This window comes from Erigeron canadensis, chromosome 3, assembly GCF_010389155.1.
Source record: "Erigeron canadensis isolate Cc75 chromosome 3, C_canadensis_v1, whole genome shotgun sequence".
Taxonomy (NCBI): Eukaryota; Viridiplantae; Streptophyta; class Magnoliopsida; order Asterales; family Asteraceae; genus Erigeron; species Erigeron canadensis.
The window spans coordinates 31700712-31838169 of NC_057763.1; the positions used below are offsets into that span (position 1 = coordinate 31700712).

Sequence of the window (137458 nt, forward strand, 5' to 3'; positions counted from 1 at the left end):
GGGGAAGTGAGCTGTAGATTGTCTTACCTCTACCTAAAGGTAGAAAGACCGCTTCCAAAAGGACATTCGGCCAGGTAGTAGAAAAGTGTAAAGAGTTTAGTTCGCATACCCGTTGACCGGGAAAAAAAATAGCATAGAAGATCTACATGTCTGCTGAGTATCCCCGGCTACGTTAAAAGTAGGGAGAATAGTGACATGCGCCTAAAATACTATATTACAAGGTCGACAATACATATACGATAACAACTATATAACAAATAAACATCATAAAAATGTAAACATTTTAAATATAGCTTCCTACAAGAAACCAAAACATGTGTTATGAAAAGACTCATGCATACATACATATAAATAGTAATTAACTAAGAATTTATGGGGCCGATCATAAACTAAACAACCTATGGAACCAACTAGACTAATCCAAGTCCAACACCATTAGGCCAAGCGAGCCCTTGATCTGTCCTTGGCTCGTCCATTGATAAACAAAACTAATAGCATAAACACCACATAAGATCAAGATCAAAAGGAATATGATGAAAGCATGAAATGTAAAAGAAATAGGAAGAGAAACACGACTGCAAATCTTGTAGTATTAGGTGAAAATGAGGCAAAAAAGTTGTTAGGTCATTAATCCTTGAGGCTTAAATACCCAAGGACCAACTTACACAATAAGTCCCTCTAGTCTAGTAAAATGCAATTCAACACAAATATTATTATCCTAACAATCTCCCCCTTTTTGTGTGAATTGTCGCATGTCTTCAAATCAGTTGAGTGTTCGGGTTTCTTGGACCATTTGGAAGAAAATGAGTATTTGGTGCATAGTTCTTTGGAAAGGTGATCGAGCCTGGTCTCGTGAGCCATGGATAGAATTCTCTCACTTCTCTTGAGCCCTCTAAGAATGGTTTCTTTCTTATTCCTTGAATAACTTCAAATTGTCGCATCGCGACTCGGAACCTCAATCTTCCATTTATCAACACCATCATATTCTTGATCAGCAAGGTACTCTCTTTTGCAGCTTTCATTTGTTTGAGCATATCTTCAAAAGCTTCAATTGCATGTCGTAGTGTACCATCAGAATATTTGTGAAATTCTTTCACTCTTATGAAGAGTGGTTTTTCTGCACCATTATGAAAAACAAATCCAAAATCTGGTTCAGGGAAAATGATTAGAAAATTCAGCGACTCAATGTCTGTGAAGGTATTGACAGGTTGATATTTCTTTGGACAGATTCTATTCCCAGCTAAAAATCTTCCCGTGACGCCGCTTGAACGGAATATTTGATGAAGCGTTTTATAGCATTCAAAGCGAAAGTCATCGGACCTTTTCTGATAACTTCACCCCTAAAGAAATCACGCAAATCCATAATATCATTAACATGAAGTAGGTGAAAATGTGCTTTATTGAAATGATACTTTTCATTGTTGGAGCGAACGACATGGATGAAGGGTATGTTGATTCTGCATAGGCATTTTTCTTCGACATGTGTGATCCTTTTTATCCTATATCGATGTTGTACGCCCACTAAGAGGTGGATCATTGAGCATGTTGATCATCGAAACCTTGTACAAAGATTGAAGCCTTGGTGTTGAAAAAGCTTCCGCAGCCACAAAATTATACTTTCTAGGAAATCAGTTTTTGAGAAAATCTTGTATGCTATTTCCTCAAGAAACGGAGTTTCAAGAACCACTTGATGATTGTTTCTGGTTCAGATCTAATGGATCTCGTTTGTCTTTGAAGAAAGCGAATGTTGGTAGGTCAAAAGTTGCTAATTGTTGAGAGAGATCAACATTTGTCGTTTTTGGCACACTTTCTTTTGTTGGTTGAACGTTTATGAATTCTTCTTGATCAAAACCAAATTGTAACTCAGGTGATTGTAGTACAGGTGAGGTTGGAGACACAAATATAGGCTCAGAATCAGACATTTCAGATTGTGGTTCATCAACTATAAAGTTATCCATATCATATAGGCTTTTGAGTTCTTCATCAGCGAGAATGGTTGTAGCTTCTTTGGATATGTACTCAAAATCAGGCTTTTCAACCGTCTTTTGAGTAGACTCTCCTCCAAAATTGATCGGGTAAGTGAGCTTGGGGTAAATGACATTCAAAGGCTCAGCTTGTTCCCATACTTTACTGAAATCATAGTAATCAAATCCCTGATCGTCTTGAGGTCCATAAAATGTCCAATGGTTTATGCCTTCCCCTGGTCGTTGGGCGGTTGTCAATGAAACAAGTTGGTGATATACTATAAAATACCAGTAACTTTTCGAATATATCAAACAAAAGAAGAATTTCGGATATGGCAAGTGACTAATAGATTATTAATTGGTTTGCTGATGTTTGAGAGAGCAGCCACTAACAACAAAAAAAAATGACTAACAAAAGCCAAATGAGACACAAAAATTAAACAATCAAGAAAAATGCAAGTAAGTGGGACGGTGGAAAAAAAAAAAGAATACGAAATGATTATTTGATCAAACTTCCAATAAAACTCTTGAACATGTTGATTGCAAACAATATGCAGCCGCCATTTTCAAACATATCCTTTCGATCGATTTATATTTCTCCCAGAATCAATTGTTAAATGGTATAGAGATTAACAATGATCCTTGCTGCTCTGATGCCAAATGATAAACAAAACTAATAGCATAATCACCACATAAGATCAAGATAAAAAGGAATATGATGAAAGCATGAAATGTAAAGGAAATAAGAAGAGAAACACGACTGTAAATCTTGTAGTATTATGGTGGAAATGAGGAAAAAGGTTGTTAGGTCATTAATCCTTGGGGCTTAAATACCCAAGGACCAACTTACACAATAAGTCCCTCTAGTCTAGTAAAATGTAATTCTAACACAAATATTATTATCCTAACATCCATCCCCCAGGTACGCGCCCGTCCTTTTTTCTTCTTTTTTTTCCTTGTCCTTGGCTAGTTTTGGCATTCGGGGTGTTTTGAGGGGACCCCTTTTTTTTGGCATTTTGAATGCTCTTAAGACAGGCACACGATGGTCTTCTCCGCAAGAACTTAACCCTAACAGCCTATGCCTAATGACATGGTAAAATAAGAAAACCAACTAGACTTGTACTGTCCATCAATATTGTATATTTATATGTAACAGATAAACAGAAAGTGCGGAAAGAAATAACACATGAGAACTTCAACAGATACGTCTAGAAAGTCTTAGCAATGACAATAGGAAATTTCATAAAATTAACAATTGATATACTTCAACTTTAGCTGAAAGTACAGAAAGAAATAACATCTGAGAACTGTATATTAAAATGAGAAATGTTGAGATTATAATGAGTTCATGACACATGAAGGACTTTATAGCCTACTTCTACAAAGACTATACCTGCAAACTTGGTTCAAAATGTTCATTTTCTGATAGCAAATTCCACAAGAGCTTGCTTACACAACATATTGCAATGAACATTTACAGGAAGATTGAGAATTTCTGGCACAAGGGAAACTATAGAGCACAGTTGATATACTTGATATGTATTCTCAGGCTTGTTGAGGTACAGATGATAAATCATTACTACCCAGGTATAAAGTAGCTGTTTCTTCATTAACTGCAAACTTATTTGAAGAACTTTGTGACACTGTCAAACAAATTTAGGGCCTTTAGTTCACCGCTCCTCATATCCCTCAACTTTCTCCTCAATATCTGAAAAATGCCCATATATCAGAGAAAAGAGTCACATATTTCCCTATATTACAATTATGAAAGGGAGCCAAAAGTGAATAGTTGGCTGCTGGCTACGCAGCCTGCTAGGCTACATGATTTTTTTTTATAAAGGCAACCAAACAAATTTACAAAAAATCTAACACATTTACAAAATGTCCTTACATATTGAGCACGAAAGAGAATCCTTTGCTCACTATTGCACAAGTCCACAGCCAACTGTTTAAGGAACACTTTCCGGTTGAGCTGCTTAGGAGATGTTATATCCAGATCCATGGACCCACTTGCCTGTTTCATGGTAGTAGAAATTATACGTGTCTAATTGTCAACTAATAGTTAAATAACCAAAATATGACTCAACAATGACAAAATAGAGCATATTGTTAACCAAGAATACCCCATACCCCACAGAAGTGGAATTGGGTACTTGTTGTTCACGTTGTTGCTATTGCGGTTGTTAATCCATGGCAACACAATCGACATCTGTAATAACTACTGTATCTAGAGGTGGCAAGTTGAGTGGGTCATGTAGCAGGTCAAAACAGGCAGTTTCTTGGCACGGTTGAATCAGATTGGATTGGGTCAGATTGGGCCAAACCCTCTTTGTTAATTTCATTTTGTGTATTGTAAAAAATTAATGTGTCAAACATGATTATAAAAATTATACTATATTATCTTAAACATATATATTTTGTACTCCTTACGGTCCATTTTAAATGTCATAGTTTGACATTTTGAGTTTTTTCTTTTAACATTGACCGTAAATATTTTTGTTTGTGTTATAAAACACTTGATACAAAAATATGAATGAATTAGATTTTATATGTATTTTTCATTAATATAACTTTCATCAACTAATATATAGTACATACAAATATATTTACGGTCAAAGTTAGATGAAAATGACTTTAAAAGTCAAACTATGACATTTAGAAAGGGATAGTTTGTTATGGCACTTTGGCATGTTTCTACCAATTCAATCTGCTTCCTTGTTTTGTGAATATGATTTTCTCCATTTGACCCGCTAATGATAAAACATAAAACAGGTTGACCCACTCATAAGTAAGCAGTTCAGAATTGCCACCTCTTGATACAGGTTCGAACTTTAAGAAAATGAGGGAATAATTGCATGTGTTTGTGGACAGAGGGAGTAGTTGTTATCACCTGAAGAAACTTAGTGTACTTTGATATACTGGATTCACAGCTATCCAAGATAAACTGGAATGCTTGTTCCTCTAGTTCAGGATATCTGAGTTCCTTATTGCTGTTGGTTTTATTCGATGCTGCAGCAGCCATCTGGCATAAATTGCATCAGAGGTGGTAAATGATAATACAAAAGTTATTTGGAGCGTGTCTTACCTCTTCAAACTTTCCGCTCATGCTAGGTGGGCTGACTGCTAAAAATGCATATGCCATCAGCTCCAATGGCCAACCGGTGACTTGCAATGGAAAACATTGTGATCTGATTCAATAACACATATATTATAATATGAGAAATGCAAGTTAAAATTTTGTAGTTAAAGCAAGTCATGAGGTTACCAGATGGTTAGACTAACCCATAAGATCCTAAACTTGATGATATAGACTGGGGATCAGGTAAAGGTCAAAACGGGAGAATTTTGGTTGACCCGATACACTTTTCGTCCAAAAAAAAACTTTATCTTTTACAGAGAACTAGTTACTAGTGTGTCAAATATGATTCACATTTATATTTTTTAAATACCAAACTATTTTTTGATGATTTTGGAGGTTTTGTGCATTAGAAATATACTTTGGGAGATCTTCAACTGGATCGACTCAGTTGACCCATTTCCATTTACATCTCTATTTTATCCGCTTTGACCTGCTAGAGATAATAGTATAATACTTAACAGAAAGCAACCCCCTCATAAATATACTGGTCAAAGTTACCACCTCTATTATGACAAATTGACACCATGTAATTGGCATGGGTTTGTTTATTATACTCACGCTGATAATCCATGCTTCTTCAGAGCTTCCACCTTCTGTTCGTAGCATTTATCTGATTTTTTAATTGCCAATGGCAGCTCAACCGAGTCACGTGGGTTTGTCCCTTGCCTCGGCACAAACCCGTACGACAGCAAGAGTTCTCCATTAGATTTCCTACCATATGAGATGAACACCTGCAAGAAATAATAAAATTACAAAGTGAGATCACCTTCCTTTTGGTGGCAAAACTTGAAATGAAAACGGGCACTTAGATATGTAATTACCTGCTCACCTGGCTGGTATGCACGATCCGTTGTGAATACAACTCCCTTTGTTGATTTATCATAATCCAAAAAGGTTTCCACCTATAGACATCAAATACAAATATTATAGTTGGGGTGACTCACTACTGAATTATCTTGATTCAAGTAAAGGTGAAAGTGGGCTAGAACATACATCACAACTATGATTCAACATATCAGCCCACGGGACTAAAGCAACTCTTCCATCCAATGAGGGTAATCGAACCTGAAATAGTGATCAATTTTAATTCAACACCTAAGCATTCGTTTACTTATGCTATATATGACAGATCATGTATAGTTCGTTATGAAACTCACCAAACGTGAAAATAGAATGCCAAAGGACCATCTAAACGTTTCCATGTTGAATACCTGCAATAAACATTGTTTAGTTAGTTACGAGGATTTGAAAAGTAAGCTCGGCTTCAAGAAATGCATCCTGCTTGTATACAGAAAGTACCTCTTCAGGAAATAAATTAGGATGCTTAGAGAAGATTCTTGCTCTCAAGTCATCGTATCTGAAAAGAATTTTTGAAACAAGCATAGCAATTTAGCATTAGTACTTCAGGTGGAAATGAGTCAAATGATTCATTTTCTCATATAATTAATAATAACTTTATAAAAGGAATTGTTTAGGCTATGTCTTCTCTCTCATAGGTCAAATAAGTTAAACATATAAGTTGAGTTAAAAATTAATGAGTTGAAACAGGTCAAAGGCCAACCACAATTTAGTCAAATGCATACAATCTTCTAAATAGCTTTATGCAAAAAGTGATGCTAATATTGAAATAATATTATTTCTGTAATCGTATTAAACACACTGATTATTCATGAATATAAAAACTAAATGGACAAAAAGTGTTTCAGGCTGATACCCGTTACCCAACCCACCCATTTTGCCACCACTGGTTCATAACCACCAGTTCACTATTAGAATGTTCACATAGTATAAATTAGTCTTCATTACAGATAACTGACCAAAGATTTAAGAAAAGAGTTGCATACGTTCCGGTTACATTATTGATTCTTTCAATGGCCCGCTCTCTAATCTGAGATGCTTCCAAGTACCTATCTAACTCCGCACGTGTCCTGAAATAATACAAATATGCTGTAGGGGGGGATATTGAGCATAGATCATTATTATTATTCAAGGAGAAGATGCGATAATATTAAAAGAAGAGCATACCAGTACAAAAGTGAGTAAGGCTGTCTTGGTAAGGCTGATATATAGTTGCTCCATCTAGACGAACTCATAAGACTTGCCTCACTAATTAGATAGGTTGCAATTAATGGCCAGTCAGGTACGTCATATCTCTTCATAACTTCCCCAGCCTCTGGAAAAGTCCACTCCTAATTTTTGATTTTTACAAACATATATGTGTGAAAAAATATGCCATCTACAATCACTTTTTCATTTGATAGGAAGAGATAAGAATTTTATATTTACTATTCTTCATTAGTTTTACAACCCTTAAATGCTAGACCAACTCAAAATATTCAATATCATTATTGAATTACACTTTCCTAAAAAAGAGCAACATGTACTCGAGGATCAAAGTTGCATGGATGGTTCATTCTCTGTATTTCAAACAATGCTCCTATGATCATTTCAAATTACACAAACTCATATTATGTTTACCCTCTCCTAAAGGGTGCAAATAACTAATGAAACTATACAGTAAAGTTGACATCCGAACTCGAGAATTTTTTTTATTTTCTTTATAATTAATAATCCTCTGACAGAGATAATTCCCAGTGGGTATTCTATATTACTAACTTGTTAGAAATAGGTCATGGGTTTGAATTTGGTCCAACTACATAGGGTGGTAACCAAAGACGAGTATTCATTGCTTGGAGGCTGGAGCTTGGGTAAAAAGGACCACAGAGTCGGGTTTCTCCGCTAACCTAGACCTTTTGCTGGAATAGGTATATTTACAATATTACAAGGGATAAGTGCACCGAATTTTAGGTAGCTAAGCAGGGAAAGTTATAGTGTGCACGAACTTCCAGAATCTCTATTGTGTTGACGAAAAGTCAAAGACCTTACCGGGTCACCAACCACATTGGCGTAAACCTGACCTAATCTAACCAATATTCTCTGATAGCTCTAGGGTTATTATAAATTTGTTTGGCGTTTTATTTCTGTATATCAATCCCCACACTTGAAATGCTTTCAAAACTCGATATATTCGTAACAAATGCAAATATCATACAATAACAGTTATACCTTCGCCTTTCCTCTATTATAGCACTACACTTGTTTTCACAAATCCAATGATTCCACCATGTGTTATGATCATATTGTTAGGGGGATAAGTAGGATGATTTTTTAGAAGGATATATTTCATATTCCTTGGGGTAATTATAACTTTCGCCTACTTAGCTAACTAAAATATCTAAACAAGTACCAATAAATTTACTTGTAATAACTAAAAACCAACATACCGAATCGGCCGAAATAACAAGAGAAGGAGGCACAAACAACAACTTTTCACCCTTTCTAATATTATTAACAGCAACAAGTCCTCTCTCACCAATATCAACTTTCCTTATATCCATTTTTTGATCAGGCAATCCTGACTCAGTCAACCATTTCTGCAATGCAGCTGCATTCTCAACCGAATCGATTTCGCAACCCCACCGTATCGGCCCAGCCATTCCTCCTTTAGCTGCTGCTGATGACGTATCACTACTACTGGTTGAAACAGTGCAACGGATGATGAAAGGTGATGAGGATCTTTTGTAAGAGAGTGTCCGGGAACAGGGTTTTTGTCTAAAAGATGATATGGTCTGAGGTAATGATGTTTGGAAGATTCTAGAAGCAGCTTCTACTGCTGCTGCTGCTGCCATGTTTGGAGTTTCAAGATATGACGATGATGATGAAGAACCTTATCTAGTTTTTCTTCTTTTTTTTTTTCGTTTTTCAGAAGGTTGGTTTTGTGTGGAGTGTATCCTATTACTAGTAGTAGTATGTTGTGTTTGTTTCTTTCATTTATGTTGTGTTTGTTTCTTTCATTTTATCTTTTTCATGGTTTTATGTAAAATAAATAAATATATTTTAAAGTAAACAAATACTCGTAAAACAATACTTTTCTTTTCTATAAAAATCACGGTGCATTATAAAAATTATCGTGTATTAATTGCTTTATGAATCTTCATGCATCAATTTAACCATGATATATGGTCAAGATCTTGTCTTATTTATTTTACCTTAATACTTGCTTTACAATAATCTAACCCCTCTTTTACATTTTTTAAACTTTTGTAAACGGGTCCAGCCATGGATAAACGTTACAAAAAAAGCAATGCCGACTACACTGAGAATGAAAAGATTAAGTTAAGAAAATAGGTCCCGTTCAAGCGGTCCGCCTTTATTCAAAGAGTTTTTTAATTTTAGTTTTTATTATGTTAAAAAATTTGGGTAGATACAATTAATTTTAACTTTTATTCAGTTTTTCATTTTTTTATGAGCTTTTAAAAATTATATAAACACTTTATAAAGTTAAACTTACAGTTAACATAACCATTATTTCTAAAGATAAAACTGTTATCATAACATTGTTATCATTATAAAATTAGATGATAAATAAGAATTTTTGTATTTGGTTAAAGAAAAAGAATAAATCATTTATTTAATCTTAATATATTCATTCTAATCGAAATATTTGTGATTGTTTTTGAATATTGTTATAATTTTCTTCAAAGTACTTATATTCACATATATAAAAGTTTTAGGCCTTTTTTTTATTGTAATCTAGAAATATAATACAAGTGAATATTGATATACAAGAGGGGAAAAAAAAACCTGATAAATTTTATATTATTTATTCTATACTAAAGTCATTTTTATTCTATTACCCCATTTTAAAGGTTCAACTTGAGTTATACGATTTTTTTTCTTTTGAATCATCAATAAAAACTCATAATTTATATTCTAACAGTTTACCGTGGCTTCAATAAGTTATCTCGCGATAAAGAAGTCCTCGTATTGAGGGTTTAGACGTCTTAAAACAAGTTTTTCCTCTTATATATTATCGGATTAGAGGTTTTTAAATGAGTCAACAAATATGTTGCCAACAGTAACATATTTCTACCATTTTCAGGGGTAGGGAAGATTTATATTCACACACGTGGAAAACAGGAAAGAGTTTGTGAGGTGAAAATTTAGAAGCAACATGCTTCTAGCTGCATTCTTGTTTTTCCCTATTTAAGTATTGAGTTAAAGGCTCTTTAACTTAGGACATCCCCAATGACATCAACCTATTAATGACTTTTTATTATTTCTATACCACCAATTTATAATATTAAATTAAGAATGTTAGATTAAGTCATATTAATATAATGTATTTATAACTTGGTGTGAGTGTTTTTAGAAAAAGTTCTTTCATCAAATAGGTAGAGGATTCTCAACTTTTTGATGAAAAAAACTATCTTTCCCAATAAGCTTTTTAATGACTTATTAACATAAAAAAAGTTTTTGATCAACCCACCATTATGCATATTCTTAAAACAGCTAAGTTTAAACCCTGTTAAAAATAAAAAGTTAAAAAGATTTTTGATAGGATTTTTTATATATTTTCGATATCGATAACATCATTTAACCAAGTTGTCTTTACGGTTGATAGAAACATCGCCGGCAATGACGTGGACTATTTGTCACCGTCGTCAACCTCCAACATTCATACCCTCAATCCCAACACCACATTATTCTGTCTATATTCTACATATCTATATCTATACCCAACTTGTACATTCTGCATAAAAACCTTTGTACAATGTATACTCACACCACCACACCCATTTCCTGCACTTTCCCTTTCCAATCCCACAAACTCAAACTCAAACCCATATATTTAAACCCATCAAGTTCACACCTTTATTCACATTTCAACAATTCAAGATTCATTAAATTCCAACATTTTAACAAGTGGGCCCACCTTCAAACTTGTTATAATTCATTGAATACCCAAAAATCACAAGACCCACTTGAATTAGAGCAAGAAAATAGTAATATGAAGATTGATGGTGGTGAGAATGGAGGTGGTGATGGTGGTGGTGGTGGCAAAACGACGTCGTTTTTGATATTCTTATTTTGGGGTGGACTTATGTATTATGTTTTGCTTGCTGCACCTAACCAAACTCCGGTATTTAGTTGTTGTTACTCCATTTTTTTTTTTTTATTTTTTGTAAATTTTAATGACTTGTGAACTTATCAACTTGAGCTTATGGGAGTGCTTTTCTGCCGGAAAAAATAAGCTATTATTCCTTATTAAGTAAATAGATTAGTGGTTTATGATAAAGAGTTTGTTAATAACTTATCTGCTTAAAAAAAACAAGAAGCTAGAAGCACCTAAGCAGAAAAATAAAACCATTGTTATTGTTGAACATAACTTATTTTGGTTCAGCTCAAATTGATAAGCTGGTTTTATTAAAATTTGGGTTTATGAAAAGTAAGCCGAACAAAAATAAGCTAATAAGCTCAAAGTAAACAAGATCAGAACACGTTATTTTTATTAACTCAGCTTATTTTAAGCGTTATTCATTATAAATTAAGCTGATAAGTGGATTTCATTAGGGTGTTTGGCGTTGATTATGTTTAGAAGAAAAAAGAGCACTAAGTAAAATAACACTTTAATAACCTATCCTAAAACCCGCCACCACAAGCAACGTTACCAAATTCCGCCAAGGGCGGGTATGGGGAGATCAGAGGTTGATAGTCATATATGTGATTGTGTCCCAAAGAGTGCCATGCCTTGTCAAGACTGTAGGGAAGTATGTATGTGAGTGTGTGCCCTGAAGAATCCCATGCCTTGTCGGTCCAAAGGTACTAGTCATATGACACATAAACGTTGTGTCTATGTGAGTATATGGTGAAAAGAGAAGGCATGCATGCATATTGGCATATGACACATAAACGTTGAAGCATAAAAGAATACTAGAAGCATTTAAGAATACTAGATGGCAAAATGTTTTATAAGTGAGTATAGATATGAGCATATAAGCCTATAAACATAAAAGCAATTGAAAGTTGTGCTAATTGTGCACTTTAAGGTTCTTGTGAACCGTATGTTGGGACGGACGGAGTAATAATTAAGCTTTTAGGCACTTACGTTCTTATATTCTTTTACTCCTGTTATTCTGTAGTCAACAGACATGTATCTACTGAAAAAGCTGTGCTTTTTGATTGGTGATGATGGTTTCCAACTGAATCGAGTGATTGTGTCTCTTTGGAACATCATGGGATTATGGCCTTTAGTGTATTCTATGCTGTTGATTCCATCTGGCAGAAGGTAACCCCTATATTCATATCTTGATCATAATCTTGATCTTTAGTTTGGTTTCATGTCTAAAAAAATTGAAAATCTTAAATGATTAAAGTTTGTCTGCTCTTGCAGCTCAAAAGGAAATGTTCCTGTATTCCCATTCTCCATACTCTCATTCTTCTTGGGAGCATATGCTCTAATACCGTATTTTGTTCTTTGGAGACCGCCACCACCAGCTATTGAAGAAGGGGAACTGAAAAGATGGCCGCTGAACTTTCTCGAGTCAAAACTGACAGCCGGGGTAACATTCTAATCAAAATAATATGTTAGAGATCCACAAAATGTCAACAGTTTACCATTCTTGCAGACATTAGTGTCTTTTTATTGCATGTTCATATGATATGATATTGGTTTGAAATGAAATCCCTGGTACTTGTTTAAAGAGGAGATTGGTTTTTTTGCTATTTAAAAACATACAACTTTTCATTTTGCTTTGTCAGGGGAAAAAATAGTCGATGGTAAGTGCAGGGGCCTGTTGTTATTGTTTGTTTAGTTCACTCCATAATACCTTAGTCTTTAACGGTTATCCGATAAAGTTATTCTTGTTTACAACAAAAAAGGTACCTACGCGTTACGATTGTTCATTTGGTGGGTCTTTCTTATATAATGCATTAATGCGATTGTTGATCCTTTTACCAGGTGGTCTTTGCTTTAGGATTAGGTCTAATCGTCAATGCGGGCTTAGCCACCGGGGACAATTGGAAGGAGTTTCTCCAGTACTTTGGAGGGAGCAGACTCGTAAGTCCCCTATTCTTGGTTGAATTCTATCACACCCGTTAGCTAAAAATGCAAGGCCCCTAAGACATCCTTTGTTGCTTGCAGATTCATGCTACTAGCATTGACTTTGCACTACTATCTACTTTTGCCCCTTTTTGGGTCTACAACGATATGACTGCTAGAAAATGGTGAGACACTACCGTGATTCAGGGTGTTTGGATTAATGTTTTAAAGCTGATTATTTACTATCTAAGTTGTAAATCAGTTATAGTAGCTGCAGACAGTCTTTAGGGGTCATATAATTAGGTTCATAGCTGCAAGTCTTCAGCAAAACTGATTAATGGAGGGAAAAATAAAGTTTCCGATTTTTCAACCTAACTGGGAAGATGTCTATTTTTGGTTCACAAGACTAGAATGTTTGTTATGGTCATTTTCATATTGGATTCTCAGAATCTGCTAAACATTCAAACCACTTATAATGTAATTATTACAACTTCAAATAGTAAAAGGTACCTATAAGAACCATCTCCAGCCTGTCATATACTTTTATTACATCTAAAGTTGGAATCATTAAATCATATGGTTTGGATATGCAGGAGCGATAAGGGGTTTTGGCTTCTTCCCTTATCTGTGGTTCCATTTCTAGGTCCTGCTATATATCTTCTTTTAAGGCCATCGTTATCAGCAGTCGCTGTTACATCAAGCTTGCCTGGATTAAAGGAGGAATAATGCATGTGTATGTAGTTCGAAGAGCTGTCTGCTCACTTGCCCCGGAATGATAGCCACGGTCAAACGCACTAGGAATAGATTCTGAATGTAACATTTTGTGTACGATTTTGAAGGAATGTACAATAAGTTTTTCGTGAAGAGAGGAAAAAAGTCAATCTTTAATACTTGACTCATGAACAACTATAGAATATATGTCTCATTTAACTTCTTGCATCTTAACACATTTGTCAACCCGTTTTAATTCACCTTAAAAGAAGTTGATTTGATATCAAGGGTAATATTGATCTATTTAAATTTCTGTTATGTTACTTCAACAATACTTACAAATGTTCTGCTGAAGGGTCATCGACTTTTCTTTACAGAATTTTTGGTGGGCTACACAGTTGTTGATCTGTCAGAGTCAGACAATGAGACAATAGATGTAAAAGCGAGATTCCAGACAACATCAGAGAGCCTCAACTCATTGATAGTCCTTAAATCTTGCAGAAGTTGAATTATTAGACCTATGTTGAATGTTGAAACCAACTCACAGGAGAAGTTCCTGAAAATCTTGCAGATTTGACGTTTCTTGGATTCTTGAATCTCTCCTAAAACCATCTTGTGGGGAGCATTCCACAAGGAAAGCAGTTCAACACATTTGAAGGGAGCTCTTTTGGAGGGAAGGCAAAGCTTTGTGGTTTCCATTACCCAACGATTGCAGTGAAGATCCACACAAACCACAGATGAAGCTGATGGAGACGGTGAGTTTCTATACCAGATTGTGCAAAACATCAAGTGTTATCTTCGTAGTCCAAAATATATTTTGTTAACATTGAGATATGTTAATTTTGGAAACAACTTAAATGGGTGGATTTTGTGTGAATTTATGTATACTAGACAAATGCCCGCGCGATTTGGCGGACGGCGGTGATGGTGGTAGTGGCGACGATGTGTTGCGGTGACGGTGGTGGCGGCGTGGTGGTAAATGTAAATTAATTATGTAAATTAATTGATGTAAGAAGGGTTGGTGCATTTATGTTTTAATATTTATTTCATTAAAGGTATTATAAGGTAAATTAAAGGTATTATAAAGTAAATAGGTGAAGATGTTTAAATTAGTAATAAGGAAGAGGGATAATATGGTCATTTAAAAATCTTAAATAATTAAAAAGGTTACTTTGCTTTATATAGTAGTGAACTTTGTTCATTTGAGTCCTCTTTTTTCCTTGGAAACTAAGGGACACATCCTGGCCCTTCATTTTATCTAATCAAAGGCTCAGATTAATTTTAGTAAAAAACACACGGAAGGTTAAATCCGTAAATTCACACGTCCCTCCCCCGTTTAGTCCTTCCCTCTCTCGTTCATTTCACCCAATCTTTTTTCATTTCCCCCAAATCAAAACACATACACACATCCAAGGGTTTCTCTCTCCACGATTATCACTTCACCGGCCGACGGTTTTCCTAACCCTCGTTTTTTCCGGCAATAGGAAACACGACATTCAAGTATTGCTTCTTCACCGTTAATAATGAAGAATCTGACTAGTTATCAAAGAAAACGTAAATCTGTCGTCCCGAGTGATAATCAAGTAGTTCCGACTATTTCCACAGCGGCGGTGGCTGGTAAGTGTATTATATTCTTCATTTAATTCCTTTTTATCCTTAATTTATGCGTTTTATTTTTTTTTTAGTGTTTTATTAATTTTTAGGGTTTTTATTTTATTCCATAAATTTAGTAAATGTTAATTGTAGATTATAAGAAATTTTTTGTTGTAGATGTACTGTTTAATTTTTACATCTAAGCATGTATGATTGTTTGCTACAGCTATGTTTGTATGTTTGTGTGTTATTCAATATCTAGTTGTTCATGTGTAGTTGTTGTTTCGGTTATGCTGGTTGTTCATGTGTAGTTGTTGTTTCAGTTACGTCGTCGATATTGTTTTGTTTAGCGAAAAATTGGCTATTTTAGTGTTCTCTAATAATTTGCTTCTCGTAGTTTTGATCAGATTATGCTGGTATTTCATGTGTAGTTCTTGTTTCGGTTACGTCATTGATATTGTTTTGTTTAGCGAAAAATCTGCTATTTTCGTGTTCTCTAATAATTTCCATTTGAAACTGTTGCAAAGTTGCAACCTGGTAAAGAGAAGAAGAAGGCGAAGGTGTCTAAGCAACCCAACAATGCCATTTCTGCAGATGATTTAAATCAACCTCTTGCTTAATTGGGGCGTGTTAGAGAGAAGAAGAAGGCGAAGGTGTCTCAGGAACCTAGGAATGTCTCTACTGAGAAGGTTTCTCGGAAGTCTCCTCGTTTAGTTTCTAAAAAAGACTGTCCTGAGTCTCAGGAACCGAAGAAGGACCCTTCTAAGAAGGCATCCCTGAATGGTGCTCGTTTAGCTTCTGATAAGAACTCCCCTAAGTGTCCTAGACAAGATCTCAAGAAAGCTCCCAAGAAAGTTGCTCAGAAATGTTCAGTTAATGCTTCCGATTTTACCTCTATCGTCTACGGGACCACACCTGGTGCATTTGCTAGTGTTATGACTCAACTTAGTCTTGCTCAGAAGAAGCTGCTCCGTGAGTTAGGTTTTGGTTCCCTTATAGGTTTTAATATCAAGAGTTTACCTCCAAAACTTGTTTACTATGCCGTGGATTCGTTTGATGGCAAAGATATGGTCATTAGGACCTCGAAGGGGGACATTAAGTGTGATGAGCAAGCTGTTTTGGATGTGTTAGGGATTCGAAAAGGTGATGTTGATCTTCATTCTGGGAAGTTTCAGCCTGATGTTGAATTCTGTAAGCAGTGGTTAAGTCAATTTAGTGGAACTAGAAGAAATTCGTCACTAGCAACTGTTATCAGTAGATCCAATGGTGCTGCTGATTTTCTTTTTACGATCAACTTTCTAATGTTGTTTTGGAATACGATGATATGTAGTGACAGCAACGATTTGTTGAAGTATGATGTATTGGATTACGTATCTAGGGAAACAAAAGTTGCTGATATTGATTGGTGTGGTCACTTGTTGACAAAGTTACAGTATAGTAAAAGTCAATGGAACTGACTTTATCCTGAAAAACATTCTTATGCCGGTCCAACAATTTTCTTAACTGTAAGTGCATGCCTATGTATATTCTATATGTGTTTTTTTATATTTTTATTGGTTTTAAAATTTCTTTTTTTCCCCCTTTATTTTGTAGTTCCTTTATCTTGACGGTACGATATGTGAGAGTGTTCCTGTTTGCCGACAACGTCCGGTCTTTAAAAATTGGAGTGACTTTATCGAAGCTCATGTTGATAAGGAAATTCTCAATGGAGGTTTTGGTTTGCTCGAACTTGCCCCTGATTTTGTTGAATATGAAGATTCGGGTGAAGGTTTTGTGCATGTTAGTGATTCTAACAAGGAAGACATTTCTGATGAAAAGAAGGTACTATAATGACTAGTGATTATTTACATTATTTATTTACCGTTTGGTCTTTAGTGTCGGATAAATATACATTTACTTGTATTAAACTAAAACATGATCAGAATATGTTGCCAGGTCGAGTGGTCTGTATACAATCAGTTTTGATTGAATTATTTTAATCAAATATCATTATGTATATAATCAGTGTATACAATCAGTTTTGATTTTGTATTAAACCAATATATGTTCAAACTTGATTGAATATGGTGTCAGGTCAAGTAGTTTGTACATAATCAGTTTCTATTGAATGTTTTTAATCATATGTGATTGTGTATAAAATAAGTGTATACAATCAGTTTTTATTGTGTAAAGAATTTGTGTTTTGATTAATTTGGTAGGTGTTTTTAGTGATCATTGACTAGATACGATGTGGTTATTTGTTTCATATTATAATAGGAGTATCTGAAGTTTATTGAAGACAATTTAGATGTCGTTTCAAGTATGAAGAATGTACTAGTGGATGCTTTCAAAGATGTGGCTGCAAAGTTTGGTGATGATAAAGTTTTTAAAGTTTGTCGTGCGAAGATGATTGATATATTTTCATTGAAGGATTTTGAGGGCAAATCAGATGATGATGATGATGATGAATTGGCGTCTTTATTAGTCAAAAAAGGTGTTGTAAGTGATGATGCAGTTGGTGATGTGATGCAGTCAGGAGATTTTGTGGATGATGGCATTCCGGTTCTTGTTAATCAAGGAGAAAATGAAGCATTAGATGGTGTGAATCTTGATTCTGATGAAGTACATGCTGATGTTCAAAATCCTAAAGCCGATGTTCATGATAAAGTAGAGAATATGAGTGAAGGCGATAAAGAAGTAGATGATCATCTTTCTGATGAAGAAGAAGTGTATGAAGAAGAGTTATTTTCAGAGTGGTTGTGCTTCGATCAGGATGAGGTAATTCGTGATATGAAAGAATTTCTCAATCGAAGTGATATATATTCACTTAGCCTTCCCAAACGCTCGAAAAAGAAGGTAAGATATACACCAACATTTCATATTTTGTCTCAGGAGTCTGAAGAAAATATGAGTGTTCCTCCTAAAGTTGTAGATCAAGAGCCTCCGTCTAGCCCAACTGTTTTGCAGCCAGCATTTGGTAAACGACGACGTAGACCAGCTCCTGTGTTGCAATCCCCATATGTCAACGCGAAAACCCCCGTTAATTCGCGTATTTGTCATTCAGAACTGTGTGTTACGATGCAAATGTTTTCAAAATTAGATATTTCTCGAACTTAAGTTTCCCACTTCCTGTATAAGTATTAATTTTATCATTTTCATAAACTGAAAATGATCATAATTTAGCTGTTTTTTTCTTTTTGATTTATAGTCAAATGGTTTTTGAGTCCCCTAGTGTATACGGATCAAGCTTTGGTATGCGTTTTATGTTCCAATCTTTAGCCCCCGGGTCATATATTGAAGCTGGTGTCATAGATTGTTGGGCCGCAGTGTTGAATTTCCAAGAAAGAACTGGGAAACCAAATGCAGTATCTAGATTGTTTCTCAATGCATCTCGATTTTTATTTACTTAGCCTTTTTTTTTTATCAAACAGTCGGAAGAATTCTTTGAGTCTAAGAAGAAATCTTCCAAAGTGCTTACGACTTTATTTGAGGATAATTTGCGTTCCTTCTTTGGCAATCATTGTGATGGAATGTCATTCAGAGACTTTGATCTGGTATAGCCTTTAGTTTTCTGTTCTTACACTTAATCATTCTTGATTCTATAGTTGTAATGTGTTTATTCTGGAGACTTAAGACTTTACCTTTATCATACAAACAGGTGTTTTTCCCTCTCTTTCGTTCATCACATTTCTATTTGTTGGTTTATGATCTAAGGGAGAAACCGGCATTGCACATCATCCACAATATGATTCCTGAAGATGTCGGAACCTTCAATGGAAAATACAAGAAGGTGACAAGTTCTGTGGTAAGTATAAATCAATTCTCATCAGTTTTGATTGAATTATTTTAATCAAATATGATTGTGTATATAATCGGTGTATACAATCAGTTTTGATTTGTATTAATGTCACACCCCACCTTAGGCGGAATCGTAGGATATGACGAAAAGTTATGGCATAGCACATGGAGTTTATAATAGAGTAAATACTAAATGAAATCCAAATAGAAGTAATTTCCACAAGCGGAAAGTCTAGGCAACACGCCTCAAATAGCAAAGAAGTAACAATTACAAATAGTGTTCAATGTTTCAAATGCAATCTAGGAGTCCATGAAGGATCTCTTTATTGGTTTTCCTAAAGTCCACAAGCTCACTCTCCTTAAGCATTGTTATTACCTGAAAATGAATGCTCGAAAATGTCAACATAACGTTGATGAGTTCGTAGGTTTAAAGGAATACAAATGAGTTTGTTGTGCATGATATATCAAGTTTGGACAATAGTGTAAATATAAACATGTAGTAGCATACTAAATACTGATCAATACCATCATAGTTATCCAACAACACAATCCCCATCACTCCTGCCAACAACTCAATCATGCTTTAAATACCAACAACTACCAGCTGGAGTATAAAGTTGGTCGATAGTTTTCCAATAGTCTTCAATAGATACCAAAAGACATCTATTGCATCAAACAAATCAATACAAGCAAGCTAGCATACACATTTCATAATTACACGTATTTGTCCATGAAAACAAACAAGTTTTGACACAGCTAGTAAAGAAATGAAAAGTGTTTTGAGCATCATTTTCCCCCAAAGAAATAATATAAAAAGAGGTCACGAAACTCACCTCAATCAGCAAGCAGTTGTGCAAAGTCCAAAAGATCACTAGAATCTACACAACATATACATGTACAAGTTACAATTATGGACATGGTCAATAACCGTCCATTGTAACCCGCATTTGATGATATACATATATGGATACTTTCAAAATATTCACAATTGATTTTGTCTTGTATTATTAAGTTACAAGTCACATAACTTAATATAGTGTATTTGTTTTAATGATGTACCATTGGTTTTTACAAGTTCATATTCACTAAAATTTTTGGTAACTTTATCTATTTTTTATTAGGATGAAACGAACAATTCAAGTTTTCAAATCTTAACTACTGTAACCTTAGAGTGTTATAAACTTACATGAATTTTCACTTAATTTATTTCGCACGTTAAATATTTTTAAAAATTCCATAATCACATACTAGTCAGAAAATTCACTGTTTGCGCGCAGAAAAGTTTTATAAAAGTTAAGGGTCTTCGAAGCTTCAAAAAAAATCCAAATTTTTACTGTACACTCTTAACATCTTAAAATGTTTCTGGAAAAAAAATAATCTCCCAGTTCATAAAATCGACCAAGATATGACTATTTGAAGTCGACCTAAATCTGTGGAAAACTCAGCTTTGCGCAGTTTTGTTATAAAATTCGTTTGACAACCTTAAACTTCATATTTTTACACGAAACCAATTCCACCAGAAAGTAGACTTCCTGAATTTAATTTTAGACACCAAAAACGTGACTTAACCATCTTCCATGACCAAGATACGACCTTTCAAAGTTAACAAACCGACTCTGCCCAGATTCTGAAATAACTCAAACTTAGTGTTTTAAAGACTACTACAACTAATATACATATATAAACTTTCAAATCTTTCCAACACCTATTTACATCTGTTATTATGATTTCCATGCCTTCATAATTGAATTTCTTTAATTACATTAATTATTATGCTAAAATAAATACGTAAACTTTTAACATTAATATGATTTATACTTCAAGCTTTTGATTTAACCCTAAAAAAAACCCCTTTCATTCATTATTATAAATTTTTCATAATATATATTCATCAAATAGGCTACTTATAATAAAAGATCAATAAAAAAAATATAGTTATATATATGAAAAGAAAAAATGAGTAATTTACCCCAAGATTGAAGATCGCTCCTTAGATACTAAATATCCAAGAAATCTTTAGGATGTAGGCTTAAATATATGATTTATAAAATTTTGGTTTTGGTGATGTATTCCACGGCAGAGAGCAAAAATCACAATTGTGGTTTAATTTTTTTTTTTTTTTTTTTTGTTTAAGATATTCACTTTATATTTATTATGGAGATAAGTGTTTTGGAGTTTGAATATGTTAGGTCCAGTTTTAACTAAACTGGAGCTCTCCAGTGACATCTGGAGAGCATGAGGAATTGTCCGAAATATTAGAAGTCCAGTTGCATTGTACAGGTTTAGCAACTGATGACTTCCTCCAGTTGAGATCAGACGACTAGAATCTGAAGACCTTCCAGTTGAAATCAAAGACAACAAATGGAAGATAGAGATTGACAATGGCAGCGAAGCCCAGTTGACAATCTACCAGATCAATCAACTGGAGAATCCTCCAGTGTAAATGCTCTTACAAAGCTTTACACTGATTACGAGGAGGACCTTTTTACTCTACATCCTTTTAACCGGACAATGATATTGTCTTTGGATAAAGATACAAAGATGTAGAGTGGTTGAATAAAGTAACCTTTTGTCTTACTTTATTTAACACACACAAAAGATTATTTAAACAATACTTTTGTGTGCTGTCAACCATATTTGTACATCGAAGTTGAGATCCCCATGCTCAATCTTCGACTATAAATAGAGGTCCTTGCACAAGCTGTTTCAATAACTTTGCAAATACATATATTCTGCAATATTGGTGAACTTGTGCAATATTCTCTCAATCGCAAAAAGAAACATTTCACAACTCTAAGTGTTTCGATTGTTTAGGAGAATTTCCAAGTTTAGATCAATTGTAATTCATGGGTTGTTAGGATATTTACATTCTTGTATTATCTTGGTTCCGCAACAACCTTGTATTTTATTTAAACAAGTAATAAATAAAATACACTTGAAAATTACATATTGTCTCACCAGTTTATATGCTCGTCATTTATATTATTGCATGTATTAATATTCTGTCACTTTAATACTTAATTCCAGTTAACCTGGTACACGATCATACTAAACTGGTCACATCCAGATTAATTGATCGTGTTGCAAAGTTCACTCACCATCGACATAGAGGTGTCTTCAGCACCCATCTAGTGATAGTTGGGACTAAAAGAATATAATTAGGATACAATAGTATATAATCTATCAAGAGTTCTAATAGGATTATGATTTCTAATACAAGTTAGAGACTATTATCAAAATAATGATTTTGGTGACGGATGTCACAATTAAACCAATATATGTTCAGACTTGATTGAATATGGTATGAGGTCAAGTAGTCTGTATATAATCAGTTTTGATTGAATTATTTTAATCAAATATGATTGTGTATACAATCAGTTTTGATTTGTATTAAAACAATATATGTTCAGACTTGATTGAATATGGTGTCGGGTCAAGTAGTCTGTATATAATCAATTTCTATTGTATAAATCTGTGGTTAGTGAATTTTTAGCTTTTTGGTCTGATTTAAGCATGTATTGGGTTCACTAATTGTCACAATAGTTGATTGCATTTAATTTTTGGCTTGATGTTGATATAGGCATAAATTTCTTTTTGTAATATGCAATATAATTTGTACATTCGTTTTGATAGTTTTCAAAAAACTGTTGTATACAGCATAAACGGTTCTCGGCTCACTTGATGCATGTGAAACATCCTTCAGCTCAACTTGTTAAAGGTCTTAAGGCTACACAATTTAGCCTCACATGGAGTACAAAAGATGACTTTGTGGATTGTGGCGTGTTTCTCATGCGCCACATGGAATCGTTTAAGGGACAGTCTGAGGATCCATGGAATTGTGGACTTCCAAATGAATCTAAAGACCAGAAGTATGTCTTGTTGAAGCTGGGGGTAAGGTACACTGCAAAGATACTGACACATGAGATAAACAAACATGCTGCAATGATACTAAAGGATGCTAGAGCGTTTTCAGAAAAATATTCCCGGGCAGCAATAACAAAGCTTTTTCTAGGAGGTAGGGATGAAAGGAAACGTAGAAACTCTGCAGTGTCTCAGGAAATGGGTGATTAAACTCTTTTGCTTAAACTCTTTTGCTTAACTGTTTGCTTTTGTAGTTGAATGGTGTTTAGTAGACTTGTGTATTTGAATCCGTTTAATAGACTTGTGTATTTTTGAATGTGTTCAAATGTAGTGGAATCTGATAAGACTTTATGCAGTAAAATGATTATTACAATTTAATGTTGTACAATGTTTATAGGCTGAATTCTTTGTGCAATCAAAGTTGATTGTCCAACACTATTCAATCAAACTTGATTGGACACAGTTTTGGACAATCAAAATTGGTAAATTTAGACCGATCAAGCAAATACAGATAGGCTGGCTTGATAATACCACAACCTGTCGAAGCTGGTCTGAGAAAACTTTTGGTCCAGACTAGGTGTGGAATATATATGTGCAAACCAGTAGCCCAACAGTGATGGTCCTTCCGTGTTCCATTCCATTTGCTTTTAGATGTTGGTCTCTTTTTGCACTGTGACAAAATATGACAACATTGTAGAAATGTATCACATTATACACATATTCAAGCAAGTTAGATTTTGAAATGTTGCAGAAATGTAACACATTATACACAGAAATGTAACACGCTATACACATTCAAGCACATCACATTTTCAATCACTTTTGATTGGATATAGAAAATCGTGTTTGATTGGTCACTACAAATATTCAACCAGGTATAAATTTGTAAGCTGTTTAAAATCTATCAACCCAAGAATAAAATCTGCAAAATAGGAAAAAAATAGCAATAAAAAATAGTGTCTTGCTAGGTGATCTGAGACACATCAGAAGTCATACTCTAATTCGCTTTTTGTTTCTTTTTTCCACAAGTCCTCATGTTGTGATTTGTCCCTCCACACAGGCTGCAGTTACTCTTTTTTTTGTTTCTTTCTATAATCCCCTTTTCTTTTCCACCCATCAAACGTTTGTCTCTGAAGCACCCCTTGTATGAGCTAACTGGTGGGTTTTTTATTCTATTTGTATCCGGCTTAGAAACACCCATCATTTTTTCTATAACGTCATCTTTTTTCTTTGAGGGTTGTTTTGGCATTTCATCCTCAACTTTTTTCTTCAAGTCTTTCATTTTTTCCAGAAATTCTGTGAGCTTTTTTTCATCATTAACAAGTAGATGCAAGCAATCTTCAACAACCGAGGTTACATCAGTAACCAGCTTTTGAGTACCCATATTTGCATTGTTGAATCTGTTTCTTCTCGATCTCAAATCTAGGGGTATGATGCCTTTCGTCCATCGCCTCATTATGTATTGGGCAGGTATCTCTTCCACATTATTGTTGTTTAGACCCACAAAACAATGTCGGCATAGGAGACCGTAACGAAGGTAGTGTCTACAAGTACACATAATCGATCCATCTTGCCGGTTATAAAGTACCTTCATGGACAGAAAATTTTTTAAAACTTTTTTATTGACTAATCATATTTGATTGACTAAATAAAATCACTCTAATTTCAAAATTGTGCATAGAGCAGAAACATACCTTGTATTGTATCACATTTTTTCCAGTATCCAGTGTTTTCTTCTCTAAATTTTCGTTGATAAGATAAACTTTACAATCTAGTCATCTGATCAACTGAACATGCATACAGCGAAGCATCTATCTCTTTCTGAACAATCTCGAAAACTGTTTTTGTGTATATTTTTGAAGCATGCTTTTCAATTTTCAGTTTGGTGCACAATGTTCGGCTTTTTTTGATGTCATCAGCATCCAACTTCTCTTGTGTTGACCTTTGCTTCAACATTGCAGATTCAAAGCCACTCATAAAGTGTACCAAATTTGCTCCTTGTCTTGTGAAATGTGGAAAAAAAGCATTTTCGTTTTCTGACCTTGAGGTTGTTCTCATCAGACCGAACATTGGAGTTTCTGTGAAGTAAGCAGGTATCCATTTTGATCTAATTTGGAACATGTACTTGAACCATGTATCATTCTTCAACGAAAAATCACTCATCAGTTTATCCCACTGTTCCTCAAAAACATGTGGTTCGATGTGCATATTCCACACTATATTGTCAAACCTCTTCTTAAAGTCTCTTTCTGGTTCTTCTTCAATACTTGGAATTGCCTCTTTAACTTGTATCCAATCACATTTTATTGGTCATTACAAAAGCATATTTTAAAAAAGATTTAAACATTAAATAGTACTCAATCATGTTTGATTGTCAAAGTAAATTACCTTTGTTGGCAACTTCTGTGTTATGTGCCACATGCACAGTCTATGCTTTGCCGTCTTAAACACATTTTTTATTGCAATTTCCATCGATTTATCCTGATCGGTTACTACCATCGTTGGCTCTTTATTGAACGACCTCATGAAACAGTTTAAAAGCCATGTGTAGGTCTCCGCTTTTTCATCTCTTATCAGCCCAGCAGCAAAGGTTACACACTTACCATGGTTGTCAATTCCAGTGAACGGTACGAACATCATGTTGTACCTTTTGACAAAAAAAAACGAACAAACAATCAAATCTGATGAAACTTCTATTTTCCAATCACATTTGATTAATCTATATGGTTTTAAAAAATAATACCTGTTTGTTCAGTATGTCGCATCAAACGACATAATGTCACTGAATTCCTCATAGTTGACCCTCGCCACCTCATCAGCCCAGAAAAGTGAGTGCAATTGACTGTCATCAAGAATATATTCAAACGAAAACCCTGGAATGTACTCCCTTCTCTCCTCCATTTTGTTAACTAACATTTGAGAGTCACTTTCATTAATAAAGACATGCAGGTCTCTTTTCCAATTTCTGAAGTCGTCAACTGTCCCGTTCACATTCTGATAGCTCCCTTTCATGTTACTGTACAACTGATGAGCTTTTGTTGGTCCAATGTTTGCAAGGTGTGCATTGTACACAAAAATTTGCTCGGCATATTTTAGTTGTCTTTCGGTCCTTGATAAGTGCCTGTACTCTTGACGAAGCATCTCATGGTTGTGATGTGGTTCAAAAAGACCTACTCTGTAGCTTTCGGTATCAAATATCCAATCAAATCTAATTCTAGCTCTACATCCAGTGCATTCATGAGTACTCTTCCTAATTTGTTTTTCTTTTGTTTCTAAAGTATCAAGTGAAACATTCTTGGGTGTTCCTTGCCTGCTACAAAGATAATACTTTTGTTTGATCCATCCAGACCTAGTAGTTTTCTGACAAGATTTCCTAACATCAAATCCAGCATGAGAAGCATACTCTTTATAAAATGCTTCACAATTTTCTAGTGTTCCATAAATATTTCCCTTGACCGGTAACATTCTTGGATCTACTATTGGCGCAAAAAACTCTGATCCCCCTGGTGTTTGGATTATTGTAGTTGTTGGTAATGTTATAGGCGTTACATTCACGGTATAAACTGTAATGAAAAAAAGGAAATACACATATTATCATTTTACTGCTGTAGACAAAGACAAGTTACTAATCTTCTACCTCATTTCAAAAGTCAATCATACCAGATTAGATAAGTTACTCATCTTCTTTGATTAGCTTATATTCGTATGTACAATCAATTTTGATTGTAAGCACAAAAACTATATTCCTATGTACAATCAACTTTGATTTGATTAGGTAGGTTATTTTCAAACACAAAAGCTATATTCATATGTACAATCAACTTTGATTGCAGGCATAAAATCCACATTCCTATGTACAATCAACTTTGATTGAATTAGGCATGTTATTTAAAGTACAAAATTTTCCTATGTACAATCAACTTCGATCTGATTAGGCAGGTTACTTCAAGCAGAAAATTTACATTCCAATGTACAATCAACTTTGATTGTAAGCACAAAATCTATATTCCTATGTACAATCAACTTGATTGGATTAGGCAGGTTACTTCAAACACAAAATTTACATGCATATGTACAATCAACTTTGATTGTAAGCCAAAAGCTATATTCCTATGTACAATCAACTTTGATTGTAAGTGTAAAAGCTGTATTCCTGTTTATAATCAATTTTGATTGGATTAAGCATGTTATTTCAAGTTGAAAAGCTATATTTCTACGTGCAATCAACGTTGATATGTAAAATTAACTTTGATTGGTTATGTACCTGTGTTGTCTTCTTCCTCGTCTGCAAATATCCCTTCTTCATCTTCAATAATCTCGTCGTCGGAAACATCATGTTCTTTTGATTCCAAAACTGATTCTTCTTTTGATTCCATCACTGAATTATTGAAGATTATCAACAACAATTATGTCAATTAGTTGTACCACCGCCGGAGAAATCTCCAGGTTTTGTAATATGACCAACGATCGGAGATTGTTGTTTAGAAATCGCCGGAGTTTTTTATTGTTATTAGTCGGAGTTTCTATTGTCGGAGGTGTGTGTCGCAACTGGTTTGGATCTGATTTCACGATTTGATTTCACGATTGTTTTGATTTTTAGGGTTTTGATTGGGGATCTGTGTGCGTTATATATTGTTGGTGAGCATAGCAGGTAAAATTACCATGTTACCCCTCCGCGTGCTTTTGTAGTTTTTAATCTGGACCGTGTTTTTTTGTTGATCGGACGGCTGTGAATAACCCCTTGGTTTCCAGACTTTTTAATGGACTCTTTTGATCACAACCCATATAGTAGTATATATATCTCATATATAGATTTATGTCTTTCCAAATTTTAATGGAAAAAACAAGATTGTAATCACATATCACATGTTAGCTTTAATTAGGTGGTTTTATATGCTAATTGTTGCTTTGGATATGTATTGTACGAAGGATATTATGAGTGAAGTTTTCTCTTGTGAGTTGTATACTTGTATGACTATATCCGTGATTAAACCTCCACAGGTGAACATTTTAAGAGTAGTTATTAGTTAAAGAACAAATTAAAAAACGAAAGCAGAAGCAGCCTCTCTACTTTGGTAGAGGTAAGGTCTGCCTACATCTTAACCTCCCCCATACACCGTCGAGGTATTGGGGCTTAAAACCCGCAGAAGGCGGCACTGAGCAGTTACTTACTAACAAATTAAAAAACGGGAAATCTCAATTATACCCATTTAAGTATCAGAAAATTCACTAACGGAAAATTTAGTCCTTTTTACTTGGGCAAATTACATAAACATATATATATATATATATATATATATTGTTATTTGTCTTGCATAAAAGATTGTATTTATTAATGATCTTACTTGGCAAAATACGTAAATGCAAGGAAAAATGTTTAATCAATCTAATAATCAACCTAACAACATGATAATAACACTTTACATAATTAAATGAAGAGATTGAAAAAAAGATTAAATGAATTACATTTGTCATGTGATATATACTTTAGATTGATATCACTACCCGTCAAGATATAATCTCATAAGTCATCAAAAAATGGTTTTTGTTAGATGTAATGTAAGTGGTCATCTACTTGTAACATATGGGATAGGGGGAGATTTCTCTTAAATAGGTATCGGGTTCAAGTCTTTCTTATGGCGTCTTTTTCAAAATAATATCTCTGAGACCCGTTAAGAATGGTATAGAGGGATTGTGGGATCGAACTCCACATTTTGACCAATTAGATGTTATTATGGTGTTTTAAATGCTAACTACTAACTCGTTTCGTAAAAAAAAAATGGGTTTATATCCCATACATAAATGTTAAAATATTATTTCATGACAAATGATGTGGCACATGATATGGCTTCTAATGCCGATGTGGCAATCAGTAACTTCTTGTCTGATGGGGCAAATATGTAACTTCACTTTATAATTTACTCATTGTGCTGCCAAAGGCACTTCTGTATAGACCATGACCTTTTTGAATCAAAGAATTTGTATAACCCAAGATGATTTCTGATTCATGAAATGCAAAGACATCTTCAAATCTCATAAGGCCAGCAAAATGAAGAAAGCAACAAGTGTAAGGGTTAACTATATATTATACGTATAAACTAGAAAGCAACCGTATGAGTCTTGTACAAAATCAACGTCTTACAATATATAAAAGAAACAGAAATCGACAAATATAAGTGATATCAAATATTTCTCCTAACTACACCACAAAAGAAAACGCAAAAAGGTGTAGTATCACCCGTATAGCTTTTCTAGATCATCCTTAAATTTGGCTTTCAATTGTTCCCTCTTTAACTTAAGTGCAGCTGTTACTAATCCTGATTCAGGGGTCCATGGATCTGGCATCAGCTTAATCTTTGCAGGAGTCTCAAACTTGTCTAACTTCGTTTCTTTTGCTACCTGCACAAGTTTTCCAGATATTATGGTTGCCCCTTGGTCAATTGAGTATTTCAGAAAAATTATATAATTATGAATAAGATCATTCCTGTTCTCATTTTTTTATAGCAAATAAAAATGTTGTTCGTTAAATACAAAAGCTAAGCAGGTTGGGCACACGTCTCAACGGACTCGAGTCAAGCAAGATAATAGTTAGCCGCTGGTTAATACAGGGCGTTGTCAGGTTGGCCCACACCCATCCAAAAAACACTTATTTTCCTTTCTTTTTTTTTTGTTAATGATTATGGATACGAGCATAGTGCCCGCGCGTTGCAGCGGCTAGAAAGTGATGACAATATAAAAGGGAGGCGGTGGTGGAGAGCGAGGTAGGTGGTGGAGAAGGAGAGCAGCGGCGGAAGAGGGTGATAGAAAGTCGAGGAGAGCAGCGGCGGAAAGGAGGGTATATAAGGGTATTATGTTTAAGTAGGGGTATTTTGGGAAGAAAAAAAAATGCTTAATTTAAGAAATTCAATACTCTTTATAAGGGAGTATTGTGATGATTTAGTTCATCAATAAAGTGATCTGAAAGGTTCTACGCACTAACTTAATGGTATATAAATCGAAAATGACCACCAGATGAAAATTGAACATACCTTGGCAAGAGATTGCTGAACCTCCGAGACGGTTTCTTTCTTACCACACAACTCAGCAAAGTCACTGTAAGTGATACCCGCACTCTGGGCCCACTGCTCAAGAACTTGACGGGCAGGGACAACCAAGGCAACACAATAAGTGTGGAAAGGATCAGCATGTAACATGACATTTTCTACATACTTGCTTGATGCAAGCGCTGCCTCAACCTGTTTATTAGAGCACGATAACTACAGTCAATAAAAGAGAAGGAAAGATATATAAAACAAAAAGATACCTATAAATATAATAGACAATGCGTCTGATTTTCTAGCACGCTATGATTGAAAGTGTTAGAACTTGAATTAATAGTGTATGATTTGTATTATTTTGACACACATTGTAATGTCTTTGGAAGATTGCGGGGTAATATGAAATATTGTATAGACTAATATAAATACCCTCTCTTCCAAGAAACATGAAACCTTTTGACACATTTTTATCCAAATCACTCCCCTAACATTCTCTCTACATTTACACACACATCATGTCCTTTTAACCATTACCCACTCATATTCGTCCATATGCATAGCACATGAAATCATGATTTTACAGAAAGCACTAATAAATATGGCCCCTTGGTTTAGGAAGTGTTGGTATGTGTGCTTTGAAGTGATTACGTGATGTTTGAGCATATAACAGAATCTAGTAACTAATTACATAAGATATTAGTACCGAAAAGACCAAAAGAAAGATTTTTGTAGGAAAAGGGACCTTTTCTGGTGAGATGGGAGAAAATAGTATCTCAATTCTCAAATGGTTTAACAAAGGGGGTTCAATATTGTTTTGCCCTTTGATAATCAGTTTTGTTGTAGCTAGTATAAAATTGATAGTGTAGACCATCAAATACTGACACAATCAGAAACGAAACTACAATCGAAAGATTATAAACTTATTATTGAGACTGAAATTACCAATAATCAGACAATCAACTTCAAAATGCAAATCTAAACACAATGTAGTGTAACCGCATACCTTCCCTAAGGAAATGTACTCTCCATGTTGAAGCTTTACAATATCCTTCTTTCTGTCAATGATTTCAAGACATCCATCAGGGTGGAACCTTCCAATGTCTCCAGAGTAGAACCAACGCATACCATTTTCATCAACCTGCACCAAGTCACCATGTGAATAAACCCTTGATAACAGAGTCAACATGCAATACGATGAGATACAAACCTTGTAAACCTCATTAGTTTTTTCTTCATTGTTAAAGTAACCAGCAGTTACGCTGAAGCCACCAACTACAACCTCACCTCGCGGCATCGGTTTGTCAGATGTCAAGTATCCCCCTTCATCCCATGAAACAAGCTGCAACACAAGTAAAAATTGATAAACTAAACATATAAACATAAATGTTTTATATCTAATCATAATGTTGCTTACCTTGATATAGACACAAGGAAGAGGTGGACCAACACGCCCAACAGCATCATCATCCGCCTCAGAAAAAGCAGCACCAGCACATGTTTCAGTCAACCCATAGCCTTGGCCAATTGGAGCCCTGGAGAGTTGTATAGATAAGACTACTATTAACACTTACAGAATTTAAATAACCACTACATTAAACATTAGTTTCCAAGTGTGTGTGTGTGCATGCACATGCCGCTGGTGTTTTTTGGAAAACGGGGAGTGAGATGAGGAGTAAGGGGATGGAAGAAGAGACGATTAAAGAGGAAATAGGTGAAAGTGATAGATTCACTGAAAATGGTTTTATTGGTAAAAGTAGTGGTCTAGACTCTAGATTAACGTTAAAAATGAATGGTTGAGATCAAATCTTGACTTCAATTTAAGAGAATTTAACAAGTGCTATAGATGTTTTATAATATAGTATATATAAAACTTGGACGAAATTTCTGTAGGTAGCGTCTACTTGCATTACAAAAGGAATGAAATGGTCCATTCAGATGGAATGAAATAAAAGCTTTTTGATCCATCAGATGGAATGGGGTAAATGAGCATTGTTAATATAATCCAATCAAACACCTTTTTTAAATATGTTAACACTTAAACTAAACTGCTATAACTATTTTCGAATTAACTAGAATATATATTTCTAAATTTTGTGAGGCTTATAATTGGTTTGAATTATGTGCACCAAAAAATCCAATAACTTTAAATAATGATGTATAGAGTAAAGATATAATTATATCTTTGTATAAAATACAGATTGTTCACATTTAAACATTATGCCATTCCTGGAGGTCAACCAAACAAGTTAATGAAAAATTTACCCGATGCAGACATTAATAAATCGCTGGGTATCTGCAGCTAAAGGAGCCCCACCACAGAGCATAAAACGAATTTCTCCACCAAGTACAGACCGTACTTTTTTAAAAACCATGGCATCCCACAACAGCTTTTCTATTCCCCATGCACCAAGCCAACTTCCTTCTATTGCCATCAACCGTCTTTTATAAGCTAGGTTAAAAAGCTTTGTAGTCAACCCTCCCTTTTCCTCAACCTACAAGGAATTCAATTAGAAAAATAAAATATACATACATCAAGTAAAGATATATAATAAAATGTCATACAACATACCTTCTTTACTACTCCATCTCGGACACGGTCTAAAATAGCAGGAACCGATGCCATTAAGGTTGGCTTTAACATAGAAGCATCTCCCATGGTTCCTTTCTTGATTTTATTTGAGGTATCTGTTAAAGTCAGTGCTGAACTATAACCAATCGGAGTACCTGCAGTTAACATCACAGTCTGCATAGCAATAGTTTGCATTACAATCATAGATCTGCCAACAGTCCATATATTAGAATATATATGCTAGAATTTACCTCTGCAGCCAATTCAAATATGTGTGCCAATGGTAAGTATGCTATGTACACATCACTTGGCCCAAGATTTGGGATCACAGTCATAACCGCAGCTGCAGTTGCTACTATATTCCCATGAGTCATCATCACCCCCTAGAATACAAGTATGAAAGAATGTTAGCATCTACAGGTTGGGACATATCAGGTTCACATAAACTTAGGTCAGTCATAATAATAACTTTTAATATTTGGATATACAAATCCTACTTCACATCATATGATTATTGAGGGGTCACGCAATCTGTTTTGACTTGCCTACAACAAAACTGATTATCAATGAATGATGATAATTTTACCCCTTCTTTATATGTAACTTGAAAAACTTTCACTCCCGTCCAACATGACGTGTCTTCTTTTTCACAAGCATGTTACTTATATAACCGGAAAACAACTGATTATCCGATTATTACATCTTCAAACATAGAAAGCAACATCCAAACACTACTGCTAGAATGTGTTTTATTGCAGCTGATAATCTAGAATCAGATTATTCAAATCACATAATCGCTTCCAAAATACATCGAGACACGCCCCTAAAATATAACTGCAATATTTGAAGAAGACAGAGAATAAGGGTAAACCTTTGGTAAACCTGTGCTACCACTTGTATACATGATCACTGCAACATCTTTCTTGATAGGAAGTCTAGCATTAACTGGATTTTTCTGTCCCATGCTCTCAACTTCAGAAAAAGAAGAAATTTTCCAATCACCGATATTATTTACAGCTTCAACATTATCATTATCAAAGTAAATGACATTTTTTACAGTTTTCAAGCTCGAACTAACTGAAGCCACTTTTTTCAATAGCTTGGAATCACATATCAAGGTTGATACCTTTGTCTGTAGAAATAAATTTTACCATCAGAACTCAGAAGAGCTAATAACCAGTTACAAGAAACCAAAAGAAAACAAGTCACGTATGCTCCCACCTCATTCAGAGAGTGAATCAGAGCATCATCACCTAATGATGCATATATGGTCACAACTGTTATGTTCTGCCTAAAGCATCCCTCAAATGCAATTAGCCATTCAGCACGTGTGTCAGAAAAGATGGCTATACGGGTATCAGGGTCATGGCCAAGCTGAATAAGTCCGGAGGCAAAGCTACAAACCCGTTCAAATACCTGCCCGAATGATTCCCACTGATACTCCCCAAGGTGTAGCTTCTCAAACTTCCTCCCATCACTACCACTAATAAAGCTTCTATCTATTAGCTTTCTTGTGCCAAGAAACCTTAGCTGTGAATGCTTCTTACAAGATTGCTCAAAAAGTGCAGCCAAAGTTGTAGCCCCTTCCCAGGGGACATCAATTAATTTGGTTGATCTGACATTTCGCATAGCAAGACCTGGCTCACCACCAACTTGAACCGGAACACCTCTTTGTTTTACCTTCTTCTTCCCTGCAAACATTGCAGAAAGAACCAATGGTACAGCAATGGCAACAATAAGTGCAACTGCTGTACCATAAGATTTGTCTTCCAGGATATTGGACAAGAACCCCATCTGTTCAGTTGCAGGAGTACCAATGTCACTTCCCTCCGAGTCACCCATCTTAATCAAAAACGTCAAACAATATTACCCTGAAAGGCTACAGAAAAACAACAAATTGTAGATTTCAGACAAAGATCCAATCTACTTATGTGTGTGAAACTTGAAGAGTAAATATAATATGAGCATCAAAAATCCATCGTAGGCCCTCAGATGATGGATTCAATCACTAGAAAGCACTGCCGCTAAAAACACACACTTGTATACGAAGCATAGAATTCAAAAGTGACTATACGTATATTACCAGCATTAAAAATCCTCTTTGATTTTCATGAAGTGATCATAAGACAACCTAATGGGACTTGACTAAAAGAGCAGCTACCAATAAGTGCAAAAACAACTAATAGGACCTACAAAAGGTAATATAAGCATCCTGAAAACATTTTGGCTTGCAATAAAATTACAAAACTAGGTTTCCATAAACCAGAAACATTCATTTATCACTAGAATAATCACTCCTACAAGAATCAAAAGACAATTTTCAATACTCTGATCAATGAAAAATATATGTTGATTACATAACCCATTATAGAAAGGTATGGTATGCGTCAGATATGAAAAGTGAACATGGCATGATTACTCAGATAATAATCCACCACAAATCCATTCGGCAAAAAACCCGATATCAATGAGCCAATAATCAACAAATATAGATGATAGGGCGAAGTGCACCAAAACACAATAGTCACATTTTGCTATTAGGCCTATCCAACTTCCAGGCAGTCTATTTGGTGTATCAAACTTATTTTCATTAACTTTACATATTTATTATTTAACTCCTATAACAAGTAAAACAGGTAACGTGACAACTTAATTCAATGTCATGTCGACAAAAATTAATTGTAACCTAACAAACAGGTCGTTAGTTACATACAATAGCAATGAATTGAAACTTTGATACACAAAAGAAACGGTTTGAAAAAACGATATACACCATAGGAAAACACGACTAGTTAGGTATATTTTGGTTCACTTAGCCCTTTCATAAATTCTCAGACAAATATATACATATATATACCTTATTTTCCACGCATATTAGCTAACTTTACACTTTTTAAACAGCAAAAACACGATCAGTTCGATACATTTCGGTGTCAACACATAATTAAATAAGCATCTAGAAAACATATTACATATGAGCTTGTAATCTAAGCTAATATAATCAAAATCACAAATCTAGAGTTTCCGAAACAACAAACATTCATCTATCACCTAAATAATCAAGCTGATCACATCACTCATAGATACAAAACTACAATCGCATGCGTAAACCTTACGCTATATATATATATATATATATACATATTATATATATATATATGTATGTATAATCAGTCGGTGATCAATGTTGTATGTAGTCGGTTACCTCTTGTAACACAAACTATTGATCACATAAAAGCAAAATAAATTTACAAAATAAATATATATAAATAATAAATAAAAGGAATAAAGGTTTGCAAATATCATGATAATAATAATAATAATACCTTTGAGAGGAAGAATGAATCTCCTTTTTCTCAGCAGAGAAAACCTGAGTGTGTGTATGTAATGTAATTATGGATGTTATATTTATTAAGTGTTGGGTAGGGAAGGAAGGCGGAGAAATGTAAATAAAAAATTTTAATTTTATTATCTATCAAGTATTTGTGTGGTGTTTTCGAGAAAGTAAAAACTCAATTTATATACATCATTAATTTATTGTGGATGTCGACTTAGATTATCCCTTTTTAATTAAAAAAAAAATGATTAATTTTTTAAAAAACTATACTAAAAATTTTCTTAAAAGCTTTAAAATATGACAAGTATATGACAAGTGTTATTCACTGATTCTCTTTCTAAATGACTTTATCATATGTCTGAATCTAATATAAAAGGTTATTTTTTAAAAAGGATTTATCATTTCTGATAAAAAAAAAAAACCTAGACAATATAGCATGATTGGGATTATTGCTTTATGCTTATTATATTTGGGTACGTGTTAATTAGCATGCTCCTTAATCATCATTCTAATGTTTCAAGGTCAAACGTGCAAAGGGGGATATGTCGACTATGATGAAAGCAAATTATAAGGGAAAAAAAAAGTAAATCGGGGGAGTTTACTCTAAGGTCTCGAGTTTGAGTCTTGGTAGGTTCTCTTCGACAGTATTTTCCAACTAAGGAGGTGGTATGGTGAGAAAGGCTATTTAAGATCCGTTTAGTGTGGGACCCTTTCGTTGTGCGATTAGCACACATCATACGCGTTTGAGGTAAAATTCACTTGTAAAAAAAAAAAAAAAAAAAAAAACGTTGCAATCTGTGATTATATTTTGTATATAAAGCGATGCATTTGCATGTACAAAGATGTAGTAGTGTATAAATATTACAGTAAAAAGTAATACAAGCAAGACCGTAATCGATACTATCCTTAAAGAAAAAACGAATACAAACATTAAATCGTCTACTGCTATATGATTTTAAATATCGGTATCTCGGTAAAGGAAATTGTGAATGAACTGATTCTCCAATATTTGTCTGAGTTTTCTGGATTTTTTTTCTTCTTATTTGAGTATGGGTCCATAGTATTTTATGTTTGGGCAAGTATATATGGGTTCTTGGATTTAAATTGGGGTGGTCTAATGTTGAGTAATAGGATGAGAATTTGGTTGGATGCTAGTTTGTTTTTTCTGTGTAAAGTGTAAGCATCGAAATTTTAGAACTGAGACTAATTTATTAATATATGTTGATTTTAAAAATGAATATATGTTCGATTTGAAGGAAATTTCAGATCTTAGAATTTGTGTGTATGTATGTATACTTTTTTAGATTTTGAAATTTTTAGTAAAATTACCAGGTTTAGTCTTAAAAGAGGTAAATACCCTCACGTGGAAAGTACGTGAGGAAGAAAACGGAGGCCATTTAACGGCCGTTAAAATAAAGGAATGAGCTAGAACCTTATTCTCTTATAAAGGATCACCCGTGTTGTTTTTAAACCATAAAAACGAAACACAATTTTTTGGGTAAACCACAAGGTGATCCGAAAAATTAACTCTTAATAAAAAGAGGTTGCCTATAAATTTGAAACAACTAATTAATGGGTTATGGGTAGAGTACGTTAACAATTTCAAGTTGATATTTTGTGCGGAAACAAGAAAACTTTATCTACTTTCGTATAAAGGCGTGGCACTATGTCATCAAAACTAAAGGACTATGGATATAATTTTAATAAAATCATACGAACCATTTTAACTAGGGTGGACGGAGTAGAGTAGGCATCGGACCGGTATCGGGCCGGTACCGGATGGCATACCGCGCCGACCCCTCGGTACCGGATGGGTGGGGAGGAGTCGGTTTTGCTGCCGCTTCTTGTGACCGTTGGCTGCTTTTCCAATGTTTTTTTTTTTTTTACTGAAACCAGGATCGATGGATATATATATATATATATATATATATTAAGTTGCAGGCTTTGGAGTTTGGAGAAGACAAAGTCAAAGAGACAAACATATATTTTCAATTTCAACCCTGAAACTTTTAACTATTTACTTGAATGGTCCAAAGTGGTTTTTTTTTTGTTTTTTATACATTAAATTATTATTATTATTTATATTTATTAATATTTTGATTGGTTTATAAAATTAATTACAAAAAAATCAATTACAGTTATAAAAAGAAATATTAGTTTTATATTAAAGTAATATTTTAAAAAAAAAAAAGAAAAGAAATATTAGTTTTTGAAATACAAAGTAAATTAAATAGAAAAAGGTGGGGAGGGGAGGGAAGGAGTGGCGAGATACTTCTAGCATTAGGGGAAGAGAGGAGAAAAAAAATCGGGGAGGGGAGGGGAAGAGTGGGCAAACTCTCACCCCACCCTAAATGATTAACTCGTTGATTATTGTTACAACAAAAACTAATGTCATAAAGTGATATATTTATTTTAATTTTTATCAAAGAGAATGTGAGGATAAATATAAATGGTTATGAAATTATGAATGAGGTTTCCCTTGAGCCAAAATGATCTTAATTTCAATTCATACATGAATTTGAGTCTTTTTATAATATAACCGGGCTATTCTCTTCCGCTCATTTTCTTGATAACCTGTCAACCTTCAACATGATGTTGGTAGCAAATAAGTATACTTTATGAAAAATTTGTAAATTATAAAATTTGTTGGTAGCAAATTTTATAGCAAATTTTATAGTTGGTATTCTACTAAAAAGAAGTCGTACTTCTAGTCTAGACAACATTTAAAAAAGATGGATGCGACGGGAAAAAGTGGCAAAGTTGTCATCTGGACCATTGGATTAAAATCAAAGGTCAAGATTTGACCTTTGATTTTAATCCAAAGGTCAAGATGCTCTCAACTTCACAAGTTGAAAAAACAAGTCGAAAACAACTTAACTTTAGAGGATCTTTATCCTAAAGAAAGTGTTTGTGCTTTTCTAAATCAAACTAAAGGAAATAATAGCATAGGTGTTGACAATTTAAATGTACACGACATTTTTAAGCATTATTTATGACAGAATTTTTCAGAAGGTTTATGATAACATAAAAAATTTGATGATATCAATCAAATATAAGAAATTTTTTTTTTTTGATGATTTAAGCATTAGAAGACCAATCCAAAAGGCAGAATGCGTCAAGGTACTCGTTGAGTCTTTGATTGTTCCTAATTTTAAGATACACCTTTTTTTTCTTTTAGCAGTGATTATTTTTAATTATACCGTTAATTTTAATTACTGTTATATACTATAAATAGAGAGAGAGAGGGATTGTTTTCTAAATAGTAGTAAATTCTGTACATACCGGATAAAAATTATATCATAAAACAAGTACTAAATAAAAATCCACAAGAAAGGCCAAAAACAAATCATTCGATTAACGGTGCCAACATTATCGGATGGACATAAAGTCAATAGAAACCGAACCTTGAAACGGGAGGCCTTTTTGTGTCCATCCCCAAAATTTGTTGCATTCAACATATACATGGTTTAAAACGGAATACAAACATGATACATAATAAACGACTCATACAGACCAACACACCATAAATGGTACATCTTTAAAAGTAGTTGATCCGTCAGCATAACCACTCCAGAGGCCACCAACCCGCCGTTCAACCAACATTGTTGTTTTCACTCACAATAACCTATGTCTATAGCAACTATTTATGTGCCTAACTACCTATGCATTTGCAACAATTCATACTTAAAAACAATAGAACCACAACATAAGCACCAACTAAATCGATTCCTGAAAAAACTTCATAGAACTACGCCAAACTGCTTAGATAACAAAAAAAAAAAAGAACTTTCGAGCTAAAGAGGAGAAAACCGAAAGTAGCTCTAGGCATACAATACCAGATATACACAAGGAAGGAGTGCATTCTGGTTCTAGTCAAGACAACAAATGGTCAGCAATCGTATATATAGATTACAAAAGCAGTCACTTGTTGAATAAAAAACTTTTTGCTTAATCCTTTTGTTTATATACGTTGCCTATAATAAAGGCCTGATTAAACGACAAAACACCATCTAGCGTATGGTACGGCTAACTATAAAAGTAACCTACATCAGATAACAGCCAGATAAACTCATGTACCCTACAAGGGGCACAGAGTCGCCTACAAGGATAAAATCATATAGGATTCAAAAACCAAAGATCATAAACTACATAAGGTCAATTACTAAAGACATAACCTAATAGCAACAATCATATTCTTAAGATCTGCAAATCAAACATACATCTAAGAACGAGAACCCCTTACGAAAAGTACACAAATATCAAGGTTTAAATAGACTCTATTGTCTTCGCTAGAAAACAGCATAGGCTTGCTATCTAGCTAATGCAAAAGCCAACTCTGATACTCTAAAGTTCTTGCTGATCTTCTAGTGTCTTGTAAGGGATTTTTAATGTCTATCTGATTCTGAACCAAAGTTGTCTACCTGCTATAAGGGTGGTAACGACTACCGCCACTATAACCTGCCCTATTTCCATAAGGCCCTCCAGGTGCACCATAACCAGAACCTGCACCTGGCTCATAACCTGCACCGCCACCTGGCCCAGCATAACTTGCATAGCTACTAGCACCACTACCACGACCAAACTCACCTAGAGCACTCCCTGTGTATCCTGTACCATACCCTCCACTATTGTAGGAACTAAACCGACTAGAGTAGCCACCAAGAGATGGCTCACCGCTCCTATAACCACTATAATCATTTGCATAGTCAGCATAGCGGTTATTATATTCACTGGCACCAGGCCCGTATGGCCCGTAATCTGCAAACCTACTTGGGAATCCTCCAGCATATGACCTATAAGGAGGAGGGGGAGGTCCGTAATTACCGGGACGAGGACCATAACTGTTATAGGAATCATCAAATCCACCATTAATTTCAACATATCCACGCTTAGGTTCCCTATTGTATGAATGAGATCCTTGGTTTGAGGATTTCTTTGGTTCAGCCTTCTTGATCTCAACCTACACCAAAGTAACACGTTAACCTATCTTTTTCTACACTAAAAACAATTATGTAAACCCAAGAAATAAACAATATAGCATTGAGTAAATTTTGACCAAATTTACAATTACGATTCATATAAACCAAAGATCCGCGTGAGTGAAAAATGGGACAAGTGTTATATATCTGTTCCTTTGCTTTGTACAGATTCTGAATACATGCCAGAGCTTCATAAATGTTAAGACAATCCTCAATTATACTTACCTGTGTACCATTCATATCAATCATATTTCCATTGACAAGAATTTCATCAACAGTTTGATCGCTTTCAAAAACAATAAATCCAAACCCTCGAGAGCGTTTGGTCACATGATCTCGGATAATCTCATGCTCAACTACCTTTCCAAACTTCGAGAAGAACTCTTTGAACTCATCTGAACACAATACATATAAGAATATTAACAGAGATTGGATCATATAATAATCAATGGTGAATTGGCAGGCAATTATCTATAGAAATCAAAGTACAATTAAAAAAAAAGTGTTTAGTTAATAGAATAAGTTCTGTGCTGACCTTCGGTGACTATAGTCGGTATACCACCAACAAATATCTTTTTAGTTTTAAAATCTTTGGACTCACCAGAGCCTTTGGGAATAGTCCTCTTAATTTCAACCTAGTCAAAAAATTCAAGCAAAATCAGTTGAAATAACAAAACCACCAACAGACCTATTTACTAATACATTTATCTAGATACTCGATACCAAAATTTGATTATTAAGTCTGCAACCAACATAAGAATAAGCCAGTGTAGTTGTTACATCGAGTCATTAGCTATTACTGCTACTATTATAACTGCGATCTACCCAATATCCCATAATTCGGTTGGGTTAGGTTCATAAGAAAAGTCTCCTAATGGTAAAAAAGATTCACCTTTTTTAACACCTTACATGTGTCAGCACAAGAATTTAAATAATCTTAAAAGACTGCAATCACCACCCACTCTACGGATACCAACAAATCGAGACACATACAATATACTACCAAATTATATAAAAGCTAAATCACATACCCCCAAAACCACAAAAACCTAAATGTGACCCCTCCAAAAAAACTAAACATCCTCAGTTACAACACTTACCATCTTACAAACTTGCTAACATTCAAATAAACACAACACAAACTGTAAGATCAAAACTTATAAAAAACAAATTGAAATTCTAAATAAACAAAAACAATAAAAATAAATTAAAACTAACCTGTTTGCCATTAATAACATGCGTTTCGACAATAACAGTGTCAACAACAGAAGGATCTGCATATGTTATAAACCCAAAACCCCTTGGTCTACCAGTCGCCCGATCTTTCATTATAACTGAATCAGTTATCTCTCCATACTTTCCAAAGTACTTCACAAATGTATCTATACATATAAACACACATAATTATATATACATAATACAAAACAAAATAAACATATACAAAAATCATCAAATTAAGAATTTTGCTTACAACAGCACCAATGACTTTTCCTAAGACATCATTACATAGATATAAACTATAAAGTGTACTTTTTGTTTCAATTTATTACAAATTTACAATATTAATTATAGCCCTACAGGTTAAGCTAACATAAAAGGAAAATATAAATATATTAAAGACTGAAACTTTATGCACCTTAATTACAGTCAAAGGGTAACAATTATATTTAGGGCGCGGTTATTTTATACACAATATTTTAATGCACCTTAATTACAGTCTAAAATAACAATTAGCATAATCCTCAAATTCAATAACTTAAACAGAAAAATACAAAAATAATAATAAAAAGGTAACAACTAACCAATGGTTGTATCTTTCGCTAAACCCCCAATGAAAATCTTGCTGCAAAAACATAAAAATACATTAAAGGTTGAAACTTTATGGATTAAATAACGTAAAAAAGTAATTGTAAGATTTAAAGAGGAAGACATACCCAGGACTGGCACCATCGCCATAGTCAGATCGCTTGGAAGCCATTGAAGATTCGAAGAATTTGACGGGAAATTTTTAGGGTTTTGATTTTTGATGTGTTGAAAACGGCGATTTTGTGGTGGAAAAGAAAATAGGTTTGTATTGGGGTTTTATAAGTTTTTGTAGGTCGGTGGCTTTTATAACTTCTTTTTACTTTGGGAGGAAGCAAACCCCATATTTGCGTACGACGCGGGAGTAAATTATAGGTATTACTTTTTACCTTATTAAGTCAAATTTAACCCAGGAGTATTAATAAAGTTTTATAAAACCTTGTTATTATTTGAAAACTGAAATTTTTGTAAAAACTAAAAAACTAGTCAAAAGATACTGTGATCTGAATTTAACAGTGTATTTTTAATTGTTTTTTATAAAACACATTGTGTTTGAATAATATTTTGATTTTCATTACCTATCAAAAACACACTCTGATTTAAAACTTAACACAATGTGTTTTTAGATTACACAATAAAAACACATTGTGTTTCTAAAAAACAAAATTTAAACACATTATGTTAAATTAATATCACAATGTCAGTTTTCATAAAAATTTTAATTTTCAAATGAACATTTTACATCTTCGTTATTGAAATTGCACAAGTTCAATGGTACTCGTAACATCGAAATAATATACCTTAGTAATTAGCTTACTAGGCCTCGTAATATGCGAATAAATTATAAATCTATCATGACAATATTATTTAAATGATATAACTTAAGTACCATGTATAAATTATTATAGTTTTTAAAAAGAAAATAAAAACATTTATAATAAAAAAAATAACATCTTAAACTAACAAAAATAAAAATTCAATAAATTTTATTTAAAAAATTTTATGACATCACAAGTAAAAAAAAACTGAACTTTAAAAAATAATTTGAAAGTGACAAATAAGTTATTTTTTATTAAATGATAATATCACAATAATTATCTTTTATCTAATATAGAAAAAGAAATATAAATACATATTATTTTGCACCAATGTCATTCGATTTAATTGTTAAGAAAATACATAAAAAAAAAAAAAAACTTATACAAAGTTTTTTTTATGTACATTTTGTATTAGGTTTAATGTTAATGAATTGAGGAGCCCTTAGTGACATTTATTCGTACATTACACTAAAAAAAAATCCGCACAAAACAACGATGGTGACAATGTGGTAGTGTGGCGGCACCAACTTGTATTGGTAACGACTGACGGTGACGGCGACGAGGAGTGTAAGTTATTGGTGTATAGGTAATTGATATAAAATATGATAATATAGCTATTTCATTAAGGCTATTTTTTGGATATATATAAGGTGGTTATGAAGTAAAAATAAGTTAAGGGTATTTTAGTGTTTTGGTTAACACGCATATAAAAAGTTGTATATTTTCATATTAAAAGTCCACCTCTGAATTTTTTATTAATTTATAACTATTTAATGCACCTTAATAAAAGCCCTTTTTAAATCAAACAAAGTAAGTAGCAAGGACTCCATAGCAACTTTCATTTTAAAGGAAAGCGAAGAACCCACTTTTAGTCAATAAGAGTCATATTTTCCTCGAAAAACTTCATCACTTCGATTCAAGCGCAAACCCATTTATTAGTCATCGAGCTAAATGCATATTTGGTAATTCAGTAGGGCGAGCTATTTGACAGTGACTTGTTTCGGGGCAATCCTTTCAACTACTTTAATCTAAAAAACAGTCAGGAAACTCGAGAGGGTCGCCTTTGAGCTAAGACCCTCCAAAACATTTTCGCTTTGGTCTTGTTTCCCCTTCATTTGTCGCCTAAAAAACCCAAAAGAAGAAAACCAAAATTTTAATAAATCCAAAAACCCTTAGCCAAAGTCTTTTTCATCAGAAAATTCATTCCCTTGGGCTTGTTATATGCAAGAAAAAAATAAAAATACAATAATTAATGCTCATTCCCTAATGAAGTCTGTCTCCACACACACATATACAATTATACATATGGACAGACTTATATCTCTATAGCATTTGAAATCATTAGAGATATTATCATTTGTGTGTCAAGAATGAGTGTGGCTGGGGCAGGGTTTCAATACCAAACAAAGTATATAAAACAATCCAAAACATTAAAGAGATCACAGGTGATTGTAGTGATGATGATATATATACAATGCCTAAAGAATTTAACATGGATCTAAACGACACCGATCAGCAGCTTCTTTCTCAAGGTTACTACGGGTACTATTTTTGGTGTTCTTGATATTTTTGAGTATTTTTATAATCATAGAATTGTTTTAGAGCTGTGTGTGTCTGTGGCCTGTGGGGCATAATGGCATATGCTAATGTGCCTGGAATAAACTCATTATTTTTTAAGTGCATTATTAATTTATTATCTACGTTGTAATATGAATAATAACTGCAGATTTCCATATTGTTGGAAAGGTTGAGTTTATAAAATGCTTCTTAATATGTGACCCGGTGATGCAAGATAGCAAAACCAAATTGTATGTTTATGTAGCTGAGTTCTTGCTAACTTTATGTGATTTTTTGTTGTTGGAACGATTTCGTGGACTATAATTGCCAAGTGGGAGTTGAATGATATAGCATAGTGTTTCACTTTGTGTTCTCTTAATGATTTCTTTTTATAAGTCGGGACTAAAAGTTTGAAACTTGTTGCAGAACATGAAGAAAGTTCTTCCCTTTAATATTGACTCGCCACTAATCAAGAGAACAATTTTGGAGAAAATTTTGATAATATGGTACTCTTGCACTAATTTCCATACTAATTTCAGTGTGCATAATAAACACTTTGCTATCCAACTGTGATTATCGAAGTTTTTAGCAGGATGCCATGCCTTTTATATTGTTCTGCACTTCTGCTTCATAATATTGAAACTGAGCCGTTCTAAAAAAATAAAAATAAATAAATACATGTAGATATTTTTGTATTTATATACGTATAGTAGCATCTCTCCCTGCAAAAGCATATTCAACCAGCCAAGGTTTCTGGGTTCTCACCGCCAGGCAGCGTTGCAGGGTCCCTAGCTTGAGAGGAAAAATTCCTCTATGGGACTAAGGGTTCCTGGGCATTTACCCTTTTGTTTTTAGCAGTAATCCTTTTTCAAACACTCTATTCGCTTGCAGTTCATTGATTAAACCTACTCTCTTGTTTGCAAATTCTGAATTCAGAATTTACAGAGCCCAGATGGAAACCTGGGATGCAGGGACGTGGGAATAGGGGTGGCCGTTGGAACTGCTCATCTTGTCACATGTCATATGGTAATTTAGTAATTTACCATATGCATTCAGAGCATTTCAGTCTTCTTGAATCCGTTTCACTGATAACATCATTAACAGTTGTAACATCATCACAATCCCAGAAGATATTATAATCATTTGCATTTAGTAGTTCTACTTGTATGATTAAGTAGGCTTGTCTTATATCCCCATATTATATTTAAGTGAGGTTGCAATGTTGACCCATTTACTTTATGGATGAATCGGCTTGGGTTGGTAATCTCTCAAACAAGTAAATAAAGTAGCTAAAAGATGATCATGAGTCACAAAAATGGGTCTACCCGGTTAAGCAGATTGAAAGGCCAAAAAGCTATATGAATACAACCCTGAACACATTTTATCTGAAGATTTTTTTTTTTGTTTAATGATAATGCTTCTTTTAGTCATAATCAACATGTTGCTGTCAATGGGTAAATAAGTGTTTTCAGGTAAACTGAACCTGATTTGATACAGTTTGACTCATACTAATAAATACCTAGAGTAGATTGTGTTTCCAACATTTGACGATAGTGCTTGAAGTTTAAGACAACATACCCTGTTTTTGAAGAAATCAAAATGCTCTTCCAAGGCATTGTGGTGAGCAGTGAAGGGATGACCCCCTTACCAAACCTAGCTTGCCACCTTATGCATAAGTGATGTTATTTTAATTTTTCTTCAGGTGAAAGTGGTGGCACGAAATTACTTTTTGTACAGGGTATTGAAATTAATCAAGGTGCAGAAAATGGTCCAAATCTGCCTATGCCTCAGGGTCAAAAGAATAGAAAAGATTGTGGCTAGAAGGTGGTATTTCACTAGATTCTATTGCGTTCGATATTTAATAAGCAGAGATAACCTATTGTACCTGATAGAGGTACCCAGAATACTATCATTTATTTGCTACACATTCGTCTGCGGACATTGTTAAGAAGCTATCTGAAGTGGGCCCCACTTTTGAGGGAAGAAAGGGTCTCATCGATGATTCAAGTGAAGGCCTTACTGTTAAGGCAAGTAAGGGCCTTACTGTTGGCGTTGAGTCCGGTAGCACACATGTACCCTTCATGTTGAGTTCCAACAACATGCCAGCTTCTAAGATGTTATTACCTTCACCTGGGTTTGGTCTGCCTGATTCAGATCCTATTCTGATGCCTTCACAAGATTCACGGCTTCCTGTGGGTACAATCAGAAGTGAAGTTGGGAGTCAACGAAGTTGTGTTGACCAAATTACTGCAACCCCCCATGAGATCAAGTCACTTACATGTAAGCATTGCTTTCTTGTTTAATGACAAACATATTGTGCTGCATAATTTTATGTATTTCTCTTTTCCCGAATTGATTCATGAGTGCTGAATATGACAGCTGGTTCTGAGGTTGGAAACTCCACCTTGCAAGGCAAAGCAGCATCTTTTCATGTTCCCTTTTCCATCCCGAAGCCTTCTTCAAACTATAATGATAGGCCGCAACAAGCAATTGGGCCACAAAAAGGTATTATCAAGCTTAACTTAGAATTTGCAAACTCGGATGATTTTCTTATTTGAGGAAAACAGAAAAATCTATCATATTAAGAAAGAGATGACAGCCTGGAGAAACTTGAAAAGTATATATAGTTGGGAAGAATGATCAAATGGGCTTATGTAATAAAAATATTGATATCAATAAGGGGATGTTCGTGTTTTTAGTATTTTCCATGCACTGTTGCTTAGTGAATAAAAATTTAAATTTGTATATGTTGATTTTATGAAATAATCAAAAAATAGTTGATTCTGTTGTAGTTTTAGTGTGATAAGAAGCAAGAATAAAAACATTTATATAAAGTTAATATCTTCACTCACTTATTAAGATCAACCAGGGTTTGTGCCTTTAATATGTTCTCGACACATTTAGAATTTTTTAGATCAAAGTCATATTGTAATCTTGTTAATCGAACAAAAATTAGTTGATCCATTGTGAATTGTAATTCATCAGTGATACAAAAAACGATGATAACGCTTGTATATGTGCATCATTCTTGAGTGGATGTATCACATAGATGGTTTGCAGAACCATGGTGAAATTATAATTTTTAACCCCCTAAATGAGTTATATTTTCTATATGTTTACACAGGTATATCAAATATGAAGTTTTAGTAGTCTAGAAATTAGTCATTTGTGAGTTGTCAGTGTTATTTTAATTAGTGGACTTGTGCCGAACTATTCATAGTGATACTGAATACAATTTAATGACTTTCAGCAATTGGTTCAAGTATGGAATGAAAACTGAAACCAACAAACAGTGTTCTTGCTCAAGGGGCCGTCTCAAAGGAGACAATTAAGCCAGTGGGACTTCCTGTTGAAGTTTTCATTCCAACCCTGTCTGCATCCTGCAATGTTGATTCAAAGGATGGTACTAGTGGACTCGAGAAGAAGCTAGAGGGTTCGCACATTTCAGATGGTCAACATGATATTATTCCAAATCACCTTCATGTCCCCAAAGCCGAGAAACTTGGGTTTTGCTTTGAAGTTTTGATGGCAGTATTGGTTTAGATCTTGGCTCCTCAAGTGGTCCAGTGAGTGACAGGAATTCTGAAGCTTCTGAGGTGGCTGATGAAAGTATAAAGGAGCAGCCCAGGTTGTGATATATTCTACACATAATAAACTGAGAGGGTTGGGTAATGGGTCAACACTGGTTTTGGGTTAGCATGGTATTCATGTTCTGATCAAAAGGGTTGGGTCAGGTTCAGTACTTTTTGTTCAAGCTTTTTTAATGTTTTATAGATAGGATGGGATTTTAGCTGATGTTTTTTTTACATATGTTTGCCTAGTAAGAGATACGCATAACCCTGATCAATCCATTTATAAGTAAATCGTTTGGAATTAGCCACCTCTGATATATTATGTCAAATTGAGTGATTATGTCTTGCATAGTGGCAGTGATTAATTATTTATTATTTTCAGATATCAAAATGCTTTCACAACTGGTGATGAAGGAGATCATATTGACCGTCAAACATGCTCTAGTAACGAACCCAAAAATTTATCAGCCGGAGGTGATGTAGCATTAAACGAGGACCAGCAAGAGACTTCACTCCCGATTGCAGGCCATCAATACCCAGCTGTTCAAACATCTCCTAACTTCAGTTTTGGCTTCATGCCACCAATGATTGGCTGCCACCTCACATCTTTTGAAAGCATCTAGTCTCAGGGAAGTGATGGTTTGCAGGTCCCTAGCTTTGTAGTAGGTCTTCAATTTCAGAAGCGCAAAGTCTATACATCTGGCTTATTAGAAATTCTTCAAAGTATACATTTATTTATCTATTTCACTTGATAGGCTCAGCAACTATTTGATCCAGCAAGCTATTATGCTCAATTCTATCGTTCTGGTGCTGACGCTGATGGTCGCATGTCACCCTTACATTGAACTGGGGTTCCAACCAAGTACAATGGAAATGTGTCGGTGTTATCTCCACAATCTGTTCAAGAGGTTTGTGTAGGTTAGGCTTGTGTCTTTACATTGACCTGGCAGAGTGGGTAGGTAAGGTAACAAAGCAGAACAGGTTTTGTGTCATTTACGCTTGTGTCAGAGAAGAAAACAGTGTTACAGGTTGTTTTGATCTTTAGTATTTTCTTCAAATTGTAGTACTAAGCTTCATGTGTTAATGTGATTAGAGAACCTATAATATTATTCCAACAATCATCTAATCTGTTGGATAAAGCAAATATAGGAGGTTATATGCTTTGAAATGCACTTTGGGTAACCATCCAATCCATTCTGCCCACTTTTTTATTAGCTATATTTTTTAAGTGTATGCGTTTGACTCGTTACCAAAAAAAAGATAACCCATACGACCGGTTCATAAATAACAGATTGTTATTGCCATGGCTACTTGCTTTGACTGCAGTATTTACTGCTTTAACTGCGCATAATTTGACTCACAGGTTGGGAACTCGCAAATGTTACCTGCTGCTGGTCCAACTTCGATAGGCACCACACAATCTGGTGGGATTATGCAAAGCTCCTTAGCTGTGACTCAACAATCATTACCCATTTTCAGGCAGCAAGCTGGGGTTCACTTACCCCATTTCCCTCCAAATTATTTCCCATACGGTTCATATTTCCCCCCATTTTATATCCCTCCTCCAGCTTTCATCAATTTATGAGTAATGGATTCCCACAACAACTTCAAGCTGCTAATATGTATCCAAGTCCACTAGTGGCTAGCCCTAAATATCCACTTCCACACAAGGCTGCAAGTAATTCAGGGAACACAACTCATTCTGGATTGCCGGGAAGCTATGGACCTTATGCCTCGGCATATACGGGCTATAATGCTGGATCAGCTACTAAAACTGGTATTTCGACTTCTAATGAAGACTTTGGTGGATCACAGTTCAAAGAAAATAATGTCTACATTACTGGTCAGCAGGTTAGTTCATTTCTTTTGTAATTTTTGAATCAACATATCATCTCTCTTATCTAATTTTCTACTTCTAGAGTTGTGCAGTTCTTCACATTATTGCATTTATTTAAGGACTTTGAACACCTCTTAATTCTACCCATGTTGGACATAATATCCATATACATTTCCTTAAAAGTTAAAAAATTATTTAGATATAATAAAGTTTAGTGAGATAAGTGGATGTGACACATGAAAACTATGTATCATGCATGATATACGTTAGATATGAAAAAATGGGTGGGTTGGGTAACAGGTCATCTCAGATAACTTTCATACGAGGTGAAATGGGCTGGGTTGACCTGAACACACTTTTAGTCCACGTTTTTATTAATCTACAAATACCTAGTGTGCTACAAGTATATATATTTTCTGGCAAAGTTAGAGGTTGTATATTTACCGTGTCATAAAACACTTCGGATGATTTTCAAACTTTTAACCCATCTAATGTTATTTTATAGATAATTTTTTTGATTCTATCCATTAGAGTACGTTGACGTCTTTGTGCCTTTATACGTCAACAACTATATACAATTCTATACAGCGCACAAGGGCTCCAAAGCCATTAATTTGTACACTAAGTTTATACGGTTTTTTAACGTGGTTGTGAATCCTATATTTGTTTGCAGAGTGAAGGCTCAAGTGTATGGACCGGTGCACTGGGTCGAGACATGTCTGGTTTGTGGACTAATTCTTTCTATGATCATTCTCAAGGGAGTCAAGTTGCATATACTCCGACACAAGCTGGCCATGGAATGTTTAGTAGTGTTTATCAGCCTGCACAACCAGTGGTAACTGGAGCAATTCATCCGCTTTTCCAGCAGTCCCAAACAGTGGCAGGAACCGCCGAAGCGGTGTTTACAAGATTGGACCCACTGGCCCAATAACTACTGAAGAAGTGCAACCTGCAAAAATCATGGATCAAAGCACAGCCAATTTTAACAAAAGGTATGGGGAGTTAATGATAAAAGATGATACATTAGCAGTGGATCGGAGTGTAAATCGTCATCTATAAGGGGTCGGAAATCATGATAGATCATCTTTCGGAGGATATGGAAAAACGAAGAAATCCTCTTGTAACTGATAAATGATGATTATATAAAAGTTCGTTAGGACGGTTAACCATGTCTTTTCTTTCTTTCTTACTGGTGGTATATGATTTTTTTCACCGAAGATAGATTCGTTTTTCTATCATCCCTTCAGGTTTTTTAGGACATACATATAAAATCATGTAATGTGAATATGATAGCCAGAAAGAAAAAATGTAAACTTTGTAAATATTAGTATAATGATACACAAACTTTTCTTTTGCTCTTTCAAAAAACCATTATATTAGATTATATCATAATATAAAGTTATTCAAATAGTATGATTCTTTAAGTTTTCAATGCAGCTTTAAACATCAAAGTGTATAGTGTACTTATTATAAGTATTTTGTTTTTAAGTGTATATATGCATGTGTTGTCTTTATGTGAAATGTCATTATATGATTTGTTAGATTCTCATACATAGATTCTCCTTTCTTCCAACCCAAATGTTTACCATTTGGTCCCACTCATTTTTTTCCCTTTGTTGTTTTTCTGCTTAAAAATTAAGATATTACTACTAATATTTGTTTTCATTAAAAATGTTTTTTATATTCTATTAAAAAGTTTTACATATTATTTTATGGAGTAATATTATATAACAAGAAAACAAAATAAAATTCCTAAAGAATTTTGTACAGATCCTTCTGTTCGTTTATGAACAAGTTGTGAAATATTTATGAAAGTGACATAGTTTATATTACTATTTTATTTTTAATTTATTCAAGGATAATTTGTACAACTCAAGTTAGTTGAATGTCTCATTTATATCCACTAGTTTTTTGCTTTTATTGCAAAATATTACTAATTTTGTGATGTATTTTAAGAATTTTCGTTCAGATTATATAAATGCCAAAATAATGTCATTTTGTCCATGATCTGAATTTGTACAACACATTGTATATCTATCGCCTTATACAATATATATCATTACAATATATATCATTTTCTTTTTATTTTGACGAGAGCAAGTACTTGCGCATTGTGGCGGTAAGATGGTGAGGGTCATAGGTAGGTGATATGTGATAGGTGATAGGAGGTGATAAGTGATAGAGTGTCATAGTCAAATGTCTTAGCCGTATGGGACCCGCCATCAGATTTAAAAATTCGTCGAAAGTATATCGAATGACATCTTTAATGAAAAAACATGAAATTTTAATAACACCCATATAATTTTTATAATTTATCGATGTACGGTTTTTGAGATAAAAGATTTTGAAAGAATTAGAGTGATAAAATGATTTATGGAGGAGAGAAAAAGTTGTAGGCATTGATGTATGGTACATCATGTATTATCATTTGTACATTGTTGAAATTAAAAGTTGAAAATTGAAACTTTATTTACTTTATAATATAATATAGATAAGCCTCTATCTAGTAGTTCTAAGGTGGGTGACTTGCTGACTTTAAAAGTCTCAAAAGCAAATCTCAATATTGATATTTAATTATTATCTTTAACAAAAATTAATTGGTATAAAAGGGTCTAATTTTTTTTTTTAGTAAAATGCTGAATGTAACTTTTAGGATTAGTTGTATAAAAAAATTATATTTTATATGATAAATGTCTAACTATTTAATATATCGCCTTATGCAATACATATCATTTTCTTTTTATTTCAATAAGCCTCTATCTAATGGTTCTAAAAAACTACAGACATGTCAAATAATATTTTTTTTAAAAATAATTTTGAAAGACAATTTTTCATTATTATATATAAAGATTTTAATTAATTAATTGTATAAAAAAAGAGAATATTTTTACTCGTATATCCATACAGACAATTTTTATTCTAATATAATATAAGGATAAGTGCCTCAAAATGTAACTAAGTATGAACAAATGTATATTGTAAGAACCAACTATTAGTTTTGGATATTGTATGGAAGTAACTTGGTAAAAGAGTCTAAAACATTAAAAAGTGACTTGTTTCATCATTAGCCGATAAATACTCTATTTTCTTTTTAATTATTTCCGACGTGGAATATGTGAGGTGGCAAGTAACAACAAAAACTAACTTACATATAAAAACAAACGTTGGATCAGTTTCTTATTTCACACACTTTTACACACACACACACGACAAGTCCAAACCAAATCCACACATACAACATATATACGAAATCCAAAATTCGTCTTCGATCAATGTCTAATTAACTCTTCCATTGCTATATCAAGGTATGTCCTTCATTTATCTACAAGTAATTCATGTTTTGTAGCAGATATAAAAAGGGGGGAAACCGAAAACCCTAATTTTTCATTTTTTTTATTTTATTGCAATTGCTTTCTTAGAATATGCAAGATTCAATTCCTCATATATTATTTGACCGCAAATACTAAGTATCTTTGGGAAAGCTGTTAAAAGTAAGTGTCATTTCTTAAATACTCTTAACAGTTAATAAAATGTGATAGCATAGTTCATTGTACAGGAATGCAAGATGAATAAAAGGGGTATTACACATAGGATACGTATTGTTGTATTGCTGCTCGTGTTTATTTGCTACGAGAGAGGTGGAATATAAGTCAATTCAAAATTGTTGAGTTGTGTAAAGGAAAGCAAGTAGACCCGATTCTTACGGGAGTACGGGATTACAGGTTCAGTCACCACCAGCTCACATATTCCACATCAGAAATAATTAAAAAGAAAATAGAATATTTACCAGCTAATGATGGAACAAGTCACTTTTTAATGTTTTAGACTCTTTTACAAAGTTACTTCCATACAATATCCAAAACTGATAGTTGGTTCCTACAATAGACATTTGACCATACTTAGTTACATTTTCAAATACTTAAGTATTTACTGGCTAATGATGGAACAAGTCACATTTTAATGTTTTAGACTCTTTTACCAAGTTACTTTCATACAATATCCAAAACTGATAGTTAGTTACTATAATAAACATTTAGCCATACACTTAATTACATTTTCAGGAGTTATCCCTAAAATATAATACTCGGTACTTTAGTAAGTAGCAGAGTGTTATCTGTTATAAAACACAAAGCTGAATCAAAATAATCAATCAATCAGTCAATCAATGCCTAGAACATAGAAACTAAAAAGAAACAGATAGATAGATACAGATATATACATACAGATAGATATATACAGAGGTTTAGATATGGGAGAAGAAGATAGCCCTAGCCATAGCAATAGCTATGGGGCAGCAAAAGCATCATCGCCATCAGCATCATTTAATAATATTAACAAAAAACAAACACTAATTGAAGAAATCTCCGATAAGTTAATCGCCGGAGATCTCCCTACCAAAATTCAAGCTGCTAGAGAGATTCGCAGCTTGATTCGTAACCGTAATTCCTCCGCCAAAATCCGTACTAAGTTCGCCGATTCCGGCGTTATTCAGCCGCTCGTTCTTATGCTTTATTCCAAAGTTCATGATGCTCGCGAAGCTTCCTTACTCGCTCTTCTTAATCTCGCTTCTAGAAACGAACGGTCAGCATTTCATTCCATTCCATTTCATGTATACATATATATATATATATAATATATATACTGCTAATTTTTTGTTGTTTATATCTAGATTTAGTCAGTTAGGGTTTCCTAATGATTAGCCTCAGGTTGTTAGTGTTTTTATTCATCTTTGTATATATGCACATATATATACTGCTTATAGTTGTTGTTTATCTGTAGATTTACTCAGCTAGGGTTTTGTAATGATGAATATCATATTTTAAGTATTTTGATGAAATCCTGAGTGTTTGATTTGATATTTTAGTGTTAGTAGGTGAGTTAGGGTTTCGGAAGGGATTAAGTAAGCGAGAAATGATACTATGATAGTCGGCCTTTAATTTCTGTTGTTGGATTGTGTAAGAAGTTGTGGTATATTTTGGTGCCTGTTTTGATTGCCGAAAGTTTAAATGCGAAGGATGTAATGGAATCGTATCGTGTGGTGCAGAATGTTACAGATTTAGTGACAGTTAAGTTAATGAAGCAGTGTGGAGTTAGTCATGAGGTTTTTGCAAGAATAAGTGAATACAGTTATTAAGAATTTGACTCTAAAATTTGTAACATAATTCTGCCTATTTTATGTAGGAGTTACAAAGCTCTTGTTTATAGTGATTGTTTGTTTTACTTTTAATACTAGCTAACTAGCTAAGTAGCTTGTAGGTAAGACTACTTTATCAGATCATACATGCAGTTTATCGGTTTTGTTTTACAGAAGCTCAAATCTATGTATCTTATTTAGTTGATACCTTAAGGGTTTGGATGAATGATTGTTGGGCTCATACCCCCCCTTTCCCTCTTCTAATTTTGATACTGCAACTTCTAGCTAGTGTTAAGTTTATAACAACTTTGGTATAACTTTTATGTTAACACTAATTTCTAAAACTTGAAGGTAGAAGAATTAAGGACAATTGTGTTCATCTTCGTTTCCCTGTAATGCTAATTTTTTCCATTGAGGCTTGAGCAATAAAACATAAAGGTTTATTTATGTTTAAGTTCGGATATATGCTTTGTTAACTAGATGTGCATAGTTTTGTTGAATCTGTAGCTTTTATTTCTCATTCAATAGTATGCTCTATGTTTCATCCTGCTGTTTCATTTAGATTTCGTATTCATATATCAGTTATTATTGTGATTGTTTTAACAAGATACCCAATCAGTAGATTGACTGTTTGTCGTATTCAACTTTTGTTTTAAACTCCAGAAACAAAGAACAAATAGTGACATATGGTGCTATCCCTCCTCTTGTTGAGCTTCTCAAATTCCAGACTGCCACCACATTGCGGGAATTAGCCACTGCTGCAATTTTGACATTGTCGACGGCCTTACCCAATAAACAAATTCTAGTTGAATCGGGAGTGATACCACTGCTGGTTCAGATCCTTAGTTGTGGAACCGTTCAAGGAAGAGTTGATGCTGTCACTGCCCTTTATAACCTCTCTACTTTGATAGAACAACCGACTACAGTTCCTGATGCTAAAGCAGTCCCTCCTCTCATTAACCTCCTTAAAGAATGCAAAAAATCCTCTAAATTTGCTGAGAAAACCACTGCCTTAATTGAAATCATCTTGAAGTCAGAAGAAGGAAGATTAACTATCACAGAAGCCGATCATGGAATACTAACATTAGTGGAGACAATTGAAGATGGATCTTTAGTTAGCACAGAACATGCAGTGAGTGCTTTACTTTCATTGTGCCAAAGTTGCAGAAGTAAATACAGAGAACTAATTTTGAACGAAGGTGCAATTCCTGGCTTGTTACGGTTAACTGTGTATGGAACCGTTGAAGCACAAGACATGGCCAGGACCCTATTGGACTTACTCAGGGATTCCCCTCCAGAAAAGAAACTCAGTTCATCGGTTCTTGAGAAGATCGTTCATGATATTGCAGCGAGGGTTGATGGCTCAGAAAAGACTGCAGAAACTGCAAAAAGTTTATTACAAGATATGGTTCAAAGAAGCATGAGCTTGACGTAGAGTTAGTGTTGTAGGAAGTATCTGAGGTATTCTCTACAGTGCCCTGAAAATGACAAGGTGATTTTAACTAACCTTACAGGGGAATGAAAATCTTTTATTTTAAGATTTGGAGAAAGCCCCTTTACTTGTATATCTACCTCAACTTCTAGTCTATTAGTGAAAATGAAATTTTGATTGGGAGCATAAATATGCAATATCCCGTTTTGACAAGCTAGTGTTATTTCTCGGATCTGATTAGGAGTTAGACGTAGTTTATTTAACTGCACTTGGTCAGGTTGATAAGATACTGGGCCAGCTCATTCTCAAAAAGGATGGTCCAACGGAAATAGGGGAAAGATTCTGCCATTGCCACAAGGTAACTTTGTATTTGTCAAGAAATTATTGCCAGACTCCCGCGCACGATAAAGGTAAAACACTTGGCCCTAGGGCAAATTTTAAAGCAGAATAGGTTGCGATGAACAATAGTATTAGCTTATTAAGCTTCATAAGATCTTTCATTTCGTCGGGCATTGATACTAGTGGCATAGATAGATTAGATGATGAAGATATATGTTTTTTTTTCTTGGGTTCTCCAAAGAAGACTTGTAGAATCAACTCAAAAACGTAGCTTCTTAGTTCTCGGATGCTTACACAGTTACACACGACACCCAAAGCCTTACACAATAGATATGATACCTACAAAAAAAAGGTAAGTTTGTGTTGTGGAGACTTATCTCATTCCCCTATGCATCAACATTTCTAACATTATTGGTTATTGACACCTTTAATTGTCTGATAAGGAGAAAGAAAAGATTATGGAAAGTGCTGTTTTTAGCGAAATAAATATTATATATTTATATTGATGAAGGGGTACCATAGATCCATTAAAATTACACTAACGGGTTACATTTGTACCAACGCAAAAAATACTTTGAAGATGAAAAAAGCAACCTAACCGTATTGACCAGCACTACTTTTGAAACTTGGAACTCGAATGAACATAAAAGCAAAAGCATATATTCAACCTCACTACACCTAAGGGTGAATTATTGCTCCTCATAGCAAAGTGAATATTTTAGAGGAAGAGGGTAAACCTGAAATCTGCACATAGAGCACTGACATACAACTGTGTGACACCCTGATCGCATCATACGTTTCAAATACAGTGGACTTTTAAGTAGCCTAACAAACCTCGTGGACGAAACAAGTTAACCTTTAAACAATAGAAACCCAAGTAGATGAGTGGGATGTCGATAAAGAGAACATTTACCAAAACATAATACAGGGGTGGGTGCCAACACAATCTAACTGGATGGTTGAGCAGCGACATGGTTTGGTCTATAAAGTTGGTACACTTAAGACACCGCAGTGTTAAATGAGGCTCGATCAGTTAGAAATATGATCTTTGGTTTGTAAACAAATGGTTAGAAAAGAAAAAGAAAAGAGAAAAAACATTGAAAGTTTACCTTCTTTCTAAATGTTCTTGTAACGATTATTACTATGGAAATTTGGAAAAAATTACAAACACATAACCGATCGAGCATTGTAAATATGATGATGTCCGGTAGACACTCTTGGGCCACCAATTCAAGTGACTGAGTGAGTATGAACATTTCCCCCACATATTGTTTTTGGATGGATTCATGGATCGTCGTTACACATTACTTGCCATCAACATTTTGCGAATATCCTATCACATGACAAAATTAAGGTTGGAGTTTCCTAATATTCAAGACCAAATTAAGCACAATAATGCGGTTACACTCCTGGCTCATGTAACGTCCTACTTATAAAGTTATAAACTTTGCAGATTAAAAGTACTTCAGATTAATTCAAGATCTATTAAATCAGATGAATTTAAATTAATGGTAATGAATTGCTAATAGATCGTAATAGTAAGAAAAGTTCATATTTTTCTTAAATATTAAAAGAAACTTATCGACCAATCAAAACTCTTCATTATTGATTTTTTCTTTCAATCTTAAGTTTTATGATTATTACAAATTTAAAGTCGAAAATACTAGATCTAAACTGATTATATATATATTTTTTTAATTTCGTGTCACGGGACGGCTAGCCGTTACATCCATACGGACAGGCAGTCACTAGCAACCGATCCACGAAGTCAGGGACCACAGGGGAGGGAAAACCCACCAATTTAACCGCTACAAAAGACACGACGTTAAATTGGAGGTAAAACCTCGCCTGCTCAGACTCGAACCCTGGTCTCCCAGGATCCAAACATCATTGCAGGACTTCGGAATGCCGCTGGGTTTGAACCCATTGGCGATTACAATTATAAGTTATCATATAGGTTTATGGAATAATCCTTAATTATATTAATATTTTATTTTATTTTACAAGTGAATTTTACGCAAACAAATATTAACAGAATAACAGTCATTGAATTTTTGGGCCCTTAACAAAAAAAACTGGGCCGTTCACACACCCTTAAATCCGGGCCCGAATACTTCACTTCTTCTCCAAGCCACTTCCTTCCCCAATTCATAAAATCGAAAAACCAAAGATCAAACACACACACACACAAAAAACACAAAGAGATAGATACAGATTATTGATACAGAAAAACAAAGATGGAATGTGTATTTGGGATGGTGGGAAAAGGTTTTGCATTAGTGGTTGCAGATACATCTGCAGTCAATAGTATTTTGGTTCATAAATCTAACGAAGACAAAATCTTGATTCTGGATTCTCATAAACTTATGGGTGCTAGTGGTGAAGCTGGTGATCGGTAAAATAAAAAATAAAAAAAAATTAACTGACCCCTCTTTTACTTTTCTTATTTTTGTTATAAAGTTCGTTGCTTTATATATATATATAAATTTAATTGTATGTATTTTGTGTAAATTCTTTGATATGAAATTAGGGTAAAGTGGGGTATTATTAATAGATTATTTTTATGTTAGTTTAGGTTGTTATGTTTGATTGAAATTAGGGTTTTAGGTTATAAGGCAAAAAGAGTAAAAAAAAGGGTATGAAGGATTCTTTATCATTTTTACCTTAAGGAGCTTTTTATGCTCAACCCCACGTCCCCGAGACCTTTAGGTTCGTTACGTTTGTAGGTCAGCTTTTAAGAGATCCTAGGCTGAGCGATTTGCTAGAATAGTTTATTTGGTATGGTTGGATCTGTATGTAGTACCATCAGTTTATTGAGCTGACGGGTAAGCTTGATTTACTTCTTTGAGGCGGTTTATGGTGGGTTGGTTAGGTTGAAATCAAATTTTGGGAAGTCATGAAGACGAAACGGGGCTAATGGAAAATTATTGGCAAGTATATTTTTCAATATGCATAAAAAGTTTGCTGCTTTATGTGTATAGCATGAAGCTTGAGATTGTAAGCGACAGAGACTAAAGTAATTGTCATAAATACATTACTAGAATGGTGTAGACAAAGAATTGGTATGTTTTGGTGTGCTTGTAGAGTTGTAGTGGTTTTTGCTGGTACTAAGCTTTTAAATGAAGATAAAATAATAGTGAATGGAAGTTTTACACTGGATTGCTATATTAAAAACTGCACATATAATATCATTTAAAATGAAGCAAAAAAGCTAACAATTTGTGTATTAAGAAAAAAGAAGTTAGCTTTTTCTTTATTGCTTGCCGTGTTTAGGAGTTATGTTTTAAGAACCACAGATATGTTATTATGTGTGTATATTTGAAAATATTTTGAACCGTGGGGCAAAACAAAAGATTGGAAATTGTAGAACAAGATCATATTAAAACTGAAAAAAGTTTATTTGAAAGACTCTATGAGTCCATTCATTGGTTTGACATGGAACTTTTATCGCAGGATATCTATCTTCTCCTTGTAAACAGTTATCATTCGATTTTTTCTTAAATTGGCCATGAAGCTAATTGCTAATTCAAAATTTATTTAACTTGCATAGTTGCATGATACTTAAGTTGTTCATCTTTTCCATTATTTATTTTTATGTTTTTTGAGAAAGTTTTATACTAAAACTTATGACTACTTAGATTCGTTATCAATATTCTCTTGTTTGATTTCTTCCTCTTTTATTTCATAGAGCTCAATTCACGGAATATGTACAGAAGAATGTGTCTCTGTATCAATTCCGAAATGGGATCCCACTGACTACCAAGGCTGCTGCTAATTTCATGCGCGGTGAACTTGCCACTGCTTTGAGAAAGGTATTGTCTCTTTTATGTTTTAAAAGAAGCCATTTATATGATCTTTTTGTGTTCACGTATTCTTTTATTTCCACATCAAAATTGAGGGTTAGTCATATTATATCAGTTGTAAACCTCAATGGAATCGAAAATAGAATTCATTTATGGTGTATCTTGCTTTCTTTATTTGTGCCTTTCATACCATTTCTTTTATCACTTACTTAGAGTTAGATGGTGAATCTGTTAAAAGTTAGTGATGAAATTGAGTTTTGGTTTAGGGTTAACTAACGTTACACAAACCTAGATATATGATAAGCATGGATTTTACAATAACCCTTGTATTATCGATATCGGTCGTATATAATTTGTGTTGTATATTGGCATGTCATGCCAACAAAATATTATACTCTAGTGGTCTGGTCTCCGTGGAATTGATTGTAACTGGATTTATTTGATACATAGAAGGGTCTACTCAAATTCTGCCCATATTTTGATAGATGTATTATTTTTATTTTTTTAGAAGGCAATATGTCACATGCTATCAGGACCAAGGGTTTTGATTACCTGTCAATTTTCTTACTTCCAAGTAAACATGGTATTCACTTCAGAGGACAGGAAGGTGCATCTGTATCGAACAGATTGGGAGTTTTTTGGGGATTGATGGGTGGGTTATTTCCTGAAGATCAAATTTCGACGCATCTTCCTATGGGTTATTTTGGGTTGTGTTTTATCTCAATGTAATCATCATGGATCAAAAACAAGCTCTAGCTAAAAGGGTGAAGGGTCAAATGGTTTGAACATGCCAAACAAGTTGAAAGTCCCCACGCAGTCTAATTATAATGCTCGCTAGTAGACAACCGTCTAAAGCATTCGAATTCAAAGATTTTAGGTTATTGTTGTGATTAGATTGACTTTCTTATCATAGTTAACACTAGTTAACACATTAATTACTATAAAAAGGCTAAAGACTGGACAAAGAAGGGTTTTAGAGTTTATTGAACTTGGAGTAAAAAAATGACTGCTTTCCACCAGATCCGTCTTTGCTACTCAGCCATTTGGGGTGGTTATAGGAAAACATTTGTATTTGGAACACCTGGTGTCAAACTGTTTGGCTAATACCTGATGGGAATACAAAAAACCATGGTGACTGTTGCCTTCAAGATTTTACAATATTGTTTATACACTATGATCAGTTGTGTTCCTACATTGACTGGCACGTTCCGTTATTTTCATCTTATTTTGTTTTTTGTTACTTTGAGCTTCAACTTATAAGTTCTGCTATTGACAAAAAATTTGCATCTGAAACACTCAACTGATGCATCTGCGTCGACTGTTACGTCTCATATTGCTTTATTTTTCTATAAAGCGTGTGCTACGTTTATTAGGGGATGTTTGGATGTGCATTTTGGTATTCAATAGCGAGATTGCGAGAATCAGATAATCCACTGCAATACAATGGACTGTATTGGATACTATCAGATAATCATATGTGACTGTTTCACAAATTCTGCTATTTGTAAAAAGTTGATAAAAGCATTATCCAAAAATTATGAATTGGTTATTAACCAGAACCTAGATGATTACAGGTACTTACGCATCTGAACTATTTTCATTTTGCAGAATCCTTATCAAGTCAACATAGTGCTAGCCGGCTATGACAAAGAAACAGGCCCTTCTCTGTACTTCATCGACTACATTGCCACCCTGCACAAGGTTGACAAAGCTGCTTTTGGCTACGGTTCATACTTTGCTCTGTCCATGATGGATCGTCACTACCATGCAGACATGACGGTTGATGAAGCCATCAAACTTGCTGAGCAGTGCATTGAGGAAATTCGGTCCAGGCTAGTTGTTGCTCCGCAGAATTTCATCATCAAGATCGTTGACCAAGACGGGGCCCGTGAACACTCGTGGCGTAGGACCACAAAGGACTAAATGATGAAGCTTGTAACGCCTTTGAATTATGTATGGCTTTGTGTTTGTTCTGTTTGTTCTGTTATTGTTGAAGGAAAGATTAGGGCTAAAAGATGACATTAATGGTTTAATTTGTCATGTGATTGTTAAATTGTCATACCATTATTCTGTGATGGGAAACCTTCTTGTTGAAGATGCTTGATACCTGCTCCTTTTAATACTTATTTTCGTTTATATAAACACTTCCTTTTGAAATATTGGCACAAGTATCCATGTCAACAAGTCTATACGTTTATATAAGCAAAATTGTTATATTTTGCAAAGTTCATGACTGTAGTATGAAGAAATTGGATTTTGATTGTTTTAATTTGGAATCTCTAGCTTTAAGTAAGTAACTGTCCAATTATGTTTGTAAAATAAGTTTAATGTCGTGCTGATGCACCTTTTATCTTTGGTTATAGTGCGGAGAAATTGGTAGAACCACACAGGCACAAACGGGGTAGAGAAAACAACTGCAATGTAGGAGTTTTTTACAAGTGATGTACTCTTTCTGGTCTTCAAAAAAAAAAAGATAGTTTCAATTTAAACGATATCTTACAGGCAAGTATGACAATAAATGGAGTAATTAATTTCGTTAAAGGGTCAAGTTAAATAGCTTTATATAATGGGTGAACACTGAACACCATTTTGATTCCAGTTAGGACAAGTAACTACATCTCAAGGTAGGGTAGTTATGGACTTATGGGTGAACACCATGTTTGATTATGATTTGTAGCTTTTTCTTTAATGATATTCAACTGGGTTCCATAGACGAACACAAAAACACACTCACACTCGTGTTCTTTAAGTGAACGAACAGACACCGATTACTGTAGCTCATAACTGTAAGAATACATATCTCAAATGCCGAAAGCACTTTCTTTGCATTAGAACCAGGAATGCAGTTTAGGGTGGTGCACAATGGAGGTTCCATTAAATATTGTAGCATAAATAGACTAGATGAAGACGAAGAAACAATGATATATTTCTTCAAAGAAAACTCGAACAAACGAGAAAAAGATCAATGTTTTTAAGTTTCTCAGATGTATACAAAACACCGGAACCCTTGCACATTTGATATCTACAAAAAAGGGTAAGTTTGCCCCTGTACACCAACACCATTAACTGTATTGAACCTTTCACATTGGGTAAGTGTTTTCTTCGACTTCTTTAGGAATCATCATGTGGTTTCTACATAGAGGACAAGTAACATTCCAACATTTTAGCCATTTTTCAAGGCAAGATTTATGGAATACATGCCCACAAGAAAGTTGATTGATTTCAGCATCAGGTTTAAAATCCACTAAACAAACTGAGCATTCCTGTTTGGTGGTACGGCACAGAGATACGTAACGAAGAGACGGAGTGTGACTTCTGAAATCTTCCATATAAGTTTCTGAAGGGGTTCCTCGTTGCTCAGATGATTCAGTGAAGACATGATCGGATGATGCTACACGAATACCGACCACATGAAGGAATGAGCATACAATTTCCTTCATGGTTGATATAGACATGGCTGTGTTGACCAATATTACACATAGTACTCCAGCATCAGATGGGTTTGAGTATGGCGAAAGACCCATGTCGGTTTAAATCTATATAAATGATACAAAAAGATCAAAAGTCGATATTTTTGAGCCAGCAGTTTCTTAAATGTGTGTCCTTCGTTAATTATATTCATAAGGCAAGGTAATTTGAACTGGGAAATGCTTATTGACCAACCTTAAAACATTCAAACTGTATCAAAAAGTAGAAACTACAGAATGCACAGCAAATTGAATAACTTTTTTTAGAGGAGTTGAAATGGGTATGGTTAGATTGTTCTGAAACATTTCTCTCCAAAATCTTTGTTTGTAAATCAGAGTTTCAAATATGATTATGATTTATAAAAGTTATCTGTTATCTTACTTCACTATTGTACCAAATTAGTCAAGTTGATGTTGCACGCCTAATCCATTTGAAACATAACCATAATTGACTCTTTGTAAATAACAGCTCAACATTAACACCCCCCTGCCCATCCCAAAACGAAAAGAAATCCTAGTAAAGCATAGTTTGTTGATTTTCAGCACTCGCAAATAGAAAGTAGAATTCAAACACCAAATGACATATGTTTCGTGCATATTACCTTTTGCCAGACAAGAGTCTCAAAATGAGAAGATAATTGTTAACAAGTTCCTTCTCAATCAATTTGCTCTGCAAATTTACCACAGATTATACAACAATCAGAACTAGTACCATACAATAAACAAATGTTTTTCGTGTACAAAAATCTACTAATAATTACTAGCCCGTAGAGCCCTTCACCGGTAAAACTAGCAACATAATTCACTTCAAAACCTTGAGTTACTTCTTAATAAACAACAACTGTTAGTCTGATTCAATAATAAACAAAAAGATTACACCTTTTTATAGTTCTTTTTACCGCCCTCTATTACTCTATTTCCTGAAATAATTCTACTATATTTTCTAACTACTTAAAAATATAAATATAATGATGAACTAAATACCTACACACAATATCATATTATCTACAGCCTAGATAGAAACAAAGATCTTAAACAGATGAATCTGATTATCATCAATATATATCAAATCACAATAAAGCAAAATAATTTGTTGGTTTTGAAACATATAAAGCAAAACCCATTTCCAAAATCAAAAACCCACATCAGATTCAGCTTCAAAATATAAACTTGATAAACAAATTGAAATATATAAACTGAGATCTACACAAGTAAAAGGGTGAAAAAGACATACTTGAGGAGCAGAGAAAGGAAGGAATTTTATTGAATTTGAATGGGATTTTAATAAGGTGTGTGGCAACAAGAAAGAACCTGGGGGGTAAGGGGTATTTGTTGATTGATTATAGATTAATTAATTTAATTAAAATTAATATTAATAGGTTGATGATGATGACACTCAATTGAATAGTACAACTCAAAACCAAAATTATCTTCAACAACAAAAATAATAATTTTGCTACCACTATCTATTTTGTTCTTTTCTTTAAAAATTGCAAAATGCAACTTTTTGTTATGATCTTGTTTCAAGTAGTATAATTGTATAAGTACATATTGCTATTAATTTATTATCATATATCATATATAATATAATATAATATAATATACAATGTTCATAATAATGAAAAGTGATAATTTTTGCACTAAACAAATTAATTTGTACTCTAAAATGTATAATTTTTAATAGGACATAAAAGAAGTAGGACTAAATTAAAAGGAAAAGAATCTAACGTTTTTTTAAAGTAAAAAAACATTGACTGTCGAAGAACATGACTAATAAAAGGATACATAAAGAATTAAGATTATTAGATAAGTAACCCTTTAAGAGATAGTTTTATTTCTCCGGAGCCACACTTACCTTGTCATATAAGTTGAGTAGCATCTTTTATCTTATTTAGGCTCGTTAGACCTTACACCTTCTACGTAAGATTTGTTTATATGATTTGTTTATATGTATGTATATCATCCATGATACTTTTTTATCTGCTCCTATAACTTGCTAGGATGGGGATTAGAGGAGTTTTTACATATGTCACTCTTAAGTATTGCACCAATCTCACATGTTTGACTTATTATGCTTTTATGTTGCTGTTAATATGTTCAAATTACTTTTTAGATGTGTTAAATTGTTAGATATGTTGAAAGGGGAGTTATGCCATATGTCTTATGTATTTTCATCTTTTTAATGTAGCCATGCAATATTCGGCCGTCAGGAATAGTTACTTACTTCTTACTCTCTACTTTTCTTTCCATGTTGGCCGGAGGTCTTTATGTAAACAGTTTCTTTACGTTTGAGTAAAGATAAGACTATTTACATCTTACCTTCCATTATACTCCGTTTAAGTAAGAAGATATGACATAATGGTACATGCTTTGAATATATTTATTACAAGCAGAAAAAAAATAAAGACATATATTGATGCATTACTGCAAATCACATGGTTGACAGAAGCTAGAAACATAAAAATACACGTGCTTTTGGTGTATTTATTGCGAAGAGAAAAAGAAAGGAGGAGATACGTTGATGCATTAGTTAAGATTGCCTAATTACATTAATTGGTATGTTTAATTGTTTATGATCAGGAGAATGTGGTTTTAGGAAAGTCTATAATGACTCTTTCGTGTTGGTGTTGTGAGCCAACCGCACTCGGCGGCTAGCTAGCATTAACCATTGCACACCACCCTTATGGTGGAGTCGTGGGTTTGGTGTGAAAAATGTGTTTGTTGTGACGCCCATTTATGATTAAAAGTTTTAATTTAAAACCAGCTTATTTTTTGTTATGTCAGCTGTGGTGATGAATTAGTGATTTTTATTAATAGAAATCATTAGGCTCACCAGAAGCCCTTTATTATATCTCTCAGACTATCTTCAATGGGGCGCCCTTGGGTGCCCTTGAAAATCCTTTGCGGTTGAAACTTGTCCAAAACTAAAAATTTTTTGATGGATGCCCTTAGGTGCCCTTACCTATAACTTTTTTGTTTTTAGTGGAGTTAAATGATATGTAAGGATGTTTGTATGGTTGGAGATAAAGTTATAGGATTTATAAGGATATGTAAGGATTTGTAAGGATATGATGTGGCAGCTCAAGAACGCCTAAGGGCATCCTTAGCATTGGAGATAACCTCATATACTTAATTTGGATGGACTCTTGACCTTTTGTCTATTCCATATATATATATATATATATATATGTTTATTTCTAGTTTTGGATCCACCGTTAGTTTCTAGATCAAAATATATAGGATGTAATGTTATTTTCTAGTTTAGCCTTAACTAGGTCCTTTTCGAGGGTGTGTTAACAATTATTAATTTCAGGTGCACATTAGCAAACTCAAAAGGAAAATCGAGATAGTTTCATAAATTCCAGCTAAAAGAATTTATATACTTCATACGAATGATCACAGTGGTGCCAACGGTGAGAATTTGGGCGCGTTCTTGGCCGTTTGGCACCGCCTAAGTTCAAGCCAAATCATGGAAATCACATCCTCTAGAGGAGAACGGGGGGAAGATGGATTCAGGCGACGTAGTGTGCATGAATTGTGAATAAATAATAAAATATTTGAGAATTTAATTAGAGAAAATGTTTGTATTGTTAGTAGGGGTGTGTTCTGGGAGGAAAAATGATATAATGAGGATGTGGTAATGAGAATTTCGGGAGAATGTGGCATGGTTGGCACATCGCTAAGACGCTAACTCGTTGTCATTTAAATGCAGTTCTTATCTAATCAATCATACTATAGTAATTGTTAAAACAATTTAAGTGCATATAGTGATTATTGCAAGGAAATTTTGATATTGTGATTTCATAAAATAGATTTTTTGTTTCCATTCGATAAATATATTACGAGTACTTTGATGTATGTATGCTTTTCTAAAATGCATGGAGAGAAAAAGTTCCAAACAGAAGGACCCAAAAATTGACCACAATTATGATATGATGCAGAAAGGCCCAAATACAATGAATAGATAAGTGGGCCTAAAAGCATATGACATTAACATGTAACGCTGTGAAACTTTCATGTGCCCGAACATGCCATGTCGTACACGTGACTCCACAGTCCACATAAAAGTGAAAAAATGAGAGGTCGTGATGGCCTAAGACCATTTACAAAAGTCAGTGAATGGTGAAGAGTTGCAAGGAAAAAAGTGAAAGGATGAGAAGGTAAAACTGACGTAGCAATAAAAAGTGTGGGTGAATAAGGTGAAGAGTTAAGAATAGTCTAATGAGCTGTATTGTATAATGAGTTGAAATACACAATTTCTTTATTCCAGTTGTCGAACGGTGTAATTTATATCATCTATGTGTCGTCAAGTCTTTAAATGTTATAAATGACTAACGTGGTATGTATGGTTTTAAGTAGTGTACCTCCAGATATGTCCTAACAGCGTACTACTGAGGTCGTAATGGTGTAATCTATGTGTTGCTTGTTGTGATTGTCGTTTTACATGCTCAAATATTCCCACACAGATGTGTATGAGGAAGAATTTGAACATGTAAGATATCATGCACCATGTGGGACAAATATTACATACACATACATACTCGCGTAGTCGTGTCGTCTCTCTTGCTGTGTCTAACTGGATTTGTTTTGCTGGCCGTCCCAAAGTTGATCAACCTTGTTCATGTCATATTATCTAGCAAGGGCTCAAATCCATTAAAAATATGAAATATTATTTGAAGTCATTAGATGCAATTGTTGAGAACCTTTCCTAATCTCTTGCTTTGAGTCGTATGGGCCTTACAATTGCCAATGAGACAATTCACAAAGCTCAGATTCAGGACACACACCATCCAATTCACATCTTAGTAACATCAACCACTGCTACCACTTCTACAACTATTGGTCTTCTCATGGGTCTCGAGCCAACCTATTTACCCATACCCGTGGACTCTAACATGTGTTGATTCACGTATTCCGGCCAACCCATCCATTTGTAAAATCCAAAGAAGTTGTAAACCTACTTTTGGGGATCAATCTACAATCTAGCCCTAATAGGCATGTGTTTTTTTGGTCTCTTAAAATAAGAGACTGGTATCACCATATCAGTTTGAACCTGATGACATTTAACCTAACATAGAACATAATGCATTTGCTATCATCTAGATATAGATGTCGAAATTTGATTTATCTGTTCCATTACTTGACCAGCTAAAACTAAAACATTTTGCTCTAAGAAATTCAGATTTCTCTCTCAAAAGGTGTAGATTGGTGGAAACAAGCTTTGATCCCGGGTGCCTTCTTAGCATCTGCTATTGTCCACCCCGCTAGGATTGATCAATGATCTATTGGTGTCGAATCCAGATTTTATCGATAATCAAGTTTCGATTAACATTTACACAACATACTTGATCGATTGAAAGAAGCCTTCAACAGATAACAGATCAAACATAGAACAACAAAATCCATTCAATGATGAACCTACAACAGGAACATACTACAAAAACTTGTTTAACTCAGATCCTAATTCAACTGTGATTTACACCTCTCACTTTTAACATACCAACCAAAACAAAACATTTATCACAATTTTTTCTATCACAAATTTGCTTATGTAGATACATACATAATTACATGCGAAGTGTACAGCAAGAATCATCATCTACCACCCCGACAAATGCTCAAGATTCATATTTCTTGCAGGAACCCAAAGCGGCTGTGACAATCAACCTATACTCTTTTCACAAAAAGATTTACAGTTTGAGAAACAAAAACAGACCAAAACCTTGTTTAGTCCGATGGTTGGTGATGTCACTAAAAATCCTGTTTTTGAATCTGCATTGAGCATGTGGAGTGAGATGATTCTTATAAATCATGGTATTGGACCCGGTTACTTATTCATATAATTAAAGAACTGTTTAAAGCTTCCTGAAACTTAGAAACTTCTGGTTTGACTCATTGGGTCATAATCATAAGCATCACCAGCCTTCACAAACCGCCCTTTCACACGCTTTCTCACATCAGCCCGTGCCTTTCGTGTAGCATATCTTACTCTCTTATCAAACCTATCAAATCAAAATACCGTGGATTAAGGGTTTGAATCAGAGCCAACAATAGCAATCTTTATACGGCTAACAATTTTGCAGAAATTAGATTATTTCAATAGCAATCTTTATACGGCTAACAATTTTGCATTTATACTGCTAACAATGAGTAGGAAAGGTGGCAAAAGAAAGGGTGGAGCGGGTAGGGTAACAGAAATTAGATTATTTCAATAGCAATCTTCCTTTTACTTTCTTGATCTAGGATATTTTGTATTAAAATACACTTTTATCAACTTATAATGCGTTAGACCCACTTAAATTTCTTTCAAGGCTAAACATTTTTTACCTGTTTGATCCATTATAGATTAATCGAAACCTGGATTGGGTTATTCACACATATTTTGATAATTTATTCACACATATTTTGATAATGGGGCCCCTCTAATGATAATACAAGAGACTCACTTGCGCATCTTCTTTTTCTCCTTGTAACGAAGAACAGCATCACTTCTGCTGCCAGAAGGTGTATTGCTAGGAGCAACGCCTGGAGTGCACCATGGTGGCTCACCCATAAGAAGCATCGAAGAAGCTCCACAGTCTTGATATTCACCAGCACTGCTCTCCCCAGTGAGACTTGAAAAAGATATATTTGAGTGTTGCCTTCCATAACGGGTTGGTTCCGTTTTGCAGCTCACTAATGAGTCAGCTGATGCGTTACTACATGTTGGTTGTGCTGGATTTGCCTGGCCAGTTGAAGACTCCTGAAGACATGAACAGAAGTAACTTATATATTATACTCTATATATATATATATATGCCAAAATGACATTTTTTTAATAGCAAAAGAAAATATTGACGGGAATTGACAGTAAACTTAAGGGCAACAAACGACATTTAGGCATCAACCGAGCATATAGATAACAAAATGGATGTGTTACTGTGTTAGGATGGTTGGATAACGGGTCAAAAATGTAGTCTTTGGTCAGGCCAGGTTACCCCATAATTACTTTTAAAAGTTTTTTGAATTTTTATAAACAAATACAGAGTATCAATCATAATAACCAATATATATTAATTTCAAAGATAATCAAACTTTTTTTTAATATAAATGAATTAGCCATTTTTTTTGCATTAAAATACATGTTTGGTTGCTGCATTGAATACAATCTAATCATATTGACACAAAACTTAATGAATGGGTTGGCAAAATACCTTGGCAGCATATGAAGATTCAGCGCCACCAAACAAACTGTCAATCCCATCTTTAGCGAAGAGATGTTCTGGATCATTATGGCCTACACCAAAGAGTTCTTCATAATTCTCAATGCTCAAGTCAACTTCATCCATATTAAAGTCAACATAGAATCCATCATTATCAACAAATGGTTCAAGTTCTTTTGTCCCTGAATGTGATATCTACATTTAAACAGCACAAAAAGACTACATTAACATATACAAGACTGAAATACGTTTGATGGGTTTATAGATTTGCAATCAGAATCAGAATTTTATAGCAACTTCTTACTTGTTTCTCTAAGGAATCTTTTCATTATAAGGAACTGGGAAACTATAACCATAATCAGTCTTGTTGAGCACTAAATCCTAGACCCATTATGTTGTAGGATAAAACTACTATCTTAAGCTTGTTAAGGTGGCACCTAACCATTTCCTTGTGAATGGGTCAATTTAGGTTATGTTTTATCTCTAACAGTTTGAAAGGATTGAAAAACGCCCAAAGATTAGTTTAATGGGATAAGTACCTCAGAATGTAACTAACTATTATATAGTAGGAATGAACTATGGTTTTGGACATGTATGTTGACAACTTGGTAAATTGTCCAAATCATGTAACATGTTATACGTGGAAACCCATATGAGCTGCCGCGTGCAAGTTTTTGATTGGTCGGTTACATGATTTGAACATTTTTACCAAGTTGTCAACATACAATGTCCAAAACATTAGTTTGTTCCTACTCTATACATTCGGTCATAGTTAGTTACATTCCGAGGTATTTATCCCTATTTTAATATAATTACTTTTTAAATCATTGTGATAAATTAGTTAATTTATTCAAAATAGTCAATTTTTTAATCGAATTTTAAACGCTACTTATTGTAAAAGACGTTTAAGCAAATAGTGATTCAGGTCAGCCCAAGGCTTGACTTGTACCAAACAATTTTATGGCACCGGGACTCCACAGAATACATTAACATAACTTCAATACAATACCTTGGATGTAGATGAATTTACCGGTCCGACTTCTTGAGCTACATTTTGCGGGCTATTATCTGCATGAACACTTGAAGAACCCGTAAAAGCATGTGTGTTCTTTCCACTTTGCAAACGGTTCTCTTCACCGGTAACAAGTATATCTTGATTACTATTATTACTTCTAGAGGGACCTTGGCTATTATCAGCGATGCTCATTGAGCCCATTTCTTGCTCACAAGCAGAATCATTAACGAAATGTGACTCTGACATAAACGACCAAATAGACGAAAGCTCTACGGCTGAAGGGCAGCCTGAGTAGCAATTTAACGTTTGCCGACTGTGTGTGCTTGAACCATTGGTTGAATCATTATGACCAACCCAATCACAATTCTGACATAGAGATACTTTTTCCTCTATGCATCTAACCAACGCAGGTTGTGAATTGCACTTATCACATATAAGTGTTCTTGAATGGCGTTTTGATAGCGCATTTGCAGAATGAACAACACGATCACACGATAAACACAAGTAGGCTGCATCTGATCGACAGTAGACCATTGATCGTGCCTCCCCACAATGGTCACATTGGTAACCCATTTTTCCTGGAAACCTCTTATCAATATTCAATATTTTAATCCCCTCCTAATTCAATGCTTAATAAGTTCTAAACTTCTAATCAACCTGCGTCGAATTATCAATACAAGATAATGAGAAATTTAATCATAAAAACAGAACTTTATTCTTTTTGACCCAAAAAGCACACACTTTATTGATTCAGAATATGTTCTACATTATCGAAAAGGGGTCAAATCAAGAACAATCTATCAACACAAGTCGAATATAGTAATAATCTTCCAGTAAAGATTCTAAAGCACAATATTTTAACATAGTCGGAATCTTCATCTATATAATGTTAAAGATGACGACAAGGTAATTAAAGCTAAACCGAAAAGCGTTTTGTAGCATCTAAAATCCCAGCAAAAAGGGAAAGACTTCACAAGAAATCCATATTTTAGTACACTTGTACATACAATAGTGCTTACAACAAATACATATCTATATTGCTATATATATATATTTTTAATCATAGAAAGTTTTGATGCAAAACTAATAACCAGTGACAACAAAAAGCTTCATAAATACAAAATAAGTATAAACAAAAAGTGTGAACATGATATATATATAAGCGGATTGAGGTTTTCCTTCTCCATGTTACCAATTGAGATTCAAACCTAGTGTGAACATTATATAAGAAAACCAATAAAGATTGAAAAAGTCAAACAAAAAGCAAACAACACAGATCAAATATGAAATAATTGTATCAAAACATAAACTTTTAGCCATGTAACAACAAAGATCAACACAATTATCATCCAAAACAGAAAACTAGCAGAAATTCACAAAAAAAAAAAAAGTTGAGATTTTTAAAGCATATTCGATTTTTAGTAATATTAACAAACTATTGAATCAGACCCATAACTTACAGATCAAGAAAAACTAGACTGAATCCATAGAAACCCACTTTTAGAAAGAAAAAACAAACAAAACCCAGAAAGCTTTACCAAGTTTCTTGAACTCAGATTGACTGCAGGATTTCATATGTGTGTTTTGTTGTTGCAAGATTTGTAAAACCCTTAAAAAAGATTTAACCTTTTTGGTGTTTATTTTCTGTGGGTGTGTGTTGTGAGGTAGGTGTTGATTCTGGTTTTTGTTTACTGTTTGTAGCTGAGCAAGTAAGTTAATTATCTGACAACACAAAATTTCATAAAATATAAAAAATTGGCAAAAAGTGCAAAAAGAGAGAGAAAAGAGAGCTCTAGATGGGGCAGGAAAGTGGGCCCTTGTCATTTTCACAATATTGGAAAATTTAGGCTCTTTTCCCAAATGTTGAGTCAATAGTAACTTTTAGTCCTCGTTCATAAAAGAGTACTTAGGTTTAGTCCATCATCTTTTAAAATCTAAAATGACTATTGACTATCAAACACAAACGCACCACCCAAATAAGCTCAAGCCTATCAAACACAAAAAAGCGATACCCTCACTTCATTTAGTCTTCATTTTCTTATCCCAGTTAGTAATCCAGAGCTAAGAGGTCGACACGATTAAGCTTAACAAATCGTTGATAGAAATATGAACATTATTATGAATAAACTTCTTTCTAGTTTTCCAAACATGTCATTATCATATGAAAAAAATTGTCTCCAAAACTTTTAGAGTCTTTTTTGAAAGCTGAGGTCCATCAAGCCATACTATAATACCTTTAGGAGTCATCAAGGGGATGTTGAGATTGATCCAATTGCTTATCAAAGCTCTAGTCTCAGTCAACAACTTACAATTTCTAAAAATATGGATGGTAAATGCTTACCTTTAAGAGTAATCAGGATTTTAAATTCTAATATAGAGTACAGAATATACGATGAAATCACATTTTCTTTCTTTTTTCTAAACTATGTTAATAAATGTGTTTTATTAACTTATAAACAACGGATGAAGTAGGCAAACAAGGTGTCAATGTGGGATTAGCCCAGTTGATTGGGGTTCTTGTCTCTTGAAGTTAAGACCAAGTTCAAATCTTAACACGAGATGGTTTAGTAGTTTAAAATTATCGGATAATATAAGAATTATAATTTGTTAATGAAAATAAACAAAGTCAAATTTAACATAACGAGAACATATGTAACAATACACCTAATAATATGATGAAACTAATCTATATTTAAAATGCGTAAAATTAAAAAATAATAATAATCTAAAACATAATAGATCACAATGGCTATTATGAAAATGCAAGATGTTAAAGTTAATCTAAAATTTCAAGCAACATACGAAATTGAACTAAATTTACTAAATGCTTACATATCAGCTTATGATAATGTACCAATTAGTTGTAGGATACATTGCCTACACCAGAGCCTCTTTCCTATAGGCTCATTAGACCTCGCGACCATCTCCCTCCCACACCACGTGAGGACATATACTGACATGTATGACGTTGGAGTGACCACCTCTTAGGGCTAACTTTTGTTACTGAAATGAGAGGTAAGGGATGTCAAAAAAGTCACATTCTCCATATGTACAAGAGTCGTCATAAATAAATCCCACATAAATTCTCATTTAAGGCATAACACCAACACCCATAGAAAAATGGGAAGTGATAATGGTATCAAACCTTTTAATGTTTTTACCACAACACTGCATTACTGACTTGTGCAGTCTGTTATATATACTATACTTAATGGTAGATTGATTAAAAAGGATGGTACTAAATATCATTTCCCATAAAAAAAACAACGGGTGGCGTAAAAGTAATTTCCCCCTACTTTATACCCAAAATGAACCATCAGCAAGTCTCGACACAATCATCAACTCTTTTTTATACAAAACAAATTTTAAGTGTAATTTTATGGGGGTTTTTTTCTTATTAGAATAAGCAAAGTGTAATTTTATGTTTAAAGAGCTGGTTCAAATGTTAGTTAATTTCATCATATGGATTCTAAAAGTGAGCTTTGTTTACAAATATTTATGTTTTCAAAATTTTCTTATATCATGCGTAGCAAAAATAGAATACCTTTTTACTCATACCACTAGTATAAATGCTAAGGCGCCTAAGGGGCTTATAATGGTATACAGTATTTATACTTTTACAATGGCAAAACAATTAAATGTGGAATTTTATACATAGAACTTCAAAAACTGTGAAGAACTACAAATCGACATTTTGAGATAGAAGGACCAGAAAATACACTCGCATAATGTAGGAGGGCTACTGATATAATAAAACACTTTTTGTCTCAGTGCTATAAATCTATCTGCTAAAATATACTAATCTTATCCATCGTGTGAATATTTTCACTTTCTACTTATATTTTGATTTTAATAAATAAGATTAAATTACTCTTTTTTTTTCTGTTGCTTTATGGACCCACCATCTTGTAAAGTTCCCTTTTTTAGATTATTCGATCACAGTACTACATGGGGTCCACATATACTGAGTACTGTATTACTAGTATTTTATTCAATCACAGTATTTGTTTGTGAAATAAGATTAGCAAAACCGAAATTAAATTAAAGAACTTCTATTTTAATTTTCTAACATGTACTATTCACTCATAACTCATAAGAACATCCTCAACCATTCACCTTTTCACCTATACTTTTTTCTACCATATCAACATCAACTTCTCATTACCTTCACTTTCTTTTTTTCCCTTTAACCATTCACCTTTAAAATTAATACCACACAAAACTATACAAAACATCCAATCAAAATAAAATATCTAATATACAAAAGAAATGGACTCATACTCTCCTTTTCACCTTAGGTGAAGAGTTTATGTTACCTCTTTCACCCTATGCTTTCACCTATCATCCACAACCATTCACCTTCTTGCTTAGTCATTTCACCTAAGGATTTCACCTAGGCTTTACGAATGGTCTTACATAGCAACTAAAATTTTCAATAGATACAAATAAATACATCTAATAAGCTTTAATGAAACATAAAACTTATCTATATCTATAATCTCTTATATAACAAATTAACCTCTTTATTTTAGGAAATTTAGCAATTTTTTCAATATCCTTAAACTACCCCTAAATAACCCTAACATATATATTTAAAAGGGTTAATTTTTGCACCTTATTTATTTATTTTTTGTATCTAATCTACGACTTATATTTAGAATGATAACCACAAATAAATGTCTCATCGACGCACCTCATGAAAGTAACCTAAGCAACTTGTATTACCATTACGGCATCTCACGCGATATAAACATTGTCGTTGCAATGCACGGACACCCTTCTAGTCATTTAAAGATATAGATTTTTATATTTTAAGAAACATTGATTTTGTTAAGGGAAACGTTAAATGTAGCCTTCGGGACTGCATTCAACGTGCATAAAAAAATTTGTACCTTTGAAATCAAAAGTCCACCCCTAAATTTTATGATTATTGTACAACTATTTGATGCAACTTAACGCAGTCCTAAATATTGTATTTAGCAAAACCTTTTTTATTAATATGTCTAAATATGTGTCTTGTAAGCATATCTTAAGAAATCCTTATTTGCAGTATTAGTTTATCAACCTACATAATATGTAGATTAGGGATAAGCATGTATCCCAACAACTCGAGAGCCGACCCATGTTTACCTAAGACCCGCCCCTCCCGATAAGGTAACGGGCCGGTCACAGATTCGATTTGTTGCAATGTCAGGTTTTGACATGTGATAAACAAATGACCCTTAAATCCGAATGTTGAACCCGTCCAGAACCGACCCGTCCGGTAAAATAACAGGTCGGTTCAGGTTCAATTTTGTTAAACTATCAGGTTTCGGGTTTACATGGATCGGTCCACGTTTTGATCTGTACTTATGCCTAATGTAGATTATTCAAAAACTCTATATGATAAAAAGAAAAAAAAAAAAAAACTAATCAACCCACTCTGGTTTTTAAAATGACCCCTATTAAGTTTACAGTGAAATGTTCATTTAAAAACTAATTTTTTGTGAAAACTAAAAAACTGCCAAAACATACTGTGATCTGAATTTAACAAAATGTGTTTTAATTATGTTTTATAAAAACACAACATTTTTATTGTGTAATCTAAAAACACATTATGTTAAGTTTCAAATCATAGTGTGTTTTTGATAGCGTATGAATATCATAAAATTGTTCAAATACACTGTGATAGAACTTACAACAATGTGTTTTCTAAAAACATATTAAAAACACATTGTGTTAAATTCAGATCACAATATGTTTTTTCCAGTTTTCAAGTTTCATGAAAATTTTAGTTTTTAAATAATCACAACTCTAAGTTTACACCCAAAATCTCTTTTTTGGGTAAACATTTAATCATATTTAAAGTTTTACTAATTAGTGTATCTTTGTAAACTTCTAAGGATTTTGACTTTAGTTTAATTAAAATCTGCTATAAACCCACTTAAGATTTTAGAATGACCTTGTTTCTGTTAAATTTTTAGTCATGTTTAAAGTTTTACTAATCTTTAAATCTACCAATATATATATAACAAGGTATTAAATTCATTTTTAAACAAATAAGAACCTTTAGATGAAATCCATCTTTGATTTATAACCGTTAGATCAAATTTAATTATTTTATTTTTTTCGAATGACGATATTAATATTTTCACTTTATATGATTAGATAAAAAAAACCCTTAAAATTATATCATAAACAGTAGATAGATATAAATATAAAAATATATGTAGAGACGTACAACAAGTTTCCTTCCTTTATCATTTGACCATAAATACAAATAATATAATAAGAAGAATATAAAGTATCGATCTTAATATTGAAAGTATTCAAGTTAAATATTTGATAATTTATACTCATTTACTTTAATTAATTACTTTATGAAGGAAAATCGTACTTGTACTTGCACAAATAAAAAATTAATTAATTATTTTTCGCTTAAAAGTGTAACTTGATATGAGGACAAGAGAGTATATAAGAGTTTTATGTTTAAGTAAAGGTATTTTGAAAAAAAAAAAATTTGTTGAATTTTAAGAAATCCATGTCATGAAAACTTATCATTGTTATAACATTATATTCAACAAAATCAACTTATACATTTTTTAATATTACACAAACACGAATATCTAATTATTTTATTATAAAGTAGTCCAAATATCCGTACGATATATGATAGCTATATAGATTTTATCACAAAAAAAATCGAACATGTGACATACATGATTCGTGAGTATGAAATAAGTTTTGGTTAAAGTAAACTAATGATTGAAGCTAAATTATCTATACTATCTTATAAAGCATTTTGCCCTTTTTTAAAATCTCAAAAGATGATTTAAACTTACCTAAATTACCTTCTTTTTTTATTCACTAATTTAAACATCTCTACCTAATATACTGATAATGCCCATAAATCTCAACCACTCATTTTTTTTATTTGCTCAAATCTCAACCACTCACTTTTTTCTCTCTCATCTATAAATCATTTTATTCATCTAATTAATTCAAAATCTTTTATCTCAAAAATCGTATATCGATAAATTATAAAAACTGTATGAGTGTTCTTAAAATTTCATGTTCTTTCATTAAAGATGTCATTCGATATACTTTCGACGAAATTTTAAATCCGGGTACGGAGCCCGTACAGCTAAGTCATTTGGCTATCAACTCCTATGACCTATCACCCCACCATCTTACCGCCACATTGCGCGGGTACTATTGTTCGTAATAAACAGTAATGATAAATATAATATATGTTTAGTTAGAGTGTTGGATTTACCTTAAATTTTACAATCACATCAAAATCGGACCTTGTAAGCATAATGAATGATGAAAAATAACTTTGTGATTTCGGATTGTAAACTCAAAATTTTGAAATATTATTCTTAATAACTTATTATAAATAATATAAGTAATAGGAGTTGAAAAATTGAGAAAGAGAAATAAAACAATTTTATTAATGAGAATTCGATGATTTAAATAAGGTTATAATGTATTTTGTATATATAAGACAAAAGTTACAGTTTAATTCTAAGTCTAATAAGGAAATTGAATCTGTATAGAACTAAAAAAACTAATTTAGTAAAAAAATTAATAAATTAAAAGGACACGTATCGATTAAGGATTACGGCACGTGCCGTTTCAAAAATATGTCAATATTGTTTAAGTTTATTGATAGATATGACTTATGTTTTAAAGTTTTATAATTTTAAGAACATGAATATAAGATATATGGACCATCAAAATTGTACTGTTAAAAACTTAAAAGATTTTAAAAAGTAATTTGTAAAAACATAATGTATTACATGAATGAGGTGACTTATTCGTAAGGTTTTAGACCTTGTGGAAATCCATCAATGTTTGAATTTTACTTACTAACTTTAAATTCTTCGTTGATTTTAATCTTTTTATTACCTATAAATTGTAAGTGGATCATAACTAACAAACACAATAAATTTACTAAATTTATATATACACAAATATCAATGAGATAATACTAACATAATACCTGCACAAAATAACAAAATTAAATACCTTTTGTTATCCAATATTCAATAAATATTTGTTATGCCTAAAGGTAACTTTTAAAAATAATAGTTAAATTTAAAAGTTATGAAATATATTATTTTATTAAAGCATGTATTATGTTTAACTATTAAATTAGTAATTATATTTTTATTAAATTTCATATACTTATCTCGCGTATTATGCGGGAATATAATCTAATATATATATAAAAGATAAACCTTAATTCCAAAATAGAGAAGTTTTGATCCTTATATAAATCTCAACTCTTAATTAGAACCATTTAATTAAATGCTGATGTCACATACCTTTTATAACTTTTTTTAACTTAATTTTGATTTAATAAATTTAAATATGGTTTCTGATTATGGAAAGTAATTTCCTACATCTTATAATTATAGAAAGTAATTAATTTAATAATTCTTAACTTCTATTAATTTTTAAAATAAGTTTTTTGATTTTTTTTAATTGTCAAATTATGACTTTATATACGTCGTTATCATATAACGTAATAATATTAGTTATAGTTATAAGTATTTAAGTTTATGTCGTTAATATTTTATGATATTTAAATAAACGATTATATTGATATGTATATGGTGTCTACAAAATGATATAAATATAATATAAAAATGACAACATTACCGTTTTTCTACATCTTTTATTTATATTGTTAAATCAATATTTTTTCTAACAAGTTAGTAGCTGGTGGTTCGTAGTTAGCATTTGATACAAACATAGTGACATCCAATTGGACAGTGTGTGAAGCTCGAACCGCGTTTGTGTGTGATAAAATCTAGGACTCTCAAAAACCTTCTCTAATACGGAGTAATTCACTCTTACAAATGTAAGAAGTGAGATTCAAATACTGGTGGATTTCCTCAAGGTCTAAGACCTTACCAGTGGGGCTTCCAACCCATTGGCTGTTAAATTAATAAAATGATACAAATATAATATGAAGATCAGGTATGTGAAAAATTGATCATTAGAATCTATGTTTTCATTTTTTATATTTATATCATGCAACTTTTTTTTACATATATTTTAACTCATTTAATCGTATGTAAACAAATATAGCATTATTGTTTTTCAAATTTATTTATTTGTAATTTGTCAATATAAAATATCATGAAACATTAATATTTTAATAATTATATATATTTATCCGCGTATTACATGGGATATAATCTAGTTAGTTTAACATTACAAACTTTTAAAAATTTTGATTTTAGAGGATTAAAATTTGATATCAATCCATTCAGGATTTTTAGAATGACCCCATTGAACTTAATTTAAAAACTAAAAGTCTAAAACCAATGCAGATATCATAGCCACACGTTTAGAAAACCATTGGTGAAACTATGATAAATATAACTTTACTTAACGATATCGAAGAAGCATGTGGGCCTTCAAGATGTTTTCTTATGTAACTTTAATCCTTTACATAGCTAAAAGTGTGATCGTTAAGAACACCAATGGTTAGTCGGCAATTAGCGATTTCTTTCCATGCAACTCGTGCGAATCTGCTTTTTATTTGAGAATGTTAGATATTTTAGTATAATTATATTAACTTATTTTATCGATAATGTAATAATAATACATCATATAGGATTAGAGGTGCGGATTGTACGCTTATTTGAATTTATTATGACCCTCCTAAGGTATGGAGGTCCGGGGGCAGCCCCCTGGGAGCGGGATCCAAGGCTCGGAATTTTTTTATTTCCAACATATTGCTATAGTGAAAATCCCTCCGAAAATTTAATTTTCAAAAGTAAAAGGGCTGATTTTGTCAGCTTGTGAAACTTGCATAATTAACTGTCGATTAGACAGTTTATGGGCCTAACAATATATGCATCCCGTAAGATTATTTCTGATCATTCTTCTTCTTTTTTTGGTTCTTTTCTCTCAAATATATACACACAGAAAATTCTTAATCTTTGATTGTATCCGATTGAATAGTTTGAGTGAACCGCCAAATTGATTCAATATGAAAGCAATTACGTGCCTTCAAATATTGTTTATACCGGTTATCTATTCGTTATTTGCAAAATTCCCCAATAGAGAATTGGCTGATCAGTTGATTATTTATATTCTAAACATTTTCATGAGGTTTTTTAGTTTATTTAATTCAACTTTGTGGTTTAATCAATTTAAAAATTATTAGGATTTCGAAGTTGTAACAAGTCGTTAAGTCCACAAGATTACATAAACATATAGGATGTCATGATAGAAGTGTATTAATTATTACTCCATGTAAAATGTTAAATACAATCCTAATTATTACAATAAAAATTATACTTTTTATATTATTCTGTTAGAGTTACAGACTTACTTTGGGAAAAACAATAGAAAACAAATGATTTAGAATTTAGAACAAAGATAAACCAAAGTTGATACTTTGATAGTGATAAAATATATATTTTTGTGATGACCCTAATAAAAGTTTTTTTAGTGTTCGTGTCACGGGATGGCTAGCCGTTACATCCAATTCGACAGATAGTCACTAGCGATCGATCCACGAAGTCAGAGAACCACATGGAAGGGAAAACCACACCAATTTAGCTGATACAGAAGGCACGACCCTAAATTGGGAAAAACTTGTTTGCTCGGATTCGAACCTTGGTTTTCCAAGGCCAAACTTCATTGCAAGACGGGGATATCCACTTCGCTATTAAAGCAATGACTGACTCTAATAAAATACTTAAATGCATTAATGCGTTGTCCTTTATTTTATTTATATATTTTTTGAACAGCTACTAATTTATTTCTAATACTTTTACTTCTAAATTCCACCCTGAACTCATAGGGTGAAGCGAAGGTACTACAATAATTTCTTAAAAATATTAATGTCAAAGATCGAATATTGAGTTCTTTTCAAAAGACAAAAACCCTTACCATTCGGTAACGAGTTAACAGTTGTTACTTTTAATTATGTTGATTTTGGAATGACGAAATCTTCAATTTTTTTCACGAGACAAGAACGTCTAAAACTATTCGAGCACGTTAACGTACTACAATAATTTATTTTTATATTCTTAAAATATGTACTACAATAATTTCTTAAAAACATCAATGTCAAATATTGAATCTTGAGTTGTTTTCAAAATTAAAAAATTCTTACCATTCGGTAATGAAATAACAGTTGTCACTATTAATTATGTTGATTTTGGAATGAAAAAATTCTTCAACTCTTTTCACGAGACAAGAACGTCAAAAACTATTTGAGCACGTTAATGGCCCTATTTTTATTATTGATGTTGATTGTGGAATTGAAACTATTATTAAAATATGAAGAGGATAGAAATTATTAAAATCTTTGATGGTTGTCTTTATACTAAGCAACCAAGGGGTTTGCTTTATATGTAAGAAAGAAAGATAGCTTTTAAAAAAAAACTTATAACCCATGATAAAATATATACAACCATATTTTTGAAATATCATGTAACTAACAGCTCACCACTCATCCATCATTTATTCCCACTAAACCACAAAAAAAGTTAGGAAAAGACATGAAGAATTCTTAAAAGGTTATCCAATAGATCTTCATGTGAATCTTATCCCCATGAAGTAGTCCAATTAAGATTCATTTTATTCTCATGACAATGCAAAAAGCTTATTAGGTCAAGTTGAGTATAAAACTAGCACACTACAAAACACAAAGGTGTTTGTTTACCAACTAAACACTTAGCTTACAAAATTGGCTGGAAACTCATCTATTTATATAAATATTAGATTGGTGCTTACGCAATGCAGCGACGGTAACGGTGACGATGATGATGTGGTTATTAATGTAAAAGTAATTTTATTGTGCTCGGAGAAGTGATGAATTGTTACTGTGGGATATGAAAGAGGGGAGGGGGGAGACGAATTTTGAGTTAGGACTTTTGCTATGTGTTTCTGCGTGAGGGAAATATAGAGGTAGAATTTTTTTAAACGCATTTTAGTCATTCTATAAAATGAAAATAAAGATGTATTAAAATGAAGGGTAAATATGTCATTTCAAATTCTTAAAATTGAGGAGGGGGAAGGGACAGTTTCTTTTATAAAAGAGTATAGAAGTATAGATATAGATATGGGTCGAGATTTCCTCAAGCTATCACAACTTGATGAGTAAAGTTGCAAAGATATTGACCATTGACCATTGATTTCAATCTAATGGTTATGATCCTTCCAAATTTACCCCTCAAGTTGATATATGATTACACTACCACTAGAAGCTTCCAAGAAGGCCTATTGACCAACAGTAAATACATGTACATAATTGACTACAGTATTTATTTTGAACCCGCCGTTGATTAGCACATGGTCAATTTGAACCGGCCTCGTTGTATAACCTTGAACAGGTTGGGTTAGGTCGGATCTGTTGATCTTTAAGACTTAAAAAAAAAAAAAAAAAAAAAAGTGATTGTACATCGTGGGGTCTTTGTTTTTGGCTAAACTAACTTTTAGGAGTCTACTCTATTCGACGTATTGAAAGTATTCATCAAAAGAAGTTGGATTTTATCAAAAAGATTATTCATCTACTAAGGATATTGAGAGAGCAACAGTCATATATAGCATGCGTTTTAACTTTTTTGAGGATAGACATTGAAATATTGAACAATCAAAATTGCTAAATGTTAAAACATTTTTAGTTGTTTTAACTTTTTAAAGCAAGACATTTGAAAAATTGAACAACAAATCAAGTAACTAGAAGATTGCACGTCAAGTATGGATGGTGGAATTTATATGGTATACTAGTATTTCATTGTTTTGAGACAAAAAAAAGTTCTTATGTTCTTTCATGCAACATGGAACTCGGAAGTCGGTTCTAACCGAATGATTCTTAAACATGTTAAGAGATATTAAGAGCATTTGGTATGGATTCAAGGCAGGGTTAGCCATGGCCAACATGGCGTCTGGCTTTGCTGACATCACCGCTCCACCCTTGCTCGACATCGACTTGTTTAGGGTCAATCGGGTAGGAATAGGGAGCGGACCACCTCTTATTCTCACTCACAAGTCACAACCTCACTAGTTCTATATATATATATATATATTTAAGTATTTAATCTTAATTAGCAAACTCTTATATCTAATTAAGTTTCATACTCTTCAATAGAGCTCAAAGATAACAATTGATTTACAATGGTGACATTTTCATGTATTAGAATGTGATATCTCCTACGATTACTTATGTATTGTTTTTCATTTAATAATAGTAGCTAGACGTTGAAGAAATGAGGTTAAAACAAAGTACGTTCTTCTTTTGTTTGCTTATTGATCAATGATCACTTATCACATATTTAAAATAACGTGAAAGATAGCAAAAATTACGATATGTTGTGTCCATGTCTGGAAATGACGAGGTGATACATAAAATAATCATTCTGAAACGAGGTATCAGTCCAAGACTATGAAAGTATCTCTACAGTTGCCCCAATGTTAACATCTATTCTGTGCGCCGAAAAAGGTACAGAAAAATAAAATTCACAAAAGAATGAAAATATCATATAATATCAAATGTCTAGTAGAGGCGTTTAAAGGATATGGGGTAAGATCTGACCGGAGTAGAAGTTAGACATCTAATAACCAAGATCACCTCCCAAAGCATCTCAGAATTGAAGACGTGATGGCAGAAGTGAAGATTTTAACACCAGCAGACCCTCCAGGAAAGTAGGAAATTGCATAGTATGACAGTGAGATGACCTGACGGAATTGAAATTGGGAAATACAGTCAAGTTGATCATGTGATATCCGACAGAAAATATATATGAAACATACGCAATGAAGGTTAGGAATTAGAACCTGTAATATAGAGAAGAACACGGACAGAACATAGCTGTGAAGCACCATTGATACATAAATGGTACCGACCATGCTGCCAATAAATCCCAAAGTAATAGGGAGTCTCTGAAAATGACAATGTATAAGCATGTAAGGTCAATTTTCAACATAAAATCAATAAGCAACTTTATGTTCATCCCAGTAAATGATGTAAATCTTTTATCATTTATCTTAGTGTTAGGTAAAACGACACTTCAATCAGGGAAAACCAGCAGATTGTTAAATTACCTCTTTAGATGTCATATGAGCAAACTGAGTTCTATATCCTTTAAGAGCAAAAAATGAAGCGATTATGAGGGCACAGCCAATAGTGAAACATATAGCAAACTTCTGAGGCACAAGTACCATAACTGGTAGAAACACAGTGATCGCAATGAAGACAAGGAACACCCCAACAGCAAGAAGTGCACCAAAAGTCACAAAAGATTGTCCGCTTGGTACATTGCTCGTGGCAGACTGTAAATTCCCGGGTATGCCCCTCACACCCTGTGAAACTCTGTACAAGATCAAGAACTATTTATAAAAACGTCTATACAAGAGTACGCAAAAAAGGCATAAAGCCTACTGGAACTTTGAACCATGACAATAAACTTACTGCATGAGTAAACATGTATCTTGTCATCTACTACTTGCCTCTTATGCAAGCCACGTGATTATCTTAATAAGTTCTTAGATGTCAACCCCGACACACACCAATAAACAAAAAGCAGATGCCTGAAGTTCGGATTAACTAAGCAAAATGTGCAATTATCTAACAAATACACGTGAAACAGACCAGATCAGATATCCTTGTGGCCTTGTTTTCCAAATACAGAGTTACAAACGTTGCAGTGGCCTTTAACATGAGCATGTTCACACTACTAAAAAAGTCATTCAACCAGTTGCACCAAAAACTATCAATATCAAGATACAAGCAGATTCGTAAATATTTTTCTAGCTCCAACTTTAATCCTGAAGAATCAGGTACAGAGTTGCATGTCCAACAAATTAGGCCCACTTCAAAAAAGTAAATTACCAAGTGAGGAGCCCTTGAACATTATCAAGTATGTATAGCTACCAAAATAGATCACTAAACTAAGCACTCTTACAACATTACCCCTTTTGATTATTAAACGTGTGGCATACACCTTTTTAAGTCAAGTTACGCAAATTTCCATCTTAAGTGATCCTAAACTCACAAAATGTTTTAGAATTAAATGCTTGGAAATACGTCCTACCATGTATTCTATTATACATATAACATATCCAACTTTCAAATATTGCTACTGTACTCATCCGGTAGTGACATCAAAACTTGCCACGTGACACCTTATGTAAACGTCATATCATCAAAAATATCATCCGATGCATACGATAGCAATATTGGAAAGTTATATACACACATAGAAGCGTTCTAAGTTTGCAATTGATTTTGGACTAAAGTTGAAAATACTTTCAAACAGTGATCAACCAACTGGGTTGGACCAGTAGTTAAAGCCTTTGCCTGTAGTGGCAGAGGTTATGGGTTCGATGACTTCGATCCTATGCCTAGCAAGGCTGAAGATCCTTTTCTACCTTTGGTAGAACGGGTATTGGGACCAAAACCCGTGGACGACAACATTGAGAGTTACTTTATCACATATGTCTATAGGCTATATTATGCAGTTCAGTTAGCCTAAATCACCGAAATTAGGTTTCGATAAACACCTCCTAATATAAATCTACAAATTAACATATCCATTCCAAATATACATATATCCACATCACTTATCATATTTAAATTCAATAACTTAGCCTAGAAATGATGACAATTAGAAATATATAGATATATCATACGCATCTAACATAATTAACGCGCTGAAACAACTAAGCTACGAAACTAAACAGACAACACAATTAGAATTATAATTTGAAACAGTATGTATATAGATATACCGAGACTTACACATTGAAAGTGCCGGAAACCTTATCATTAGCAGTTCGAACAGCGGATTCGATATCGAAACCGAGAGCGGAAGAATCTAGATCCTGATCAGACTGTGAAGAAGCAGCATAAGCGTTCCAATCAGCTAAAACTGATGGTGTTTGTTTCGATAGATCGCTGTTTGTTTGGCTGCTTGGACCTCCGCTGAACCACGATTGCGCTGTTTTATGCATTTTTTTTTCTTCCCTTTTAATTTTATTTTCTGTATGTGTGTATAGTCAAAGTAATACTCGTATAAGTTGTTTATTTAATTAGTAGCGGGAGGTTTGTGGGGGAGATTCGTGGTGATCGACGGTGAACGTGAAATTAAAAGGTGGTTGTTTTACGAGTTGCAAACTTGTAAATTGTAAAAGGAACCGAACCGTTCAAACATGAATGCTCATAGAGTCATAGATAAACAACCACAAGTAAATAAAAAGAATCCGTTTGTTTGACACATGGTGCGGTATTGGCTCGGAATGGTCAAGCCGTCAAGTGCCAGTCTAGCTCGGATTGCACAATCTTTTCTTCCCGTCTTTCCATGAGTTATGAGTCTCCGTATCGTTTTCGACATGTATTTTTAAAAGGAAAAAAAGGGTGGGTGGGGATTGAAAAGTTAATCGAACACGAAATAAAGGTGTAAAATTTAACATCTCACTTCATCTGATTTCACTCTCACCTAATTTTTCAATTAACTAAATGGAAGTTAACTAGCCTATCCATCTCATCATATTTTCATACTAATTGCATAAAAGTCCTTAAAATTTGGTATTTTATATCCTCTACATTCTTAATAGTTTACAACAAAAAAATATATTCAATTTTGTATTCATAACTTTTTTGAAGACATTAGTAACTATCGGGCCATTATAAAGTTATTTATGTGTATTTTTTTTATCTAATTATTTGTTAAATATGATAAAATCACAACATAATTTTATCTTACGGAATCCGTGTGTTAACACGTGACAAAATCTAATATATTAAACAACAAATACAAATGATAAATAAAAGGATTACAGGTGCATTTATTTTTAATCACATGTAATGCGTAACAAACACGTAGAAAAAAAATACTTCATTATCCCGTTTTAATTGTCTTAGTTTGAATTTTTGTTACATTATATTATTAACTTTGACTGTAAATTGTTTTGTATATATGAAATATGTGAATCAATTCACTTTTTAACTGTATTTTTATTAATATAATTTTTATCAATTATGAAATGATTTTGTTAGTTTTATACTTTTGAAAAAAATACAATAAAAATAAAATGGTTTTACCAAAATTTTTTTTACAAATCAAAGACTTTAAAAGATAGTATAATATTTACTCTAAGGGAGGTGATCCCTATACAACACAATTTTACCGTACACAATAATATGTGCATCAGACAATTATACTATACAACTATTTAATGCACATATTGTCATGTATGGTAAATTTGTGTTGTGTAGGGATCATTATAATTACTCTAATGTGTCTTTTTTATGAGTTTTGTGATATTCTTAAACTCCTATCGACCCGGGCTGGGCCTTATAAAGGCCCATATCTCTTCAAATATATTCATCCGAATTCGTAACCCTAAATACATTCTTTCTCATCTCTCTTTTTCAACCACCGCTATATTGCTAAAATACTAACCAGATGAACTACTTTATTTTTCATAGCTAGATGTCGCTCATCTCTATTCTACAGCTAAACAGTTAGCTGCCGTGATATATGTGTGTGTTTGTGTTGTGTACTTGTGTGTGCGACACTTTATGTTATAAAATGTGCTTATGAATGTGATAAGTAGATATTATATCATTATATCTATAACAGTTGCAGCTGGCCGAGCTGGCTGGCATAAGTACTGCCAGGCAGTAAGTAAAAATACAGCTGCTACATGAAATTGTTGCCCAAAACCAGCTCTTGACTGTACTAGTTACACAGGACAAGATTGATAGTGCTATACATTTTATGTTACTAAATTGTGTTTATGTATAAAAAAAATTTTCTTGTTTAGATTATTAGATAGTATAAAGGTTTGATTCCCCATCACCCAATAATTTTTGAAACCTTTCTTTTGGACAAAAGTTTAGAGAATTATTGATTATTCCCTAATCATTGCCATATTTTTGGTATAAAAGTGCATGAATGATATAAAAGTTGCCAAGATGCAAAAATATTTGTGGCAAAACTAGAAGGATCCGCACAAGCAGAGCACTCGACTTTGACTTGACTCGTTTACTACCTTAGGAGTGGGTGGATTCATTGTAAGGCATTTGAAAGTTGAAACCGAGGGCTATTACATTATTGGTTTTGCCGATTTATGACAAAACGAGCGTACATGTATTTTCATGAGACATGAGTTGCACCTTATTGACCATGGAGCGATAGATAACTGCTTTAAAGTGGAAATTAGATCATGTCATTAACTTGGCTGCTGATATGGGTGGTATGGAGTTCAGTAGATCAAGTCATTGTTGTGTATAATTATAACACTGAGATTAACTTTGACATGATTGAGGTCTCCGAGGTTATTAATTATTGAATTATTACGGATTATGAGTTTTGTAATTTGTATATGCATGTTAATGGCGTCTTTGGATTCCGTTCCAGAATTTTGTGCATTGTAGTCTCATGATTCTTTTGGTTTAGAGAAATTAGCAAACAAGGATTTGTGCAGGTACTGCACCAAAGACTTCAGAATTGAGTGCAAGATTTGACGTTTTTATAACATCTATGGACAATTTTTATTAAAATTTATGGCCGTTTTTAATTGACAAGATGGGCTTCTTAAAAAATTGACTCGACAAAAAGCAACACTCGTACCCCCTTCGGCCTTCACCGTTGTTGTAACGTCCACCATCTCAACTAATTAACCACGGGTGGAGCCAAGGATGCAATCGAAGAATCTATAAATATCTTTTATATATAGTGGAATTTTCATCAATGTTGGGGTATAACTTTACTAAATATTACTCACTACTTTTAGTTTTGAAAAAAAGTGACTGAACACAAATAATTATACATGCAAAATTCTGGACTCAATCGTATTCATGTTCGTACTTTACTAGCTAGGAGGAACGTTGTGATTGCATCCGCTGTGTGCGGTGAGAGTGGATCATCTTTTTGTGGAGTGTGGTTTTGCGCAATCTATCTGGCCGATAATATCTCAGTGGTGTGGGATCCCACCCGTCTATGCTTTTAGCTTTAAGGACTTGTTGGATGTTCAAGTGTACATCCGAAGGTAGACATTATTCAAAAAGGCGTTGCACGGTATTATATTGGTTACTATATGGTGTAGATAGGGAGCCCGGAATGACAACGTGTTTAATGGTTTGGAGGTTTCTTTGCAGAAGACTATTAAGGAAATAAAGGCAAAAAGTTTCCTATGGATTAAGGCTTGCAAAATTACATACTTACATAATCTTTCTTGGAGTTCATGGAAAGCGTTTGATGTGAGGAGCTTAGGATGGTAGTTTTGTTTTTGTTAATTTGGTTACATTTATGTTTTAGTTTGGTAGTTGTAATGTATTATGTATATTTTATCAGTACTCTGCTGATGTATGGTGGTAAATAAATTAAAGTTGATTGATCTTTTCAAAAAAAAATCAACGTTGCCTACTTCGGTTAGGTATCTTTGATTTTTACCATCTAAAGCCAACTTTCTTGCCTCCAGCATGTGCTTAGTATATATATGTCTAAAATACCCTTAGTGATATATTACACTATTAGTACTTAATCTTTTAAAATATTTCAATTAATTTTTTAAATTAATTACTTTTACATCAATTATCTATATCACTCGACGTCGCCTCTACCATCAACAGTCGTCCCTCACCAACACCGCCACATAGCGTGGGTACCGTGCTAGTATATATATATATAGGGGTGGGTTATTTTAGGACCACCATTTTTTTAGGACCAATTAAGACCACATCATAATCATCATCACCGATCACCACCACCACCATGATCATCTCTGACCAAAAACATGGTCCTCCAGCTCCAACGACCACCAACGACCACCGCCGTCGCCGGAAAATCATGTTTCAGTTAACTGTATATAACTTAAACTTACACATGTGTAAATTAACTTAAAAATGATTTTCCGGTGGTCCCCGTTGCCGGAAAATCATGGTGGTGGTCGGAGATGATCATGGTGGTGGTCAGAGATGATCATGGTGGTGTGTAACTGTGTAAGTTACAAAAAACACATATTCTAATTGGTCCTAAAATAAGGAGTGGTCCTAAAATAACTTTCTTATATATATATATATAGGAAAATGATAAATCCTCCTAACAAATCCTCTTAAAAATCCTCCTAATATACCCACTTGTTAACACATGGAATCCACTAATTCTCTTTCCTAATATCACCTCCTGATTTTTCCACATGTCACAATCCTATTAATTAGGAGGATTTTTAGGCTAACAATTTAGGAGGATTGATCATTGCCCATATATATCTATACTCCTTATTAAAAATTATGTGGGGCTGTTGAAAAGTTTACAAATGTGGGATATGCGATTCTACCCTTTTACCTTTCCCCTTAAAACAAAACACAAATAAATATATTCTCTATATCTCTCTACCAAAAGAATGTACCAAAACAACACACATTCTTCATTTCCGTCAATAATCACCGCTGTCGTCCAACATCACCAACACCCCGGCCACCTCCGTCTACGATATCCACCGCTACGCGCGGGTACCATGCTCGTTCTAACTATATAATTTGATTAGTTTATCCTACTGTACACATCTTATAATCTATACTCCTTATTAAAAATTATGTGGGGGTGTTGAAAAATTTACAAATGTGGGATATGCGATTTTACCCTTTTACCCTTCTCCTTAAAACAAAACACATATATATATATTCTCTATATCTCTCTACCAAAAGAATGTACCAAAACAACACACACTCTTCATTTCCGTCAATAACCACCGATGTCGTCTAACATCACCAATACCCCGGCCACCTCCGTCTACGATATCCGCCGCTGTGCGCGGGTATCATGCTCGTAACACTAAAATAGTACTCGTAAGTATTTAAACACCTTTAAATCGTTATATAAATGTGAAATTTGAAACAAGATATTGACAATTGATTTTGGAGTTTCTGATATACAAATAAAAAAAAATATATAGTAAAACATATAATTCATTTATAGAAATGAAAAAAGTTGAGAATACTTTCCCGCTATTCCAAATGCCATCTTCTCGCCTAAAACCCCCCAATCCCCCAATTCTGAAAACCCTAAATCCAACACATTCAAACTCATCAAAAATGTCATCATTACATATTCCGATTCACGACAACAATTCAAACACGAAATCAGCAAAAGAAGAAGGGAAACTCTATTGGAAAACGAGCACGTCGAGCAAGCTTCGTCGAAACCACACTTGTTCGCATTTTTAATCGAGTTGAAGATTTCAGATCCCCGAACAAATCTCCACCCATTTCACCGCCAAGTGATTCCTCTTTTAATCAACCCAACTTGATGTTTTGGAATGATAATGATGAGGAGAAAAAAAGGGCAGCGGATGAGTTGGCCGAAAAGTTGTTGGCCGCACAATTACAAAGCGTTGAAGAAAAGGCCTTTTTTAACGTTCGATGGAGTTGTTTAACACACCCCACGATCAGATAACAAATCCGACTATGCTTGCGTTCACTCTTCATAAAGAACGTGATCTCGCCACGAAATATGGATGAGACTATGATTTTTTAAGTAATGTAATTTGTTTTCTTAATTCGCAGGACTTCAAATAAATTATGTAATGTAGGAGGAGTTGAAATATGGTGAAATGTTTTTTTTTTTAATATTGAAATGTTTTTTCTTTGCGACTTTCTGAATGAAATATTATGTTTTACTGCATTAAGTTATTTAGATTAACTATAATTACATGTACCTTTACATTGACCTTTCAATTTATAGTAATATATAAGCATTTCAATTAATTTGAATTTTTTTATTAAATGATTTTATATATAATTATTATTACATTGAGTTTTATTAAATCATTAATTGTAAAATTAAAAGAATAAGGGTGAAATGTGTCCAATTGTTTTATCTCGGTTCTTTTACCCGTTTTTTATTGGGTAGTGGTTTTTTCCCCTAACTTTTCGGCATAACTTGACACGCGGTTTCGGATACATAAATTGCCCCATGAGACTCATCAATGGTTACTTTGGGAGCGTGTTGTGTGACTTTTTTTTGGGGGGTGAGGACCACCTAGACCAAGTGGTCACTTGAGACCTTTTTTGAGAAAATTGGCAGAGAAGTTGTTAGTTTGTAGATATAAGATTGAATTTTGAGTTCCCATGATATTAGAAATTTACCTTTTAAACGTGAAGGCATGCGTAATATCAAGTGTCACTTGTTCAAATCATTAGACCTTCCGCAATGGAATTGTATGTGAGAGATCCATAGGTGATGTGGAGACTGTCCATAGAAGTGTCATGATGTGGGTGATGATGTGGAGGATGTCCATCCTTGGAAATCCATGGGGAAGGATCCATATGTTATGTGTGATGATGTTGAAGTTAGTTATAAGAGAAAAAGTACCGATCTAGAATACAGAAAAGAGCTGGAGTATAAGAAGATGATGAGTGAATTCAAAGTTTGTCAAACTCAAAGTGTGTGGTGGTGGTTTAACCAGGGATGAAGAATGGTGGATACCATCATTTTTTAATAGTAACATAAATTGAATTTATATTTAAGGAAATGATTAATCTTTCTAACCAAATAGCCTAATAATTTTTGAATATTATTATTATTAGGCTATCTGGTTATGAGTATTTATCATTTTCCTAATTTTTATGTAACTATTTATTTAATTTTGAAAACAATTAATGATGATGACATTTATAATTTTTATCATTTATACAAAAAGTTATATGTTAAGCGCTAATAATTTTATTAAATTTTGAAAACAATTAATAATGTCAACATTTGAATCTGGGACTTATAGGTTATCAGGGGAACTCTAAATTACTACATCAACTTATCATTGATTCATCTAATGTAGCGTAATTATGAATTTGGTGATGTAAAAATTATGTTGTTGTTTGTAAAAAAAATTAATATGTTATTGTTGTGGGTAAAAGGTATTTATAGAGAGGATAAGTGAAAAACTGACGTATAGGAAAAAACCTTAAATGTCAAATCAGATTGTTACACTATGAGGAGTGGAGCATTAAGTGAATGCCCTCCTTTACTCCTTGTGGCTTATGGTAATCATTAGGGGCTTTCCCCCCGTTCCTTAGGGATGGAAGATTGCTCTAAGGCATTCCATTTTTTTTTTTATAAATAAATGTTATATATATTATTTATATATATTATATATACAATAAAAGTATAAAATAAAAGTACTTAATAAAAAGTAAAAAAACTAAAAGTAAATAATAAAATAAAACCCTAAAACTAGACGTTATCAAATCCGTATTTGGCGCGAATCTTTCGTTTCATTTGCTCCATAACATTTTTTTCATTCGGTGGGAGATGAGATAAGTCATTAGCCAATAAATTCATATCATTTGTTTTATGTTCTGTTTTCTTAAAGTTCAAGCATCTCCAATGTTATGTCATTTGTAGACTTGCCCTTATGTGACGACCCCGCACGTGATGACCTTTGTTGACCCGCTGAACTAAAACTCGGCACCCCAATTTTCCACAACATCCCACTACAAAGATGCTCTCAAGAAATGTCATTCTTCAAAAAATACAAACTCCGAACTTGTTGACTCGTACTCGTTCATAGCAAGAATAACTATATTAGTGTCATACGAACCAGTTTGATAGTTCGAACCACTCATATTTTTGTAAATTCGGTCAAACTGCTGAACAACAGTTCGAATCTTGACCTCTTACCCTGCAATGACTCGAGACTTCAATAGAGTGGTTTATTTAAATTATTATGATATGTTTCTATAACTTTTAGACCAAAAAAATTCTTTTAATACATATAGAGTAACACTCTGGTGAGAACAGTTTTAAAATAAGAACGATGAGAACACTTATAAAACATCATTTTGATGCATTAAAAGTCTATAAAACTAACATAGTGCATAACTAATTATCATTATTTAAGTGTTTAACAACACATTGGTCTGTCAAAATCAAGAAAATCATGTTTTTTGTTTTGTGCATCCATCTTGGATGCATATTCTTCAAAACGATGCATCCACCAAAAAACGTGATTTTTTCGATTTTGACGGATCAATGTGTTGTTAAACACTTAAATAACGATAATTAGTTATGCACTATGTTAGTTTTATGGACTTTTAATGCATCAAAATGATGTTTTTTCAGTATTCTCACCGTTCTTATTTTAAGTTTGTTCTTATTTGATTGTTCATATATATATATATATATATATATACCACAGTTGGGGTCTTCAGATACATTAACCCAAGTTCGACACAAAGCCATGCCTTCGTCCCTATTCCAAGGCATTTAATTCTGTTTTTTTGTTGGCTTATCGGTTTCTTTCTTCCGATTCTTTTGTCTTGTGGGATTGTTTGACGGTGAAAAAACTCTATGTTCAGGTTGTGTTTCTTCGAAATCATTGTCGTCTGATGATCCGACGTGCATAATTAAAACGGCGTTCTGATGATTCATTTTTGTAAATATGATGTTGTATGAGGGAATGTTTTGTATACTAAATTTGGCAAGGAAAAAACGGTTGCAGTGTATTTTATATAAGAAAAAACAAGAAAGGGTACACAAATTAAGAAACATACTACAAATGTATAGGTATGGCAAACCAATTAAGGAGAAAGTGTAGGCAAAAAGACAAAGTGGAATGTGCAAAGCCTCACATTACAATTGTTACGGGGCACGAAAAATAAGAGAGCGAAACACCCCTGGGATGAAATAGGGGATTTCCAAAAGCGTTCCAGAGCATTCCAATGATTATAACGCCGGTGTAATGTTCCACTCCCCACGGTCTTATACAATTTGAATCTTCAAAATAAGATGTAGGGAAATGATTAATCCTCCTAGCCAAATAGCCTAATAATCCTTTTAACTATGTGATGGTGACATGTGGAAAAATCAAGAGACAAGATTAGGAAATAGAATTAATAGATAACACATGTCACCTTTTTAATATATTAAAAGGATTATTAGGTTATTTGGTTAGGAATATTTATCATTTTCTAAATAAGACAGCTACGGGAGTTAAAAAAGTTGTAAATGAAAAGTTGAAAACTTTCCCGCTATTCCAAATTCCTTCTCTCCTAAAACCCCCAAATCCAAAAATCCCCAAATCCTGAAAACCCTAAATCCAACACTCACTCAAAATCAGCAAAAATGTCATCACCACAAGTTCCAAATCCCGACAACAATTCAAACACAAAATCAGAAGAAAAATTCAACAAAAAACGACAACGCCGAGTGAGCTTCGCCGAAACCACACTTGTTCGCATTTTTAATCGAGATGAATATTCCGGATCGCCGGACAAATCTCCACCCGTTTCACCGCCAAGTGATTCCCCTTTTAACCAACCCAACCGGATGTTCTGGAATGATACCGAGAATGATAACGATAATGATAATGACGAGGAGAATGATCCGGGTTCGGGTTCGGGTCCGCAGAGTCCGTTTTTACGTCTTGTTGGCTCGTCTCCGTCTTCTGGTGGAAGTACTGTTGGTTCTGCTACCTCAAATGATGGTATATATATATATATTATAGTTCAAAATATAAATATTTACTTTCTGTTTGAATGACCCTAAAGGAAATTACACTAGTTAGTATTGTCGGTAGGGCTGCCAGAGAGCCTGCTAAGCTTGGTCTCGGCTCGCGTTGAATCTACATCTAAAAGTAACATTTGATAACAAAAAAATAATTTGCATCTTCAGTCTATGTATATACACTTACATATTGCCCTTATAAGCTTGACCCCGACTCAGGTATATTTGAGCTTAAAATAAAAATTGAAGAGAATGAGCTCAAACTTGAGTTGCTTAGTTAAAGCTCGGCTCTTTATATGCAAGAATATTAGTTAAATGAATGTTGGATGGTATGAAAGTTGTAAGCTTTTGATAAGCAATGAAGTTTCATTTTGATTACGTTGGGACATCAATACAGTGTAAGAACTGCAGTAGGTAACTATCAGAGGGTACCATTAGAATTAGTATTTGGTTTAATTGATATATATATATATATATTTATAGGTTTTAGGTAAAATAAAACAAGTTTTAAAGTAAAACAAATAAAACAATAGATTTCTCTTCACTAAAAATCAACGTGTATCATGGAAATCATCGTGCATCAATTGCTTCGTGAATCTTCGTGCATCAATTTAACCATGATCTAATGGTCAAGATCTTGTCCTATTTGTTTTACTTTAATACTTGTTTTACAATACCTAACCCCTTTATTTATAATAGTATATCACTTAGATTATAAGTAACTTCGTCTATAATTTCATATTTTTGAGCTTTTCATGTTATTGTTGTTATTAGAATACGAGCGACTGTGATAAAATCACTGGTCATTTAATCACTATTAGTAGTTTTTGTTGTTTTGGAATTCAAAAAAGTGGATTAATCACCTTGAATGGCGTCATGATGAAGAACAGTATTTGAACTTAATGGGGGGCAACATAAAAAGCTTAGCTTTGCTTGAAAATCGATATTAGTTGAATGATATTCTCTGCTTCATAAAAGTTGTATTATCCAGTGTAAGTTTTAATACATCTCCAAATCATATTTTATTTGCAGAAGATAATTTTTTTGGTCCTGTATCAACAAGTTTTATCAGACGAGAGTTACTGGACTCTGAAGTTTCAGAAGGGGATCATGATCAGACTATGGATTCAACAGCCTTTTCTATGCATTTTCGTAACCTTGCTAGGGCAGAATCAGAAGTCGAATTGAAAACATCAACAGGAGTTAACCTTTCCTTTGATGAGAAAACCCCATCTCACGATTCGATTCCAACTAATACAGGAACTTTAATGCAAATGACTGTACCTAAGAACCTCAATAATCAACCTTCTGTTTCTTCTACTAAGTTAAGTTCTGGTTCAGAGTCCAATGATATGAGTATTGTTGGAGATTACCGTAACATGTACAATTATGGGAAACTATCTCCTACACTGGATGCACTCTTGGCAGAAGCTAGGAAGGATTCACATGTGATCATCTCTCCTCGTGTTTCTATACTCAAATCACCAAGGAATGCCGAGGCAACACAAGAAAATGTGTCTAACCTCATGGATTTTAGTTTGGATGAAGCTAATCATCTACAAGGAATTATTGCTCATGAGATGGTCAATGAAGTGGCTTCCTATAAGCATAATGAGTTTGGTGCGGTCAATGATGGATCAGAAGTTTCTCCCACTAAGCAGATAGGAGTAGGTATCTCATTTCACGAATCCGATATTGAGATCTCTAAACATGTGTCTCCTAGTTCATCTATTATGGTAAGGACACACAATTAGTGAGATATAAAATGCATTTTTTTTTTCTCTTTTCTGTTTATTTATTTGGCATACTTTCTTTTATAAAGATACATTCCAAAATGACTTGTACAGTGAGGGGTAAACGTGGCTGGATGATGCATCGCTGCCTCATTTTTGTCTCAGATGTTACATGTTCAGCATTATTTACATATGGGTTCTCTCGAATTGCTCCATTATTGTCATGCTTCATTTTCCCTAACTTAAGTATGAACTTGCAATTTAAAATGTTAATTTATGTAAACGGGGTATAGGATCCCAATTGAAGTTTTAATTTTTGAGATCAGAATGGGATTGCACTTCATATTAGCTTAGCGGTTGTCTGGTTGGTTTCTCATGCAATGCTTACTTTTTCAGACTATTTCTGCATTACTAATGTGTTCTGTTTTTTATATTTCTATTTGACGTTTGTAATAGCATATGTGGCAATATCTTAGTAACTTCCTACCTATAAATTGTTTTCACCCTAGAGTGCATAGCTAAGAACAATAGAAATATAAACGTATTCTAGCTAAGAACAATATTTTAGTAACTTCCTACCTGTAATTCGATTTTCTGCCCCCTCAATGTATTCTAGTTTATTTCTAAAGTTTTCTTTCATTCTAGGCTACTCCCAGTGCTAATAACAAGGAGACTATCAAAGATGCATTCCAGATGAAGTCAAGTTTGGACTTCTCAGCTTACAGCCATGGCAATTCCAATCCTAAGTCTAATCCTATTATCGGGATAGAAAATAAATTCCCATCTAAATCTCCACTTATGACTCCTCTTAATAATCATTCAAGTGTTTCTATAAGAGCTGAAAATCCGAAATATGGTTGGAGTGTTCCATTTATGCAGAAAAGCATTTCTAAACTCAATATGCTTGAGGCTTCTCCCTTTTCTGCGGCCTTGAATGCTAAACTTGAAGATTCAACCTTCAAGATGACTCCTTCAAATACTTTGCTAGTAAAAAACTACAAAGCTTCCCTACCCAATTCTCTGAATGGCAAGCGTCAATTATTATCTTCTGATCATATGAAGAGAGGTTTAGCAAGCTCAACAAACATGGATGATATTAGGCGGGGGAAACCAGTTATCCAGAATTTTGTCAAAGTTGCATCGCCGTTGCTGATACCACCTGAAAGCACAGAGTCTGGGGCAAAGTCGCAAACAGATCTGTTGTCATTGGAAGATAAAAACAAATTTGGCTCTTCTGAAAATTTTGATTATTGTCCACAGAAAAAGTTAAAGAGTGGAAATGCATCAGAATTCACAAGCAGTTCTTTGAAAAATGCAAAACAGTTCCCTCAGCATAATGAGCCGGGTCACTTTGAAGGGTCTGGGGAAATTGCTGATAAGGCTGACGCCATGGACATTGAGAGGATAGAAAAATCTACTCTAGTAATGCCCACCGAAGAGGAAATGGTGGATGATAGAGATGTCCATTATTACTCAGAAACGATGGAGAACTCCACAACCCCATTGAAGGCTGAGAGCCTTGAGAAGTTGCAAACTAACTTTGTGGTGACTGACATTGCCTCGGGAGAGACCAAAAGAGCTTCTATGGTTTTGCATGATAGGACAGATGAACAATCTTGTCAAAAGGTCAGTGCACATTATTTTATTTTTGTTTATTTTATCAAGGACTCTCACAGACATTTAAATCTTGAGCAACTTATATGCAACATGCACCCTTGCATTCTATCATTCCATGTGGTATTATATGCCTTAAAATCAACTGCCATACACATATTCTACTTTGTGTACAGTTTGAAAGTGGTTAGTTTGTAATTTATATATTCTGATGACAACCACATGATATATATTATTTTGAGTTTAATTGGACTCTTGTATGTATATGGTGTTCAGAATTTGCACGATGATCTTTGTCAAAGTCCATCAAATAAACATCAGCCCAACACACTGCATGATGGCAACGTTCATATCTTGCTTGAGGAAAATGTACTGTCCTCCAATCTTCATCATTCATTAAATGGAAATGTAGTAAATGAGAGGGCGAGAAAGGCTGAAGACGTCATGGTTGAGACTACTGCTATAACTCAGAGGGGCCCAAATATCTCAAAAGATCATGCAAGTTCTGAACTCTCAAGTGAGAACACAGTACCAATGATCGGACACTCTTGTAAAAATCCAATTGAGGTTTGTTTTATTTGTTTAATACTTGCATCGAATTTTATGCTTGTGTAAGTGAGGAAACCCACCTTCAATAATGGAAGGATGCTTTGGTCTGAGTTAGTCTTTATTTGTGTTTCTACATGCAGATGATTGCAATGCTCTCTAAAGAAACAAAAGAACTTTTACCTCAATCACTTGATAAGCTCAATTTGCATGCAGTATGCCTCTTTATCCTCATATAATCTCTTAATGCTGAGCTATATATTGATCTTTGTTGATAGACAGTTAGTATATCTGTATATGCAGATTGATCGACTGGCAGGCATTATGGATCAACTTCTAAGGTCAAAAACCTATCAGATTCTTTCTGATGAAATTCGATCTCAGGTTATCATTTGATTATCAGATTTGCAACTTAACTTTTACCTGCTCAGACTGAGATTAGATTTTTATACATACAGAAAAGCGTTGATGTCAGTAACTGTATTCCACAAAAAAGGTAACTTCACTGCTGCAGTGTGCTGTTGATTTCCTTGCATGTTCTTAACATTACTAATTTTTCTAACAAAAGGAAATTGCAGAGCTGGAGAATTAAAGCTACTCTTGTGCAAATTAGTACACGAGCAGGCAAAGTTGCAGCTTCTGCATGTGAAGCGAGAGAAGTTACTGGTACTCATATCACTCATGTATCTGGCTTAAATGTCATTTTGCTCCCTTTTTTATTCCATTTAGTGTGTAGAAAAGGAGAAAAATACTTGCGAATGGGTTATTGGAGTCTGAAGTGCTATTAAGGTCAACTTTTCTATCACAAAAATCTCCAGATGTTCATTGCGAGTCCTTGTCAGTCAACAAGAAGGACCTTCAAGAGGTACCTTTTTCACCTTCATCTTACACAGGATATGCTATTACATGTTTGCAAATGTGGCTTTAAAAAGGTAAATTGTCTGCCCCTATATATTTTCGAGCGCCACTAGCATCTTAGAACGACCTGAAATTTTCATGTAAACGCTCACAGTACGCAAAATACACTGGACAACTGAAAGTCGGTATCTTAACTCTTATAGCCCTGCTGAAATTTGCTGAGTTATTCTGATATTTGATTTTTTAAAATTTAAAATTTCAAATACTAGGGAGAAACTGGTACGTAGTTGTGAAGTTTCTGGAAACTGTTATATTTGTATTCTCCAAATTTTGACAGTAGTTAGTTGTTTAGAAACAAAGTGCCTAGCTTAATCGTTCCAAATTTGAGTCAATCTGTATATATTTGTTTCTAAATGTTAGAGTGGTCATCTAGGATGTTAATTTGGAGATTTACTAATATATGAAGAAAAACCCACCCCCAGATTTAAGATTAGATAGCACCAATAGGTATGTGCCACATCAACCCTTTTCCCAACCAAGTGACACATCACCACTTATTCACCCTCAGTAGCCAGCTGCTTTCGGTGCTGCCACCACCCCAAATTGTTGTTGCTGGAATGTTTTTTCTTATTATAAGACACCGCTTCATCCTTCAGGCACTAGTTTTGTTTACTTAAGTTTATAAAGAATCATGCTATAGGGTAGTTTGATGTGCAATACATACTATCTAATCCATTGTGACAGTTTTGCTCTTCTGGCTGAAACGTGTTTTACTTTACATGCTGCTGCATCTTTTTCTTTTTATTTCATGTATTTTGCATTAAGCAAACTTATATATAACTATAAACTGCAAGCTTGTGAAAGAGGAAAAACAAGCTTGGTTTTGCTTACTCTATGTGTGGCCTCTACAGAGTCAACTTGACAATGACAAAGTGATTTCATTGAGAAAGACATTAGATCATATCGATACACGGATTGCAAACTTGACCGAATCTCTTCACAAGTCATGTAAGATGAAAGGAGAACCCAGCGTCAGCGACACTATTGCATATGTTAATGATTATGTTACGAAGCGAGGGCGTTGCCAGATCCTACGCAAAGATATGCAGGTTATAAGTTTACTTAAGTTACTAGTGGCATGATATTATGTTAGGTGATGCTGTTTAATAAATAATTCTTTGTTGATTCCACCTCCCGACTTCCAGCTTTGGACTGTAGACCATCTCGAGAGTATGGATGGTTGCCGCTGTGTTGTTCTCAATTACCTTGACCTAATGACTCAAAGGTTCTTTGTGAAAACTTGTTTTTTTTACCTTTAACTCTTGAATTGCAATTTATTTGTTTAATTTAATTTATGGAATTTACAGGTTAACTGTCAATGCTGGTCTAGCCCCAAGCATTTCCATTTTGCATGAATTAAATAACGTAAAAATCAGCATGGTAAAAGAGTTATACACACACACACACATATATATATATATATCAACAAGATCATATAGTTCTCCTTGTTCATATATGATATACCTGCATAATCTACATTCTTTTCATGTAGCTTTTCAAAGATATGGATGCTTGCACTGCATTTGGATTTGTCTTCAATGGCGGGATAAAACAGAAGCATATCGGTGCTGCAATTCTGGCACAAGAAACTCAAGTGAGTATGCTGATGATGCCAGAATATGGGCATATACATAATAACCAACATATAATCAACAAACAAATTAAAACACTTTCATTATCCAGCTATTACATGAACCAAATCTTTTGAGTCTTTGGGTTCTCATGCTTTATAACAATGATTATTGATTAGCATGAAACTGATACTTTAGCTATCTTTAAGTGTTATGTAGTCTAAGTTATGAACAAGTTTTTCTTGTTTGGCAACAAGCTCAAACATAAGCATTTGGTTTGATTATGTTTCTGCAGGCAACTAGTTCTCTTTTCGGCAATCTGTTAGATGTGTTGGCGGAGATACAACAAGCAAGAATAGATCTAAAAAACCTGATTTCCACAAGATTTTACACACCCATAGGTAATGCATAGTTTCCACATATATGTTCTATCTTCAATGGGAAGCAGATAAAATCAAGAAGTATATAGCTTTTAGAAAAGGTTCAATTGGGTAAAAGTAATCTTTTTCCAATGTTTACAACCTTCTAAATTGTTTTATAAAGTTGGTAATTTGTATTAGCTGTATTAATGTAGTTTTTGTTATCATACTACGCATTAATCATCTGCAAAAAGTTTACTAAAATCTTTACTAGGTTACCTAACCTGACCCATTGAGACCCGTTTTCTAGCCGGTCAGTTATGCCATGTTTAAAGTTACCATTAATCAGCTCTAATTTCCATAAGATTATATATTCGTTGGTCCCGCTTCATTTTTATTTATATTTACTATCTAGTTGTCAGCAATTTTCTCTGTAGACCACATTAGTATTAAATTCCAATTTTGTTAAATTTTCTTTTTGCAGCTAAACAACTTGACCTGGAGCTCTGTTTCTTTGATTTAAGATGCCACAAGAGGGCAACTGTGACTTTGGACGTTTCCTGCTTGGGAAGGTGTATCCCTTTATATATATATATATATAATATTTGTTTGTCAGTAGAGTTGATGCTTAGTATTCATCTGTGTAAAGTATGCTGGTTGAGCCAATTACATTTCTTGCATTATCCATTGTCTGACCATGGCTAGTTAATATTCTACAGGGGTATTTATCCATCAGAAGCTGTTCCGTATCATATTGACATTCCAACTGAGGAGCCACAAAGTTCTTTGTCACTCTCAGCTGGGTTTGCATTAGCGTTTAAAGATATTGAACTGGGATTTTTTAGAATTCAGCGATTATGTACATACATTTCCAGTATAACCAGCCCACAAATCAGGTAGATGTGTATAAACCCAAAACTTGTGTCTCATGTTTAACAATCATTTCGCCATAAGAGATTATTTTCTGTTGAGTAATTCAAGAAAAATCTTTGCTTTTTTCTTGATGAAACATTAGTCCAGCTATGCATTCTCATTTGATTATTTGTGTGAACATGCTTCATGAAATATTAGATCTCTTTGGTAAAAGAATTCAAAATTAGAACATATAATGAACAATAGTACAAGTTTATTATAGGAGTAACATATAAGATAATAGAGGGAAACTGTTTTTGACTTTTGGTCAATGGGGGGTTGGATACTAAATAGTCATACATACCTGTATAGATCTGCCTTGGTACGATAATGAAAAATGCTAAACAAAATCGAAAATATTTTGTTTCATTTATGTGTTTCATTTTCCAAAGTCTTCCCATCTAACAAGTTATAGATATGTACACACTTGATATATCTCATTGACTCATTTTTTGTGGTGAGAATCATCTCCACATATGTTATAGTTGACCACTTGGAAAGGAAAGAACTAAGCCTACTACGTAACAATGTTCTCATTTAATTGCCCTCTATATATACATACATATTATTATTATTATTATATATATATACACACACACATATAGATATATATTCATGTCCAGCATCATGGTAAAATACATGCTTGTGTTAATGCTAATGCTATTACTATATATTCTTCAATCTTCCTTGGCCACTAAGTATACTTCGATAAGCCATGTTGATGAGTGCTCTATGTTATTTCAGTTTAAAAATACCATGTCTTTAAATAAGTCGGTATCCTTTGATCCTCGTGCTTATACGAAGGTCGCTTCATGGTCAAATGATACACGCGATTGTTGTTTATGGGAAGGGGTCGAGTGCAGTAGTAGTTCAGGTCATGTAATCGGGCTCGACTTGAGCAGCAGCTTTCTCTATGGCCCACTTCATCCAAACAGCAGTCTCTTTGACCTCATTTACCTTCGTAGTCTCAACCTTGCAGATAATGATTTCCATTTCTCTCAAATTCCATCTGGAATAGGACATTTATCGCGGTTAGCAAATTTGAACCTGTCTTATTCAGTTTTCAGTGGCCAGGTCCCAAGAGAAATGTCAAATCTGAGTCTATTAGTTTCCTTGGATTTAACAGGATCCGGTCTAAAGCTGCAAGGTCTTGGCTTTAAAAATCTGGTTCAAAACTCCATTGAGACTCTGAAGGAACTCCTCCTTTCAGAGGTCAACATAGATTCTGAAATACCTCTTATCTTGGCCAATTCATCTTCATTGAAATCACTGGTTCTTAGAGATTGTGGGCTTATTGGTAAATTCCCACTAACTATATTCAACCTTCCAACGCTCCAAGTTTTAGACGTGCAAGGTAACAATCACCTTAACGGTTATTTTATCGAGTTTAATGGTAACAGTCAACTTAAGCAACTGATTGTTGCCAATACGAATTTTCAAGGTGATGTACCAGCTTCTATCGGGAACCTTACACATCTGAACTGGTTGAATTTAAGTAACTGTGCTTTCAGCGGGCCTTTTCCGCAATCATTAAGCAACCTGACACAGCTTACAGTTCTAGATCTAAGTAGTAATTTCTTTTCGGGGCGTATCCCCTCTTTGGAAAGCTTATCAAAACTCACTTATTTAAAACTTTCTTTCAGTATTAACGCAAGCAACCAGTGTGACTTGCTTGTTATGTTTCCAAATCTCTCTTATTTGGACCTTGGTGGCAATAATTTAAATTGTGAGATACCATCATTTATTGGGAATCAATCGAAACTTAGAGAACTCCACCTTGGTGCTAATGGCATGATCGGTCAAATACCATCTTCGATCATGAATCTGACACAGCTTACGGTCCTGGATCTTTATCGTAATAAGTTTACCGGTCACCTTCCTTCTTTAGAAAGCCTTCATGACCTCACATATTTGTCTCTCTCCGAAAGTAATTTCGATAGATGGAAGTTGCCAGATTGGTTTGGAAAGCTGAATAAGATTGCTCTTTTGGATCTTCTTGGTGTCAACCTGTATGGTGAGATTCCAACATCTTTTTTTAATATGAGCCAACTTAGGATGTTAGACCTTTCCAACAATCAGTTGACAGGCCAAGTTCCAAGCTCATTGATAAATCTCCAAGATCTCGACACATTATTTTTGAATGATAACAATATTGGTGGCACTTTGGAGGTTGATACTTTCCTTTCTCTCAAGAAACTCAAATATCTCTACATAGGTTGGAACAAAATCACACTTTCCGTCATCAATAACCTCACGAATCACAAGACTCTGCCACAGTTCTTAGTCTTGCGGTTGGAATCCTGTAACTTGAAAGTCTTTCCTGACTTTATACGGTTTCAACATCAGTTGAATCATTTGTATCTTGATAACAATAAAATCGATGGCCTAGTACCGGGGTGGATGTGGAACATTAGCAAGGAAACACTGAGTGAACTTTCGCTCACACAAAATCTTCTAAAGGGTTTTGAGCAGCATTCACCGGTTTCTCCTTGGGTTAGTCTACAGATATTGGATCTAAGTCATAACATGCTACATGGATCGATCCCATTGCCACCTCCAGGCACTAGGAACTTTTTTGTCTCGAACAATCAGTTTACCGGAGAAATTGCACCATCCTTATGCAATGTTCAATCTCTTCAGCTACTTGATTTATCATTTAACAACATTACCGGCTCCATTCCTCCATGCTTAGGAAAATTGAGCAACTCGTTGTCGGTGTTAAATCTTAGAAACAACAATTTACAGGGAACCATTCCCAACACATTTACCAATGAATGCAAGCTTCAGATGATTAGTTTAAGTAAAAACAAGTTGAAGGGTGGTGTACCTAGATCGCTGGAAAGTTGTGACTCACTCGAGCTCCTAGATCTTGGAAATAACTATTTGGAGGACGTATTTCCGTTTTGGCTGGGTGCAATTTCAGGGCTGCAGGTTCTCGTTCTTAGGTCCAACAAGTTCCATGGTGTTGTAAGGGCTTCAAGCAAGACCGGCTATAGCTTCACAAAGTTACGGATCATTGATCTATCATACAATTCGTTTTCTGGCAATTTGCCACAACAATACTTCCAAGAATGGTCAGCAATGAAAGAGACACAAGCAACTGCAGGTTATATGGAAACAGAAATTTCTACTGTTGAGGTGTCAAACAACGAGCAGGTCGTTTATACCTGGGGTGGGAATTATTCATACTCAATGATTATGATTAACAAGGGTGTAAGTTTGGAGTATGAGAAGATACCAATCTTTGTAGCAATTGATCTCTCGAGTAACAAGTTTGAAGGGAACATCTCAGAGTCCATCAAAGACCTTATCGGTTTGCGATTTCTTAACCTTTCAAATAATCAACTTTCTGGAGCCATCCCACCGTTCATTGGAAAGCTGACAAATCTTGAGTCGTTGGATTTATCTATCAACAAGCTATCTGGAATGATACCTCAAGAGTTGGTACAACTGAATTTCCTTCAGGTCTTTGATGTCTCTTACAACAACCTCAGTGGACGTATACCGCAAGGTCCACAGTTCAATACCTTTGAAAGCAATTCGTATGTTGGGAATTTAGCATTATGTGGATACCCTTTATCCAGGAAATGTGTAACGTTAGAAGTATCGGATCCTTCAACAGTTCCAGTTGATGAAGGTACCGAGCCTGACTTCCCAAGCGGAGTTGATTGGGTTGTCATACTTGTTGGGGTTGGAACTGGCCTAGTGATCGGGCTGGTTTTTGGTAACCATCTAACAGTACGAGGTTACAAGTGGTTCCTTGCGAGGTTACAAGTGTAGAGTATAAATGTTTGGAGTTAGCAATTGAGCTCCAAGAAAGAAAAGAGTTGATAGCGGAGTTGTTAAAACCGGCCAAAATGACCGAGGGATACCAAGTCCATTTTGCACTTTGGACACACACCCTTTGTTATCCATCGCAAATAGTGGAAGCTTTTATTATTTATTTAGATTTTTCTTTTACTTTATAATATATATATATATATCGAAAATATATCTTTTACCTCTCCTCCCTGTCTCCATTCTAATTGATTCGCTTCTTCCTTCGCGCAAGCCTTTGCTTCGCCCCTTGTTGTGTTGCATTTTCTGCTCCTCCGCTTCAGTCTGCCTTCTTCGGATAGCCGGGGTCCGACGTTGATTTCCGATTTCAATGTCAGCTCCAGGTTTTGGGCGGCCCATCTGGTTAGTTCAGCTATCACTGCTGGAAGCCCCCTGATATATATATATATATATATGGGAAAGATAAAATGAGTCCACCTAAAATAGTCCATGTAACTTACACACGTGTAAGTTAACTCCGACCACCACCATGATCATCTCCGACTGTTAGAAAGAAGGAAAAATTTGAGGATCAGAATTAGTTTCATCATTTCCATCAATAAAGACTGGCTTGGGCGTTACTCCAAGATAAAGACGCAGAAGATTGAATTTGATATGTTTTCCATATTTAGCTCAAAATTTCTCTTATAAATTGTAACCGGTTGTATCAACCAAAGATCATCAATAACAATTATTTTTCAATCTCAATTGTTATCATGGTATCAGAGCCAAGAATCCGGACACAATTCCGGCTACAAATTCCGACCAAGGAAAAAAAAAGAGAAAAAAAAAAACCCCTAAATCTGTTCGACTACAGTTTACCCTTTAGATCTTCGATTTAAACTACACCTCCACCACCATTAGCTTAGAAATCAAATTCTGAAAAACTCTTTAAAATTTTGTTGCCGCCGGAGGTCAGACGCGCTCTCACGCGCCACCTAAAAGTTTGTCGGTAATTTACAAATTCCGGCCGTTTTATTCTTTTTCTGGCGCGTCAAGACACACCGCCACCACCGTTGTGATCCCTGACGAATTCCGGCCAAAACCCCCCAATATAAAGAGAGCCGCAACTAATGTATTTGTTTTCTTCAATCTCTAATATTAGCAGCTAATCAAGACAAACAATAAAAAAGAAATTCATCTTGATTCCTTGTAATGCTAGCCGCTGAATTCAAAGCCACAAAGAATTGTTTAGTGTCATTCACAAGTATAGCCAATAACAATTATTATTAAGAAACCACTTGTTCCTTTGATTTGTGAGATTTTTGTCGGCCGGAAATCAAGAGAAATAAGAGGGAGAGTTTTTCCGATCGGGTGAGGAAAATGGAATGAGTTAAGGCGGCTGGTGGAGAGAAAAAAGGGGATGACTTTTTTTTGTGTGGACCGTACCTTTCCACCAAAGAATCCTCAAAGTTCTTATTTATTAAGTTCTCAAAATGATTTTAATTCACATAGTGGGCCTAATTCTTAGACTGGGCTTAGCCGTTTTCATTGTAGTCCAACACCAAAACATTTAAATGGGCAAGCTCTTAGTGTCCATAAAAGTTGTGAACAATTGAAATTTCTCCAAATATCGAAAGAGGGGATCGGCTTGGAATAAAAAAAAAGACGGGTTCAAATCTCTGAGCCCGCAAGAAAAGCAAACGCTCCAACTTGAGAGGGAGTGTTAGAAAAGTAAGAAATATGCTTGTATTTTTTTTTAGGGGGAGATATAGGTATATAAAGAAGTAAAGCCGAAGGCGGTAGCACAGATCAAAGTTGCCATGTCTAAAGACGGTAGCTTAACAATCAAACCCAAGGCTACCATGTCCGAAGACGGTATCTCACTAAATAAACTGTGAGACTACTATGACTGAAGGCGGTAGCTCAAACCAAATATACCATGTCCGAAGGCGGTATCTCACTAAATAAACTGTGAGACTACCATGTCTGAAGGCGGTAGCTCAAACCAAATATACCATGTCCGAAGGCGGTATCTCACTAAATAAACTATGAGACTACCGTGTCTGAAGGCGGTAGCTCCAAACCGAAATCTACCATGTCTGAAGAAAGCGGTAGATCAAACCAAAAATACCATGTCTGAAGAAGGCGGTAGTCCAAACCAAAAGCTACCATGTCTGAAGACGGCAACTCAAATCAAAGTTACCTTGTCTGAAGAAGGCGATAGCTCAAGCCAAACTCAAAACTAATCCAAGTTGAATATTGGAAATCCCATTATTCAACTTGAGGGGGAGTGTTAGAAAGAAAGAAATATTTGAGGATCAGAATTAGTTTCATCATTTCCATCAATAAAGACTGGCTTGGGCGTTACTCCAAGATAAAGATGCTGAAGATTGAATTTGATATGTTTTCCATATTTAGCTCAAAATTTCTCTTATAAATTGTAACCGGTTGTATCAACCAAAGATCATCAATAACAATTATTTTTCAATCTCAATTGTTATCACCGACCACCACCATGATTTTTCGGCCACCGCGTCGCCGGAAAATCATGTGTAAGTTAACTTACACATGTATAAGTTACACATGTGTAAGTAACTTACACATGATTTTCCGGTGGGCCCGTCGCCGGAAAGTCTTAATGTTTTTACACAAAAGTCTTGTATATCGTAGTAGACGATGATGGTGGCGTGTAAGTTACGAAAATCAATGGACTTTTTTTGGATTTTTTTTAGGTGGAATCATTTTATCTTACCCTTATATATATATATATATACGGCTCCGGTTCATTACTGGTATTGCAGTTAAAATAATGCTTTGGGTATTTATTTTTGGCGAAAGCCATCGTGAAAGTGAAAGTGTCATTGTCTCTTCAAAGTTATAGTGATATTCGTTATATATAAAATTATGATGATGATGTGTTCTTTAATCATATATCAGTTGAATGTGTTTACAAACACTTTGAAATCCAACTCAAACTCCTCTCAGTTAATTCACCCCCATGGCTCCAATCTTCAATCACTTCACATTTATGCAAATCATATCCTGTATATACCTACTGCCGGTCCTCATATGCACCACATCGCTATCAACTGGTTATGTGGAATGTGTGGCTTTGTTTCAGTTTAAGCAAAGTATTTTTAATGAAAATCACGACACTGCTCACGGGTATCAAACGCTTGATTCGTGGAGGCAGATCACAAGCAATACCATCGTAATTGTTGTTTTTGGGATGGTGTGGCCTGTAGTGATAAGGGCCATGTGATTGGGCTTGACTTGAGCAAAAGCTTTCTTCATGGATCAATTAACTCAACCAATAACCTCTTTAACCTTGTTCATCTTCATAAGCTCAACCTCTCGATGAATGACTTCGCTAAATCTGAAATCCCACCTGAGATTGCTCATCTAATGCAACTAAAAAGCCTTGATCTTTCTAAATCTAACTTCACGGGCTAAATACCTTTTGAAATCTCTAAGTTGGTGCAGCTGTCTTCGTTAGATTTGTCATACCTCCTCTCTTGGCAAGCTTTACTTCCTTTAAGTCAATCAAACTCCATAACTGTCAACTACAAGATGAACTTCCGTTAGCAATACTTCGCTTACCGAACCTGAGACTTCTTAACCTAGGAGTCAATCCGAGCCTCACTGGCTCCTTGCCCGAATTTTATAACAACTCTTTACTTGAGCATCTAGATCTCTTTTCAACCTGTTTTCATGGGCCTATACCAGAATCCATAAGCAATCTAATCCATCTAGTATTCTTGAACATTAGTTCATGTCATTTCTCGGGGCGCATTCCAGGTTTAATCTCTAACTTGACAAAACTCACTCGCATGACTCTTAGTCAAAATGAGTTCACAGGCACAGTCCCTCCATTGGAAAGTCTATCAAAACTTATCCTTTTAGATCTTAGCGATAAGCCGATAACCATTTTGAAAAGGGAAGAATGCAGGATTGGCTTAGCAAACTTACTAGCCTTGATACTCTGTATCTAAATCGTATGAACATACACGATGATATCCTTCCCTTTTTGGCAAACCTAACAAGACTTAGAGTCGTCTCAATGACAGGGAATTCTATCTATTTTTGGTTATATCCCATCTTCATTCATGAACCTTACTCAGCTAAGTGTGATAGACTTTGGAGCAAATCAATTGCATGGCAACAATTTAAGTGAGTTTTCCAACTTCAAAAGTCTCAAATATCTTGCACTAGATCATAATAATTTTAGCGCCATGGTGGATAGACACGTTTGTAGAACTCAAGAAACTAGAAACTTTGTATCTAAGTTATAACAAAATATCATTTGTCACAACCAACAACTACACCGAGGGAACCCTGCCTGAATTAAGAAGTCTAGGGCTATCATCGTGCAACTTGAAGGAATTCCCAGCCTTTTTGCGGTTCCAAAAGAAAATGATAGGCTTATTTCTTTACCAAAACAAAATTGAAGGCCTCGTACCAGAGTGGATTTGGAATAATAGCCAAGAAACATTACACTTGATTGGCCTTTCAAACAACTTCATAACAGGCTTTCATCAGAATTCCCAGTTTCTTCCATGGATCCATTTGGAAGTATTTGAAATCTCGAATAACCAGCTACAAGGAGAACTGGTAATACCACCACAAACCACTGTTGTTTATGATCTCTCAAACAATATTTTGATAGGAGAAATACCAGAATCGATATGCAAACTGAAATCCCTTCGTGTATTAGATTTATCATCTAACAACATGACTGGAACCCTCCCTCCATGTTTAGGCAGTTACCTAAGCATGTCTTTGCTGGTTTTGAACTTGAAAGGAAATAACTTTCATGGTCCAATGATTTCATTTGTGTATGGATGTCTCTTGAAAAGGATTGATTTTAGCGAAAATCTATTTACAGGTCAGGTGTCAAGATCATTGGCTAATTGTACCAACTTGGAGTTTCTTTCCCTTGGTGATAATTCTTTTCAAGATCTTTTCTCTGTTTGGTTGGGAAGTCTTAATGAGCTGCAAGTGCTTACTTTGAGGTCCAATAAATTCTACGGTACAATTGATCAAGGTCTCAAAAACATTAGCTCAAATTTTCTCAAGTTACGGATCATAGATCTTTCCAGAAACAATTTTAGTGGTGAATTACCCGGAAAATCCTTTCAAACTTGGAATGCAATGAAGTCAGTTTATGTTGGCAACTCGTCTGCTATGGGATTCGACCTTCCTTTCAATACAGTCCCACCTTTTGATTTTCGATACACAATGAAATTAATACACAAAGGTGTCAAGAGAGAATACTTGAAAATTTTGAACATTTTCATAGCCATTGATCTCTGTTGTAACAAATTTGAAGGGCAGATTCCACATTCACTTCAAGATCTTCATGGGCTTGAATTTCTTAATCTATCAAACAACCTTTTAACAGGCCGTATCTTGCCATCTTTAGGGAACCTAAAGAATCTTGAATCTTTGGATCTTTCTCAAAATCAACTATCAGGAGAAATTTCTAGACAACTGTTGCAACTTAGATTTCTTTCCATTTTAAACGTGTCGTTTAACCATCTTGATGGGCGCATACCTCAAGGAAACAGTTAAATAAATTTGATAACAACTCTTACATGGGTATGTTGGAATAAACATGATTCGATTCGAGTGAGAATACATCCCAGATCGTCATGTGTAACCTGTAATAGCATTAATCATGATTGTTATTGATTTCGGGTTCCCAAAACAAGATGATTGAGTAATAATGTGATGTTAAATTTGTATAAGGTTATACACAAATTAATGGAGGAATTACACACACAAAGTTAGTGAGGGTATTATGATGTGATTATGTGATTCTCCATTAACCTTAAATTAGGGTTAATAACTTTTGATATATAGTAAGAGTATTTACACATTCAACCCCTTTGGTGTTTAATGTGTGTTACATTAGTCCTCATAGTTCCAATCATTTAATGGGAAACCCTATAATATGTCTTTTAGAGTAAATACGCCCATTATATATTTACTCGACATAGGGATTTCAGTTATCGTCAATTATCATATCAGTGATTATATATGATCAGTGACGGTCACACTAACGTGACTCCAACATGGTAATTCTGGATTGTGTGGACCACCATTATCCACAGAATGTCAAATTACAAAGGCATCAAGACTTCAACCAACAAACGACAATGGGTCTGAGTCGCAGTCTCTCCTTCCAAGCGGTAGAATTGATTGGTTCCTCGTAGTCTTGGCAATTGGAAGTGATTTTGTAACTGGAATGAAGAATGCCAGATGGGTAAGGTTATGCAAATAACTGGAGAAGAAACCAGGTCCTTTGGTAAGTTTTCAAAGTGATATCATGATAATTAAGATCGTACAGTTTATTTTTACTTCATAGTTTTCAGTTTTAAGTCATGTTAAGAAGCCTTTAAATTGAACATCACTTTATTACTTTTAGCTAACAATCTGCAAAAAAAAATTATTTCCCAAAGAGCTCATCAAAATTGTGAAGGACTGAAGTAGCGTCTTCATTAAAGAGGGCGAAATTATGGAATACTGCCATTGGATTAAAGATTTATAAAATGCAGGCCGAAAAGATGGTAACAAATAAGCCCAATATATTTTAAATTGAATATTTGCTATTTAGCCAATCTAATATGGAGAAGGCATCCCTTTTCCGGGTCTGGATTTTTCGAGTTATATTCATATCACAGCATTCGATAAATCTATCACTTCACATCTAGTAATGATATGCATGCGATTGTTTATGAGTTTTATAGTAATATATATCGATGACAGTGTATTAGTCGAAAATATGTAAGCCAAGTCAAAATTTTAATTGAATTTATACTAACCGTATTAGATGTAATTATATATAATGTTTTAAAAAGCCATGAAACTTAACTCATTTAAATTTTATGATTAAACAAGAAATATCGGGTTTGAGTCCTACCTTATATTCATTCCATAGATTTGGGTATGAATTGCCACGATTACTTTTTCATATAACAAAATACACAATAGACAACGAAAAGAGGCTTAATTTGTTTCTATCATTTGCCAGTACGTCATAAACAAATCCTCATCTCACCCTAGTCGGAGCTCTTATTGTACGTACTCTTCCAACTAGACGCAGTTTGGTGTTTAATCAATTTTCATTGTCTATTATATATAAGTTGTATTCTGTTGCCCTATTATTAACGCCTTTCAGAGAAGTGCATTACACTTACACGAAATGGGATTAATCTCGGCCGGTTAGAGATGAGAGCAGCATTTTGGTTGTTTTCTTGTGTAACATATTCTTAGGCCAAATATCTACTCTTTGAATCGTTGTATCACCTTTCGACTCTCGACCACATCAAGTCAAGTAGTCGACCCTATATGGTAGTAACATATATATATATATATGGATTAGAATAATAGATTGTGCAATATTTCTTGATTTTGACAGACCTTTGATTTTGCTAAATAATTATTTAATAATGTAAATTTTTAAGAAAAAAAAAATATTATTTGATATTTGTCATATTTACATAATATTCTATTCTATTACTTTTATATGAAGCTTAAAACAATCAGATAAATTTAAAAGTTTTTTTTTTTTTACAAAGTATTTTATTTTAGATATAAAATGATTGTAAATGGAATATTTTTCCTTTTTCAATTTGTTTTTGAATTTTAGATTAAAACTAATCAATTAATAGCAGGTACAAGTTTATTACAATTTTATGTTTAAAACATAACTTGAAAATATCTCTATGTATCAGTACTAGACATAATCATCCTCTATACATACAGGTCTCTATCTAAACAAACTAATATATTTAACTTAAATGGAAAATAGTTTTGTAAACACTAAAAACTTTTGTAATAAGGAATTGCATTGAAGATGCGTCCATATAAATTTTGGGGTTGTTGAAAACTTAAAACTGAAGCGTAGCTCTGTTTTCACACACTTATACCGAGTATGCTTGTTTGACCGCGAAACCACTTGACATGGTTAATGATGTAAAGAAAAACTGAGGCTCTTCGATGCTAAGGATATCTTTGGACTTGTAATCGTATAAATAATTTTACACATTTTTTTTTCATATACAAACAAAAAATTAATATTATAGATATTATAAGAATTGGAAATGATAAATCATTTTAAAAATTAGCCTAAATATCATCATAAAGTTATAAGAAGATAACATGTGTTATCCACTCATTTTTTTTTTTAATATTGATCCCTGAATTTTTCTACGTGTGTCATCATTTCATTGGTAAAAATCATCTCTCTTTAACAATATATAGCGTGATTAATAATAGGGAAAAGTGAGTATGAGGCTGTTATGCACCCAACTTGGGTGAAAAACCTCTCACATACTAATATTTTAATATTTTAAATAAATACATGGCTCCCCATGATTTTTACCTTTTAAAAAAAAGTATGTGAAGAGTTTTTCACCTAACTTAAGTGCCTAACAGTCTCATATTCCTTTCCTTTTTAATAATATTAATAGTACGGGGTAATAATTATAGTATTCAAACAAATGGGACCACATATTCACATTCCTAGCAACTCTTTCTTTTAATCAATATATATATTCCCTGTGTTTACTTGTAAGGTCTTCTTGACAAAGGTTTTCTTGGATTATCCAGCACTTTTTTCCAAAGACAAAAAGTTATAGGCCAAAATGGTAGTATAATACATCCACCAGCTTTGCCACTTGATGTTAGATTTTGTCCATGTCCTAACTCTTACCCACTGCCACACATACTTCTCATCCAATAACTTTTCGACCTAAAACCCGTAAAAGACAACATTAACTTTTCGACCTAAAACCCGTAAAAAACAACATTAAGCGTCACCTACTTACATAATCACCGTATGAAAAGTTTAAACAGGGCAGGGAAGGATCTTGAGTCTGGACACATCACACATGTAAACCTTGCACATGTTATACTAGAAGTTAGTTTAATTAGACCAATCATTTTGCTATTTTTCTCCATTTATTTTTACATAATAATCAACACAGTGTCACCTTCAAGGCTTATATATAGATTAGATGAGTTGCTTTATATATACAAACAACATTGCCCATCCAAAAAATATCAAATTAATTAACCTTCTTCTCATGGCTTTCAAATTTAAGCATTTCATCTTCTTCATATATGTAATAGTACTCATTCTTCTCACATCCACTACTGCGTCAATATCACTTGATAAGGAGTGCGTAGCTTTGTTTGAATTCAAGCAAAGTATTCTTTATCAATCAGCTGCCAATTTGGATGCTAGTAGCGGGTTTCATAAATTTGACTCTTGGGGGAAGATCACAAGCAATAAGAATAGTAGTAATGTTTTTGACGATTGTTGTTTGTGGGATGGTATAATGTGTAGCAATAATAATGAAGCAGGTCATCATGTAATCGGGATTGATTTGGGAGAAAGCCTTGTTAGCGGGCGTATCAGCTCTAACAGTACCCTTTTCGACCTTGTCCATCTTAAGTCCCTCAACCTCTCGATGAACGATTTTTCAGAATCTCAGATCCCGTCTGAGATATCTCGTCTAAAGCATCTGACAAGCCTCGATCTCTCGTACTCTGGATTCTATGGACAAATCCCACATGAAATCTCACACTTAACAAAACTCACTTTTTTAGATCTGTCATCGAATCCACTGAAGCTACTGACTCCAGCTAGCCGCTTGTTGCAAAACATGACCAGACTCGAAGAACTCAATCTCTCGGGGGTTAACATCAGTTCTTCCGTACCTCGCTTCTTGGCCAATTTTACTTCCTTGAGGTCAATCAGACTCCAATCGTGTGAGCTTCATGACGAATTTCCTTCAGAAATATTTCATTTACCGAAGCTACACGTCTTAACGTAGCACAAAACTCTAACCTCACTGGTTCTTTGCCTGAATTCCGTAACAACACCTTATTTGAGCATTTGCTTTTAGCGTTCACGGGTTTTTCTGGAGTTATACCCACATCCATTAGCAACCTAAACCGAGTGGTAAACTTGGTCCTTAGTGAATGCTACTTTTCGGGGAGCATTCCACAGACACTCTCTAACTTGACACAACTTACTAACTTGGGTCTGGGTCAAAATGGATTCTCTGGCCAAGTTCCTTCACTAGGGAGTTTGTCTAAACTCCTTATTTTGGGACTTAGTGACAACGAATTCGACAAGGGACCCATGCCTGATTGGATTGGGAAACTAACCAACCTTCAAAGGCTGTATCTAAATAGACTGAATATCTATGATGAAATCCTACCCTCTCTTGCAAACCTTACACAACTTCTTTCTGTCTCTATTAGGGAAAACTATATATTTGCTCCTGTCCCTGTATCGTTTATGAACCTTACCCAGTTAATTGAGATCGACCTTAGAGGAAACCAACTGCAGGGACCAATTTCTAAATCATTTTCCAATTTCAAAAGTCTCCAATATCTTAGCCTAGATGATAACAACTTTAGCGGCACAGTGAACCTAGACACGTTCTTAGGACTCAACAAGCTCCAAAGTTTATATTTAAGTGATAATAGAGTTTCGTTTGTCTCCACCAAAAACTACACCGATGGCATCATCGTCCTACCAGAGTTGAGAAACCTTGGACTGTCTTCATGCAACTTGAAGGAGTTCCCTCCCTTTTTGCGCTTCCAAGCTAAATTGGAGGTCTTGTTACTGGACAAGAACAAAATCGAGGGCCTTATACCTATGTGGATGTGGAACAACAGCAAGGAAACGTTACGAGTGCTTGACCTTTCATACAACTTCATAACCGGATTTCCTAACCTTTCTCAATTCTTACCATGGGCTCATTTACAAGCATTTAGTATCACGTATAACCAGTTACAAGGACCACTGCCAATCCCACCAAAGACAATAGTTTTTTACGATTTCTCTAAAAACAATCTGACAGGGGAGATACCGTCGTTGTTATGTGAACTGACATCCCTTCTGCTCCTAGACTTGTCGTCTAACAAGATGAGTGGAACTCTTCCTCCATGTATCGGAAACTTAAGTAGTTCATTGTCGGTTTTGGATCTTAAACGAAATAACTTTCATGGAACAATGATGAATACATTTACGTATGGAAGCCAGTTGAAGAGGATTGATTTCAGTGAAAATCGATTTGTGGGTCAGCTACCAAAATCATTGGTGAATTGTACCCGTTTAGAAGTTCTGTCTCTTGGGGATAACTCTTTTGATGACATCTTTCCGTCTTGGCTGGGAGCTCTAGAGGAGCTGAAAGTTCTCATTTTGCGGTCCAACAACTTTTATGGTGCAGTTCATCAAAGTCCAACAAGTAATTATAAATCAGATTTCTCCAATCTGCGGATCATCGACCTCTCAAACAATGGTTTTACTGGTCCATTGCCAGACAAGTACTTTCAAAGTTGGGACGCAATGAAATCTGTTTATGCTGCAAAACCAGTTGCTATGAGCTTAGAAGTTAACTTTGGCCGGGGCTTCGGGAAGGTTTATCAATATTCGATGACATTGACAAACAAAGGTGTCAAGAGAGAATACGAGAGAATTTTAAACATATTCACAGCTATTGATCTCTCTAGTAACAAATTTGAAGGGCAGATCCCACCGTCACTCCAAGAACTTCGAGGCCTTGAATCACTTAATCTTTCCAACAATGATCTTAGCGGTCGTGTCTTGACATCTTTGGGGAACCTAAAGAATCTCGAATCTTTGGATCTCTCCCAAAACATGCTGACAGGAAAAATCCCTCAAGAGTTGTTGAAACTCGGCTTCCTTGCCATTGTAAATGTGTCAAACAACCTTCTCGACGGGCACATACCTCAAGGGAAACAGTTCAATACATTCGAGAATAACTCTTACATAGGTAATCCTGGATTGTGTGGACAACCATTATCTAATGAATGTGAAGACTCAAAGGCAACAACACCTTCACTAACAAGCAACAATAATGAGTCTGAGTACTCCGGGTCTCTCCTCCCAACTGGCGCAATCGACTGGACTGTCATATTTTCAGGAGTTGTAAGCGGTTTTGTAACTGGAATTGTTTTTTTGAGGTCTCGATTTGCAAGGTATAGTGATTGGCTCATTGAGCGATTCGGGTTGAAGAAGGACAGATGGGTGAGGCCACTCACGAACACTAGGAGGAATTAATCAAGTCCTTTGTAAAACTTTTACAATTACAATGAATAATTGTACCTTTATACCAACTGCCAATTAATTCAGTAGTCTATGAAAATCATATTCTGTATATACCTACTACTGGTCCTCATAAGTACTGCATCGCTATCAACCCATGATAAGGAATTTGTGGCTTTGTTTTAAGTTTAAGCAAAACATTTTTTTATGAGAATCCCGACACTGTATCTTTATACATACCAAAAGCTTGATTCGTGGTGGAAGACCACAAGCAATACATCAGATATTCGTCCTGATTGTTGTTTGTGGGACGGTGTGACATGTAGCAATAAGGGACATGTGATTGGACTTGACTTGAGCAAAAGCTTTCTTCATGGAATTATTAACTCCACGAGTACCCTCTTTAACCTTGTTCATCTGCAGAAGCTCAATTTCTTCGCCAAATCTGAAATCCCACCTGAGATTGCTCGTCTAACGCAACTAAAAAGCCTTGATCTTTCTAAATCTAACTTCACTGCCCAACTACCTTTTGAAATCTTGCAGTTGGTGCAACTGTGTTTGTTAGATCTGTCTTGGAATTCACTAGCTCTCCAAAGTCCTAACTTTGAGATTCTAGTGAAAAGATCAACTTTACTAGAAGAACTCCATGTCTCTGGGGTTAATATTAGTTCTTCTCTTCTTTTGGGAAACTTTACTTCCTTTTAAGTCAATCAAACTCCAACATTGTCAACTATGAAATGAACTTCTGTTAGCAATACTTCACTTACCGATGATGAGACTACTTAACGTAGGAGTCAATCCGGGCCTCAAAGGTTCCTTACCCAAATTTCATAGCAAAGTTCACTTGAGCATCTAGATTTGTTTTCAACATGTTTTTCCAGGCTAATATCGGCATCCATAAGCAATCTAAGGTAGTCTTGATCATTGGTTCATGTCATTTCCAGGGGCGCATACTGAAGAACTTATAGAACTAAACATCTGAATAGCCAAAAGATTGACTTGAATTGATTCACAAACAAAGAGTTCAAACAACATAAATGTACAAGAAAGTAATCTGAAATACAATACCCAACCAATATGTGATGGATAAGGGACAAACACTTGAATTACATAACCAGAATCATAAGAAGAACAATCATAATGATAAATTTGTGAACAAGGGTTTTGTGGTAACGGTTATAATCGCCCAAAAATAGAAGAATGTGTTGTGACCAGTGTTACAACACTGTAGCTTATATAGGCAGCATAAACATGATCTTCATCTTTAGCTCTCCAACTTCTCCTTGCACATCTTCAGTCCTCAAACTTCCTTCTTTCCTCTTTAGTCCAGAATAGCCCTTCAGGAATACATGTTAACAGAAAGAGCACAGAATAAGTAACAATAACAAATAACAATCAAGATGTTAATTTTATCACATACCAGGTTCAATCTTTAATTTGACAAAACTCACTCACATGACTATTGGTAAAAATGAGTTCACAGGCAGGGTTCCTTCATTGGCAAGTCTTTCAGAACTTTTTCTTTTGGATGTTAGTGATAACCATTTGGAAAAGGGAAAAATGCAGGATTGGCTTAGCAAACATAATAGCTAACCAAAGGGAAGTATGTCGTGGGGGTGGAGAAAGCTATTGCAAATAAGACCGCTGTTTCGTGAACATTTTTGTAATAAGTTGGGTAATGGACTATTAGCGTCAGCTTGGTATGATAATTAGGGAGCTCATGGTCCGCTCATCGATCACGTGTCCCCTCGAATGATTATGGCAGCAGGGTTCCAATTGTCTTCAAAGGTTATTGAATTAATTCACAATGGTTTGTGGAAATGGCCTGTTCATTGGGTGAATTATTTTCCGAATCTTGATGTTCCTCGTCTGATGGGTAACCAGCAAGATCAGGTTCAATGGCAAGACAGAGGCGGGCGGCTGGGTGGGTTTTCAGTTGGAAATGCCTGGGAGGTTATACGACCGAGAGCTATGGAAACTTCCTGGTTTCATCTTGTTTGGTCAGGGTGCTGTATACCGAAGCACTCTTTTCTTTTGTGGTTCGTGATGAAGAAGAAACTAAAGACTCAGGATTCACCAAGTCAATGGGACCTACAACATACTACAACTCCATTAGTATGCACGCTATGTGGACTAGAACCAGACTCACACTCGATCTAATTTATCTTTTCATTGTTCCTATGCTTCACAGGTTTGTCTTGGTGTAAATAGGAAGGCCGACATCAATCAGAACTCCACTGATTGGGATTCGATTATTGTCAATGGCCTTATCGCCTCGGCTAAAAATAGATCGTTCTTCAGTGTTGTTGCAAAGTTAATGCAACGGTCTATTTTATTTGGCAGGAGAGAAATGCAAGACTTATCAAACAAAGGAAGAGATCGGTTGATCAGATGGTAGCGGCTGTGTTTGAAACAATTCGTGTAAACTTTATAATGACATTCAGATTCAGAAAGACAATGAGGGTGGATCGAGCAGTTTCTGTTTGGAACTTACCTAGCTAAGGCGCTTCTAGTGTAGCCTTTGTGATTAGTCTGGTCTTTTTTTATTTTACAGGATAGATAGGTCCATGGGGCGAGGCAGTCAGTTACCTCTGTAAATTTTCATTTGTCGTGCAGTCATCTAACTTTTTGTTCGGTTGTTGCTTTGGCCATGTATGATAAATGGTATTTGGCCATATCACCTGTATTTTTTTGTGATGTTAATATATACTCGATCACCCGGGTAAAACTGCCCTTAATTTACCCAAAAAACTAAGTAGCCTTTGATACACTGTATCTAAATCATATGAACATATATATGATGAAATCCTGCCTATTCGAGCTACAAGTACCAATTTTGAGATTGGCGATAACTCTTTTCAAGATGTTTTTCCTGTCTGGTTGGGAAACGTTACCGAGCTACAAGTGCTTATTTTGAGGTCTAATAAATTCTACGGCACAACTGATCATCAAGGTCTCAAAAACATCAGCTCAAGTTTTCTCAAGTTACGGATCATAGATCTTTCCAAACTTCGAACCCAATGAAATTAGTTTATGTTGGCAACTCATCTGCTATGGGATTCGAGATTCCTTTCAATACACTCATGTAATGATACAATGCAAAAGTGTACATTCAATTACAAGTGTTCACTTTTGCTTTGTATTATTACAGTATTGTCTTTGAAAAATGAACACTTGTTTTTTTAGCTAAAATCTGCAGAATTTTTTATTTACGCGCCAAGAGTCCATATGAAAATTTGGAGGACTGAAGGAGTCTCTTTGTTAAAGAGATTGGAATACTGGAATACTATTGGATATTTGGATTAAAAATTTATAATTAGCAGGCCCAAAAGATGGTAATAAATAAGCCCAATCTTCAAATTGAAAATATTTGCTATTTAACCAGTCCAATATCGTTAAAGCATATATCTTAATAACGATATATTTGATATGCATGCGATTGTTTGAGTTTTATAATAGAGTTAATTACAGAAATTGTCCCTGTCATGGACTCGTGGTACTTAGCTTGCAGGTTTCATCCTTAACTTTCATAAATTACACTTTTAGTCCAAATATCAATGTATAGTCGAAAATATCAAGCCAAATCAAAATTTTAAACTACTATGTCATATTGAATATTTGGATTTATACTAACCGTTAGTGGGTTGATCATGAGTATCTTTTAAGTCTACTATGTGGGTTCTGAATGAGAGTTTTTTCCAAGGTCTCTGGTTCGAGTCTTGAGTTTTTCATCTCAAGGTATTTTTCATGAAGGGTTGGAGGTCCAGCAAATTGCTGGTTAAAATTACCTCCAGCATGTCTGAATCAAAACTAACTTTATAAGAAAAATAATTAAAAAAAAAAAGAATTAACCATATAATGTTCAAAAACCATGAGACTTAGCTCATTAATATTTTATTATTAAACAATAAGTGTCAGGTTTGAGTCTTACTTTAGGTCTATTTCAGGATGGTCACATGTATTTAATTTTTATATATGATGAGTGTTGGTGAATTTCTCATCCAGATATCAAAAAGTTTAAATTAAAGGTCTATTTTGTTTCTGTAAGAGCTTTGTTAGACAATGTACGATAAACTTTCCGATTATTATAAGTAATTCACATCATTTTTTTTAAAAAAAAGGAAAGATGTTTTCACATGTAACGCTATGTGTTTGGTCGTATATAGATCCAAAATCTAAACCAATTAAATATAACGAAAAAAGAACACATCTCAATGTAATATTTAATTAATCCCTCGGGCTAAAATTAAAGGTAAAGTAGACATTGTGTCATATATATGACGTTGTGTAAAAGCCGAAGCTTCCTTCCCACGTCTATGACAAGGTCCACATCTTCATCCATAGCCCTGTTCATCACACTCTGTCTATAAATTACAAACTCATTCATTCGTACTCTTCACTTACCTTCTCTTAAATATTGCTTTCTCTTTCCTTTTCTAAAGAAAGGCAATATTTGTAAACACTCCATATATATATCATCCTCATAATATTCACATAAATGGCAAAGGTACAAGTTTTTATTTATTATTGATTTAATTAGTTTGATTATGTATTGGGCTTTTATTTGAATATTAATTAGTTGAACTCAGTTTGTGTAACTTTATTGATTTTGTAGCAAAAGATCGTTGTGAAGGTGGTCATGAACACAAACAAGAAAGCCCGTAAAGCTTTGAAAATTGCTGTTAGTCTCCCTGGTAAGATCACGTTCCATTTACTTTCTTCTTTTCTTTTTTTTTTTTGATTTCACAACTTTTATATGCTACTCTTTTTGTCCCCAAAAAACCATTCACTTTTAACTTTTTGAAATTGATTTCTCTTTTTCAATCTTAGATCTTAAATATAATCATTTGCAATATATAATACTTGAGAAAGTTATACAAAAAAATGTACATTTAAAGGTAAATGGCCAGGAACCCTTATTAGTACCATAGAGTAATATTTCCTCTCAATCTAACAACCCTTCAACGTCGTAAGACCCCAGAAACCTTGACTGGTTTAATATGTTTTTGCAGGGATTCAAACCTAGATGATTAAATAAATGCACATTTAAAATTGAATCTATTCATATATTTTGTGTTTAAGTACTTATAAAACCCAACCAAATAAATTTAAGGTCAAAGATGAAAAAGACATACTTTAAAAAGTTAAGAGTAAACAAAAAAAACTTTTTGGCGGACGAAGTTTTGTAATTTAGTTTGTATATTTGATCAATTAAACTAAATATAAATCTGAATTTTGATTGAACAGGAGTTGAGTCAGCATCATTCGTTGGATCAGACAAAGATCAGATAGCAGTGACCGGGGAAGGAATTGACTCGGTCGAACTAACCACTTTGCTAAGGAAAGGTGTTGGATATACCGAGCTAGTGAGTGTTGGTCCAGAGAAGAAACCAGAAGCCAAGAAACCTGATGAGGGGCAAGCAGTGCAATATTATCCTTACCAATACTATTATAATGGCTATGACGTGCCTTATTACTATTATGTATATTAAAAATGAGATATTGTAAGATTTCTTCAACAATTGAGAGAAAACCTTCATGTGTAAATGGAATAATTTGAAAGGTTTCGACAATTTGCGAGAATTTCCACTGCCTAAACGTTGTGTTGATTTCATATCTCAATTTTGCTGTGTTGCTAACCAATACGACATCAAAGGTAATAATTTGGCATTATGTGCGTTGGCTCATCAATCAAAAGATTATGAGTTTAAATACACACACAAAAAAAAAAAAAAAAAGAGAGGTAAATGGGTGGGAACCCTCTGGTCCCATGTACCATTTTGGTACTCAGAGCATATACCGCATAAAACTCATATCCGGTAAGTCACTATCCTCATACATGGGATCACAAGATATAGTTTATCCACTTGTTTTTAACAAGTTTTGAACATGTGACCTCTACCCTTTATCTGTAGGACCATGTAATCACATGATGGTGTTACCACTGGGGTTTCACCCCGTTGGTGAGTTTAAATACATAAATCATAATTGTGTGAATAATTATGCGTGATTTTAATATATATATATATATATATATTTGACAAAAGTGAGTATTAGGCTGTTATGCATCCAACTTGGGTGAAAAATCTCTCACATACAAATTTTTTAATAATTTGAATAAATGTTTTGGCCCCCACGCTTTTTATGTTTTAAAAAAAGCTATGTGGGGAGTTTTTCACCCAACTTGAGTGCTTAATAGCCTCATATTCCCTTTTCCATATATATATATATATATATATGTTATAGGTAAAATAAAACAAGTTTTAAAGTAAACAATAAGTTTTTTTCACTAACAATTACAGTGCATCATGAATATTATCGTGCATCAGTTGTTTCGTGAATCTTCGTGGATCAATTTAACAATGATCTAAGAGTCAAGATCTTGTTTTATTTGTTTTATTTCAATACTTGTTTTACAATACCTAACCCCTATATATTTAACATAAAGATAATATAGTTTCGCTGATATATACTAGAGGATAAATCAATGCAATTGAAGAAAGTAATGAATTCCCTTACAAAACAACTACTGCGAGAGCCATTAGGGGCAAGGGGGTAGTCGACTTGTTTTATCGGCAAAAACCATCGGTAAGGATCGGCTTTTCGGCTATACTATAGCATCTGCATCGGCTTGTATTGGCAAACATTGGCAAGATACATCGGCTAGTTTTGACCGATGAAAATGAACGTTGGTAGCAAAGAATTGACAAGTTTTTTTTGTCTCTTTCCTTTTAGCAAGTTAGATAGGCTCTTTGGCAAGAACTGGCAAAAAATGCCACTACACCATATAATTTAGCGAGGAATTGGCAAAAAAAAATCAGCAAGTACAAATGGCATGCTCCTATAGGTTAGAAAGTTGCCAAAGAACCGATTATATATCGGCACTACATCCTTGCCCCTTATAAATGGAAATAAGACATTTTGTGATAATATAACTATATAAGGTCATGTAGATAGATGTTATATTATATTAATCATGAATTATAAATAATACAAGTAAGTGATATTACCTAATGTAAAAAATATCGGTGGTACAGTAGCTCTTCTATACAACTGGAATGAAAAGGAAAGGATATACTCTGTTTTCATAGTTACTGTACATACTTACATTTATCCCAGATGTTACCACCAAACGAAAATATCGTTACATTAATTGGTCAGTTTACAATCGAACGACACGTATATGATTTTGATGAATAATTCAATTCAATTCAATTCAATATATAAATCGACAATAAACTAGTCCAACTTAAACAACCCCACAGGTAACAAGTCAAAGTAAACGTCGAATATTTATGTTAACTCAATGATAATAAAATATAATTTAGACAAATCAAAACAGTTGATTTGTACCTAAACAAAATACAATATCAAGAATAAGGTTAACGCATTTTTTTATGAAGATCCGTTCACGACCAAAGCTACCTTTATACCATAATCATCACACAAAAAATTTTGGTAGGTTGTGTTGGAATGACTATTTAGAAAATACGAGCATTATATCCGCACGTTGCGACGAATACTATAGACATGGTATCTAAGGTCATGACTACCGAAAATAGTATAAGTGGACAATCCAATAAGCAATATACTACGATGGATAATGTAGCTGAAATAGTTAATTGCGCAATCAATTAAACAAGATACTACAATGGATAACAGAGTCATTTATTTTTCAAAAACAAATACTATAATGCCATCTAGAATCAAAGAGAGTGGGTGTGTGTTGTTTTAATAGGTATAATAAAATCAAATATTTTGTGTGTGTTGTTTTGACAGAGAGAAAAAGAGAAGGGGGATGTTTGTGTTTTGCATTAAGAAGAAAGGTAAGTTGGTAAATTTTCATGTCTTTAAAAATTCTAAACTTTCAACACCACACTTATAATTTTTACGAGTATAAGGGAGTATAGATAAACTCACCCAATGGATGCACCAATTATAAGTCGATGGGTAAAATATATGGTTTAGGATTCTTTAAAGTTGATCCAACTTTACCAATAAAGTTGGATTCACTTTAGAGAATCCCAATACAAAATTCTTCAGCCAGACTAGTATACATGTGAAACTCAACCACCTAATAATCCTCTAATTATCTCAAGTATGTTTCTTGTAAGATTCGAATCAAGAACCTCTCCTAAAAAGTGACAGTTGGTGGCCATTGGGTTATACCCAATGGTTCTTAAATAGTATTTATACATAGCTAATTAGCTATGTATGATAAGCTCATTACATGTCCGCATTATAGTGAGTTTTGCTAAACAGTTTTTTATATGAAATAATGAAATATACAACTTATTTACTTACAAAATTCAAGAGGTGGGTTTTTTTATATTAAAGATACAATTTTTTTTTATACATATTAACATTTTACTTATAGCATACTGCATATATAAGTATTTTAGGTGAGAAATTTTTCTTTGGACCAAATAAATTAATGATTAATATTGTATCTTTAAGAAGAAAAACAAACTGATTAGCATCCTATCATCGTTAATCTATTTCTTAAGTGTATATGGAATGAATCGGATAGGAAAGGATATTAACGTCGTAATCGTTTCAAAGTCTCACTAACATGTAGTGGTATGACCGTTAAGTAATAAGTTAAAAACATCAAGTATCTGATAAATTGAAATTGGATTGAAATCACTATCAGTAAGTAAATTCAGTCTCTGTTTTAGACCTTGTGTTAATTAGAAATGAATATTATAGTTTGAATATAAGGAAACCGGTTAAAAAGCATTCAAACTTAAACTTAAAGTAATATTATCTTGATGTTGAAGTTGAACACTTACTTTGATTTAATTTTGCTAATGATTACTAAACATTTTATCAGTGTTTGCCATATTATCTCCCCATATCATTGAGAATTAATAGAGGCCAAACTTACACTTGACATGGATTGAACCTCGTCTATGAGAAAAAAAAACTTGGTTGACTCATCGTTGAACCATGGATCATTGTCAAGATTAATATAGTTAACTCTGATACTTTGATGCATCTCTTTCCCTAAAAAGATAACCGTAAAGAATTGTAAAAAAAAAAATTTATATAATCCTTCACATTTTCAACTTATGTTGTTGGTGACATAGAAAATCTCTAAATATAAAGAAAAATTAAAACCATTTCAAGTATAAAGTCTCTCAAGTTTAAGCCGTCTCCAATCATACATGACTCCAAATATTAAGGAAACATAAGTTTTTTATAACTACTAGCTTATTGTCTGCACGTTGCAGCAACTTCAGTTTATAGCACGCGAAATGCCGTAATGATATTAATTTAGAAGATGTTTAAAATATTTTTACCTTCGTTCCGCTAGATCATGCCATATATTCCATATTTCCATCAATCTATCAAACAAAAAAATTAACAAAAACTAAGACGATTATAAACTAGTCCTTAACAACAATTAAGAGACAGATAGTGCGTGATAAGAAGGGGTAGTTTAGGAATATCCAGAAAATTGCTTAATGTTTTAATGTTATCCTCTTTATAGAAAGATATAGATTAAGAAAATTTAGAATGTTATTAGGTAAGGCAAGTTTCCTAAAAGTAGAGACAAGTGTTTGGTTAAATTATTATTATTATTATTATTTTTAACATCTGCATAAAATATTATAACGGGAGGTTTATACTATGTTTTCTTAACTGGATGTCCGGATACACGCTATAAAACCTCTTACCCATACCTAGTAGGAGGACCCCCCCCCCCCCCTCCCTTCAAATTAATTCGTCAAAAGATACAATAGTTAATATGAGTAAACTTTGTCTTCTCAGGACTCGAACCTATAATTTCCTAGATCCAGCCTTCATTGGAAGGACTTTGTTTTGCCACTAGATTATTAACTCAATGACAATTAAATTATTTAAATAAGAACAATTGAGAGGTTTTTAGATTAGCATAATTAAAACGATATATTAGTACCTTTGGCAACACTGACGGTCACTAATTAAAGTGATTAGTAATAATGTAGTTAAAAAATCAAATAGAATGACAAACATATAATTGTTTAAAATTTAAAATAAATGTTTTTTAACGGAGAGTGATATTTATAAAAAAAAATTTAACCATCTATAACAAAAATACAAATTTTATTGTATAGTGTACAACTGTATTATGCATAAATCATTATAAATTGCTAAAGATTGTTGTAGCAATATCACTTCATTTTTTTAACCGGCTGCTTAAGATTCAAACATATAAAAAAATTATTTGTTTTTAGTTAAGACAGTATCTAAAACATGAGATTACGTTTACGTAATGAATTAATTAATACTTGAAAGACAAAAATCAAAAGTTTCATTCTCTTTCCATGTAAGACCAGATGTTCCTTTCTATCTTAAATGAAACCTGAAAACAATTTGTTTACATCATCATGATAGATATATGACTGTATACATCTTAATTTCCCTCATACACTAGGTATTAGAATTCAAAATCAATGAAAAAAGGACATTCAATATTCTTTATTTAGTTATTTTGATTCTGATATATATGTCTAGTTTCTTGAGAAAAATATTAAAGTTGTACGTCGATCAATTCCTTTCTAACATATTTTAATAGTTCCATTCTAACCGTGTTAACTCATCAAATTGCTCGAAACCATGCTAACATGTATCAAAAAGTAATTGTTTTCTTACGGTCATAATAGGCCGGGTACACTATTTGGGCCTTCTTGGGCCATGGCGTTGACGTCGTCTCTCATGAGTCGTGACTCATCATCCACCACGTAAACATCAATCAATCATTCAATTTAATTAGCTATTTACGTATATGTAGGGACTTTGGTTTGTTAGCAAGAGGATGTTCTAAAGATTGGCTTCTACAAAAATTCGGATCCCAGATTTTTCACTACCGTATTCCTTATTGCCGCCCTCATGAAATATTCGTAGTTGATAATGGTGAAAATTAAGGAAGTCATTTTGTAAAGTGATAAGAAATTCTAGAATTTAAGGGTGCTTTTGTTTGTAGAAAACACTTTTGTTTTTCATTTTTGTATTTTAAGAAAAAAATACAAAAAACAAGTTCTAATAATAGTTTTCTAAATATATTTTAAATAAAACAGAAAATAATGTTTTCCACAATTCAATGGAAAACTTGAAAACATCTTTTTTTTTTCATTTTTCATTTTTCCATTTCCCCTTCCCCCTTCCCTCACATCTCTAATATGTTTTCTAGTTATCTAATTAGAATACGTTTTCAAAATTTTTATTTGTTTTTAAAAATAAAACCCTTTTTGTTTTCTAGAATATTAGAAATGAAAAATCTGAAAACATTTTTTACAACCAAACGGACCTGGTGCGTTTAATTCGAGAAAAATACCCCTTGTTTTCTAATAACACATGGAAAACAGAAAACGCATTCAAATCATAGTTTTTACAAAAGTGTTATCTGTTTTAAATGTTTTTTTATGAAAACAGAAAACATTCTTTTTCACTTTTTAATAGAAAATTAAAAATCACTTTTTTTAATTGTTTTTCACTTTTCAAAATTCTGAAAACCTCAATGTGATATCGATTTTCTAGTTTTGAACGCGTTTTTAAAATTTTCATTTGTTTTCTATAAATGTAAAACTCCTTTCATTTTTAAAAAAATTAGAAATGAAAAATTTAAAAATATTTTTCCACAAGTGAATCCTCCATAAGATTTGACATTAAAAATGGTTGGTTTTTCATTGAGGCTTGATAGGCGCAACCGCGCAAGAGAAATTCATACAGTTCATAAATAAATTAAAAAATCATCATTGCAAAAAATTATATGCAAAAAGTTATATGACTCGCGGTCAATAAGCAAAAAATCGTGATATTCCTAATGCAATATCTTTGATGTTAATTATCATGATTTTTCGGTTTTAATAAGTATATTAGAATAGACTTAGGCATCCCAGATTTTATCCAAGGTTTTGAGTTTGATCCTTAGGTATGGTAAGTCTTGGGGTTTTTTCCTCCGAATACTTGTAACGACACATCGTCAACATCTCGTTGTCTAGGGTATGTGCAAGGCTTCACCATTATACGGTAAGGTTTCCCTGATATTGCATACCGACTGAATGTTCGAAAAAAAACACCTTTTATTATTTTATTCATTTAACCCATTAAAAGATACATTCATAATAAGGTGGATGACATCTTTAATTAGCTTGAGGAAAGTGAGTATAAGACTTTTATATATTCAACTTAGGTGAAATATTTAATACATACTAATTTTTTAATATTTTAAATAAATGTTTGGACCTCCATATTTTATATATTATAAAAAATTGTATATAAAAGATTTTTCACTAAACTTATATGTGTAATAGTCTCATATTTTCATCCCCAATTAGCTTACTAGTTTGGAAATTGGGAAGTATGTAAATTGTTTGTTTTGTCTTGTTAGATTACAAATTAAAACTTATGAAAAATAATTGAAAAACTCATGAAAGGTAGGTGTGTTAAATTGGATCTAAGAATCTAAGATCCTATTATATTATATTATAATCTATTTAAAATATTTTTACGTGAATAATGAACCTAGTTGGCTGGTCGTTGGCTCAGCAGCCTGCCTGTCTAGTGTTTTTTTTTTTGTTTTTATCTTTTTTCCAATTTTTGTGTTTAAGTTAACATGTTGTGTACATATTAGCTTTAACTTCTTAGGTTTTATTTTTCATTTTATTTAGGATGGTAATATTTTAGTTTTTCAAACTTTAACCACTAAATCCTTTTAAGAATTTTTATTTTTATCATTAAAGTTTTATGTTTAACGATTCATGTGATAAAACTTTAGTTTATTTTAATTTTCACAATCAAAGTTTTTAGCTTTTTAATTTTATCTTCCAAGAACATTGCAATTTTATATTTCGCTATCGAAGTTTTATGTTTTAACATTAACGGTGTATTTTTTAACGATATGTTTTTTTTTATCTAATGGTAACATTGACATTTTAGAATTAAATAATCACATTCAAGTCTATGTTCGGTTGTTATCCCCGGTCAACGTCCGGGTATAACACTAGTTCTTGTTAGATGATAAAACTAATAACAATTGGAATTGGAAGTAAAAGTAAGATAATTTCTTATGATACAATTAAGGTTATGTGGGTATATATTATATTAGTATTAATCATAATCATAAGTAATAATAATTCTTAGTACCTAATGTCAAAAATATTGGTAGTAGCTCTGCTATACAACTGGAATGAAAAGGAAAGGATATCCTCTGTTTTCATAGTTACATTTATCTCAAATCTTATCACCAAATGTAGTATTATCAATTTATTAGTTTACTCAGTGACGGCCCTGAGAATTTTAACATTCTGGTCGAACAAAAAAAATTATGCTCTAACTTTAACCGAATTCAAATATATAAATAAATTTTTTTATAAACGATAATTAGCATTTTAATAGAAAATTATATATGCATAATAAGATCATAATTTTAGAATTACATACCATAATAGTTACTTAATTAGCCGATGATCCATTAAGTTCTCCTAGCATTCTTTATATCAGATGGGTTAATTAGCTCTTCACAATTTATGTTCTCTATGTTTTTGTTATCAATAACTATCATGACTAATCCACTAAGTCTTTCTTGAAACATTGTTGATCGAAAATAAGATTTCAATAACTTTTAACACATCTTTTAACATATTATACTATACATATAAATTTCAAAAATTTATGCCCCTTTAAAATTTTTGCCCCGGTCGAGAATCGGGTTTGGATAGCTCCCTTGAGTTTAGTATACCAACAAAAATATGGTCACACTGATTTGTCCGTTTACAATTGAATAATATCTACTTCTTCTACACGCAAGTAGTTTTGATGAATAATTCAAAATACAAATAAACAATAAGCACAAGACTTAACAAGTCCAACTTAAACATCCTCAAGACACAAACAAAGTAAACGTTAAATATTCTATGGCAAGTCCAACTTAAACATCCTCAAGACACAAACAAAGTAAACGTTAAATATTCTATGGGAAAGTAGGAAAAACAGATTCTTGTAAATAAATAGCCTAAACTTTTTTCTAATTATAACATAATGACAATTAACAAGTATAAAAATCAACTGATAAGATTTAGAAAAAGATTTAATGAAATCAACCTGTAATCATCTAATGATTTAGGAAAAACTTTTAGATTAACTTTTAAGAGTTAAACAGCTCAAAAAATAAATAAATTTTAAGAACAAATAAATCACATAAAATATTAAAGGCATTATTTATATATTATATTATAAAAAATCGGTTAAGTGCATGGAAATCTAATTAACTAAGACCAAAAGGTTATTGTATGCATGAACTTACAGAACCTTTATTGTATGCACGAACTTTGTAAAAATGTTCAAGTCATGTAACGTGTGTACGTAGCACCTCATATGAGCTGGCACGTACAAATTTTTGATTGGTCAATCATATTTAGTTACATAACTTAAACATTTTTACAAAGTTCATGCATGCAATAGAGATTTTGTAAATTCATGCACACAATAACTTTTTGGCCATAATTAATTACATTTTCATGCATTTAACCCTAAAAAATAACTTAACTTGTTGAAAGTTACATTGTGGAATTGTCTAAAACGCCCTTAATGGTTAAATTACATTTATACCATGAGTTTTTTATCTTTTAAAATATCTCCACCACTTGACATCGCCTCTACCACCAACACTCCACCACCACACCGTCGCTGCCATAACCAACGCCGCATTGCGCGGGTAACGTGCTAGTAAAATCAATTGAAAGATAAAACTCAAAGAAAGTACAATTAAAATAGCTATTACATGAAACAAGTCAGATAAAAAAAATTGAGCATTTACTTAGCCAGCCCGTAAACAAATTTTATTAAGTTACTAATAAGCTGCTAAATCAAATAAGAGTTACAAGTATTTGAAACAAATCAAACAAAAAGCTTTAAAAAAAATTCGAATAGCAAGATAGATCAACACAAGACTAAACATCTATACTTTAAATAATAAAAGGTTAAACCCTTTCCAAAAAGCCCAAAAGATTGGGTTATTTTTGCCTTGTTTTTTCAAAAGTAACCCGTAGCTAGATTTAATTACTCCAAAAGATTGGAGTTAATTTTGTCTTGTTTTGCAGAAGTAAGTCAGTAACCCTTGAATTTGATTTAGCCCCACAAGAACTAGATTGAAGGGAATTTGTTGTTGAAAATAAGGTCATTTTTCGTGATTTCGATATACATTAGATAATTGTAAGAACAACCAAGAGTACTTCCTTTTTTCTTTTTCTTTTTTTTAGAATGAAAGCTAGATCAACTGGCTGAAGCTGAAGTTAGGGTTGTAAACGAGCTGAACAGTATCGAACAGTTCATGAACCATTCGACGGAAAGTTCGTTCATGTTTGTTCGTTTAGTTTAAAGAACGAACATAATCAAAGCTCTCATTCATTCATTTATGTTCATGAACGTTCGATAATCTGTTCGTGAAAAATAGTTCGTTTATGTTTGTTTATACATATATTAATACCTAATCAACTATACTTTAAAAAATAGTTTAATTATAAATATTTCTTTTATATCATATATAATATATGTATATATATTATTAATACCCAGGTAATCTATATTTTTAGAAAAAAATTAAATATAAAGACTTTTTTTTATATTGTGTTTGTACATTAGTGTTCGTTCATTTTTGTTCGTGAACATAAACGAACGAACATGA

General features: G+C 33.7%; 18 protein-coding genes and 1 pseudogene across 20 annotated transcripts; 11 read left to right on the forward strand and 8 right to left on the reverse strand.

Annotated features, from left to right (window-relative positions):
* Positions 1–3246: 3246 nt before the first annotated feature.
* On the reverse strand, positions 3247–8918 carry LOC122592551 (ribulose-1,5 bisphosphate carboxylase/oxygenase large subunit N-methyltransferase, chloroplastic). Of its 2 annotated transcripts, none has more exons than XR_006322729.1 (12): positions 8388–8918; positions 7129–7292; positions 6948–7031; positions 6403–6460; positions 6261–6314; positions 6097–6168; positions 5925–6005; positions 5662–5834; positions 5050–5152; positions 4855–4973; positions 3856–3978; positions 3247–3672 (listed from the first exon to the last, which is right to left on the reverse strand). XR_006322729.1 is itself a non-coding variant. In XM_043764810.1 (12 exons), exons 1-12 carry the CDS (start codon positions 8790–8792, stop codon positions 3586–3588), a joined length of 1536 nt encoding a protein of 511 aa, XP_043620745.1. In that variant the 5' UTR covers positions 8793–8910; the 3' UTR covers positions 3247–3585. The 2 variants fall into 2 exon arrangements, 1 of the variants encoding a protein (XP_043620745.1); XM_043764810.1 differs by having other exon boundaries at positions 4855–4986; positions 8388–8910.
* Positions 8919–10567: 1649 nt separating this feature from the next.
* On the forward strand, positions 10568–13930 carry LOC122593615. The gene is made up of 6 exons (XM_043766041.1): positions 10568–11086; positions 12087–12232; positions 12338–12506; positions 12905–13003; positions 13088–13170; positions 13579–13930. The coding sequence occupies exons 1-6, from the start codon at positions 10718–10720 to the stop codon at positions 13709–13711; spliced, it is 999 nt and encodes a 332-aa protein (XP_043621976.1). The 5' UTR covers positions 10568–10717; the 3' UTR covers positions 13712–13930.
* A 3660-nt stretch (positions 13931–17590) lies between these two features.
* LOC122591923 lies at positions 17591–18393 on the forward strand. The gene is made up of 2 exons (XM_043764146.1): positions 17591–18046; positions 18161–18393. Exons 1-2 carry the CDS (start codon positions 17591–17593, stop codon positions 18383–18385), a joined length of 681 nt encoding a protein of 226 aa, XP_043620081.1. The 3' UTR covers positions 18386–18393.
* A 5531-nt stretch (positions 18394–23924) lies between these two features.
* Positions 23925–25567, reverse strand: LOC122591924 (protein FAR-RED ELONGATED HYPOCOTYL 3-like). Its single transcript, XM_043764148.1, has 3 exons — positions 25531–25567; positions 24729–25212; positions 23925–24471 (listed from the first exon to the last, which is right to left on the reverse strand). Exons 1-3 carry the CDS (start codon positions 25565–25567, stop codon positions 23925–23927), a joined length of 1068 nt encoding a protein of 355 aa, XP_043620083.1.
* Positions 25568–25678: 111 nt separating this feature from the next.
* Positions 25679–27303, reverse strand: LOC122591925 (protein FAR1-RELATED SEQUENCE 5-like). Its single transcript, XM_043764149.1, has 2 exons — positions 27192–27303; positions 25679–26490 (listed from the first exon to the last, which is right to left on the reverse strand). Exons 1-2 carry the CDS (start codon positions 27301–27303, stop codon positions 25679–25681), a joined length of 924 nt encoding a protein of 307 aa, XP_043620084.1.
* A 1674-nt stretch (positions 27304–28977) lies between these two features.
* On the reverse strand, positions 28978–35954 carry LOC122593221 (long chain acyl-CoA synthetase 8). The gene is made up of 11 exons (XM_043765599.1): positions 35860–35954; positions 33755–34412; positions 33405–33665; positions 32785–32916; positions 32534–32707; positions 32227–32456; positions 31379–31496; positions 31172–31303; positions 30968–31102; positions 29956–30162; positions 28978–29326 (listed from the first exon to the last, which is right to left on the reverse strand). Exons 2-11 carry the CDS (start codon positions 34373–34375, stop codon positions 29162–29164), a joined length of 2175 nt encoding a protein of 724 aa, XP_043621534.1. The 5' UTR covers positions 34376–34412; positions 35860–35954; the 3' UTR covers positions 28978–29161.
* A 4092-nt stretch (positions 35955–40046) lies between these two features.
* LOC122592989 (heterogeneous nuclear ribonucleoprotein 1-like) lies at positions 40047–42935 on the reverse strand. The gene is made up of 6 exons (XM_043765319.1): positions 42784–42935; positions 42652–42692; positions 42068–42231; positions 41385–41484; positions 41075–41244; positions 40047–40830 (listed from the first exon to the last, which is right to left on the reverse strand). Exons 1-6 carry the CDS (start codon positions 42825–42827, stop codon positions 40288–40290), a joined length of 1062 nt encoding a protein of 353 aa, XP_043621254.1. The 5' UTR covers positions 42828–42935; the 3' UTR covers positions 40047–40287.
* A 3548-nt stretch (positions 42936–46483) lies between these two features.
* Positions 46484–47620, forward strand: LOC122592731. Its single transcript, XM_043765026.1, has 2 exons — positions 46484–47307; positions 47407–47620. The coding sequence occupies exons 1-2, from the start codon at positions 47109–47111 to the stop codon at positions 47583–47585; spliced, it is 378 nt and encodes a 125-aa protein (XP_043620961.1). The 5' UTR covers positions 46484–47108; the 3' UTR covers positions 47586–47620.
* Positions 47621–48545: 925 nt separating this feature from the next.
* Positions 48546–51619, forward strand: LOC122592730 (annotated as a pseudogene).
* A 3006-nt stretch (positions 51620–54625) lies between these two features.
* Positions 54626–57215, forward strand: LOC122593533 (U-box domain-containing protein 10-like). The gene is made up of 2 exons (XM_043765955.1): positions 54626–55017; positions 56234–57215. Exons 1-2 carry the CDS (start codon positions 54686–54688, stop codon positions 57003–57005), a joined length of 1104 nt encoding a protein of 367 aa, XP_043621890.1. The 5' UTR covers positions 54626–54685; the 3' UTR covers positions 57006–57215.
* Positions 57216–59464: 2249 nt separating this feature from the next.
* On the forward strand, positions 59465–63239 carry LOC122594470 (proteasome subunit beta type-2-A-like). Its single transcript, XM_043766921.1, has 3 exons — positions 59465–59736; positions 61030–61153; positions 62753–63239. The coding sequence occupies exons 1-3, from the start codon at positions 59579–59581 to the stop codon at positions 63065–63067; spliced, it is 597 nt and encodes a 198-aa protein (XP_043622856.1). The 5' UTR covers positions 59465–59578; the 3' UTR covers positions 63068–63239.
* An 807-nt stretch (positions 63240–64046) lies between these two features.
* LOC122593034 (probable E3 ubiquitin-protein ligase XERICO) lies at positions 64047–65951 on the reverse strand. The gene is made up of 3 exons (XM_043765376.1): positions 65846–65951; positions 65214–65281; positions 64047–64680 (listed from the first exon to the last, which is right to left on the reverse strand). The coding sequence occupies exon 3, from the start codon at positions 64666–64668 to the stop codon at positions 64225–64227; it is 444 nt and encodes a 147-aa protein (XP_043621311.1). The 5' UTR covers positions 64669–64680; positions 65214–65281; positions 65846–65951; the 3' UTR covers positions 64047–64224.
* Positions 65952–69999: 4048 nt separating this feature from the next.
* Positions 70000–74568, reverse strand: LOC122593149 (zinc finger protein CONSTANS-LIKE 9-like). Of its 2 annotated transcripts, none has more exons than XM_043765513.1 (5): positions 74367–74568; positions 72823–73485; positions 71805–72008; positions 71058–71353; positions 70000–70613 (listed from the first exon to the last, which is right to left on the reverse strand). In XM_043765513.1, the coding sequence occupies exons 2-5, from the start codon at positions 73399–73401 to the stop codon at positions 70484–70486; spliced, it is 1209 nt and encodes a 402-aa protein (XP_043621448.1). In that variant the 5' UTR covers positions 73402–73485; positions 74367–74568; the 3' UTR covers positions 70000–70483. The 2 variants fall into 2 exon arrangements, with proteins under 2 accessions (XP_043621448.1, XP_043621449.1); XM_043765514.1 differs by lacking the exon at positions 74367–74568 and adding an exon at positions 74289–74347.
* Positions 74569–86149: 11581 nt separating this feature from the next.
* On the reverse strand, positions 86150–88992 carry LOC122593612 (protein transport protein SFT2-like). The gene is made up of 4 exons (XM_043766038.1): positions 88580–88992; positions 86884–87151; positions 86617–86721; positions 86150–86517 (listed from the first exon to the last, which is right to left on the reverse strand). Exons 1-4 carry the CDS (start codon positions 88789–88791, stop codon positions 86407–86409), a joined length of 696 nt encoding a protein of 231 aa, XP_043621973.1. The 5' UTR covers positions 88792–88992; the 3' UTR covers positions 86150–86406.
* Positions 88993–97858: 8866 nt separating this feature from the next.
* Positions 97859–106045, forward strand: LOC122591026. Its single transcript, XM_043763214.1, has 16 exons — positions 97859–98268; positions 99321–100024; positions 100667–101647; positions 101912–102202; positions 102325–102396; positions 102485–102565; positions 102640–102677; positions 102760–102847; positions 102918–103046; positions 103951–104148; positions 104245–104324; positions 104407–104479; positions 104592–104693; positions 104966–105071; positions 105514–105601; positions 105749–106045. Exons 1-16 carry the CDS (start codon positions 97908–97910, stop codon positions 105927–105929), a joined length of 3573 nt encoding a protein of 1190 aa, XP_043619149.1. The 5' UTR covers positions 97859–97907; the 3' UTR covers positions 105930–106045.
* A 1630-nt stretch (positions 106046–107675) lies between these two features.
* Positions 107676–109884, forward strand: LOC122591027 (receptor-like protein 7). The gene has a single exon (XM_043763215.1). It carries the CDS (start codon positions 107733–107735, stop codon positions 109719–109721), a length of 1989 nt encoding a protein of 662 aa, XP_043619150.1. The 5' UTR covers positions 107676–107732; the 3' UTR covers positions 109722–109884.
* A 4229-nt stretch (positions 109885–114113) lies between these two features.
* Positions 114114–115271, forward strand: LOC122591926 (receptor-like protein 7). Its single transcript, XM_043764150.1, has one exon. The coding sequence runs from the start codon at positions 114114–114116 to the stop codon at positions 115269–115271; it is 1158 nt and encodes a 385-aa protein (XP_043620085.1).
* Positions 115272–118789: 3518 nt separating this feature from the next.
* LOC122591927 (receptor-like protein 6) lies at positions 118790–124186 on the forward strand. Its single transcript, XM_043764151.1, has 5 exons — positions 118790–119457; positions 119505–121770; positions 122212–122445; positions 123502–123741; positions 123980–124186. Exons 1-5 carry the CDS (start codon positions 118790–118792, stop codon positions 124184–124186), a joined length of 3615 nt encoding a protein of 1204 aa, XP_043620086.1.
* A 2002-nt stretch (positions 124187–126188) lies between these two features.
* Positions 126189–127361, forward strand: LOC122593924 (heavy metal-associated isoprenylated plant protein 12-like). Its single transcript, XM_043766385.1, has 3 exons — positions 126189–126295; positions 126404–126482; positions 127036–127361. The coding sequence occupies exons 1-3, from the start codon at positions 126287–126289 to the stop codon at positions 127278–127280; spliced, it is 333 nt and encodes a 110-aa protein (XP_043622320.1). The 5' UTR covers positions 126189–126286; the 3' UTR covers positions 127281–127361.
* The last annotated feature ends 10097 nt before the right edge of the window (positions 127362–137458 follow it).

What these genes read in the sequence shown, in the direction of transcription:
- LOC122592551 (XM_043764810.1), bottom strand. Translation starts at nt 8,792, where the DNA reads ATGGCAGCAGCAGCAGCAGTAGAAGCTGCTTCTAGAATCTTCCAAACA. An exon ending in CTAATTTATTTCCTGAAGAG is followed by an intron (nt 6,315 to 6,402) that starts GTACTTTCTGTA and finishes TGTTTATTGCAG; the next exon opens with GTATTCAACATGGAAACGTT. An exon ending in AAGAAGCATGGATTATCAGC is followed by an intron (nt 5,153 to 5,661) that starts GTGAGTATAATA and finishes TTATTGAATCAG; the next exon opens with ATCACAATGTTTTCCATTGC.
- LOC122593615 (XM_043766041.1), top strand. Translation starts at nt 10,718, where the DNA reads ATGTATACTCACACCACCACACCCATTTCCTGCACTTTCCCTTTCCAA. An exon ending in TTGATTCCATCTGGCAGAAG is followed by an intron (nt 12,233 to 12,337) that starts GTAACCCCTATA and finishes CTGCTCTTGCAG; the next exon opens with CTCAAAAGGAAATGTTCCTG. An exon ending in GATATGACTGCTAGAAAATG is followed by an intron (nt 13,171 to 13,578) that starts GTGAGACACTAC and finishes TTGGATATGCAG; the next exon opens with GAGCGATAAGGGGTTTTGGC.
- LOC122591923 (XM_043764146.1), top strand. Translation starts at nt 17,591, where the DNA reads ATGAAGAATGTACTAGTGGATGCTTTCAAAGATGTGGCTGCAAAGTTT. An exon ending in TGTGCTTCGATCAGGATGAG is followed by an intron (nt 18,047 to 18,160) that starts GTAATTCGTGAT and finishes ATTTTGTCTCAG; the next exon opens with GAGTCTGAAGAAAATATGAG.
- LOC122591924 (XM_043764148.1), bottom strand. Translation starts at nt 25,567, where the DNA reads ATGATGTTCGTACCGTTCACTGGAATTGACAACCATG. An exon ending in CACTGGAATTGACAACCATG is followed by an intron (nt 25,213 to 25,530) that starts GTAAGTGTGTAA and finishes ATTGGATACAAG; the next exon opens with TTAAAGAGGCAATTCCAAGT. An exon ending in AAAGAGATAGATGCTTCGCT is followed by an intron (nt 24,472 to 24,728) that starts GTATGCATGTTC and finishes GTGTACTTGTAG; the next exon opens with ACACTACCTTCGTTACGGTC.
- LOC122591925 (XM_043764149.1), bottom strand. Translation starts at nt 27,303, where the DNA reads ATGGAATCAAAAGAAGAATCAGTTTTGGAATCAAAAGAACATGATGTT. An exon ending in CGAGGAAGAAGACAACACAG is followed by an intron (nt 26,491 to 27,191) that starts GTACATAACCAA and finishes TTTTCATTACAG; the next exon opens with TTTATACCGTGAATGTAACG.
- LOC122593221 (XM_043765599.1), bottom strand. Translation starts at nt 34,375, where the DNA reads ATGGGTGACTCGGAGGGAAGTGACATTGGTACTCCTGCAACTGAACAG. An exon ending in GTAGCACAGGTTTACCAAAG is followed by an intron (nt 32,917 to 33,404) that starts GTTTACCCTTAT and finishes CTTGTATTCTAG; the next exon opens with GGGGTGATGATGACTCATGG. An exon ending in TTTATTAATGTCTGCATCGG is followed by an intron (nt 31,497 to 32,226) that starts GTAAATTTTTCA and finishes ACAACTCTCCAG; the next exon opens with GGCTCCAATTGGCCAAGGCT.
- LOC122592989 (XM_043765319.1), bottom strand. Translation starts at nt 42,827, where the DNA reads ATGGCTTCCAAGCGATCTGACTATGGCGATGGTGCCAGTCCTGG. An exon ending in GGCGATGGTGCCAGTCCTGG is followed by an intron (nt 42,693 to 42,783) that starts GTATGTCTTCCT and finishes ATGTTTTTGCAG; the next exon opens with CAAGATTTTCATTGGGGGTT. An exon ending in ATGTTATTAATGGCAAACAG is followed by an intron (nt 41,485 to 42,067) that starts GTTAGTTTTAAT and finishes TTTTTTGACTAG; the next exon opens with GTTGAAATTAAGAGGACTAT.
- LOC122592731 (XM_043765026.1), top strand. Translation starts at nt 47,109, where the DNA reads ATGTTGAGTTCCAACAACATGCCAGCTTCTAAGATGTTATTACCTTCA. An exon ending in TGAGATCAAGTCACTTACAT is followed by an intron (nt 47,308 to 47,406) that starts GTAAGCATTGCT and finishes TGAATATGACAG; the next exon opens with CTGGTTCTGAGGTTGGAAAC.
- LOC122593533 (XM_043765955.1), top strand. Translation starts at nt 54,686, where the DNA reads ATGGGAGAAGAAGATAGCCCTAGCCATAGCAATAGCTATGGGGCAGCA. An exon ending in CTCGCTTCTAGAAACGAACG is followed by an intron (nt 55,018 to 56,233) that starts GTCAGCATTTCA and finishes TTTAAACTCCAG; the next exon opens with AAACAAAGAACAAATAGTGA.
- LOC122594470 (XM_043766921.1), top strand. Translation starts at nt 59,579, where the DNA reads ATGGAATGTGTATTTGGGATGGTGGGAAAAGGTTTTGCATTAGTGGTT. An exon ending in AGTGGTGAAGCTGGTGATCG is followed by an intron (nt 59,737 to 61,029) that starts GTAAAATAAAAA and finishes TTTATTTCATAG; the next exon opens with AGCTCAATTCACGGAATATG. An exon ending in TTGCCACTGCTTTGAGAAAG is followed by an intron (nt 61,154 to 62,752) that starts GTATTGTCTCTT and finishes TTCATTTTGCAG; the next exon opens with AATCCTTATCAAGTCAACAT.
- LOC122593034 (XM_043765376.1), bottom strand. Translation starts at nt 64,668, where the DNA reads ATGGGTCTTTCGCCATACTCAAACCCATCTGATGCTGGAGTACTATGT.
- LOC122593149 (XM_043765513.1), bottom strand. Translation starts at nt 73,401, where the DNA reads ATGGGTTACCAATGTGACCATTGTGGGGAGGCACGATCAATGGTCTAC. An exon ending in AATCTTCATATGCTGCCAAG is followed by an intron (nt 71,354 to 71,804) that starts GTATTTTGCCAA and finishes TCATGTCTTCAG; the next exon opens with GAGTCTTCAACTGGCCAGGC. An exon ending in GAGAAAAAGAAGATGCGCAA is followed by an intron (nt 70,614 to 71,057) that starts GTGAGTCTCTTG and finishes TTGATTTGATAG; the next exon opens with GTTTGATAAGAGAGTAAGAT.
- LOC122593612 (XM_043766038.1), bottom strand. Translation starts at nt 88,791, where the DNA reads ATGCATAAAACAGCGCAATCGTGGTTCAGCGGAGGTCCAAGCAGCCAA. An exon ending in CTCATATGACATCTAAAGAG is followed by an intron (nt 86,722 to 86,883) that starts GTAATTTAACAA and finishes TGTCATTTTCAG; the next exon opens with AGACTCCCTATTACTTTGGG. An exon ending in TGTTCTTCTCTATATTACAG is followed by an intron (nt 86,518 to 86,616) that starts GTTCTAATTCCT and finishes CAATTCCGTCAG; the next exon opens with GTCATCTCACTGTCATACTA.
- LOC122591026 (XM_043763214.1), top strand. Translation starts at nt 97,908, where the DNA reads ATGTCATCACCACAAGTTCCAAATCCCGACAACAATTCAAACACAAAA. An exon ending in ATAAGCTCAATTTGCATGCA is followed by an intron (nt 102,397 to 102,484) that starts GTATGCCTCTTT and finishes CTGTATATGCAG; the next exon opens with ATTGATCGACTGGCAGGCAT. An exon ending in TTCTGGCACAAGAAACTCAA is followed by an intron (nt 104,694 to 104,965) that starts GTGAGTATGCTG and finishes ATGTTTCTGCAG; the next exon opens with GCAACTAGTTCTCTTTTCGG.
- LOC122591027 (XM_043763215.1), top strand. Translation starts at nt 107,733, where the DNA reads ATGATCGGTCAAATACCATCTTCGATCATGAATCTGACACAGCTTACG.
- LOC122591926 (XM_043764150.1), top strand. Translation starts at nt 114,114, where the DNA reads ATGATAGGCTTATTTCTTTACCAAAACAAAATTGAAGGCCTCGTACCA.
- LOC122591927 (XM_043764151.1), top strand. Translation starts at nt 118,790, where the DNA reads ATGGCTTTCAAATTTAAGCATTTCATCTTCTTCATATATGTAATAGTA. An exon ending in GGTTGAAGAAGGACAGATGG is followed by an intron (nt 121,771 to 122,211) that starts GTGAGGCCACTC and finishes GTTCATCTGCAG; the next exon opens with AAGCTCAATTTCTTCGCCAA. An exon ending in CAGTTGGAAATGCCTGGGAG is followed by an intron (nt 123,742 to 123,979) that starts GTTATACGACCG and finishes TATGCTTCACAG; the next exon opens with GTTTGTCTTGGTGTAAATAG.
- LOC122593924 (XM_043766385.1), top strand. An exon ending in AATTGCTGTTAGTCTCCCTG is followed by an intron (nt 126,483 to 127,035) that starts GTAAGATCACGT and finishes TTGATTGAACAG; the next exon opens with GAGTTGAGTCAGCATCATTC.